Source organism: Rhamphochromis longiceps, linkage group LG11 (assembly GCF_057381845.1).
Source record: "Rhamphochromis longiceps isolate RC_006_pf linkage group LG11, R_longiceps_female_GT1.1, whole genome shotgun sequence".
Lineage (NCBI taxonomy): Eukaryota > Metazoa > Chordata > Actinopteri > Cichliformes > Cichlidae > Rhamphochromis > Rhamphochromis longiceps.
This window is the reverse complement of record NC_140567.1, coordinates 31,451,313-31,595,157: the sequence shown is the minus strand read 5'-3', so window position 1 is coordinate 31,595,157 and position 143,845 is coordinate 31,451,313. Positions and strand designations below refer to the sequence as shown.

Below are 143,845 nucleotides of genomic sequence, written 5' to 3'. Positions count from 1 at the left end.
AACATTTCATGTATGCTTTTAAACATGAACAAATATTCATTTTCATGACAGTAATTTCATAATTTGCTAATTAGTTAAGCTGGACTAGTTCTAGATTACGATCATGAAGATTGTGTTGTTTAATTAATGACACAATGTAATATTCTGATTCTGAAAACGTTTTCTGTGGTTCTGGAAGAAAAGTTGTGGTTACCAAAAATGTAACGAAATTAAAATTAGTTTCATTCCTGAGAAATTGCCATTTGCTTCAGTTCTACGTAACAATTTTTTTTCATGAAATAACAGCTTTAAAAATGTTGAAAATTGTGATTAGTGAGATGCGGTGATATGTTAAGCGAGGTGCCCTATTTAATCTGACCATGCACGCTGCTTTAAGACTGACTTCAAAGCAGTACAATGCAGTTGATACAGTTTCCTGTCCCGTGGTTTGGCTTCTTCGAGCTTCGAGCGAGAAATGAAAGTGCCAAGACAGTTAAAGATGCTCGTACCAGTTTATTCTAGGTTGTTATGTTTTTTTTTTACAACCATTAAATAAAATATGATGAATGATTTTGATCAGTAAAATAAATACAACTAACTAATTCTGTTGGAGAAATTAATGTTTTATTAGTATTTCTGCTATATTTTGTGGGGATTATTTGTATTGTTGAGTTTTATTTTTTTATTACATTTTCTTTCTTTATGATTTATTAATCATCATATATCCCAATTCAGGTTAATTATTTCTGCCGCGGCTACGTGCTCTCTAGTGTGTGGTTTTTAAAAATAAATAAAATTGTGAGTATGTATGAATTTTGATGATGACATTGTGGTCTGAGAGATAGAGGCAAGTTCCAACCTTGATATTTTTTTTTAACCTGGTGATGGTTGCTGTGGCTTTTCACACCTTTTTTGCAACCAGCTACTGCACCGACACAGTCAAACCAGCACGTACTTAAAGGTCTGTTTGTTCCACTGAATCTCTCCACATTGCAGCAGCCTGGGTTTCTTTCCTTCTCTGCTTTCACTCTCAACATGTGTGCACAGCATGGCTTCCAGGTGCAATTTTAACGCTTGATTGTTATTAATTTGTTCGTCCAAACTGCGTTTTGTTTAATTTCAGTTTCCACACCAAATTATTCTGGCAATGATGACAGAATCTGATATCCAGAAAGAACTGCATTTACTTAGGTCAGTTTAGCAACATATTTCTTTATTCTTTCTCAATGTATTTTTAATGTTCCCTTAGATTAGTCCAAAATTCACAGCACTAGTAAAATACAACCTAATATATACAAAGTAAAATTGATTTGTATTATAATATTAGCCTCCCCTATTCTAAATGACACAAAAATAAAAAAGTAGCTGCTTTGGGACTACTACTACTGTATATTAAAGAGATTACAGACAGAGGAGTCGTAGTGATACGATAAATCTTTAATATGCAACTGAAGCAGTTATACTCTATGATGAAACATTAAATTTGTAAAAAAAAAAAATCATTTGTTGCTGTGATATAAAAAAAATGGTGAAAAATATGTTTGATCCATTTACTTCATTCAGCCAAATCAGAGCAAAGAGGTGTTCTCGAAATGCTTTTTGAACAATATTCATCAAAGTATCCATCCCAACAAAACAGCTGCCTCAGTCACTGATCTGTAAAAGAACAGACAGAACAGCAGAATGAGACATCAAATCCATATGTGGTAGAAACTGAGTTTATCTCCCCGCCTTCCCACAAAGTTAAAAAATTACAAATATTTCAACTCCTCAAATACAAAGCCGTACTGAGGAGTAGATTGTTATAATCAAAGTTCAAAAATAATAATGACATATTTAGTGACTCTGATCATGAACATACCTTCGACATCAACAGTGATCAAATGGCCCATGGCTGTCTCTCCACTTGCTGTACACATAGCCTTGCACTGAAAGATACCGGCGTCCTTTGGTGTCACGTTGAGGATCTCTGTCACAACCAGTCTGCGTCTTTTCCCTTCAGAGATTGTCTCACTCACTGTTGTGAAGTACTTTTTGGGGTTAATTAGCTCAACACTTCCACTGGTGACATCATGCCACACAACATGCACCACACCACACGATTCGAAGTCGTAATGTGCCTCACAAGTTAGTGTGACTGATGAGCCTATAGACGGAGTGAATGTCTTCTGTAGGTAGCGGACTTCTAAATTATCTAGAACATAAAAAAAACCCAGTGTTAATATCTCACTTCATGAAAATAAATTGAATTCCCAAATCATTTTTGAGTCACTTAAAGTCAGTGCTACTGGTGTGTGTTAAAATATCATCTGCCCAATGGGAGCTGTTCAAAGAGATGGTAAACTGGGTGTGATGGGTCTTTTATGATGTTTGTTGTTTTCCAGAGACAGCAGGATGTTCTGATATTGTTCGGAGCAGGTATGTGTGTTGTTTTCTCTACAGTTATATTAACTCTATGAAGGGCCTTTTTGTGAGCCCCAGAGCTACTGCTTCTCATTATCAGGACATTATAGGTCAGGACACTCTCAAAAACGACACCACCCATGTTGTGGCAGGTAGAATTTCCTGACAGCTGCCTGGAAGTTTACTCACTGCTGTGCTTTGTCGATCAAACAGTGCATTTATTTTTTCTACTGCTATCTGCAGTTTTAAGGATTACTAATGAAAATATTATTGCTTATGTTTTTACAGCAAGAGTAAAAACTAGATGTCTAGGTTTTCTTCATAACAAAATAACAGATCAGTAATTGTCAGATAAATTGTGGTTATATTTCATTCTTCCTTGAATTGCTTACTTTTTCTAACAGAAATAAATCAAGAAAAGTGAAACTGTATCTTTGAAATACCTGATATCTAGACATATTTTTTTTCTGCTACCGCTAAAAAGACTTATGAGGTCATGCAACTTTCACTGAGAAAATAGGGACTCGAAGCACCGTTCCTCTTCTAATAAACCACTCCTCTTACTGGAATGTTGTGTAAGCTGACTACCACACCCTTTTCCCTATCGGAGTTATATTCAAATGTATTATCAAGTGAAATGGCGATGGAGCTAGACCAAGAAAAGCTCTGCTGTTCCATATGTTTGGATTTACTTAAGGAGCCAGTGACCATTCCCTGTGGGCACAGCTACTACATGAATTGTATTGAAAGCCGCTGGACTGAAGAGGAACATAATAAAAGCTACAGCTGCCCTCACTGCAAACAGACCTTTGCGCCAAAGCCAGACTTGGTGAAAAGTGCCATGTTTGCTGATTTGGTTGAAGCCCTGAAGAAAACAAGACTTCAGTTTGCTCCAGCTGATCACTGCTATGCCAAGCCTGGAGATGTAGCCTGTGATTTCTGCACTGACAAAAAGCTGAAAGCCCTCAAGTCATGTTTGGTGTGCCGGATCTCCTACTGTGAGCTCCACCTTCAGCCTCACTACGAATCCTCTGCCTTTGAAAAGCACAAATTGGTTGAACCGCTAAAAAATCTACAGGAGAAATTTTGCTCTCATCATGATGAGGTGATGAAGATCTTTTGTCGCACTGACCAGCAGGCCATCTGCTTTTTGTGCTCTGTTGATGAACACAAAAATCACGACACAGTCTCAGCTAAAGCAGAAAGAAACCATAAGCAGATGAAGCTTGGGGTGAGTCGGAAAAAAATCCAGATGAGAATTCAGAACAGAGAAAAAGATCTGAAAGTTCTTCAGGAGGAGATTGAGGCCATCAATTTCTCTGCAGATAAAATAGTGAACGACAGCAAAAAGATCTTCACAGAACTAGTTTGTCTTGTTGAGAAAATGAGCTCTGCTTTAAATGAACAAATCAGATTCCGGCAGAAAGCTGAAGTTAATCGAGTTACAGAGTTAAAGGAGAAACTGGAGCAGGAAATTGCTGAGTTGTGGGTGAAGGATGCGGAACTAGAGCTGCTCTCAAATACTGATGACCACATCCAGTTTCTACTTAATTACCCTTCACTGTCACATTTAAGTGAGTCCACAGACTTGCCCAGCTCAGATGTCCATCCTCCCCTGTACTTTGAGCATGTGACAGAGGCTTTGTCAGAGATCAGAGGTAAGCTGGAAAATGTTCTAAATGAGGAATGGCCAAAAATCTCACTAAAAGTGACTGAAGTGGATGTTTTACTGCCAATCCCAGAGCCAGAGACAAGAGAAGAATTCCTACAATATTCTCGTAAAATCACGTTGGATCCCCAGACTGTCAACCCGTGGATATCATTATCTGAAGGCAACACAAAAGCAACAGTGATGAGAGAAAAGCAAATATATGACTGTCACCCAGACAGATTCACTCACTGGCTTCAAGGCCTCAGCAAAGAGAGTCTGACTGGGCGTTGTTACTGGGAGGTTGAGAGAAGCGGTGGGGGAATTTTAGTAGCTGTTGCATACAAGGACATTAGCAGAACTGGGGATGAGAGTGGATTTGGAAACAACGACAAGTCTTGGGCATTAGGATGTTTTGACTTTAATTACTATTTCAGACATAACAATATGAAAACTTTACTCTCAGGCTCTCAGATGCCCAAAATTGGGGTGTTCCTGGATCACAGGGCCGGTACGCTGTCATTCTACGGCATTTCTGAAGAAATGATTCTCCTTCACAAAGTCCAAACCAAATTCAGTCAGCCGCTATACGCCGGAGTCTCGGTTTACTGGGCTGGAGACACTGCTAAGTTGTGTAAACTAAAGTCAACTTGGTCAAAAGAGGTTGATGGATAAGATACTGCTTTTAATTACGTGAAAAAAGGAGATTTGACCTGTGCATTGCATTCTGTAACCCCTTAATGCCTATTATATCATATTGACACTGAGTTTTTTGGGGGGTGTTACTCCTCACTTTGTTCTGGTCACTTTTTAAATCCAGTGTAAAAACAAAAGGTTAGTATAAATGTATCGATGATGTCAAATACTGAAGGTCAATATTATGTTGTAAGCAGTGATACACTCAGGCTTTATGTTTATGAGTGATGCTTCTTTGGTATTAAGTCAGTGAAAAGATTAGAATAAATATTTCACATACTGTAACATTTTCTATTATTCCCAAAACCTTTAAGCCTCACTTTCAAGTACGGTTAATGGTCAGACTACAAGCTGTTATTAACACACATTTGATTGTAACAAGGTTATACTGCCACGGATATGTCTACATACATATTCTTATATTTAGATGATTTTCTTGGCTTAATGTAGGAGTATAATTAGAAATGACGTATCGTGTATGGTTTTATTGAGATAGATTTTCTGGCGATGACACCATCCGTTATCAAGAAAATAAAATTTAGAGAAAAAAAATTAAAAATTGTTTACTAACCTGTCTCCTGAGCAAACAACAGCGGAAAAGTCATCAACAGCACCACTGCAAAGCCAGTAAACCATGACATTGTAGATAAGATACAACAGCAGGAATCACCAAAGATGAACACGAGGACCACAGCACAAATGGCAGACTAGGTTATAGGTTTCACATAAGATGCATGAACACCACTGGCTGCAATGTGTGAGTGTGTTTGCAGATGCGTGGGTGGAGGATATGCAACTCTGTGCTCAGCTATGTGTGACTATCTGCATTCCTTCTGACCACCACAAACCTACTGCCTCTCTTTGCACTCTGTTGAAAAAACACTTTTTTGTTGCCTTGAATGCAGCTTTCACTTTTACTGAGCACTACAGTTAAAATTCAGACTGTCTTGCCCCTGTCTGTGTTGTCAGGGGCAACTCCCTGCACCATCTTAATTGTGACTAATTGTTTTGTTTTTATTTTTTCACTGGGGATCGCACTGCAAAGACTGAACTATAAGTCAGTTGAAACCAAGAATAACTTGCACCAGACTGATGGAAGAGAAAAGTGTGGGGAAGAAATAGAACAACTCATGATTTCAAGCAAATTGTTGATAGAAGTAGTGTACAGTCAGACAGCACTTCACATTGTAAATGGATATGACCCAATCCATACTACTAAAGCAGCCTGTTACGTCCCTCTGCAGCCTCTAATCTGCTCAGTGTGTTCAGCTGGTCCTAATTGGCCACACCTAGTCAGGTGTGGATAAAAGCATACCTGAGGCAAGCTTCCCAGGGAGCTCACTTGTCTTTGCCTTGGTGGCATCAGCCATTTTAGCCAACCTGGTTTTCCATTTTAAGATAAAACCCTCTTCTCACCCATACTCTGGTATTCGTCTCCTTTTTTATGTTGCGGCTTTGAGCTGGGTCGTAACAAGCCCAAGTGTTTCTCAAAGCAAAGAAATGAGATATTCTTTGATGGCCAAGCCAGTCAGAATATTCAAGCTAGTAGATCTCATTTTTAGTAGAAGTAGATGTACATAAATCTTAGTGAAGAATACTGTATAGAAGAATACTGGGTATATCCATATGTACGCGTGTGTGTATGTGTATGTGTGTATAACTTGCACATATCTTTCTTGTGTAAATGTACATTTGTTTGTGTTATTGTTTAAATACTTACGCTATTGTGTATTTCACACACATGGAGAGATGCCAAACTGCCTTTCATTGTTCTTGTAACAGTGAAAATAAAGAGCTATTCTATTCTCTATACCTTTTCCAGATCCACTGCATACAACAGTCCTGTATCCACAGAGGGTAAGATAAAGGATTCTGCTGCTACCAGAAAATCAGCATCCATGTACGTTTACCAATATGTGGGCTAGCTCATAATGATTCAGACACTTTTTATTTCCTATTAGTTTCATCAGGCAGTTACACATATTTTAAAGTGAAAATTGCCTAAAACAACTCAGAAAAGTTGGTTCTCAGTTACTGTTTGAATATAACATGGCATCATTATAAAACCATTTGAATCACATTATTTAAACCACCATAGTCATGGCTCTGATATTAGTGTGACAGCAAGAATAAAACCTGGCTTATCTTATTTAGGCAATAAGTAACTAATGAGCTTAGTGATGACAATGTGGAAGCATGAAGTAACAGCCCAAGATCCAAACCTTCCCACATTATCTGTGAATCACCATGGTGGCTGTGGACTGTACAGAGTTGCCTCCAGCAAGCTCCAGTAATATAACTCTAGGCATATCATTGTATCCCAAATAATATGTTAGCCTGAAATGAAATCACTATGTATTGTTAGCAGCCAACTTCCCAGAAGAGACTAACATCTACTAACAGTTCACATGGTTTTATATGAGACTGTGTATCTATTTAACTGGTTAAAACTGGTGGGGAGTGGGAGGCACTGAACTAAGAGGTGACTGATATCAGGCACCAATTATCGTGTATACAACTGCCCCCGCACATTGTTTTATACTCATATGTCTGCAGGTTTCTAAGTAATTATTCAATCAGTAAAAAATGTTTACTTTTTGAAATGAAGGCCTGTTAAGATTTATTTTATTTTATGGCCACATGTCTCCCAATCTAAACTCAAGCAGGGTTGGGCCAAACAACAACAAAAAAACTATTACCTAATAATCTATAAAAAATAAAGACACAATTAATCTCAATCAGTCCTCCACAAGACTTCTTGGAAAAATGAATTGCTCACCAATAGGAAGGTATTATACATTTTAAAGAAACAAACCTATTTGTACGGCTTTGTGCAAGTTAATAGTTGTACTGAGCACATGTGCTCCCTAGATGGGGCTGTTTGCATTTAAATATTTTTAGGCAACAGTCGGAAAACCACTGTGGCAATTCACCTCAGTTCATGTTAGTAAATACTAGTTTTGCAGTTTTAAAATACTAAGTATGGATTAGGTTACTTCAGATGACATATAGCGTCATAACTGTAACAACTTTGGTTTGGGGTTTGAAATATATGCATATTATAGTCTTGCTTCTGTTACTCATTTTACATCATAATTTGAGTGATGAATAAACAAACACTGATTTGAAAAAGTAAATATTCTGTTCTATGTTGAAATTATGCTGTAAAATACCTTACATGTTATCCATGTTGTCTTACATGTCACAATTAATGATAATTTTGCTACTTTCTATTATTACTCTTTTACTTCCAATATTTTTGGTCAGATGTGAGAGACAGATTTAAAAAGGGCCTAAACTGTATTAGAGGAAGTGAGTATTTACCCTCATGTTCCACATCACACAGCAAAAGGTTGGATGTTAAGAAAATTATATGAACAGTTTAGTAAAATGTGTTTTTCATGTTTTCAGAAACAGTTTTAATCCAAAAGGAGCATCTGTTCTTTCTATATTTTCTTCCTGATATGTCCTTGATCTAACACAGCTGATTTAAATGGCTAAATTACCTCCACATGTCTTGAATTTCTCCAGAGGCAATGAACTATTCATTTGATTCAGGTGTGTCAACCCAGGGTGATATCTAAAACCTGCAGGACACCAGCCCAAGAGGCCTGGAGTGCGAGACCTCTGCATATGACCCCTTATGAGCAAGCACTTTGGCGACAGTGGGAAGAAAAAACTCTTTTTTTTTCTAACAGGAAGAAACCTCTGGCGGAACCAGGCTCAGGGAGTGGTGGCCATCTGTTGTGACTGGTTGAGGGAAGGAAGACAATAAACAACTATAAATCTATTTAACAAAAAGCAAATAAACACTAGGCTTGGTAAAAACGTGCATAAATTACATCTATATATTAACATTATATATAGATGTATATATAGCAGGACAACATTAAGGGCTTTAAATACCAACAGTGTAGTTCATGAACTCATAGGGAAGTAAAATCGCATGACAGTGTGATACAGAGTAATGGCATGCAATGACTTTTGCAGAAAGGAAAGGACACACACACACACACACACACACACACACACACACACACACACACACACACACACACACACACACACACACGCGCATTGACACAGAAATCTGCTTCCACTACTTTTACTACATGAAAACATACTGCCTTGTGTTTTGTTTATGCTGACAGCCTCCTGCAGCTTACTGCAATCTAAATGACGTCTTCCCTTTTTCTTCATTTATTCATGGCCGAAGAATTAGAAAATATCATTATTTGTATAGCTAAATAAATATCTACAATGCTGTCAAAAACAACTTACTATCAGATGAAAATTGGGAGGATTTTTGAGCTTTCTACCCAGACAATCCAGAACAGAGTGCACACAGCCAGTCTCTGGTCTCACATGGCTGCCAGGAGGCCTGCAATGACTGCCCTACACCATCACGCTCATTTGCACTGGTGTCGGCAACATGTGCACTGAAACCTGAACATGTTGATCAATGTTGTGTTGAGCAATGAGTCCAGATACGGCCTATGGCAGTTGGATCGCAGGTTTAAAACGTGGAAAAGACACGGAGAGCGCTATGCTGACTGCTATACCGATAGGGTAACAGCTTTTCTCATCTCCACCAAAAACAAGGCTTGTCATCACTGGATCTCAATCCACAGAAATACTGAGATGGGATATGGCATTTCCTCAACCAGAGAAACTCTATCCTCCAAAATGGCAACATTGCCCCAACAAAGCAGGATTTACCACTGACTACCTCCAGAATTTGAGAGTAAAATAAATACTGCATTTAGTCCCATGCTAACTTGTGGGATCAGCTTGTGCTTGACTTTTGTGCAAGAGCGACCAACACAGCTATACTCGCAGACTTGTACTTAATGCTGGTTGAAGAATTGGATTTCATCTAACAGCAGCATGGGACCAAACTGGTGACCAGCATAAGGAGGAGGTGCCAGGTTGTTGTGGTTGTGTAAGGTTCTTTCACGTGCTACCGATGATGGTAGAGTAAATGTTATGACGGAACATTGTTTTCAAAGCTTTCACTTTGGTAAATTTTAACATTTTTTAAGCAATACAAAACAAGCTAAAACAATAAGTTGCCCCTCTGAAAAAGTCAAAGCAAAATGAAAAGCAAGTGATGATGTCACATTTACTCCTCATTGTTAATTTTAGTCTCAAATCACTTGGCCACGAAAGGAAATGATGAATTTACCCTCCCCTTTGAACAAATCAAGGAACTAACTACTTTAGAAACTATTACAGTCACAATTTACAAGCCAGAACACGTTCGCTGAACATCGGTTCAAGACTGTCAATAAAGAAGAATGGAACTACGGCACTATGTCAATTCATCTGTTGGTAGGAGAGCGAGGACCAGAGACAATCAGTCAGGTCTAAATCTTTAATAATTAAACTTTGTTTTGTTTATGTCAACCATTTCTGTCATTGCTGTAATTTATAGAAGTTACATTTTACTTCAAATAAGCAGTAAATAATCATTCTTTACAAGCTTCTTTTGTCTTGCTCCATCTCTAAAAGACAAAAATAACTATGTAGTTTACTAAATGTACTAAATGTGTGTCTGTGCTTATTTGAAGTGCATAGATTTTCTATATGCTTGTAATACATTTAGGATTCCTTAAATTCCAAATGCCACTAAAAAGTTCTGGTTTGTGTTTTTCCAAACCCAGCCAGTGAAATATTTATTTCACCAGCATATTTTGTGCAGCGTGTTTTTTTTAAGTTAAATTTGTAATGCAGAAAAATGAATTAAGGGTAGTAATAATAATAATAATAATAATGTTTTGAGGAAGTAGAAGTCTTTGACTTTCTCTGAGTCTTTGAGAATGTAATTTCTTTTGGAAAAACTTCATTTTACCTTTTTCTTTTTTGGTGAGTACAGTCATAAAACATTTAGATCAGGGGTGGGGGAACTCCAGGCCTCAAGGGCTGGTGTCCAGCAGGTTTTAAATATGTCCTTGATCTAACATAGCTGATTTAAATGGCTAAATTACCTCCACACGTCTTGAATTTCTCCAGAGGCATGAACTAATCATTTGATTCAGGAGTGTCAACCCAGGGTGATATCTAAAACCTGCAGGACACTGGCCCTTGAGGCCTGGAGTGCGAGACCTCTGCATATGACCCCTTATGAGCAAGCGCTTTGGCGACAGTGGGAAGAAAAAACTCTTTTTTTAACAGGAAGGAACCAGGCTCAGGGAGTGGCGGCCATCTGTTGTGACTGGTTGAGGGAAGGAAGACAATAAACAACTATAAATCTATTTAACAAAAATGAAAGGGTGATGTCCTCCTGGAAGTGAAAACCCAAGAAGAAAAAGATGAACAAAAAAAGGAAGACAGTAGACCATAAAATTATAATCAAACATAATGCTAAATAGCTAAATGTTGCCCAGGCCCTAACAAGTAAAGAATCACCACAGGACTTCAAAGGCACACAGTTTTTTTTTTAAAATGAATGAATAAATTGTGCAGGCAAGACATGGATTGCATAATTTGATTTAATAACTTCAAAAAAAATATTGAAAAGTAACATTTACTCTTTTTTTTATAATGCTAATAACAGAATCTTTTTGAATTGTATATGTGTGTTTTTGCCTACCCGTAGGAGGAGCAATAATCTTAAAGTTGGTTGGAATCAGCTTTGGTCTGCTGTGCATCATCCAGTCTGCTGTTAATGTTTATAGCTGGCTCCAAGCTGGTGCGTATCAGCCCACACCTTCCACAGAAATGTACTACAAACCCAGATTGATGGCTTAATGAGCGATGTTGTGTTTAAAGTAGGAGTTTTCTGTATCATTAGGGTCACTTTCTTTTTACTTGACTAAATTACTGTGGAAACCTGCTTAAAACACATAACCTGACTGGGAGTAGGTTATGTTCCATGTCTGAGTCTAAAATTAGCTGGAAGCACTACGAGCACATGCCAAGTTAATAAAATTGATTTCAGTTCAATCTGCTGAAAAGTGATTCCCATCTTAGTTTGTCAGCGAAAAAAAAGTCTCCTTTATTAAGCTATGGAAGAATAACATGTATAAATGTTATTTATATTTATAAATGTTAGAAATGTTATTCTTTAGACATTAAAATGTCTAAATGTATCCAGTGTTAGGTTTTAGAGCACTAATCTGCAGCCATCACCTTAGAAATAAACAGCAGCACTGAGCAATAAAATAATTAACTTCAGTTAAAGTTTTTATCTTACCACTCTGCACTAAATCCCATCATCATTATCACGTTCTAATGTCTGATTGGAGAAGTAGCAAAGGAATCATTTTGTGCAGAAGAAGAATCAAATCACTTACAAAACACCTGTTCTTATTTGAGCGCACACAGAATATACGGCAGAAACAGAGAAAGTCGATAAACATCATAGAAATAGCCGTTATCTTTGGCTGGAGCTTTAGGTTTTGTCAAGGCAGCAAACACAAGAAACACAAAAAAGTCTGGTTGTGTTGAGCTACACTTGTAGCATACCCCTTAGATCACATTAAATATAAAAACACAGCAAACACTGACTGGAGTTCTACTGACTGATTGTAGTGGGCTACACAATCTGATGCTATCTTCAAGTTAACTACATTATTTTTCCTTATTGACTTCGTTAAATTCAATCAGCTAACACCCTTTAATTAGTTTCGAAGACTATGAGTCCTGGATGACGTTTCAGAAAGAACAGTGTTAAATTAGCCCCGACCTGAATGCAAATGCGTTTCCCATAACACTGAGTAGCAAGTCAATGTATAACATGTAATTAATTACAAACATTTAATTGAATTCCTCTTCTAGATGGGACTTCAGGTGGCTCAAAAAACAATTCAACGTGCAATATCACCCTATTGTCACCTGATGACATCTCAGCTGTACTCTTAGAGAGAGACCAGTTGCTTCAGGAGAAAAAACAACTTACTGAAGCGAATGATCGGCTGAATCAATATAACGAAAGACTGCTTGAAGAAAACAGCCAGCTGTATCGACATGAAACACAACTCATTCAAGAGAAAAAACAACTGGAGAAGAAGAACAATGAGCTAAAGGCCACCAATAGACACCTAACTGAACAGAAGAGGATGTGTAATGACAATATCATCAGTCAACAAGTTCAGATAAGGGATCTTCAGTCCGAACTAGACAGGGGTAAGTGAATTAAATAAACAAAGTTAAATTTTGCAATCTATGCTAGTAACATGATTCAGCGATGCCCTGGCCTCCATCTCCTCCAGCTCTTCTTTGGTCACACTATGGCATTCCCAAGCCAGACATAATCTGATATAATCTCTCCAGCTGCTCTACTCTGAGGTTTGCCCAATTAGCCAAGCTGCTCTAAGGCTGAGCCCAGTCGCCCTTCGGGAAAGCTAATTTCCACTGTGTTGTATTGTATTTTTGATCTCATTCTTTCAGTCATTACCCAAAGGTCATAACCATAAGTGAAGGCTGGGACATAAATGGACCAGTAAATCAAAAGCTTTGTCTTTATACTAAGCTCTGTCTTCACTACTACAGACCGATACAGTATCTGTATTACTGCAGACAAGGGTCTAATACATCTGTCAATTTCCCATTCAACTCTCCCCACCTGGTGAACGTACCCCAAAGTACTGAACAGAACAACATCATCTGCAAAAATCAAAGATGACATTCTGTGACCGATTCTGTCCATAAAAATTAAAAACTGAATGAGCAGCACTAGCAGAATCCAAGATCCATCGAGAATGATTGAATGATTGAATTATTGATGGAAGTGCGGACCAAGCTCCAGCAAAAGGTAGTGTAAAAGTAGCTGAGAAGTGAAATCCCCCTAAAGATGCCCACTTGATCCAACTCCAGCTCTGCTCTTCACCCTTGTGTCCAGAACATGTGGACGAAGATTTGGTAATACGATTACAAAAACGACCTTCGCTTTTATGGTGCCCTGGTGCCACATGCACTTATGTAAATATATATATAGTATTTGTTTTTGACAAAGCATGGTTGTCAAAGAAGTCCGGCAACAAAACACCGTTCGGATTCAGGTTGAGCAGGCCAACCCTCTTATCCACTTGGGAAACTCCAGCACATAGATGCTGAACAAGTATACCCACCCCTACTTGTTGCCTTTCACCAAGGGCAGCTCCAGAGTGGAACAGAGTTCAACCCCTCTCCAGAGACTGGTTCTAGATCCCCCAGTGTGTTTTATGGTGTGCTATACTATATCCAACTGCTATCACTTGGTCTCAAACACTAGTTCAGAGAACTTACATTCCATGTACCTAAAGCCAGTTTCAGCAATTTGGCATCAGACCACCAAGAATTCTGCCTTTTATTGTGTTTATTTCCTGTTTTTATGCTTGTCTTATTTACTCTGCACAGTGTCCTTGGGTGTTTTGAAAGGTGCTTTTAAATAAAATGTATTATTATTATTATTTTTATTATTATTATTATTATTATTATTATTATTATTATTATTATTATTATTATTATTATTATTAGTAGTAGTAGTAGTAGTAGTAGTAGTAGTAGTAGTAGTATCATCATCATCTCTGCCCTGTTGGTAGTGTGTTCACAGGAAGGATTGGCCCATGTGGCTCATTCAGGCTGAGCCTTGCCAGGCTCCATGGCCTAGGGGCCAACTACCCAATGCTCACCAATGAGCCTCTTGCCCAGGCCTAGTTCCAGTATTAAGGCCCTGGTAACCCCTATCCAGGCAAGATGTTATGGTACATTGGTTTACCTTCAATAAGGGTCTTGAGAATTCCACTTAGTACACTTCATCTAGAACAAATTTTTCTTGGGACACTACAAGGGCAAATTGACCTCAAAAACATAGCTTCTTGGATCAATAGGGCGCATACTCCTCTCCACCACAATAAGGTAGGGATTTATGTAAATGTAGGGTCTACCTTACAATATAAAGCACCTTGAGACGACTGTTGTTGTGATTTGATGCTGTATAAATAAAAATGAATTGAAATGAACTGAATTAATTCAGATCCACAGGGGATAAATTGAAATGTCTCTTTCCACCAGTCTTTGAAAACTGGTGGAAAGGTTCAAATTCAGAAAGTAAGAGTGTAAATTTGCATTTTAAAAAGTAATCAGACATTCAAAGTGTTTTTCTGGCTCATTTATCATCCATGAGTAGCACATTGCAGTTTGATGTTAATATGGTGTTACACTGAAGAAAAAGTTCAGTGATCAGACCTTTACTGCAAGGCTTTGAGTCACACAAAGGCAAAATTATCAAATTTTAAGTTGCAGTGTCCTATGCATCGCAGCAAAAAAACTTTTCTGGCACAACTTCACCTGCTTCCAAGGTGCATGGAGAAGATGAAATAATTCACAAAGCAGGAACTCCAGCAACACTTGAGGGAAGATGAACAACTTTAATAATTGACCAACGCGTTTCGGCTTGACCCTGATGAAGGCCACAAGCCGAAACGCGTAGGTCAATTATTAAAGTTGGTCATCTTCCCTCAAGTGTTGCTGGAGTTTCTGCTTTGTGAGTGTCCTATGCATAACAATTTTAGCTGAACATGAACATTAAATGTGACATGATATTGATGACAAAATGCATTGTGTTCTATGGTGTTTTTCAGTGAAAGAATTGTGCCGCCCACTGCAGTGCAACCCTCTGCCTGTGCCATCAATGATGCCTGTCCCCCCAATGCCTCCTGTCCCCCCAATGCCGCCTGTGCCACCAATGATGCCTTTCCCCCCAATGCAGCCTGTCCCACCAATGATGCCTTTCCCCCCAATGCAGCCTGTCCCACCAATGATGCCTTTCCCCCCAATGCCGCCTGTCCCACCAATGATGCCTGTGCCCCCCGAATGCTGCCTGTGCCACTAAATGGCCTGTATTTATATAGCGCTTTACTAGTCCCTAAGGACCCCAAAGCACTTTACATATCCAGTCATCCACCCATTCACACACACATTCACACACTGTGTGAATGTGTAATGATGTAATGTAATGATGCCTTTCCCCCCGAATGCTGCCTGTGCCACTGATGTCTCACCTGATCTATCATCTATCACGCAGAGAGCATAATAGAACCATTAACCATTAAGTTAGATCAAAAGGAAATTAATCTTTCTTTCTGTTATGCCCTATTATGACATTTCATTCATGACAATAAAGTTTCTGCATTTAAAACTACTAATTTATATGTAGTTTTAGATACAATGCATTTCAATTAGCATATATATATATATATATATATATATATATATATATATATATATATATATATATATATATATATATATATATATCTTATCTTTACCACATAACATCACGCCTTTGTAAATAATTAAAATGATCACAGGGAGGAAGCAAAACAGAATACCACACATGGACCTTAAAAGTAAAACAGGCCTTTGGCCTCCGGACCTGCTCCGTAATGGACCCCTGCTTTGTCAATTTCCGGGCCGGTCCTCTGATCTATATATAAACTGTTTTCGTGAGCTCCACTGTTTTCTGTGGACTGTTTTTGTTTCTTATTCCGATTCATTGTCAGCGCCTGGGTCCACCCCTCTCGATCTCCACAGTCTCCCAGTGGTTCCCAGCCTCAATGTTTCCAGCTCTAGCATGTTTCCCAGTTTTTGGGGAATTCATTAACTTATAGCCTTCAGTTCCTTTTTGCTTGTGTATTATCTGCCTTCAGCCAAATAAACAGCACACTTTCAGTTAATCTCCACTTGTCTCCACATGTCTGCATTTGTTTCCTTACGCCATTAACATGCCACACAGTCAATTGCTTCCACTGAAAGAAACCTGTTGAAGATGGGCAACCATATTAATGCACTGCAATGATAGTAGATATTTTTTAAAATACCCTCAATACAGGAAATGACATCATAAGGGAAGTAAGATTGCATGACATTGTGGTATAGAGTGTGTATACATATCTGGATGTTGGTTTCAGGGGAAAAAAAGAACCATCATGGGAATTTTAGTTCTATGTGGCTCGCATGCAGGAAAAATACAGCTTTATCTCATGGTGTTGACTCATAGAAAAAAAACCCGTCAGCAATGAAGAATACAAATAGCTCCCCTTGTCTGCAACTTGCTAAATGTTTGCCAGTTAGCTACAAGCCAGTTAGCTCTGTGTCAACCACACAGAAGCTTAGACTCTTTATTATATACAGTGTGGATCAGTATTATTGGATTATGTGAAATTATCATCAGGAAAAATGTGTAGAACATTCATGTTCCATAAATAGGAGCCAAAGCTCTTAAATAGACCTGCTGTTCGAGGCAAATTTGGATCATGATTGTAGTAAGAGTAATTTACCAAGTTAATACTTCAACATAACTCAGATTTGCAAAAATTTATTTGGGAACACAATGCACCCTTGAACCTATTTACCTTACTAAGAAAGCTATTACACTATCTATATTACCATAGTCATAGAACTGGGATCTATGACAGCAAGATGGCTGTCACTCTGTCAATAAGTGTATGAGCAGAGCCAAAGATAGCTGTGAGGGAACATATAGAATATACAGTATAGGCAATTTTAAATATTGATCCTTCTCTAGGAAGCTGATTATGTTGCAACAAATTCGGGAGAATTTACTAACATTTAAGTATATACTTTAATGTTAATTTTTATAAATGTTTGGCCTATAAAAGATGTTACTGAATAACTCCACAAGTTTGATTTTCCATTGTCTTTGTTGATGAGACTCGCAACAGAGAGGAGGTTCAGCGCCTGACCGAATGGTGTTCATCAAACAACCTGGTCCTTAACACCAGCAAGACCAAGGAGGTCATTGCAGACTACAGGAATGCTTGAATTCCAAGCAGAACAGGTTGCCAATAAGTTCCTGGGCATTGACATCACAGCTGATCTGACCTTGGCTTTGAATGCATTTCACCTGGTAAAGAAAGTCCAGCAAAGACTTTTTTTTTCCTCAGGAAGGATAAAAGAGCTGGGATCCACTCTCAGGTAAATATTCACAAACTGAACGCCGCTCAAAAATGAGAAGTACAGCCGTTCAGTGATAGCAATTACATTACACAAGGCAGACTATGGAATCTTAAAGTTAAATTGTGAAAAAGCATGCAGATGTTGTCTAAAAACCAGAAAGTACCACCATGGGATTGACTTCATTGGGGTGAAGTCGCCCCCTCAAGAATGCAGGTTTGAAGAACTTCCTCATTGCAGTTTTTCCTCAATCAATTCTCACAACAGAAAAGTCATTCTCATTACTCATCATGCAGTTCTCAAAACTTATTTTTCATAACACAGACGTATGTTATGAAAAATATGGCTCATGGCTGGTGAGTGAGGACTGCAATTATCCAAGTTCCGTTTTATGCCTTGACTGATGTGATGGCTGTCATGAGTAATAGTGGGTAATGACCTCAGGAACATGTCTACAACCTCACTATGAGTTATAATAACTCTCCATCAGTTGTTTTAGAACTGAAATAACCTCGAAACGTCTTCACAGACCCAGAAGAAGTCCAGTTTATCAAGCACTCAGGACTCTAGTTTGAGTTTAAAATCTATTGAATCTTTAGCAGTAAGTTTTTCCTGTGAGGATTTTTGCTAAGTTTAAGACTTAAAGTAAGGTTTAAGTGTGCGTTGAATAACAAGTTCAGATGAACATAAAACGTACTGTAAACATAACATAGATGATATTAGTACAAAGTATTATATAATTAAGTTCAATATTCCTATGCCTATACCACCTAATGCACCTCTTTTATTGTAGATTTTATTATGTAATTTTCTGCTGTTGGACATAATCTAAGCTGTATTCTACTGATTTAAAGGTTATGCATACCACAAGATATATAACGCATTTTAAAATAATTAACATAGTTCCTGCCTGCAAACATAAGTCTGGAACTGGGGTTTATTTTATACTACATCATGGTCAACAAAAAGCAACAAACACAAAAATCTGGTAGAAAATTGTTTAAGTTAAATGTATATGTACAACCCAAACACTGCAAAATAAGAAGTGTACAGTTATAGCAGTGCAATAATGTTAAACATGTCAAATAACTTCAAGACAGGATATGAACTCATAGGAAGTAAAACTGCATGACTGTGTGGTATAGGGTGTGTATAGATACTTTTTAAATTTGTAAATGTTAGTTATTTATTCATTAAGAAAAACATAATAGGTTATTTGTGGTAACATAAAGACAAGGCAACATAAGAAAATAATTATGCAAGCACCGATAGGCCTTTGCTCTATATTTTTAAAAAATGGGGAGATTTATCATAATTTCCTTTGTTTACACTTTTTTTTGTGGTTCATGACACAACCACTATAACTATACTATCTAAAGATCAGTGAATATAAAAAGGAGATGATTAATTTACCACAAGGAAACAAAAGGCTAAAGGAAACTAAAGGCAACAGCCACAATAAGAGATTCAGCTTACATGATGAAACAGTGCTTTCTCAGATCGTCAGTGTAAGAAGAATGGAAACTCAATATTCTGTCACTTCAGCTCTTGATAGCAGAGAAACAACAAGAGCAAATCACAAGCCAGGTATCTCTTAAATTATTTTACTCTTTTCATCTCTGGTATGATCATTATAATTTACATTTCTCTCTAAATTGATAGTTCACAAAAGTTTTGACAAAAGGCAAATTAATCAAGGATTATAGTTTTAGCTTTTATTCTTAATTAATCTACTTTTGTGAACAATAACCACTGCAGAGAAACCTGGGTCCAGATATGTCATCTGCATTCAAAGGCAAAAAGATTTTCAGTGTGACGGACATCCACATAAAAATGTTGTTATATGGTGTTTAAAAAAATGAAGCTACATACTAGCATAATTACATTAAGAAATGACAATAAAAGTAATTTAGTGTACAAAGTTGTATAAATGTAATGGAAGAATGTAGGGCTCCAGGCCCATAGCTAAGATGATGAAAAATATGCAATGCAGCAATGTTAACAAAATGTACATGCAAGACAGCTGGATTCTATAATTAGATTTAAACATCATGAAAACACAGAGAAAACAAAAAATGTAACTTTCTTTATGCTGATGATACATTTTTGATGTAAGATGTGTGTGTTGTAGGAGGATCAACGATTTACAAGTTGGCTGGAATCAGTTTCGGCCTGCTATGTGTCATACAATCATCACTCAATGTCTATATGTGGCTACAAGTCGGTATGTATCAGCCCACATTTTACAAGTCACAGTAAAAACTAAACAAAAACAAACAAACGAACAAACCCATATCTGATTCACTTTGTAGATGAGAATTCCAACAAATCAAAAAACAGTTCAACTTGCAATTTTACCTCAGTGTCAGCTGATGACATCAGAGGAGTGCTTTTAGAGAGAGACCAACTTCTTCGAGAGAAAGAGCAGCTGAATCAATTTATAGATCAGCTGCTGCAGACTAAAGACAAACTGCTTGAAGAGAACAGTCAACTGAATCAAGAGAACAGTCAATTGAATCAACATAAAGATCAGCTCATTCAAGAGAAAGACAAGCTGCTTGAAGAGAACAGTCAACTGAATCAAGAGAACAGTCAATTGAATCAACATAAAGATCAGCTCATTCAAGAGAAAGACAAGCTGCTTGAAGAGAACAGTCAAATGAATCAACATATTGATCAGCTCATTCAAGAGAAAGACAAACTGCTTGAAGAAAACAGCAGACTGAATCAAGGTAAAACAAAACTGATTCAAGAGTCAAGCCACTTGCATTAGAAATTGGAAAGACACGTACATGTGTAATGTCATCAAACAACACTTCAGTGAAAATTAGCTAAACTAAGCTAAAGTTAGAATTAGTAAGTAAAAGAAATAAGTCAGAAAATTCAAACATTACTTATCTATTCCAGTACCTATGGCGATGGATGAATGTGATTGAAAATTCTGCACCAACTGAGCTATAAATGTTTTATTTGGTGATAAATGGGATGGAAATCGTTTCATAAAGATTCAGTCTTGTCGTGTTTATTTAGCGCTACCAAACCTTCCAAGATGTTCCCCGGGATGGAAAAGATTAAGGTCAAGCTGCTACCGCCTTTCCTCTTTTAAATCCACCTGGGAGGATGCCAAACAAAACTGCGAGAGGCTTGGAGCTCATTTGGTGATTATCAGTGATGATGCAGAAAAGGTATTTAGATAAACTTTTTCCCCTATAAACTTAAAACGTTTAGCAGAATAAAGCCACTCTCGTTTGTATTGCAACAACAATAGTTATTATTTGATTTAGTCTCTGGTGTGTTCTGCACTCCCATGTTCCGAAATGTCTGAATTCTTTTATTGTCATCCTCCAACCAAAGTGAATAAAAGATTAAAACCACTTTCCCTCAAAACAGGATTTTGTCAGGTCTTATGGACAGGCTGTACATTTTTGGATCGGCTTCAAATATGAGTGGAACAACATGAGCAGTATGTGGACATTGAAATGGGTGGATGGAAGCCAACTGTGTTATAAGTGAGGCCCTTTGAATCTTAAATCACCACATCGATCCTGTTATCTTACACTATAAAATGTCTGATTGCCCACTGAGGCAAGAGCTACACACCAAAGGACTCCTTTTTTGATTGTAGTTAGTTGGTTAAGAGCAGCAGAGAAGCAACAATTATTAACCATTTAGCCTTAGTAGAGCCACTGCTGTTCTGCTATTTGTTAGGCGCATTTCAACCTCAACACTCCAAAGCCTCATGCACTGAAAACATATTTGTTTTTTCTTCTAGCAACTTCGGACAAACATCCTCATCCTCTACACTCTGGACTTGTGCGTACCAAAGTGCAACTTGGTCCATTTGGGATACTGCTGAATGTAACAAAAACTACTACTGGATGTGTGAGAAGGAGTTAAACTTCTAGCTTGACTTTAGTAAATAGAAAAAAGCATCAAACAGCAAAACTGATTATTCCCACACACACACACGCACACACACTATTCTGAATCGCCCAAATATTGTAGTGCCCTGAAATAAGAGAGTAGAATTTATCTGTGATTAAACCATACACATACCAGATTCACATGTAAATACTTGATACCTGAATTCAGAGTTCTAACCTTGCCCACATGACATGTAAAATGTGTCTGTGCAGTTTATTTTAATTTTCTGTGTAATATGACAAAGCTGCTTTATTTCTTATGTACATCTGACACTGCTCGTTGTTGCCATTTTCTTTTATATTAGACTGCATTTTAAATAAAGTGATAATAAAGGACTTTGTATAATAGTTGTACTGACCATATGTGGCCACTTGACAAGGTTTTATTTCTGTGTTTTTAAGATCTAATAAGGGTGAACCTGTAGCCTGTCCCATTTTCTATATGCTTCATGATAGAAAAAGAAACCAAAACCCTTTAATTTTTTAAGTAAAGATTATACTTTTTCTTTCAGTGCTCAAAAATAAACAAATAACAATACATTGGATATTAAATGCAGTTTATTCCTTGCTTTTCTGTGCTGTACTTTGGTTTGTAGATTGCATGATAAAACATCATATGCAATAATTCTCAAAGGTAATTCTGATATTTCAGTTGTTTAGTCTTTATGAGACAGATCTCTCCCTTTTTTCTTTTGTTTTTGCTGTTTTTTTCTTTTTCTCTATTTTCTCTGTCTCTGACAGCAAAATGTTATTAAAAAGCAAACTCACAACATTATGAATCCCCAGGAAAGTAAAGAGTGGATGATTCAAAGAATATATTGGTTCTTACTTCTAAGAAAAGTACGTTTTAATCCAGAAAGAGGAACAATTCTCTGGATTTTTTTTTCCTTCCTGGTTTTGTTACAGCTGTGGCCACACCTACGCTATCAGCACCCTTTAAAGTAAAACTGCTACCAAAGTCCTGGACTGTGAAGAAGGATTTTGGTTTATCTGGATAACTGCAGGGTTATTGTTGGTTTTTTTGTACAAAGAAGGTGGTTCACTTCTTACTGGGCTAAATTGCCATGGTAACATATGGAGCAGGTATGCCTATTAACAAATCAATTCTCCAAAAAATAATGTCATCACTTCTGGAAGATCCCTGGGGAATCTGCAGGGAGAGTAGGCGGGTCTAAACTCTTTGTTTTAAAGTCTTTTTTTAAAACAATTAAATGTATGAACCTAAAACAGGACATTTACACTTTCAGACCTCATGTCAAATTTGTATGTAGGCTGCCTATGTTTGAAATCTGTTTTTCTCTATTTTTATATTTAATCTTTTCTCTCAAAACCCAGTTAGCTATCATTAACTGTTTTATAAGATGACCTTCTAGGTCATCTTATAACATCATATATAACACTACAAGAGCTTTGGGATCAAGAAAATCAATTAGCTGCCAAGGATGTCACACTCAATTCTGAGAACTAAACATGTATTTAATTATATTTTCCCCCCTCTTTCTTTTAACGATATTCTGGAGCTTGAAGCAAGTTGTAGAAAACATCCTATAAAATAGTTGCCATGCTGTTCTTCAGCACATTTTGCTGCATGTTCTTTTACCAGGTTGTCAAATATTTTTTGATTACAGAGTGACTTTGATGCATCAGTGGCAGGAGTGACACAAACAGATAATACTCAGCCAAAGGTTCAGAATACGCCGATTTAGGGAAATTTGCTTTCTTAATACTTTTTTTTTGTTTTTGTTTTTGTTACCAAGTTACCACAGGAAGGAAACTATGACTGAGCTAAGCCAAAGATAGCTTGTGAGGGAAGAAATAAATTACATAACAAGTTTTGACCAAGTCTTCTCTAGAATGCTGCTTATGTTGCAACAAGTTCAGGAGAATCTCCCATTTAAGTTAATATTATATTATGTTATTTTTTAAAATTAATTGCAATGTATGCTCATAATAAATTTTGTTAAACTCCTTTTAAAAGGATATAAGTATTAACCCCAAGAGGGATAGAAAGAGTTGAGTGTAGAAGGTTTCAGAAAGACACAGTTTCAGACAGCACAGGCTGCTTGGCCTTGGGTGTATAATAACAGGATGTTCTAATCAACAAGAAGTAGAGACGTCATTGTGTCAGTTAAAACTGAAATCAGCATGAAAATAAAACATTCCTGGTAACAACTGTAAGGTAGGAGGAGCTTTCTCACACAGGGCAAGATCCCAGACTGGTGGTCAAAGACCAGATAAATCAGGGAGCGCTGAGGCTAAACCACAGTATTTCCCCATCAATAGCCAATCACAATTATTTTCCTGTTTTCATGTGTCTAATATATACTTTAATGAATTATGAATTGTACTTTGCTTCTGCATGTGCAGACTGCCTGACTTCTGCAGAGAAGTCCACTGCTACGCAAGTCGAATCTTTAACTGCCCAACAATAAAATATAACTAACAGATAGATTGTCTCCTGAAATTCTCTCAGTAAAAAAGAACTCCACACAGGTAACCACGGGAGGAGTACTGAAGGGCATGAGCACATCTGTAAATAACACATTTTGGATTATTCTTTCACCATGGATCAAGAGAACACCTTATGGGAGTCGGGAGTTTTGCCTTAAAGGAAACTGCACAGTTTGGAACACTTTTTGCTTTGCACTGTAAATAAATTCACTGTTGCTAACCATGAAAGGCCTATGTTAGTGTCCTGTTCTTAATTAAACATGACAGATGAGGCTTTGTGTTTTATGTCATTATTTATTTTATTTTATGTCATTATTTATCCTTGCATCTTTGTAATGAGTAACTTCAGAGTTTCTCCTTTAAATCTGAATGAAGCCAGAGATATGAGGAAGCGAGTCAGTGTGTATGAATTCATCAAACTGAAGAGTATAAATGTGCTAATGGTCCAAGAAAAACACAGACTGTTTAATTGAGACAGACTGGAGGGAATGGGAGGGAGAAAGGATTTTGAGTCATTTAAACACAGCCAGTGGTGGAGTGGCGCTCCTTTTTTCAAAAAACTTCCTACCAGAGTCCTGTGAATTTCAGGAGGCGGAAAGGGCAGAATAATGGTGGTGAAGGCAAAGTATGGTGTGTTTAAAAATGTATTTGTGGATGTGTATGCTTTACATACAGGATGAGAAAGGGTTCTTTTTTTTCTTTTTTTGAAGATGCTTGTAGCTCATGGAGAGGGAAATCAAGAAAGACAAGGAGCTGGGGGAGCCTCTAACCTTAAAGGAAGTTCAAACTGCTTTACAAAGTATGCAAGGAGGAGTATACAGCTCGTGGAAACTGTAAGTATACAGTGAAGGAGTACAAATACCTGGGTGTTCACCTCAATAATAAACTGGACTGGTCCACGAAGACAAATGCAGTCTACAAAAAAGGGTCTAAGTTGCTCTGTCCTGGACTGTCCGCTGAAGTCCATAGAGCAGGTTGGGGTGGAGAAGATGTTGTCTAAGCTAACATCCATCATGGACAACACCTCCCACCCCCTGCATGAGACAGTAAGAGCTCTGAGCAGCTCGTTCAGCAGTGGACTTTTACACCCACAGTGTAGGAAGGAGCGCTACCGCAAGTCAATCTTACCAGCAGCTGTCAGACTATAACACAGTGCAACATTTTTTTGGTTATCTTACTCATCAGCTTGTTTGTTCACTGTACATTTGACCAGAATTATTCACATCACATCACATCCTGTTTATGACAGTTAAAATAAATAACATTCATATAAGAAATCAAATTGTCTCGCATATATTGTGTTAAATAGGCCTATACTACTTTACTTTAATGTCAGTCATAAGGGTGATACTTTAATAGACATATATTTTATGAGGTGGTACTCATTGTAAAAAAAGTTTGAGAACCACTGTTCTAGTCTATAATTTGATTGGCAAGCTTCAGCCTTCTGTGCATCATACAATCCTTTCTCAATTATTATTATTTATTTATTTTGTGTCTACAAGTTTTAGCCCACACCTAGACAACAATCACACATTCGCACATTCACATGCGTGCTTGTAGCTCAAATTGCACACCTGTACTGATTATACTATGATTTGGAAAATAGTAAACAGTAAACTGTTTTACCTCAGGCACACAGCTATGAAATGATTTCTCTGCCTATTTGGATGAGCTTCCATCTCTGCTAACATGTTCAAACTGCCCCACTGACATCCTGAAATATGTCTGAAACTCCAGATCAAACCCTGGTGCTGTCTTCTCGTGAGAATTAGATGAACATAGAATCTCAGTTTCATTCTTTTCTTATTTAGTAACATCAGGACTAGCTCATCATCTCCTCATGTCAACTTCATTTTTTTCACAATCCGTTTTTGAGGTCAAGTTTTCCGCAAAAACGGAGCGCGTATGTACGTTACACGGTGATTTCAGATGCATAAAATTCTGAACATCGTGTCAGTTTTATGCAGTGCCTTCAGTGTTTAGTGCTCTTTAGACATAAATTAATTTTTTTTACTTTTATCAAAATCTTATGGACTTTGGAAAGAGTACAGCAAAAATGTAGACCTAATGTAGAGGGGGGAAGTGATGAGGCACGAAAATGAAATGTGAAGGATTTATTAGACAAAAATCTCTGAAAGGGAGAAAAGCAAAATACAGGGTGGGCCATTTATATGGATACACCGTAATAACATGGGAATGGTTGGTGATATTAAAGTCCTGTTTGTGGCACATTAGTATATGTGAGGGGGCAAACTCCTCAAGATGGGTGGTGACCATGGTGGCCATTTAGAAGTCGGCCATCTTGGATACAACTTTTGTTTTTTCAATAGGAAGAGGGCCATGTGACACATCAAACTTATAGGTAATGTCACAAGAAAAACAATGGTGTGCTTGGTTTCAACGTAACTTTATTCTTATGTAGTCTCTGGTGTGCTATTCACTGTTATCTCCTGAAATGTCTTAAATCAGCTGTCCAACACTCCATCTGATGTTTTATGGCTGTTCTCAAATCTAAGTGAATGAAGCATCCTAACTACAGTTGTTCCAAAACAGAAACTGGTGAGTGAAGTCAGATGTGCTGTAAAAGTTTGGATTGGCTTAACAGGTCAGAAAAAACTTTGCTTCTTCTGGATTTGGACATGGGTGTATGGAAACACACCCAGTTATAAGTGAGTCTTTTTAGATGTGAAATTGCGCCAAAACAATCAGGAGAAATTGTAATTTCTGACTTCTCAGAGAAGTCCAGTGTGACGACTCAAATTTGGGTATGAAAATGTGAATTCCATTTGTAATTATTCCTTATTTTAAAATATATTTTCAGCTTAAAAAGTTTTTTGACAAATTTCTAAAATATGTTGTCATATTTTTATGACAGGTGGTGTAATACATTGCAAAACATTCCTATTGATGCAATGTAATTATCAACACTTTTTCTTATCTTTAACCACAAAATAATTTATGTGTGCTTTTCAAGTATTTGTATAATATTGGATTTTATAAGTAAAGAGTTGTACTGACTGCATGTGACCACTAGATGAGAGTGTTTGTTTGTTTTTTATATTTACTGAAGCCTTGTTTTGGCTGCATGTCAATAAAATACATTTTGATGACAAAGCTGGAACTAAAACTTTGTTAACATGTTATTGCTGTGCATCAAATCATCAAAAAATCATTCACTATAAATCATTTAATCTTTTAAAATGCCCTAAACATGGCAAAATAAGTTTGTTTCACCTCAAATTGTACTGTAATTTTGGATAAAACACATAATTCCAAAATATCTGTAACACCCTAAGAATCTGTTCTATTTAAAATGCTGTCTCCTATGTCACACAAAATTACTGTCTTGTAGTTTTGGTGCTATCTGTTTTACTTTCATGAGCTGGTGCAAATGATTGAAATTTATTCAGAGGCAGAGAGAATCTATTTGTCCCAGAAATACATGGCATTTTCTAGTGTCTGTAGTTGTAGACTGTGGAATGAAGATAAAACTGAAACTGATGTCTAAAACTGGTTGAATAAAGAACTGCTGTTTATAGTTTTGAACCAACAAAGGCTTGAAATACTAAATGCAAATTTTCAGAGCATACTGCATGAGTGACAATTTGTGAGCTGTCCTTGAAAAGCGGAGCACATCCCACTTCCTCATCCTGATAGGAAGTCAAATAGATGCGGCCAAAGAGGTTATCCTCTTATCAAGGTCAGCATCCATGTATGCCCCCTATGCTGTTATGTAATATGCTGAGCAGTAAACACACTCATTGTGCCAGTATGTAATGCCTAACCTTCTTTATTAGTCACATTGACAGGTGGGAATAAAAGACAAATACATAACCTGTGCCATTTTCAGCACAGCTAAAAGGCCAACAGAGTCCCAAACCACAAAGACACTGCCACCATTGATTAGCTGTTTCAAATCAAAGATACATGAATATGAAGCTAATTACAGAATATAACACCAGCCAGAAATCTAAGCTGCAAAGGATGATCTGTCATTTGTCACAGCTCAGCTTGTAGACTGAAACAAAAGAGAGGAATCAGACAAGGTGACAACTTAAAATTACAAACCATAATTAAAGACAACTTGTTTGTCAACAGGTCAGTAGTGTACAGTAAAGCATATATATATATATATATTTGTAGAAACAAAAATATCTCCAGAAATCATGCCATAGCTAAGCTGGTCTAAGTCAAAAAGCTGGTAGCAATGTCAGGACATGGAGCAATGGAGGGGGGAGACTGAGGAGAGGAAGCTTTTATAGCAAAGTTCACTGGGCCCCAGGGTAGCGCAAGCAGAACAAAGTACAACACAACACAAAATCCCAAACAGAGACCTCTAGTGCCATTGAGTTGTTACAAACAGGTGTCTTTGTCTCTCTTATTCTTCTCTCATCTCTTTGCCTCTATTACATCAAACCTCAACTGCATTTCTATGAAAATAAATAGCTACACCTAGTTTGGTAATAGAAACTGACCTCTTAACTGAATGTAACTTGCTCTGCAACCTTCTAAAAATAGCAGGGCGTTATATTTTAATAACAGGTGATCTGGTGCAAGTAAAGTAGTGTAAAGTTGGAGGTACAGATACTAGCCTGCATATCCTGACCTTTTCTATAAGTTTGGGCAGCAGGAATCTCCATATAGACATTTACTGTACTACAGTGTTTTTACTTATAGTCAAGATGTAATATAAATAACCTGCTAGTCTTTTTTTTTCTCTTTTGATTTCCACTTAAAACATATCAGCTAAATAAATGGATGCAAATAAATAAATGCTTTGAAAGTTTTGAAATATAAAAGGTCATTCACTTCTTGTTCTGTATCACCCTAAACGTCAACTGCACCTCTACCAAGATGAACAACAAAGTCATGCCCATTCCTGATAATCAGAATCAGAATCAGAAAGGGTTTTATTGCCAAATGTTGGGCAGGTTTACAACATTAGGAAATTGCTGCGGTGCTTCAGTGCAAACATACTGTCATAAATTACGCTTAAATAGACATGAAAATAAAAATAAGAATAAGAATTAAAAGTGCTAAGTGGATAGATATATACATGATATATACATGAGTGCAGGTGGTGATCAGTGCCAAACATGGAATGATGCAGTGAACACAGCGTAGGGTCATGTGTTAGTGGTGGGAACAGTCATACGTTTATTGTTCATGTGTGCAAGAGGGGAAGAAACTGTTCTTATGGCGAGAGGTTCTGGTGCGAATGGACCGGAGCCTCCTGCCTGAGGGGAGCAGGTCAAACAGACTGTGTCCAGGGTGAGAAGGGTCAGCTGAGATCCGAGCTGCACGCCCCAGTGTCCTGGAAGTGTACAGGTCACGCAGAGATGGGAGTCTGCAGCCAATCACCTTCTCAGCAGAGCGCACAACACGCTGCAGTCTCTGTTTGTCCCTGATAGTGGCTCCAGCGTACCACACGGTGATGGAGGAGGTGAGGATGGACTCAATGATTGCAGTGTAGAATTGCATCATCGTCCGTGTTGGCAGGTTGAATTTCTTCAGCTGCCTCAGGAAGTACATCCTCTGCTGGGCTTTCTTAATGACGGAGGTGATGGTGGGCTCCCACTTCAGGTCCTGGGTGATGGTGGTACCCAGGAAGCGGAATGAGTCCACAGAGGTGATGGGGGTGTCAGTCAGGATGATGGGGGGGAGTGGAGCTGTGTGCTTCCTGAAGTCCACAATAATCTCCACTGTCTTCTGGGCATTCAGCACCAGGTTGTTGTGGCTGCACCAGGACACCAGACGTTCAACCTCCCTCCTGTAGGCAGACTCATCCCCGTCCGAGATGAGTCCAATAACGGTGGTGTCATCTGCAAACTTGATTAGCTTGACAGACTGGTGGGTGGAGGTGCAGCAGTTGGTGTACAGCAACTGTCTTCCTAACTGACTGTTTGACTTGCTCTGCAACCTTCTAAAAATACAACAGAATTATTCTATAGAATGCCTAGCAGAGAGTTCAGTTTAACCAGTCACGGGAGTAAAATGGAACAGTGTTCACAGGTGCACAGGTACTCTGACTTCCTTACAGAGTCCACAGACATGCATGTGCTAGGTTAATTAACAATCATAAATTTTCAGTAGGTGTTGAAGGTGAGCATGGACATTCTGTCTGTCTCACTGTGTAAGGCTGGCAGGCTGGCAGAGTGTACCCTGCCTATTGTTCTGTGACAGCCAGGAAAGACTTGAGCATCCCCCAGCCCTGAATTGGATAAGTGATGGATGGATGGATGGATGGATGGATGGATGGATGGATGGATGGATGGATGGATGGATGGATGATCATAGGGTTCTGATCAGTGTGAAAATTCTTCTCTAGTAACCAGTGCTAGGTATACAGATGTGAATTTCAGAATTCATCTGTCATTCAGCTTTTTATTTTCACAAATTGTCAGATAGTTTTTATACCAGTTTTGTAAGGAAAATATTCAGTAGTCTATTTGTCACAACACAATCATTTCTTCACCATTTGTTTTAAATAATTAAGAAGTGAAAGAAAATAACTGAGCAGGAGGATATTTTAGAACGAAATAAAGTCAGGTTTCTACAGCATTTTTCTTCAGGAGCCGACACTCTAATCTGAGCTACTTAAACAAGCGCTTCATGACAGTCCACTTAAATAAAGTTAAACAGATACAATCTGTTTCTCTTCTGCTGTGAATGCAACAACTGTCTCACTGACACAGCAAAAAGCCCATTGTTAGCTTGACCTCCAGTTAAGCCATTTAGCTGACACTCTTAACCAATGTTAGTTGCAGTGAGAGGAAGGACTGGGTGGAATTTTATTTCTTAGATTACTAGAATTCCAAGCCACAAACCTGAAAGTAAAAATCAGAAAGAAATCCAGATAAAACGTCAGAAGTAAACAAAGCAAAGAATGTTTTCTCAGACGAGGATTATGTGTTCTCGATCAACCTCGACCTGTCTTGACAAGTCTGCATAAGGCCTGGAATATTCTACATATCTGGAAAATTACACAACAGCACCATAAACAGAAAGCTCCTTGTTACATTTTTCTTCTTTTCTTATATGACTTACCAGATTAACAAGCACAATGACCCAGTGAATGAAGCAGTGATAATGTTGTTGTTATTGTTATATAATAATGTATAATCACACCTTAAGAATATCCACACATATTCTGTCATTTATATCACTTCGGAAAACATCAAATGCCCTTGGCCCACATGCGTCTCTGTTTGGATGATGTTAAACTAGATTGTAACTTACTGATAAAGGTTTTGGGTAGATAGGCAAATTCTACAACAATTCGATAAAGAGACGTTTTACATGGATAATGATGCCTCTGGATACAAATTCCACATTTCTTTACAAATTTCCCTACTGAAGGCGGATTTTTCTGTCTGGCACAAGTCATATATCATAGTGACAGTAAGCTAATAGCCATACAATCACACGGAGGTCAGTAAGCCTAGGTTGTGACCTAGGTTACAGTGAGAGGACACTGTAGTCTGCTTCTTCCTCTTTATAAGGGTTTGACATATCCTGTTATTCAGACAAATCACCAGCTCCCAAAGAGAGACAAAACATGCTGATACGACTGGATATCCTTCAGCGCCCACAGGACAAAGGGATGTCTTTCAGCCAGGAAAGTTGGACTGCGGTCCTGAAGGGAGTGGTGAGAGTACGTCTGAATAAAGATGTGTGTCACTGTACAAAACCTGCACCTTGACCTTCAGTGTTACTGATAAAGTACATGAGGACATCCGGTCCACTATTTGGGAGCTATGACAGAACCGTCAACAGCTTTGATTGGCTAGATTCACTCTAAATTTATAGTCAGAGTAAAATTAACGCTTTGACTTATTTATCAATATCAGAGTTTGAGACATGCTTGGCTGGCATTGTTTAATATTGATAAAACCATGTAATGGTTTGACTGGAAATGTTTTTGCTTAATAATAAAATAATGATGTTGTGCCAGTAATGTATATGTGATAATACCCAAATAACTGTGTATCTGTCCCTTTGTATGCTTTTGTACAGTTATGGTTATATAACCACTTGACAGCTCCATTCACTTGTGTTTTTAAGTCAATTAATGTGCTCAAAATGACAATACATACTAAACATGGACATACATGATTGCTAGTATTATTAGCAGTGCTGATTTTTAAAATCTATTTTTAGATTTTGATTTTCTATAGTTATTACAAGAGTATTGTTATCAAAAACTACTCTGACTACAATAACTGAGGAATGAAAATCTTATACTTTTGAAGAAATGTTTAAGCACTTCTACCTTTCCTACCTTATTATTTTATTTTTAATATTTGAAATGTTTGTCCAGTGTCAAAATGGCATATTCACAGGCTCACTTGAGACTGCAGACATTATCTATTTAACTATGTATGTATATGTGTTCCAAATCTAAATGTTGGACTGTAAAATAAGGGTTGAAAATGTAAACATATTGAGTGAAAAACACTTTTTAAATCCATATTTTCAAGTATGGTTCTTTTATTGGTTTGTACAGTGAATCGGTTGATTTTCTATACTAAGCTGGAGCCATCTTTCCTTTGAATACAAACATACATGTTTGACTTTGAAAGTCCTTCAGAATGACTCAAACATACAAGAGGACAGAGGGATGCTTTTATCTAAAGTGCCTTTTACCATCATGAATACATCTCATTTATTATGAGTGAAGGTTATGTGATATAAAATGTATCATGAGTGGAAGGTCATCAGCTTATTAAAGCCTTCATGATAAACAGATGTATTATTTCAGTCTCGATATATGCGTCTCCATCACATAAACTCAATGAGAAGGTTCTTGGGAAAGTGATTTGAGTTCTTTTTCTTCTTTCTTTCCTTTTTCTGATCAGTTGATTTTGTCCTTCTGAGCTTCTTCATCAGCCTTAACCCTTGAGGCAAGTAAACACATTGAGTATAATGAAACCTGTATAATACCACCTCAGGCCACTGTCTTTTAAATCTTTCAGTGAATTCTTCTCTGTCAAATACTAGGAATGACAACAAAGATGTGAAGTGTGATGCCAGCACATGAAAAGAATGTCTGTCTCTGTAACAAACCTTGTTTACTTTTACAGCTCTGAAATTCTTTGATATGACTTTTGTGGTCACTTGTATGCAGAAGGTTGTCGTGTTTCTTGGTGTTTTTAGTTTGAGGTTTAACTTGCAGTGTTCACCAAGGCTGTCAAATTAGCATTTAATTATGCCACTATGCTCAGCTAAATGGAGTTAGCTTAATGCTGAAAAAGTAGTATTTATTAATTTATGTCATTTGAGTTTATACATTTATACACTACCAAATTCCTTGGATCTTTCTTTTCAGCGTCCTCGTGTTTTGAACCTTGGGTTGTGTCCACTCCAGTCATTCTGACACTTGAGTATTTTGTCAACGTTTTCTGTTGTCGCTTTCTTTTTTATCTCAGTCATACTAATACAGTACTTGTGTGCACGACTGCAGTACCCCAAACATTAGCACATATGCTGCTGCTACGCTTTTCATTCTATGCTCTGTGCTTTGTGGACATCTACTTAATGTGATGTGGCTCTGATTTTATTCCATCCACATGAGTTGTTTAGTGCAGCACTCTTCTTGTGTTATCTGTCAAAAAATGGATGGAATGAGTTCTACTGGCTTTTTTTATATCATACCTCAAATTTCTATTGAGTAAAAGTTATTGTACAATAATTTTCTTTATAAATGTATCACCCAGCTTTGCCACCTTGGTCAGCAGATGCCAAGCCTCCTATCTGCCACCACACCAGTGTCCCATAATGAGTCCATGACGATGCCAGCCCAACTGCCACCGTGCTTCTGCTAAGTCTTCAGAGAACTGGCCACTTGCCATGCTCTTCCACCACCAGGTGCTGGAAAAGCCTCCAGTGGGGTTACATGCCCTTCATTAAGCCCTACCAAGCCCCAATTTCAGCCACCATTTCACCGCCATAGCTGGCCACCTGTTCTGCCTCTCCATCATTAGCCACCACCTCAGCACCTTGGCCATTTGAGAAGCTCCGCCTTCACAGCCATCCTCCTACTAAGCCTCCAGAGAGATTTCACCTTCACTGGGCTTTTCTGTGGCCGTCAGAATTGTTCCACCTTATCCACCGGGCCACCTAAGTGTTGCCTTCTTTGTCATTGCTCTTCTGTTCTATCCCCAGTGCTCGCAACCTTTTTTTAACCCCAGATCGGTCTCCCTGTCCTACTCCAGCAAATCCTACAATTTCTAACATCAGCTGTGACAGTGAGTCTTGCAATGTGTGCATTTCCAGAGCACCACTAGGGCACTTTGGCAGGTATTTACATGTCTGTAGACCAATTTAGTCAACATGATTACATCATACCTGTGCAAGATATAGTTATGAAACCTTATTGTATTGGCAAATTAAATGAAGGCCAAGTCTGATGATATTGATGTAGTTGCCAGTGTGAGTCCATTGGACCTACTCTAGTTTTCTTTCAGACATCATTTTACTGGGAAATTAGGCTTTTTTTTCCTCACAAAAACTGTAACCGATGAACTCACAGTTGTGCAACAGGAACAAGTCTGAGCATGGGGTTGACAAGCCAGAGAGACAGTAAGCTTTCACATCCATAAGCCAACAGACATGTTTCTGTCAAACTGAAAATTTTTCTGTGCATATACAGTATGAAGATATTACATGAAAAGGTCAAGGCCACTCAACAAGACAGCCAAAGAGGGGATGTTTACAAATTGGGAAACAGCTTTCATGCGTCAGCTGGACAGTAAAGTTTCTGCTTTTAATCTAATTGGGACAAAATGCTGTTTGTGTACACAGTAGGGACAAAGTTTTTCAATGTCACTACACATTATTCAATTCAATATTTAGTCTGTTTGGCATATCAGTTATGACATTAAAGTCTTTGATATTTTTCCACAGAACTATATTTTACGTTTTTAAACCCAGACTTATAATTAAGTCTATGTCTATAATCATATTACATGTTGTTTCTTAGTATTTTATTTTTTAACTAAATGAAATGACTTTTATATGGAACTTTTTGTGGCCAGTGGTGTGGATTAAGGAGAGTTACAACAGAATTGCTTGTATCATGAAGAAATGTCAGTTAGTGAGGTTAATAATAACAAATTTCCAAGAATAGAAAATATTGAGGGATTCATCTTTATGCCAATAACCCGGAAATGTGTGTCATACACAAACAAGAGACACACAAGATGCCCTTTCAGTGCAAAGGGCAGCGCCTGTCACACAGGGAAGGCAATGTGGATCATGCTGTTTTACAGTGAGATAGCATTATATATTAAGGTAGCACATTTTGGAATTTAGATAAAAACACAATCACATAACAATATCGTACTATATAACTGAATGAAAAAACTCTGTGACCTCTGTGAATAAAGCAGTAACATTTTTATAGCAATAGCTTTCAATCCTTTTTCCACATGAGGTTCTCTTAAACTAATGTTAAAATATATCAGTAAGAAAAATAGATAATAACACAACTGACCTTAATAAGAACATTATTGATCCTGTGATCCAAGCTGTGGCTCCCGCTATAGCTATTGTGTTGGCTAATGGCTGTAACATTAACTAGTGCTGTAAAAGGCTGGCTATACTTGGAGCAGGTATAGCAATCACTCAGCAAAAAAAACAAACATTAAAACCACTGACAGGTTCAGATGAATGACACTGTTTATTTCATTGCATTAGATTATGGAATGCTTTGCTGAATAACCTTGAATCCTGGCATTATGCTGGTTTGACTTTTCCATCTAAAGCAGGTGTGGACCATTAACTTTCCCAAGTGGGCACAGCTTATTGTTGCCATAATAGTTCCAGTTTCTCATGCTGCTCCTTGGGAAAATTAATCATCCACTGCTGATCTAAACAATGCTGAAATCCAGGTACATCACTCTATGACAAAGGCACTCCCCAGTGGCAGCAGCCTCCTCCAGCAGGATATCAAGCATCTGTGGGATCCTCTGGAACAAGCCAAAGACCTGCCATACTGCCACAACATTGAGATACCAGGCACCACAGGACAACACAAATGTGTAAACCAAGGCAGACCTACGCACAAGGACTGTGGTTTTAAATTCATGCATACTGTTTTATATATGTGCTTATTTGCCTATGGAAAAGTCAGGGTCCAAGTGAACTACTGATTCATCCTCCACTAACATGATGATTTTAAGGATCCAACAAAGTCCAACAGTACATCATTTTCTCAACTGTTATCCAGTTCAAAGTTGCAAGGGGCTAGAGCCAATCCCAACAAATATAGGGCAATATCCTAAAGGTATACAGGTACTGTATTTTTATGTACTACTCTATAAGTTCCACACTTTTACACCCATTTTCTTAATGGGCTTCTCCTTTTGCCAGGCAAACATGGTAAATAAGAATGCAGTCTTAGTAATTTAGTGCAAGGATTGTAGGTATGCAACCTATGCTAATATGATTGGCTAAAGTCCTCCAAAAAGCCAGCACTGCATAGCCGGCACATAGGTAGAATGCTTTGATGGAAAGGGAGTGATAGCAGAGCTCACAACTATTAGAAAGAAGCACGGACGAGGGATTCAGTGGACAGTTTTCATTATATTTAACACTGTATACTTTCACCACCAAGCATTTTTGGTTTTTCTGACTTCATTGTTTTTCTATGGCAAGGGCTAAGCTACTGTGTCCGTGTGTGGTTTGCCAGCCGCACAATAGCAGAGAGAAAAGCTCTCCAGAGGGTCATCACCACTGTCCATAACGTAACTGAATGGCCTCTCCTCTCCCTGGAAGATCTTTACATTTCCTGCTGCCTTAAAAAAAAGCCTTGCAAGTCCAGGGTAGGATGGATTCTAAAAGATCCATCCTACCCTGGACACTCTCTGTTTGAACTGTTGCCCTTAGGCACACGTTTCAGGTTTTCAGGTTTTAAAAATATCTTTCATCCAAAAGATGCTTTTTTTTGTTAAAAGAATGAACTGTGCTAGTATGCCCATAGAATGTTAAATGTCTCTAATGTGTGGTATACATACATGCATGTACACTGTTTAAGACATTTAAGCCTTTATCAGGCCTTTTCACTTTGCATCCAATTTTGATTTAATGATGATTTTGATGTGTAATGACAATAAAGATATTATTATTATTGTTGTTGTTACTATTTTACCTTTACCTGGATAAATAATGGCCACACTAACTAACTGAACCACTTGGTGGTACAAACTAGTTACATGAACGTACGGCTAGGCCCATATTAAGCTTCAGTTGTTATCTCCTTAACACAGCACATGTTTTGAAGTCATAGCAAGTGTTTCTTCGCATTTTCTTATTTTCTAACATGTTTGTATATGGGAATATAGAAAGAGCATTTAATTTAACTGAGATTTGCTTTTTGTTTTAAATAAATATATATTCATAAGCGTTCTGAGCGTTTAAAAGCCATCACGTTTCACCGCTGTATGGCCCCTCCCATACTCGGAGGGGGCGTTCCCGTTTGTGTCACCTCTCGGGTCAGTCAGCAGCGGTCTCCGTGTGCAGGCACTGCTGAACGGGGAAAGACGCTACTGCTCGGCCGGGCTGATACCACCCGAGATGTTCCTCCTCGAAAAGCCGAGCTTTTAAAACCGATTTTTTTAAGTCAGCGGTTTGAAGTAAGGGCGGCGAGTCCAGCTCTTGGTGACCGGCTGCGAGAGACAGATGAGTCTGCGGTGTCTCCGCTTGTAGTGAGCTCTGTCTTTGTTTGGCTGTGGTGTCTCTTCTTCAGCTCCGATATGGACCATTTAGAGAAGGAGCACAGGTCCGACGACGAGGCTGATTATGAAGACGAGGAGGTGGACCCCAGAATCCAGGTGATTAACCTTTACTTTTAAAGCATTAAGCGTGTTTTATTAATCGGTTAGGGTTCGTTGTTTTCCAGACAGCAGTATGTCTGTCTCCAAACCGCTGTAGCAGCTAACAGCGAAGTCCTAGCATGATTCAGCCCCTGGATTTTCTTAGTAATTTAATTTTTTTTGTAAATACAAGGTAACACTGTTAGTATTGTCTTCTGTGTTGGTTGTGTGCAGATTGTTGTAGCTCCACTAATACTGGATGAAAGTATTATGTTCAAAAAGCTAGTCCAGTTAATTTACTGGCAAGTCAAAATTTAAATGGTAGAAGCCAGTAATATGAGTAAAAATGTACTTTGGTATTTTAATATCAGGCTTTAAAAGTCATTTAATAAGTTGTTTTCCTAGTCTAGGAAAAAGTAAACCTAAAAAAATGTAATGAATAATGATTAAATAAATGTTTGCTTGGTCAGTCCAAGCTTTCTAAAAAATGCAATTTACCAAAGAACCCAGAGATGTCTGGTAATAACTACATGACACTCCTGTTTGAATCGATGAATAGTAGTATTTGGGTTTATTTGTCGAAGATCATTTCACAGGATAACATGCAAACACCAGCACGAAAAAGTTATTCATGTTGCCTCCTGTAGGGGCTATAGTTAGCATTTTCTTTACAGTGGTTTTTCTTTGGGTCCTGCGAGGAATACAGATTTCTTAATTTGTATCTCCGAATACTCAAATTTCTGGAATCAGAATTTGAATTTGAGGAAGATATTTGATATCAGTGGACCATTGACCGTTTAACATACTGCACTCTTTTCTGCACCTTTTATGAGGGAAAATATATTTAGTGTAATGTACAATTCACAGTTCCAGTGGATTTATTATAATTATTATTATTTTTTAAAGCACATTAAGATTTTAAAAGCCATAGTTTACATTCCCTTCTTCCCCATGTTCACATAATTCTTTCCAGATGTTGCTAGTTTTTCTCTCCCATAGTTTTAGGTGTTGTGTTACATTATTATCTCCTCCTCCTTTTTGCTTCATCACTTTGTCCTCATCTCTCTTCCAGGGGGAGCTGGAGAAACTCAACCAGTCCACTGTCGACATCAACAGATGTGAGACGGAGCTTGAGGTCAGTTATTTGGTACACACAGTGTTATGTGCATTGAATGTGTTTGTGTTTTTCCTTTCAGCGTAGTGGAGTTATGTTAGCTTTTGACTGATCAAGCAAATAATCATGCTTATATGACCCCCGTCAGTAATTAATACTTAACATCTACTTCATCTGCTCTTAAAGTCATCGCTCAAAGAGATCAAGTGTTGTTTTGAAGGCTTCAGAATATAGATACAGTTGGACCTTTCCTTTTTGAAGGCCAAATTTCATATAAAGTTCAGATTTTATTCCATGTCAGCAGGTTTCTGCCTACAAACTAACTTGTTACTTTTTTGTGTGAGACACTGACTTGGTGTGTTATATTACAATAAACTCATTTAAGCCTTAAAAACATTTTGCTGACAGCTGTATTTTCAATTTACCAAGATCAAGCATGTGAGCTTCAAAGTCTTGGCAAACCACCTCTATATAAAACAGTTTGACTGTTGTGGAGCTATAAGCCCGTGATGACCAAAACAGAAAGAATGTGCTGCAGAGACACGACTCTCACTTGGGCCGTCAAAAACCATTAAACTTGGTGAACTGATCTTTGATCCCATTAAAGCACAGAAGCAGCTGATGGCTTGCATTTATATAGTTCAGCAACATTGTGTGCATTTTTATGGGGCTGAAAGTCCAAATCTGTGTTGCACTGCACAAGTTGACAGTTCTACATGGGGTTAATCGGGGCACTCAGAGGTTAAGCTGAACAGGAGTCCGTGACTTTGCATCTTCTCAGGGTTTCTTTTAAACACAAGGTCTGTATTTTTTTTTTATTTTTATTTATTTATTTATTTTGCAGCACAGAATATAGGTGCTCAAATAAGACAAGAACATCTTTTGCACATCAATGCAGCCTATGATGCTCCACTGGTAAATATAAGCAACAATAATGCAAAACTTAAATTATCCATTCACCCCAGCTGTGCACACTCAGGCTTTTGATTTGAAACGTTGATGCTGCTGATGAGTAAAATAAAGAGGTTGGAGTAGTACCGATCCCAGTGTTGTGAAACAGAAAATGTATCTTCACAGCAGTGACGCAAATGATATTTAATTTAGCAGATAACCACAAGTTGCTGACACACCGCCTTAAGCATGAATGTATTGAAGCTGAAGTGCGTCACAGTGTCAGCATCCGAGCCCTGAGAGAGAGGACAGACACTCTGCACCTCAGTCTGCATCAGCATCAGTAAAAAAAAAAGTTCCTTCCAATAAAAGCTGAAAATAAGTACTTCTTGGACATTTTGAATTCAAGACAATTCTGTTTTATTTAGATGGCTCTAAATCACATTAATAGTCACTTCAGGGTGCTTTATACTGTAAGGTAAAGACCCTACAGTATTAGAGAAAACCCCAACATCAGATGATCTCCTATGAGCAAGCTCTAGGTGACAGTGGTAAGGGAAAACTCCCTTTAATAGGAAGAAACCTTTAACAGAACAAGACTCAGACATGGGCAGCCATATGTCCTGACCAGTTGGTTGTTATGGGAAAGAAGAGAAAACGGAGAGCATAGGGAGACAGCAAAACACAGCTTATGGGAGAAAGACACAATTTAATGACATGCCTCATGTAAACATCAGGGAACATCAGAGGAGGGAAAAGAGATGAATGGAGAAGAAAAGATTAGTGTGTCACAGAAAATCCCCCAGCAGTCTGAGCAGCTGGATCAGGGTCACCTGACTTTCTAATCATTATTAGAAAGGAAAGTCTAACTTTAAAAGTAAAAAGGGTTTCTGTCTTCTGAATCCAAACTGGGAGCTGTTTCCACAGAAATTATCTCATGTTGACTAAGTAACACATTAGTTGGAAATGAAACAATGACTGCTGAGGGTTTTGTAAGCCACATCTGACAAAATCTGACACAAGGACAAAAAGAGACTGTTGATTTTTTTTTTTTTTTTACCTCAAACTTAAAAGTCAGTACTTTATCCTCTCATGTTCTGGGGGTCAGAGTTAAAACATATATATATATATATACCATATGCTGTATCACTCTTTAATATTTCTGGCATAGTTTAATTGCTGACAACTTGATTAACAGAATTTAAAAATAATTCAGATAATCCTGAATTTGTCTTAAGTTAAATTTATTTCTTTAAGGATAAAGAATCACTGATTCTTCTATCTCAGTTAAAAAGCTTTCAGTAAGTTTTTGAATGTTGTTGGTTAGAGAAAACTTTTTCAACTCTTCTGGAAAATCTTTAAAAATGTTAATCCTGTGAAGTAATTAAGTGAAAGGGCAGAGGGGTTATGAAAGTCACGATGATTCATCTTCTGGGGAATGCTTATGTCTGAATAATTTCTTGACAGTTTATTGATGTTCAGGCATTTTAGTTTAAGCCAAAGTGACCTCATCGATTGAGCAACAAGAGTTTTCTCAATACACTATCAATGCACCAGTCGCTGTCAGTTGATGTGGAAGAAGTGGGCAGTGTTGAGTGATTAGAAGATCAGTGGCAGGTGGAGTAGAAGGGCATTTTTAAAAGTGGCGGTGTGGAAGAGAAGACTGGACAAGGAGTAAAAACTAGTTTGACACAACAGCCATGGGCTAAGATTCAAACTACAGGGGAAAAGTGAGGACGGACTGTCAGTAAGCCTGGAAAGCAGAATACAGTCAAAGTCAACTTTAGGTTCGGACATGAGTGAAAGCAAACTGCACTTAGTGTTGGTTTTCTGCTTCCTGTGCAGATCTGACACCTCAGCCTGCTTCAAAATAGACCCTCACAACCTTGGCTTGTGAGTAATCTAACATGAGAGATTGCATCCTTGTCGAACCAGTACACTCAATACACTTTCCTCAATACTGAAAAGCATATTGAGAATTACCTTCTAGGGACCTCTAATACCAGAAAATAGAAACTCGTAGGTGTTAAAAGAAATCTAAAGTTGATCACAACTTTTAGTAAATCTTATGTACTGTTATTGACCACATAAAAGTTCAGCGCACAACAAAACAAGAACTGTCGCACCAAAATGATATTTGGTGAGAGCATCTGTCTTTTAGCCACATCCAATTTCCATGGAATTTTCTAAAAAGTGTGGAGTGCTAAACAAGCATTGTGCACTCTGAATGCTGACTAGCTTTTTGTTCTTCAACCTTAAATGTGTATATATATATATATTAAATTACTTACCACTTTTCTGTTATGCACAGTATATAAGCGAACAATAACATCTTGTTTATTTTCAGTATGTCTACTTTAAATAAACAGTTATTACCCATGCACAATGACACCAGAGCCTGAATTTAACACAAGTGTCATATAAAAGAATTTATCATGGATGTGATTCTGTTTGGTTTGAAAACAAGGAAGTATTTAAAGTTATGAGGATTTGAACAGTTGCTTTGCTGTAGTTTGTTTACTGAATGTTTTTGTTTTTACTTCCTGGATTTTTTTTATTTATTTTTTTTATTTGCTGTTGTGCTTTGAAGGTTTGTCTCTCATGCAAATTAGATGACTGTGATGAAACTATAGAGATAAATGTCTGAGAAGTTCCCCTTGTTTGTATAGTGGACAAACAAGGCTCTCTAACACTAAACAGAAAGGTCACTTCTTTTCAGTTAGAAAAGTGTATCAGACTAGATTTTCATGGACTGTGTTCATCGGACTGGCTTTAGTTTGTTTTTCAGTTTCAAGAAAAATATGTCAGCTCTATCTGGGACATGGTCTGAACATGTTATCCAGATTAAATTATGTTTAATGCTTGATAGTCAGTGTTTTCTTTGCATTTTTCAAATGCCCTTTTTTGTTTGTTGTTCTCTTGAAATTCTTGGGTTTTCAAGGTGCTTTAATGGCTTGGCAGTGAGTTACAAGAGAGGTAACAACAGGGCAAGTTTAATTTCCTTAAACAGCAACTTCATAAACTGTGAGGTTAATAAAGGTCAGGAGTTAAGAGCTACACCATCCTTTAGAAGGATATGACAAATAAAGATGGATAGCAGCATGTGTAATTACTAATGCTGAGGCTTCTACTTTCTCCCCAAAGGAAATTCGCCACAAATTAAATTGCCAGAAATAACAGGAATATGCATAAACATCTATAACATAGACTAATTGCCTTGCTTGAAGGATGATCAATCACTAGAACATGGGGTTGTTCACCAAAGGCCCGTTTTGAACGTTTTTTTTTTTCCTTTTAAAATACAATATTAAAAAACAAACGCACGCATTTTGACGTTTTTAAGATGACTGATTTACTTGACAAGAGGAATATTTAGGTAAGTAGGGGAGTCTTCAAATGGTATACGATTTTATCCTTTTTTGACAGTGAGTAAGCACAAGATTGATTGATTGATTTATTTTTTGCTTCTAAAGAAGCACTAGAGTTGTATTTGTCATTTTTTTGCAACCTCCTGTTCCTAGTTTGTTTTGACTTAAATTGCTAAAGATTTTTTTTTTTTCTTTTGATCAGGATGCAAGACAAAAGTTCCGCTCAGTTCTGGTGGAGGCCACAGTGAAGCTGGATGAACTGATGAAGAAGATCGGCAAGGCAATAGAGGAGTCCAAACCTTATTGGGAGGCTCGCAGACTGGCCCGACAGGTCAGTGAGCAATGGAAGATGGAGTAAACATTCAAAACTGTCTTTAAGCACAGTTGGGCAACTCAAACTAATCAGTTGAGTTCAAGTCAAGCCTTAGGTGTGGTTAAAGCAAGCCTTGGGTATCGACTTGGTTCAAAGCCAATTGCAAGGCTATTAGGTTTTAGCAGTGGCCAATAAAACAGGATTGCATCCTGTGATTTCTTCCCTTCCTGGCTTTTACACAGCTAGTCTATACAGACGTACACATATACAGAATGTTTAGTTATGCATGACCTGCTGGTTGCTTTTTCTTTTGGGGGGCATGTCTCTTGCTATACATTTGCTTTGAAAAGCAGGTTCAATCTCAGCAAGTTTCCTATCAGCAACCATTGATGTATAAAATAGAAAGACCTGGTCAGGCCTCAGAAAGTTTTTAATTAGTTTGGATTTGAAATAAGCACCGAGTAAGTCAGAGTGAAAAACATTGTTCCATTGTCTACTGGTGTTCAAGCCTGATTGTGTGCACCAGTATTTATCTTTTTTTTCCCCTATCCTCTCCTACCTTCTTTAATGGTTTCATCTTCAGTACTCTTAAAGTGACACCTGGTAATTGCATTCCTTTGTGTAGCTTTCTGGTCTTTGTTTTAATGTGTTTAAAGAGATAAAAAGGGAGGCGAGTGTGACATGCAGACTAATTTCAGACTACATTCTCAGTTCCCCTTTTAGCTGAGCCTCGGTAAAATGTGTGTATGTGTAAATAAAGGGGAAGAAGCCACCTACACATCTTGATAAGAGCCCATACAGCTGTAAGTGCACATTTAGGCAGCAGTGAGACTCAAAAGACTTTATTGTGCAGTTTTATAGGATTCTACTTAAGACACAGGTCTTACTGTCATGCTGTCAGTATTTATCTGTTCACATATCTGTAGATATGTGTTTGAAGGTTAACTTATCACAGTGTGGTGAAATTTTGGCAATTTTGAAAGAGCTTCTGTAAAGTGACACTGTAGCTGGACTTCCCATTTTTTAGCATTATGACCTTAAACTAGGTTCTCTGAGAGCATTTCTGCTACTATTGTGACAAAGGTCATATGGAAAAGTTTGTAGCAAAAAATATCAATTCCTAGAATTTAGTAACATCCAGATGTGCTGCAAAGAGTCAAATATACTGCGGATTAGGTCAATGATGTGAAATATTCCGTAGAAATGGCTTGCAGTTTCTTGTTAACATTAATGCAATCTAGGGTACCAAGGTTCCTCTGTCAGTTACTCATTTCAAACCTTTTTTGCAAGGAAAAACTGCATGTTGCTATTTTTAAAAAAACAAACAAACTGCATGTTGCTATTAAGAATAAATGCACAAACACAAAAGTAAAGTGTGAAATAAATATGTCAGGTATTTGTACAGAAGTGGCACCTCTGGCAGTCTTGCCAATTTTGGTCCTTGGGGGAACTGAGATGAGACTTCCCCCGCACGTGATCGTTCTAGTTCCCTTTTACCTGTCCACTCACCTGCTAGCACAGTTTTACTTTGGTCTTCTCTGCTTGTTTACTTTCACTTTTTAACTGTGCATGAGCAAAAGAACGGTTATCAAAAGGCTATATTCACAATGACTGCTTTTCTTGTGTCCCTAGAAAGGTCATGTGTTGAGAGTAGAATTTTAAAAAGCTGAGGCCGGTTAGATGGTTATTCAAGAATGAAAAGTGACAGGGAAGACAATTTGAAATGCAGAAGATCATGAGTGAGGCGAGGTTTGTGCTTTCCTCTAGAGGGAAAAAAATATTTCAATTTTTATCCACTCTTCCTCCTTTATTACGCTGTAAGAGAGACTATCGGAGAAGTTGTGTACAAATACACTCAGCGAGACCACACCACTCTTTCTGCTTGGTCAGCCAGCCGATGATAACTCGATACTGGCCTGACAAAAATAATCGGTTCAAGTTTGTGAGGGGCTTTTAGTTTGGCTCGTGACTTGCTAAAGATGACCCAGTTGTGGTATGCTTGGTGAGAGAAACTGTCCTCTAACTTAAAGAAAGAAAAGTAGCCTTTACTTTGTGAAGCATCTTCCCTTCTGTTCTGAGGAAAACATGTTTCAAAGTGACTGATCTGGACTGCTGTCCTCATTAAGGTAGTGGGTCACCCAAATTTTATTTAGTGGTGGCACAAGGCTGTATAACTGGAGTGCGTTTTTGTTGTTGGTTTTTGTTTTGTTGTTTTGTTTCTTCCCCCATGTAGCATGCACATGTAGAAGAAAGAGATTGGCCATAAATGCTTCCTACTTAGGTTAAAGCAATTTGCACTTTACTGTTTTCCAATTTTCTCTCTATTAAGTCATGACATTAATGTCCTTCTTCTAAATGGCTTTAATTATCTGATTTTCGCTTGCCAACTTAATTTAATTGAACAGTGTGACTATGTCACAGCAGCCTACATACATGTGACGTGGGTGACAGCAAAGCAGTGTAAAGTTGCTGTTATTTGATTGTTTGCATTTTTTATTTACTCACTGTGCTCACGCTTCTCTAAATGTGTTTGTGTTTGGAACATGTTATTCAAGGGGGGCTTGAAATGCTAATTTATCTCAACAATCCAGGTTTTCTCAGTAGTTCTGATGTTAGAAAACGGTGACTTTGAAATCCCAGCCAGCTTGTCTAAGCCCAGTGTAGCTGAATCCACTGCCATAAACGTTTTCTGTCTGTTGTAGCAAAGTGTGCTTGCTCTGCAAGTGCCTCCCAGGACATGCTTAGTTGTTGTTATGTTTCGTATCAACAGTAGAGGATAAACATTTTGCTCTTTCAGTAAGCCAGTTCTGGTTTTGCTCTTAGGCCTTTTCATCACATGTCACATTCTGTTCCACCCTTGTACCCTGCCTTTCTCTTTGTTTGTTGTGCTCTGTCTCGTGACTGCAGTAGAGTTTCTTACTTGCAATAATTAATTGCACTTATCTGCACCTGAGCATATAAAGGTAAAGCTTTGCCTGCAGTGATTCTGTGAAGGAAAGCTTTGGATAAGATTTTTGGCACATAACTTTGGGTGTTTGTCAGGCTTATGATAAATCTTTAATTGTTACGTGTGTGTGTGTGTGTGTGTGTGTGTGTGTGTGTGTGTGTGTGTGTGTGTGCACATGCAATTGCCCATTTTATTCAGGTAAGACTGTGAATGCATTTCATACTTCCACTAAATAGCGGGTTGTTTTATCTGATTTAATGAACAGAACATCCTGTTGAGCTGACTGTGACTGGGGGTAATAAACAAAAACCCTTAAATTTCCCAACAAGTCTGTTCATCTTGGCTTTCTGTTCATAGTAAGTCTCTCATAAAGTGCCACTCACCCTTGAAATCATTGAGGCCTTTACAAGACTGTACAATCCGTCAGCTTCCTGTGGTCTAAATGTCGACATTATAAGTACTTTCCAGTATAGACTGTGATCATAGATTTATTTTCTGAATAGATGGTGAGGGGAAAAAAGCTGCTGAAGCCTTTTAAAAGCAGCTGCTTATTCGAAGCTGAGAACTTTTTTTTTTTTTTTCTCTCTCTCTTTTTTTTGTTTTGTTTTGAGGGTATCTAACCTCTCTAATGAAGCTGTCGAATCATGCAAATGGGTTCTGACACAGTTGGGCAAAACTCTTGCACCATTCCCTTGATGTCATTTACTTTAATCACTTGCCAACTAAAAATATCTCAAATAAAAGAAACATGCTGGGACTCATTGTCACTGTCCTCGCGTAGCCTTCCATCGCTCACACTACGCCCACTTCTCAGTACAGCAGAGTGTGATGTTTGGCTTCTGCTCAGAAGAGGTTTAATGATGTAATTGGTGTTTTCAACACATCCTGCTTATCAGTTTGGGAGGGAGCTTCGATACACAGCCTTGTTTCTTTAGTTGTTTCATTGCTTTCTTTCTTTTGTAATTCTTTCTTTTCTTCTTCCTTCATTACACCTTTTCTTGTTTATTGCATAACAAATGCATCACTTTTACTTCCTGTATTGCTGTCCTTTCCGCATTTTTTGAATTCGTCCTTTCAGGGGATTTTTTCTTTCTTTTTTTCTTTTTTTTTTTTTTTTAAACTTTTCTAGTCTTCACCCCTCTGGGCACATTTCCTTTCCTTTTATTGTCATGTTGTATTTCTACTTAATATTTCCTTTGTACACCTGATCGTTTTCCTTGGCCCTTCTCATTTTCCATCTCACACTCTCTCTGCTTTCGGCTGTCTTCTGTTATACGATTTCTTCATGTTATTTCAGGTTTGCCCTTTCTCCGTCATCAGTGTGTACACAACATTTGTCCTGACTTACTGCTTTGTTTTGCTGTTCACAAAATACTTGTCTCTCTCTCCATCAAACCGCGCGCGCGCACGCACACACACACACACACACACACACACACACACACACACACACACACAAACACTCAGTTTGATAAGAAACAAATTATTTGCCATATTAGATAAGTAGCACCAGCACCCAGGGAGAAGCGGTATTGGCTGATGGGTGTGACCTTGACTGTAGATAGAAGAGAAAATAGAAACCCAGAACTCAAAGTGTTAGACAATCTATATTTGCATGTAAGGCATCATGCTGGCAGCTAATGATTCATGAATGAGTAATTATGCAGGAGAACATTAAGACTTTCCCCACTGCGTTCCCCAAGATTTGAACAATCCTTCAAAGTTAAGTTGGAAAAGATAAATTAAAAGCCTTTAAAATAACATTGACACAACCTTAGAAGTATTTGCGAAGGGTTTGAGGTAGACTCCCCCCCCCCCCCCCCCCACACACACACACACACACACACACACACACACACACACACACACACACACATATCAGCAAATTTGATCAACTCTTAATGTTAAGAATGCGTGTGCACTAAGACAGCATCTTATTACTTTACTTTAGTTATTCTGATTGCAGGCTGCAATGTTGCTGTTATATGTACTTTTACAATCGATCCAATTTGAATCAAGCAGAACTCTTTCCTTCAAGAAAACTTGTGGCAGAGAAGGTAAATATTGTATGAATCATACTTCTGACCTTCCTGTTAGAGAACAGTGTATCCAGATGTTAACTTAAATAACATTTAGGTCCTTGTTTTCCTCTTGATCTCACTGGGAAAGGTTTGTCAGGTGGTCCAGAAAGAAAGGGGCGGGGGGGAAGAAAAGTAGATGTCCGTACTCGTGACTTCAATGCTAATCTGAGAAGTGGGTCATGGCGACAAGGCTAAAAAGTTTGCAAAGTGATGGGTCAAGCTCACATCCGTTCAAAGACGCAGGTTTTTAAGTGCTGACTGTGGTGGGATGGAGTAAGGCTGACGTATGAAGTTGGACTTGTGTGTGTTTTAAACATAATGAAATATGCATTGGGCCTGCTATATATTCCACGTCACCTCTCAAGACTCAGCAGGAGATTGAAGTGAGCATATGCAAATATCTCACATCATACTGCTAATACAGCATGTGAACAGGATGTCTTTGGTGTTTCTTGAACACAGGCATTTGAAGGCTTAAAGTGCTTTTTTTTTCATTATTCTTTGACAATCCCCTTTTCAATTGTGGATATTTCATTTTAAAGCCAAACCACTTGTCCTTGCTGGTTATTTTGTCTATTAATGGGGGTGAAGAGCAGCAATGGCTCTCTCTGTGTTATGACGGAGCGTTAAAGTGGATGACTCAGTTTCTCCTCATCAGTGTGGCAACTGCAGATTCTGATTGAAACCAGCAGCCCACTCAGCCTGCTGCACCACACTGTGTGTTTGCAGGTCTGCTGATCTTGGTTGTAGAGAAAGGAGCAGTACTTTGACTGTAAATCTGAAAGACAGGAAGGCAGTTTGAGAATAAGATGGGAATGTACAGGATTTAGATAAGGGATGAAGGAAGAGAGGAGTAAATTTGCAGATAAAAGGATGCTTTCTTGTGATGTGACTGATGCACTGATTCAAGACAAGTCTGCATCCAGTCGGCAGGTGAATAATGGGAGCAAATCCAGAGGTGAAAATCTGACAAAATCTCACAGGTCTGGATTTATTCCCTAATAACTGGGCAATATGAAGCACACGTTGTGATGCATTACTATGATTATATAAACCACGACCATGTCGTCAAGTTTTTGCCCACAGGGGATCGTCTAGATTGTCTTGGGTGTTATTCTAATATTGTAATGTATTAGGGTGTTTACTGGTGCTGTGGGAATCTCATACAGATCGTCTCGGTTTGAACAGATGTCAGGACTTAACAAGCACATTGCTGGCTGTTGAGAGGATGCTGTGCTAGACTTGGAGTGGAAAATCTAACCCAGTTGAAAGAGAAGTACTGAGATTGTTTGGAGGAAGGCGAGCACAAAGAAGGAGAGGTAGTCAGCAAGAAAGTTCACGCTTTGCTTAATGGATGTGATTTGTTTTGACTGTCTCAGTGGTGAGCAACAAAACCTGTCCAACATGTCTTCCAGTCCCATTAGCTAGATGGGGCTCTGTGAAAGACTGTGGAGGGTTGATACTGAAGGGTTTGCAGCCGCTTATCAAATGCTTCAAGGTTGAGGTGAGGCAGTAGGGGATCCTGCAGAATGTATTTTGCTGAAATTAAAATGTTATGTGTGATGTACACAGATGCATTGATATGCTAATTATTTCCTCACCTCATTGATTAAACGTCAAGTCACATCAGAGGGACACAACAAGGCAGTCTTTGTGAAACAGGGCATACTAGAAATGTGTTGATGGGAACTTAAGAGGATGTCGTTTCATTCGTGCTGCATAGCTTTCTGACATTTATTTTCTTTGGATTATTACTTGCTAGAGTCTGTGTCTAGAGGCGTTAGGATTAGGAGAGCTGCTCCTGTTATAGTTTTTTCTTAAGGATAGTAGTTAAGTTGTCATGTTTAATATGACACTATGTAATACCATATAACTGGCTTCAGGAAGCTTCATGGAAATCTCTTGACAAACATAATCTCTGATAGCAGTGGTTATAATGTTATGTAATTTGAAACAAGAGAAAAAAAGTTTAGGGTAGTGACTCATAGATGTCCCCACATTTCTTGTCAACTTATCTTCTTTCCTTCCCTTTTCTCTTTTTATCATCCTCCCTCTCTGCCTCACTGGTGTGAATTGCTTTTTCTGGGAGAGGGGTTGGGGCAGCAGAGGAAGCTGCTGCAAGGTCAAAGCCATCTGGTCTTGTTTTGACCACCTGGGACTCTGTGTGCGTGTGTATGTGCATGTGTATGTTATTGCATAACAACTATTGCAAGCATGTCACTGAGCAGCTCTGACAGAGTTTTTTGTAGATGGGAGGATTTCCTTTTGTACTTTTGGCAATGACTCAATAGGAGCAAACAGGTGTGTTTGTGTCTGTGCTTTTCGCTAACCTTTCTACAGAAATGCAGAACAGAAATTACAAACAAGAGAAGCGGACTTTTATTTTAATATTTATGTTACCGTACACGTTGGACTGTAATTTGTAACTGTTATTGTATGAAGAAGTATAGGAAATCATTACAAGTGCTTTAACTGACTTGGAAAATGTGACTAGAGAAACTGAACATGAACTACTTTTGTAAAAGAGGTAGGTATACCAAATCTGACATATCTCCGCCCCCCCCCCCAAATACCTTCCCTTTAGCATAAATGACTTGACCATCAAGTAGCATCTGGCGCATCAGCAATGCCAATAGCAATACCAACATAAATGACTACATATACCTTAACAGCATCAGCATATGACTCCTCAAGTGTCCTTATTCAAGCCTTGTTTGTAGCTGATAACTAGCTTTGTTATCTGAGCCAATTTGGAAGAGTGAAGAGATGCAGAGAGGCATCTAAAATGCACACTAACGAGATGTTATTACTTGAGGAAGCAGCAAACACTGTGTACAGTTCACTCATGACTGAGCCCCTTAGTCACATTTTAGGCTGCTGTAGTTACTTCTGTGGGCACGCTTTCACAGAGGGATGACACTATGCACTGCTAACATTACCTTCGCTCACATAAATAGACTTGGAGCAGTCCCTCTCTTCCCTACAACATTGGACTCTTGTCACAAATGCATTACCCATCAGGCTCTCTTCTTGCACAGGATGGGCTCTGCCTGTAACCCAGTAAAAATGAAAGTAGAGGTAGTGAAATTAGGTGAGTTTAAATACCTGGGGTCAACCATGCAAAGCAAAAGGGAGTACACAAGAGAGGTAAGTAGAAGCGAGTGCAGGCAGGGTGGAGTTTTATACTAGATTCCAAATATATAATTATATTCTGAATTATGTTCAAATTTCAAAGAAATCCACTGTTTAAAAAAACAACAACACTTTTATAGAGAGAGATTTTAAGCTATTCTTGCTTTCATCCTGTCACCGTGTGAAGTGCAGGAAGTGATGCTTTCATCAACATAGCAACATTTGCGGATTATTCTTTGTTGCAGAAACTTATTAAATTTATTTAACTGTATTAAAAAAAAAGAAGCTCTTAACTGTTAGCCCTGTCAGGTGGTACAAATCTGTCTAAAAAGCAAACCCCGGTTAAAACTTGTCCCCTTGAACACACGACAGCAGCCATCTATCTACCCCTGTTCATATCTGGGTTAAATTGCACGTGTCAGACCGTGAAGTGGACATCAGAGGCTTAGGTTTCCTCCCTGCTGCTGAAGTCATCCGTTTAGCCCCAAAGCTCTCACATTTATCTAGGCCAGTCACAGTTCGTTCCCCCTCTCCTGGTATAAACAGCAACATCAGATAGATGGCTGAGGTTAGTCAGGCGTACAGAGACATAAAGGATATCATGTTTACAGCATTCTTGCACTCTTCAGTCGGCATCTTTAATAGATGCCATTGTCCCAGATTGTGCTTCTCCTTTAGAGAAAATTAATTGCCAGGCTTGATGGAGCGGCACAGATAAAAATAATCAGATTTCCTGGAAAGCTGGCTGAATCAGGTCACTTTGAAAACAGATTCTGTCTCGTGCATTCCCAAACCTTTTTTCTTGGATGGAAAACAAACTGATTTGTGGTTTGTGTGGATCTCCTCCTACATTAGTCTGGGTACACAAGTGTTGCTCTTACAATGTTTCTCATGAATGTGTTTTTAAAAGGCATATTCCTGCTCAAGTAAAGAAACAAACACCCACATTAAACATGAGCAAATGTGTTATTTCAACAGACTGTGAAATCTGGGCATGTCTTACTTTCAATTTCTGTGGGTTGCTGTGAAGGTCAGTGTAAAGTCTTTATCATAAAGGCTCATTTTATACAACTTTGTCCTTTGACAACTGTGACTGATGATCACATTTGTTCTTTCTCGATGTCCTCTCATCCTTCTATGTTCTTCACCTGTTGGAGTTTGACTGATTTACAGATTCTCACACACAAATGGGCTCCATCCATTTCTTTTTTTTTAACATCTATTTTACTTGGGTCGTCTTGGTAAGATTACATTTCTCATGATCCTGCATTCATCCTTTTTTTTTCATTATTTTCCTTGTAATCACAAGTAAATCAAGTTTTCTTATTTTAAAAGGGACTTGGATAATTGAAGCAGCTGTTAAAACAAATTGCACTTGTCTCAAACAGAGGGGCATACATGACATCACAGATCTGTCAGAAGTCTTGCATTACTTACATGTTGGATTCCCTCTGGAGGCTTCAATCTCTGAACATTTCATAGGGAGTGATTAAAGAGTGATTAAAATATGAAGTAGAAGAGCAAATGGTTGGAAGAAAGAGGAAGAGATAAGTGATGATTTTTGCAGAGGTGCAGGGTGAGGAGAGATGGGGATTAAGCATGGTGTGTTGGGAAAGACGTAAAAAGAGGCAGACAAAGTCCTAAATGTGGCTAGCAAGAGAGATTAAGTTGACTATAGGAAGTGACAGATTGGAAGAGAAAGGAAGGATAGCCATTGCTGAAGATTTGGTAAAGGGTCTGATGGTGGGAGAGAGCTCAGTGGATGTAGATGGAAGGAGACAAATGGATAGCAATGACAGGAAGGAGTAATGGTAGAACAATGGGGGGGGGGAAGAGGCTGATGCAGAAAGAGAAATGGGTAGAAATGCTGGAAGGATAGCCAAAGGCGCCAAAACTACCGGACCAGAATTAGAGGAATGAGACACTTCAGGTTATTTATTATTGTCATGCAGTTGTCAAAGCGTTGTCATAGACTGCATAAAGGTTGAAGGCAACCTCTTATCTCAGTAATCAGAGAGTAGTCAGTTATAAAATGCATGCATTTTATAGAAGTGAGAGCAACACTCTAATGTTCTTTTTTTTTTTTTTTTTTATTAATGTTTAACTGTACTCATGTGGGCGTAACTTGCTGGTTCAGGTGCACACATGCTTTTGGCTTTGTAGCATTCAGCAGTGAGAGCATGCATATTAATGAGGGTGCTTTGTTTTTGCTTTGTTTTATCTCTTCTCCGCTTTCTGCTTCACCTTTTGCCTTTCTTCCAAGCACTCCCCTCTCCCTCTTTCATCCTTCTCTCTCTTGGTTGCTTATGAGTGTTGCCTTTGAACTCTGGCTTGGTGATGACAGCACTGGCGTTTTACTTGCTTGTAGTTGACATGTTGACACCACAAAGGGAAGAAAAACTTGGATAAAGGGAGAAAAACAGGCCTTTATTTCTGTGTTGTCACATGTTTTGTTGTTTGTTGGGATTTGACTGTCTGAGATGTTCTTGAAAACTCAACCATTTAAAAACATGAACACATTTCTTGCTTTGACAACAATTTGCAGAGAAGAGGAGTCTATCGATCCCCTGTTGAAGCTGAATGAGGAGAAGTTTTGGATTTTAAGTTTGGTGTGTACTGAGATGGCATCTTTAGTTCCTTTTCAGCTTCAAAAATGACCTTCTGATTTAATTCTTACTAAAGCAGACCAAGCAGAGAGTAGTGCTGACAGAATGGGGAGGTGAGCGCAGGAGGTAGATGGAGATGGAGTGAGCACGTGCCTGAAGGGTTTCTTGTGGGCAACGTGAGAACAGAGGAGGTGGTAGTGAGGGAATGTGAGAAAAGGAAAAAAAAGTGGTGCTGAAAGGTGATAATCGGTGAGGAGGTGACAGATGGAGAGACAACTTTAGCATTCTTTTTCTCAAATGTGAAGTTTGACTCAGAACTAAAAACTGTGACCGTGAAATTTACAGAAACCCAGTTCTGCTGTCTGTTTCGCAGTAGTGAGCATGCAAACATCAGCTTGAAAGATGCAGTCTGGTCCAATAAACAGTCTGTATGATTTCATAAATTTGCTCATTAATTGTGTCATATGGTGGAAATACATGTGTTGATGCAACTGGACAAAACATCAGTGATGTTTCTGGAATCAAATGTTGACGTATTCTATATTTACAGTGATGCTTTTTACTAACAGTCTTTTCTATGAGCTACAGATCGAGATTGTTTGGTAGAGATGGACGGACAGCTGATGTTGGCATACTAATATCGTCTCTGTGTAAATATTTTCCTTTTTTAATCATTTTACCACAGTGAGCATCTTCCTTTGTCCTGCCTACAAAGAGGAAAGCCAAAGACGTCTTGGCTTCTCCCTAGAATAATTACCAAGACTGCATAATCCCTTCAAAGAACCATTCTCAGCCAAGAAAAATACAGGCTTTTTACATTTGTTTGTTTGTTTGTTTTGTTTTTAAGTGTTTTATTAGTGTTAAACTTTTCGTCATCAGTTGATCTTCCACTGAGATGCTTCCCAGTATGGGAACCCACCGACTGGTCTACCTGGCAATTTACCAAGAGTGTATGGTTCCTGACTTCCTGTTCAAATGCAGATCAATTTAAAGAAGTAAATCCAAGCATTATTTGCTCTCTACTTGGATTGTTACCAGCAGCAGCCAAAGCTGCAGGTTTCATTTGTCCCTGATGAAAAAAGAAAATCAGAAAGCTCCACAAAATAGTGTCGTTTGCTTTTGGATTGTAGAGATCTGTTACATCAAGATATCTGTTTATAGATATCTGCTTCTTTTTACCTTATGCAAGACTTGAATGCAGATGTAATTTGCATACATTAGCAAATTGAGTTTCATAAAGATCCTTAGACACACAACAGGATCAACTTATGATGACAAGCAGAGTGGCTGCAAAAGTAGGACCTTTCTGCTGGATGAGCAAAAACAAACTGATAAATCATCTGAATATTTAAATACTGATGTCACAAGAGACGACAACGTAAGAGGCATAACTGTAACTCATGCTCTCTGTAGTCTTCAGACAGTCTCGAACACAAAGCTGACCTCATGACAGCAACAAGGCAGAAGCTGTTTGGACTCTGCTGTCGTGGCATGTTGATGACCGTCGATAATGAAATTACAGTGAGCATGTGGTGATGTCAGAGTGTTTGCAGACTAGAGTTTGACTGAGAAAGCTGAGGCAAGACAGATGCTGTGTTTGTGAGTTAAACTCTGAAAGCTAACACATTCCTGGAATTTTTCAGTGAACTTCATCATTAAGACAATTTAAAGGAAACAATAAACAAATGTTCATATATATTATTAAATATAAGTGTGGCTGTGGAATAATCCTAGGCAAACAATCAGGTGTTTAAAGACAGTCAGCACGGTAAGGCATTGTTGTCTTAAGAAAAGATTGTCTTGGGTATACGCGACTGGCTTTACTGACTTTCAGACTGACCTATATTTACTGTGTTTCACAGAAACACAAATTTCTGTCCACAGCTTTTTAACTTCAACACTTGGCTCATTTAGCTTATTTTACGTGCAGTCTCTTTGAGTGCAACCAAAGACTTTCACTTAAAAGATTGTCGTATCTTTCTGATCTGCAGTGTCTTTTTGCTTGCAGTGGGCGTGTCCTCTGGATACAGTTGTCTTGTGTTGGAAGAACGGCTCAGCTGCGAGTTTCCAGTCATTACGAGTACAGCATTTTGTTTATGTTGTACATTGTGGTTCCTGTTAAAGTGAAGATAAAGTGTGACTTCACAGCAGCTGTCTTTTATATACAGCCTATGGGTGAAATATAGACTTGCAACAAAGTTTGTACAGCAACTAAGTTGATATAAACTGGGTCAGTGGAAACAACAGCTGATCTTATATTCAGCAAAGCGTTTTCAGCTGAATGTTTTCTTTCTGAGGGATCTGTCGTTCTGCAGCGTTTTACATTTGCGTCTTCATGCTGAGCTCTTCTTAATAATCTGAGCATTTCTTTCAAAACTTAAGAAAAAATGACAAGGTAAGCAGTGCTTCTTATTTCTGTCTCAGGGCGATGAAGGGAGTACTGCAGCACATCAGTGGTGACTCATAACATTCACATTACATACTGTACTTCATATGCACACCATGCACTCTTACAGTTATTCAGAAACTTCTTATTCTGGATTAGAGTGCTGTCAGCTTGAACTTTCATATGAGAAGATTAGCTGAGTGCACACTCTAACTCGATGGGTGTGCATCTTCTTTGGCAAACTTGTACTCTTTGGTTTTGTCACTTCCTTTTTCTGGTGTGGTTTTAATGCAACCAAAGAGTTTTAAATACGACGTTATTAATACTTCGTTCAGTCAACACTCTGAGCCTAACAAAGTAACACTAATCTGGGTGTTCTAGTCATTTTCGAAGACTTTGTTTCAGGACAGACGGGTGGGACATTTATTTGGAGCGTTCTAAAGTAGCAGACACAGTATTTTTTTTATTTTTTCTATTTTATTAATATATCTTAAATATCAGTGCAGCATTGAGTGACAGTGAAATTTCACACTGATTTGAAATTATTTGGTTTAAGGTGGATTTAGTACCCTACAGATCATTTTGAGGCGTCTCCTTGACTTTCCCTAATAACAACGGAGCAGTAGACAAATCCTTTAAAGGTAACGAGGCCATTGTAAAGTTAGCATTAAAAAATCGTCCATAGTCAGATTTGTAGCCAAGGGGTCTGCATTTTGTATTTTATGTTAGTGTTTTTATGTACCCAAATGGCTCAAGGATAAAAGAGTATGTCCTTCAAAAGTGTCTGAAAGTCTGCTTTCAACATTTCATCCATGAAATGTGGACTTTTCAGGCGTTCCCTTAAAAAGGATTCATCTTGTGTGTGTCATGTTTCTGTATCTCTTGCTCAAACAGTGGCATCCCTCATGTAGCTGTTGTGTAGATAAACTAGCTGGAGAGAAATGGAGTGTTGCAGTGTCAAGGCTGCAGCAGCTCTGAGCCTTTATTGTCTCTCTGTATAGCTTTTATTGGCCTGCATAGCACTGAGTTAAATGCTGCTGCTGCTGATGTGTTCAGGCAGAGCTGACAGCAGCTGATAAGACCGGCAGAAAGCAGAGGACACAGACGGGCTTTCAGCCTCACCAGATTAGAGTCAAAATGTCTCAAACTTCTGTCCATTGACACAGAAAATTATGTAGACTGTTCATACATCAGTTTTATTCACAGGTAGAGACTGATATTTCTGAATACATGAACTCAGTATTATTTTTATGATCCGGCTGATTTTACCGTTTTTCTTCCAATTTTTAAAATGTATCGATACTATCTTTTGCTCAGTCTTCTATAACAGTAAACTGAATATCTGTTGGTTGTTTGGTCAGCTAACTGATTTGTATGTGCTCACTTCACTGCATTTTAGATGAGAAATCCTTTTAAATAATAAAATATGATAATAAATTTATATTATTGGGAATAATTTTCAGAAGAATTTCCAAAAATTCTCTCAGCAGGATGCGAAACAGATTGAAGGACACTGGTAAAGATGTTCACTGCTCTGAGTTTCTAACATAAAACTAAACATTTACTGCTGACAGTGATAACTGATGTGCTGTCTAGTGTCCGGCTCGGCTCCTGTGTGCCTTCACAGTCACATGAACTGATTTAATGTGACACACAGACCTTGTCAAACCACTGCAGCGTTTATCCACAAGAAGCACATGTTGCACCGATTGTGGATTCACACTCATGCACACTGTGAACATGGTAACAGTCTTATCTTGTTTGTAACAGCAGTTTGTAGTCTCAGCTGTACAACTTTGCCTGGATTACGCAAATGGTGTTTCCGACACAACAGAGAGCTGTGTTGTTGTTGGAGTTAGTTACTATTATTTTTTTATTTATTTTTTTACACATAAAATATGAAGCAATGCACAAAACATCAGATATGCCTCAAAGCTTGTTTTTAATAATTGCTGCTAGGTGTAGGCTGAAGGTATTCTTTGGGGTTCTTCTTTTTCTACATTGTTTTTCTTTCTTGGACACATTTGACTGTATTTAAGTTGGTTTTTTTGGGACTGGGGAGGGGCTTAGTGCTTAGTGGTCATCTTGCCACTTCTCACATTCAATTGAATTTTACTTCTATAGCGTCAAATTACATCAGCAGTTGCCTTAAGGTACTTTTATACAAACCCTGCAAAACTAACTAAAAGATAACAAACACATTTTCTCTTAAAAAAAAAAATTGGTGTTTACAAGTCTGAGATTTCTTTTTTTTTTTTTTTAAAACAGTGTAAATAGATTGGTGTTTATATGAAATTACAATACTTTAGAAATTCAGAAGAACTAAAGGTTTATTTTATTTTAAAATTAGGTTCTCCTGATTTTAACTCAACAAAAACACATCTTAAAAATCTAAAGGGCCTGGTAGTTACAGCTGTTGCTGAAGAGAAGAAAACAAATTGGTAACTTTTTTTGAAACAGACGAGTGCTTGTGTTACAGCTGAAGTTTCGTAACTCAATTTTTCTAAATCAATATTATGTTTATTATTAAATTAAAGCTGCTAACAAACACACATAGAAATGTAGTGTGTTTTGTAAATGAAGTTAATATTGCCACCAGGTGATCAACTTGTTTGACCCCTGACTTGACTGGCCTGGGTGCTTCTAGCTCTTACTGGCAACAGGGCAGTTGTAAAGCTCTGTAGCCATAGAGGCAATGTATGTTGATTGTTTTCCTCAGGAAGCAACAAGCACAAGTTTATTATGGCACCAAGAAAACATTTATAGGACATGGGTAATTGTAAGAGTTGCTCAGAGAACATGAAAACTGTGTCAATAAAACCTTAAAATCTGCTAAAGTCAGTTGAAACCAAAAAACAAGAATTTAAAAACTGTATCCAATCTCTCCATCTCCCAGGCCCAGCTGGAGGCCCAGAAGGCCACCCAGGACTTTCAGAGAGCCACTGAGGTTCTGCAGGCAGCAAAGGAAACCATCTCCCTGGCCGAGCAGAGGCTCCTGGAGGAGGACAGCCGGCAGTTTGACTCCGCCTGGCAGGAGATGCTGAACCATGCCACCCAGCGGGTGAGGAGGGGGAAAAGTGGGAATCTCTTCTTCAAAAACTGAATATTATTTTGGGTTTATTTGCTAGTTTTCTGTCAACAGGAAAAATAACACTTAAACTAAATTAACTTATTGTTAATGGTCCATCTACACCAGTTATGATGCCCACTGATTATGGAGCGCTGCGACCTGCAAAATCTTTTTTTGTATTTTTCATTTATGCAAATATTTCATAAAATGTGGAAGAAAAAAAACAGGGTTCGTGGACCATTTCTAAGGTACTGAACCGAAATATTGGATGACACTGAATTCTGATTGGCTGTTGCAGGTTATGGAGGCAGAGCACACAAAGACGAAAAGTGAGCTGGTCCATAAAGAGACAGCAGCAAAATACACAGCAGCGACTGGACGCATGAAGCAGCTGGAGAAAAAACTCAAACGCACCATCAACAAGTCAAAGTAAGAGCTGAGCAGAATTTAATGGCACCTTAACTTATCTACTTCTGTTTGGGGAGTTTTAGAGCCACTGTTTGGGGTGAAAAAGGCAATAATATATTGCTACATTCATTTTTATTTTTATTTTTATTTTTTTTGCTTCTGAAATTGTTATTTGTCAAATAAGTGATCTCAAAACTTTTTAACACATTTACAAATCAAACAAATTAACTTCAATTGAAAGAAAAATTATCGCATTTTATCGTTTTGCCCATTGTGCATGAACCTAACAGATTCGTGAGCAAAAATTAGATGCAGGGACGCATCCAGAATTTTTTCGTAGGGGTGGCCATACTTCCAGTTTTAATATGCTGTTGTCAAATATAGGCTACTTGAAAAATATGGCAGAAAATAATGATATGCCTGGTTAATTTCCTGTTATTATAGTTGATATGACTGAAAATGAGTACATATGAAAACCATATAACAAACAAATTCTAAAGCAGACTGTGTGAGCCAAATGTTCAGCATCCTGTTTTTGTTTTTTTTAGTCATGACCATAGAGTCTCACTTATGGTCACACTAGAGAACTAAAACTTTCAAGATATTGGGCAGATTTTCTGCAGTCAGTTGTCATGTATGCCATGTGGAAAACAGAACCACAACACGAGACTGTAGCTGCTATTTTAGTGTTTGATGAGTTGAAATATCTTGCATATAGAACCTCAAATTAAACAATGGAAATTATGTAATAACAACAGATCTGCTCCTCCAAACGCAGCTGTTCAAACCTGCTTTGTTTTGCTTCAGTTTTCTGTAAAAGCATCACTGGCAGGTTACACTTCTTTCCATGCAGAAACTCTGTGACGTAGAGAAACTTTCATTTCCAGCCGCACTGAACGTGTTTCTTTTAATATTAATACAAAAGTCAGGTGTTAAAGGGGAAGTCTGGCTAAATGTAGCACAGTCATGGGTTCTATGGTATCACATGATAAAGGTTGCAGCTGGCAATATGGAATGATTGAAATGTTGCTCAGAATGGCCAGAAATCCCCCTTATTTTACCCTAAAACGAAATAATTTCTCAAGGGGAAAGATTTATTTATTTATTTATTTTTTAAACCAGTGCTGCAGTTTGGCAGATGGCTGTTTAGCTTCAGTTCAAAATATGAAGGGGAAAAAAATTACAAATGATCCAACAGAGTTAAGCTCCACACATTTTAATGTGAATGTTACATTCAAAATATCTATTACTGAAAAATGCAATCGATAGAAGTAATTTGCCCTTAATATACTAGAACTGCCTCATAACACATATACCTCATAACTTAAGGGTATCCAAGAAAATTGTAAAAAGGCCTTTTCAGGTTTTTGCAAATGAAAAAAACCTTTTAAACACAAGTTTTTATTTACCTTCAAAAAATTACTTAATTTCATCCAATGATACATATGAGCCTTACAAACTTAAATTCTCTGCCATTAAAACCACACAGATGAGAGCTGCTGCTTATACTAACATGCTGCAAACACCTTTGGAGTTTAGTTTGCTGTGTAGGAAAAAGTACATTTGAGCTTCGAGGCTTCAACCTCAAATAAAACTTTAGTTGAAGAATTGCAAAGTTGCATAAGCTCCCCCTTAAGTCTCATATCTTATCATTCAGAGAGGCTGTTTTTGTCTGTGTCAGCCTCCAACTCCCACTCTCTCTCTCACTGTATTTCATTCAATTCTGCAATATGTGAATTTGCATTTGAGGCATCTTCTTCTGCACAAAGATCTAGAACAGGAAGGACCATCTACTACCAAGAGCAGTTTTTGTACTTTTTGTAGGGAAGTGTACCTTTTGTAAGCCACACTTCCTTTCTCATCACTGCAATTCAAACATTGATTTGAAGTATTTGTTAGAGAAATCACTAGCACATAGTTTCACTTAACTTTTTCTAGTCTCTGTTTGTCTGTAATTTAGGTTTAGATGAATTTCTGGTAATTCCAAAAGTTTCACAACTGTTTTATTGGGGTTTTTTGTAACTGTTATAAACCTTTTGTCCCATTCACCCTCCCTATTTATGACTGAATAGGCAGCAACAACTACTCAAAAACCACCAAAGAAGGAAGAAAAGAGTAAACTCTCACCATCTCTCATCCATTTTGCTTGACAGACACAAGTACTTGTTGAATTTTAGATCCAGAGTTTGCTTACAAGACAGAACCATCAGATTTACATTCAGTCGAGTTTCCCAAAACAATTATCTGGTTCCCACGTGAACACTGAAACTTTGCTTGCTGTAATTGTTTCTCTTGGGCATACTGGCTATGAAATCCATGATCTGTGTTTGGTGCTTTACATTCCACAGTTTATCAAAAGATAGCATGGGGCTTTATCAGTGGCTAATTCCCAGAATTAAAGACAATAGTCTACAACGTTTCCCCGTTTATCACGATGTGCATACTGTAACTCGCAGCAGGAACGGTGCAGAATTACAGAGGAACTCAAATACAGATACTCCACTTAACTCATTACTAACACAAAGGCAGGCTTGTGCATTTAGTTCTCCACCATTTGCACTTTCACTCAGTATAAGTTATTTTTCTCTAATACATGCTGACAATATTTTATGTAATCATTTTACTTACTATTTCAAGAATCTGAGTACCTATCAAAATGAGCATACGCATAAAAAATAAAGGTTGATATTTGCTCTGTTGTTGATGTTTACCCTAAACGGCACCAAAAAGAGCTGCTGCAATCTTTTTTGGTAGAGTTTAAAACAATGTCTTTCTTGTCACACGATCTAGTCGTTGTTGCTCGATCAGTGAAGTCCCAGCTCCGATTATTAAAGCTGGAATCTTCTAACTGAATTATCAGCTGCAGCCTTGCCGTGTGTTGCCTCAGCAGGGTGTTAATCCATTTTGCATCGTTCGCTCATCCAACATCACAGCCCCCTTTATCTCCCTTTCCTTTGCTGGGTTGCCATGGTGATGATGTGGGTACCGGTCTTTTCTAGGTTAGTCTGTTTTTCCCCCCACGTTCTGTCTGTCCTGACCTCTGCTCCTCCTCCTCCTTCACAGGCCCTACTTTGAGATGAAGGCGAAGTACTATCTGCAGCTAGAGGTATGTGACCCACTGTTGTGCTTTTACAAACCACTTACCACCTCTGTTCTGTTTTATTGTTTCTTTAGACACTGTCAGATCCTAATACAGGGTTAAACAGCTTGACCAGAAACTGCAGTGACTTTTTCTTCTTTTTAATTGAATGTAGATCAACCCGTGCTTGAGGGTTTAATCAGATTAAAGCTGTTTATTCCCAAACTTGATTAGAAACCACAGCTGTTAGCATTGTTAGAGAGAAAGTGCATCATGCTTTGTTTTATGCCATCTAATTAGCATGAGACACTGCATCAGTAATGTTGATTTTTGTCTTCTGCAGGACATGGAGGAAACTACATTTTTGCATTTAAATATATTAAACTTTCATGAGGTGGTTCTAAAATGTTTGTGTTTCTCTCCTTTGGAGAGGACAGCAGCTGTAGTCAGCTCTAATTCTAGTCGACAGCAGAATACAAAGCTTCCACCTCTGAGCATCAAAGATCTGAATTGTCAGACCTTCCTTAGCACAGAGAAACACTCCAAACTGACCCAAAATCGCCTGTTTATTTTTCCCCCAGAACCTGAAGAAGACTGTGGATGAGAGGCAGGTCAAGCTGTTTCAGGCAAAAGGCGAATACAAGACAGCTCTCAAGAACCTGGAGATGATTTCCGATGAGATCCATGAGCGACGGCGTACCTCTGCCATGGGCCCCCGGGGACGCGGCGTTGGCGCAGAGGGGAGCAGCATTTCTGGGGACGACATCTCCAACTTTAAGATGGACTCTGACGGAGTGTCCAGTGAGTACAAAAACAGTCTTCTTGTCCTTCACTTCATCTCATGAGTCTGTCAAAGATGCTGGTTATGTGGACTCACTGCAAATGTTGAACTGCATGTCTCTGCACACTTCAGCACGACTCAAATGATTCTCTGGACACTTCAGATGATTCAAAGGCTAATTAGTAAAGGTTAAACGTTTCCATGTTTTTGCTCTGTCGATCCGTGCAGCATCAGCTGCTCACTTTGGTGCCTCTCTAAATGTCAGCGATTGCTGTAATGAGATTTCGTTGCAGTCTTGTTGCCATTTAGCAGCACTTAGTGTTAAAGACAACTGAGAAACTTTGAAAACATGGCAGACAAGGAAATCACACCTCTTATGTGTTAATAAGCATGCTCTATCAGAGGGTATCTGTGGGATGCAATAACTGTCTATTTAGCAAAATCTAACTCTTACTCTAAAGATCCATCCACACAGAGGAGACCAGCAGTGATGCAGTGAGACCACAGAAGGTCAATAAATTTAGTGATTTGTAGGTCTTCAGTTAAACCTTTAATTTTTAGATGAGCTACTAGAGGGAAGAATGATGCTGATTGCCATATTAGGGGCTGGTAAATATATCAGAGGGTTGTCTATACAACTGAATTAGAAGGTTACCAGTTGTGTGTAGTTACCTATGCAGTCAGTAAACCTCCTATTGCCAGGAGACTGGCCATTAGAGACCAACTGTTAGCTCTAAGCAATGCACAATAGCAAATTTCATATGTGAGCAAGGATGGAAAGTTATTCCAACCCTTAAAATAGGCCTCACAGGTTGTCAATCAACAGCAAATTAATTGTTGCATGTTATTATTTGCTAGGTTGTTCAATCTTAGGCAGCTATAATCTGAATTAAGTAAAACCTGGAGCTAGGTCGGGCAGGCAGCTAATGCTTCACTGAGTCATATACTAAACACAGCCTCTCAATGTGGAGGTTTATTCGAGCTGTGAAATCTCACCCGTCTCTCTGTGTGATAATGTCAGTGCCGCAGCCTGGTATTATAACCCTGCCACCACCCTAGTTTTATCCGTACGCTCTAGGGAGATGTATAGACTCATCGATTTCATGTGTTACATATTTTGAGAAGGTGATAAGCTCGCAGCTTTGATGCCAAACTCACACTCTGTTCTGCTGCAGTAATAAATTACATAAATTGTTTGACAAAAAGCAGTTTGGGGGGGTTTGAGACCGATGATGGGACAAAACAAGATATTAGGAGGCGGCATAGAAAATATAAATTTTAACTCTTCAGTACTTTTAATGGTGTTACCATAGTAACAGCAGTTCAGTCCAGAGAGACACTGATGCGTGGCTGAAATGAAAGTTTACTAATTTTGCATTCATGTAATTTGATTTATGTTAGGAAGATGTAACACTTTGTGTGAATATGATGTGACAGATGAGTCCTCTCACTTCTATTTATATCTGTGTACACACACACACACACACACACACACACACACACACACCTTTCCCTTCTTCCTTCCTTGTCATAATTCCTCCATACCTTTTTCTGACTTTATCATCATTCTCCTTCCATTTTTCCACCCTCTGTTCCACAACTCTTTCTCCTTTACCCTTGTCATTTTCTTCCTTCCATCTTATAAAAACCTCCCTATTCTCATCTCGCCCTTCTTTCATCTGTCCTTTCACCGGCATCTCTTCTTCATTCCTTTTTCTCATTTTTTTTTTTTTTTTTTTTTTTTTTGCTAATTGCCTTCTTGTGCCTCTGCCTCCCTCCCACTCTTCTATTCCCCTCCCTCTGCTACAGTGGCATCAGTGTGTTTTGATGAAGACCCGTGCGGAGGAGGCGGCATCATGTCTGAAGACTCTGAGACTCATTCCACCTGCAGCCTGGGTTCGTCTCCCAGCAGCCCGCAAGAGGAGCTGTCACCCTGCCCCTTCGCCAGCTCCTCCTCGTCTTCCTCCTCCTCTGCCTCCCCGTCCCCCACTCCATCCACCTCCTCCTCCGCGTCCTCCCCGGCTCCTCTGTCCAGGCCCTGCAGTCTTGACCTTCCCAGCACCGTGTCGCTGTCTGACTTCGGCCTAATCTCGCCGGTGCTCGGGCCTCGCAGCGAGTGCAGCGGCGCTTCATCACCTGAATGTGATATAGAGAGAGGTGAGTGATGAGAGAGAAAATCCGGTTTAACCCCATGAAGCTTGCAGAAACTGAAGATGCAAACCCATAATGCACTGATGCACCATCACAAATCAGCTCCTGCTGATATCAGAAGGTCCCTCCAGCTTTCAATTTCCCCGTTTAAAATTCAAAAGTGGTCATTGATATGGTAATATGCGATAACTGAGCCTGTTAATGGAGAAAATGCTAATTTGACCCAGTGTCGATAACCTAACTCCACTGTAGATATATTTAAAAAAACAAAAAAAACAAACATCATTCAGATAAGGAAAAACTCAGACGGCAACGAAAGGTTTGTTTCATGGATGACTCCATTTGTGTGTATTTGCACACAGAAGGCAGTGAAAGTTAAATGGAAGTGTGATGGATGATATTTAAGAATCTATTGTTGGTAACACACAGTCTCCTCCTCCCTGCGTGGCTCACACCTGCTCAAGCCAACATGACTATTAGTCAAAGTGACAGCGAGGCGAGTGCCTCACCTGCAGAAAAAATATTCATCTGCATATCGTCCTGCAGAGAGGAAATGATTCACATAACTTTAGTGACCCTTAATAAAAATTTTGGAGATTTGTTAATGTATCTGTCCAGCTTTTGGTCAAATTTTTCCTGTTATTTGTCTTAGAGAAAAGGTTTTAAAATGAACAAACTTACTTTAACACGCTTTGCAACAGAGAGCAATATTTTCTATAAAAGGACACATTTAATCAGCACTTTGTTGGTTTAAAAAAAAATTGCCTTCTTTTAAAAATTATGTTAAAGAACAAAACATTTCATGTTCACTGACCACCTCCTCCTTTGCCTCAGGTGACCGGGCTGAAGGTTCAGAGGGAAATCTAGACAATGCTCCAACCAGCAATGGCAACAACAACATCAGCTTGACATCCAGCACCAAGAAGAGCTTCAGCCTGGAAGCACGCTTCAGCTTTCTGAACCTGCGACGCCCACGAGCCGACAACACCAAAAACACAGACAGCCTTTCCCAGAAGCCTGAACCCGGGCAAACTGTGGTCCTGGTCAAAGGAGTGTGAAGAACAAAAAGAGAATGTGTTGAAAGGAGTTTGACTCGCCCTTGACTCATTTTGAACCAAATTGGTGTGAGCTGTTTGTAAGCTAGCTGCCACTGCTGCACTCCATTGCCAGTGTTTGTGGTCAAAGAGAGACTTTGAATGTCATAGTTAGTGTATATTAGCTTTGTAAATATACATCTGTGTTTTCCCTTTCTGAAGGACACGGCACCTTTTGAACTCATGTATTACATATAAAGAGCACTGTTATGTTGGCAATGTTTTTGTTAAGGGTGGTGAAAGGTATAAAATTATGTTCTTTTTTTCACTAAAAGTTGAAAATGCGTCTGTCACAAAAGCAAATTGCGTACACTAACTGCGTGCATCTAAAACCTGCTCTATTAAACAACTCGTAAAAGTGAACTTGTTACTGTTAATGATGTTCTGTATACTATGCAGGAAGAAGTTCTGCGTGGTGCAACAGTGAAAACAAGTGTGGAAATGCTAAAGCTAAATAAATAGTCTGACATGTGCTCCTGTATTTGTTTAGAACTATGTTGTAATTTTGAGATTGTGTATGTGACGTGTCTGAGTTTAGATTCGACTGTTTTAAAATTGTTTATTTTCCACATAAACTGCAAATATAATTAAATTTGAAATCGAAGCATGGTGACGAAACCAAAGTGTCTCAATTATATGCACAGAAACGCTCCCCATACTTTCCCCTGAGCTGAAAATGAGGTGAATGATGATTGAGTTCACCATAAGCAGAAGTATTCCCTGTGAACCAAAAGCTCAGGCTTGAGCTACTCTAAACACTCCCTTTCAGATAATTTTTTCTACTTGTGTCAGTGGGATATCATCGAAAGATTGTAAGGTCGTCTCAGGCAGATGGCTGTGTGTGAACAAAGGCTCCACCCACTTGCAGTTTAAATCTTTTCTTTATGAGGGGCAGCCAATCAGAAGAATGCATAAATGTGGGGGAGAAGGGTGAGTGGATGAATCAAAGGTCTAGTATAAGATAAATATGGATTATTTTGAACTGTGAATCAGAAAATCTACTGTAGTGGAGTCCAAGAATAGAAATATGGTGTTGGAAATGTGTATAATCGGTCGTCATTAATTTTTTTTTTTTTTTTTTTTTCTAAATGACATCAGAAACAGCAGTATGCGACATTACGTGATGGCAGAGCTTCAGTTCATCCTTTGTCATTTTTTTTTTTTTTTTAATAAATAGGACAGGGGGAATGAATGAGAGAGAGAGGGGGAGAGAAAGAAAGAAAACCAAAGGGGAGAAGAGACGGTGAGAAGGGGGGGGAAGAGAGAGAAAAAAAAAAAAAAAAAACTCCTGGGTCACCTGTATGGAGAAAAAACAAACAAACAAACAAACAAACAAAAACAAACAGAGGAGACAGCAAACAACAAAGAGCAACATAATAATAGAGAAAACAAAGCACCATCACAATAAACTAGCTAGTCATAGATATCAGTATTTACTAAGTAATAAACGATATTGTGCAGCACGCAAGATAGACAGCGCACAGTGTGCTTTGAGGCAGCAGCCAAGAAAGCTTTAGTCCGCGTCTGTGAATACCCATGTGTGCATACCTGTGTGGATCAGCATGCTTGCATTCCAAAGGTTTCTCCATGTAATGATCTGCTAGGGAGTGTGGGGGGGGCCACAGCCCCGTCCTCCAGGGTGTGAAGCGGGTATGGAGGAGATCAAAACTCCAGACATCCAGAGGCCCCCAGAACACAAGAGACCATGGAAGACCAACAGAGGGGCAGCCGCGCCACTGTCCCAGTAAGAGCTGAGGAGAGTCCCAGATGAGGGCTCGCCCAGCAGCCGCGGAGCAGAAGTCAGGGGGAGTTGCAGTGACGCGCCCGTGAGCTCCGCCGGCCCCCAGCTGCGCCTGAGTGACCGAGCCCTAGGCCGAGAGGCCGGGGGCACCCCACCTCCAAAGGGGCCCGAGCGAGCCCCAGGCCCCAGGCCCCGACAAGCGGCCGCCAAGGAGTGAGCCGGTGTGCACCCGGACGCCCACCCCCAGACACAAAGAACCACCAACACACCGACACCTGAGGGAGTCCGCCACCGGCAGGGGAAGTGGTGGTTCGGTCGTCATTAATACAGGTTTGGTTTGTGGGGTCGAGCTGAGACAACCCAGCTCGTTGCCACAAAGGGCTGATTGTGGCCTCAAGGATATAAAAGACTGACCTGACCTCCCTCTTTGCTCCCCTCCATGTGGCAGGCAGGCTCCTGAACTGATGGACATTGACTTTCTTCTCATCCATGCATCCATCGCAGCACTGATTTACTGACTTTTCTGTTCATCTTATCTAAATAAAACAGTTAATGCTTATTATACTTGCAGGCTCTTACTCTTTTGTTGAAGGTGGAGTCACATGTAACAAAATGAGGCCTTCTCCTTAGTTTCTTAGCATTACGTTACAGGAGGGCCCTCAACACCAGTTGGTAGTTTGTTTGTTTTTTTAAGAATAACTGTTACTTGTCCTCGGGCCTGTTCGCTGAGTATCAGCGTTTCCATGCTTGGTGGAATTGTTGAGACAGACAAAGGTTTAGTGATGACACTACATGGTTAGGCTGTTGTAAAGCTATTTAACCTGGTGCTTTTTTGGATTACCCACCCTGTAGGCATTAGTGACACAGTCCACCCAGGTGCTGCTGGATTGTTTTTAGTCTTTTTTTGTTCATCACAAGATTACGCCTTTGTGTATTACGTACACGGAAGTGTAACTGAGACGCAAGGGCTGGAGTTTAACCAGGGCAAGTACGTTTAACACGCACCTAATACAACGCATGAAGCCTAGGGTTAAGACTAAGAGCTAGTTGGTGATAGGCGTTTCCATGGGTGGGAAAGTAGTCTTTTACGTCACACCAGTGCAGACTCAACTTCTAATTTTTTTTGGTGTCCCAGTCTCTGCCCATCTTAACTTCAGAGGGATCTTCTCGAGGACATGGTCCTTACATAACAGAAGCCAATGAGCCACTAGCTGATCAGGGTCAGAAAGTTCCTGTTACAGTCTTTAGAGACACAGGTGACTTAGAGCCCAACATTAATCAGTTTGTTCTTCCACTTTTCCTCAATGACAGTTTTGTACTGTTACAGAAACAGGGGTAAACCTGTTGAGTCTGATGTTGAGCTCTGATTTGGTGTAGAGGGAGATTTGTATGACATGCCCCTTTGCTTGTTCCTGATGTGTCAGTTATTTTAAGGAATGATCTGACTATTACGTGCGCTTAGATATATTACACTTGCCAGTGGTGTCTTCTGAACAGGCAGTGAGGGATAGCTGTAAAGTGATCAGGATTCAGAGAAAAGAACGGAGCTTGGTGAGGACACTACCACCACTTATTGTTTAGGTTATTGTTTCTTTGCCTGAAGGTTTAGCAAGATGAACAATAGAATATTTTAGCTCCTGTTAACAGAACAAAGAGACCGTATTAAATGTTTAAAATGAGAACATGTAGGGTTTTAACATACGTTCGACTTTAAACTATTTTGTAAGGATCTTAAGAAAAGTACACATTTTCCAAATCTTAAAGCACGTGTAACTAAATGTGCAGATAGACTTCTTTGGAGGCAACTTGTGAAGTTTAAAATTTCCACGCTGACATGTTGGCATTTATCAGGGTCACATGTGACATGAGCTTTGAGCAGCCCAGTCAGCCCTCTAATTTCTTTTCAGGGTTTTCCCATGCCTGTCTTCATGTTTGCACTTTAACACTGACCTTTTGCCTTTTTTTTCCCTGTTAGTTTAGTCACACACACAACAGCATCACATTAACCTTTTTGTCTTGTCATGGTGTTGCCATCATCACATCCTCTAATTCTAAGGATGTGTAAAGACACTGTGAGAGATGTGCTGTTAGAAGCACAACAGGCCTCACCTGAGCATGAAGCTAGAATTTTATTAACTGTCCAATTACTTTTAAGCTTCTGAAAATGGATTACAGCTGTAATTCCAAGTTAATGAAATACTTGTATTAAACACTTTGAATTAAAGTCTGCACTTTACTCACATGTTGATTCTGTGATTTGAAACACACTGGTGGTGAACAAACACAAAACTACAAAAACTGAGCACCAAACTGTCAATGAAAAAGACTAAAATGAATTATTGCCACACAAAGAAAATTACACCGAAGCCTGATTATTGCACACTAACATAATTCATCATTTTTCATCTCTCCTCTACTTCATATACCTTGTTTAAAAAAAAATTAATTAATAACACAGATTTTTAACAGAAATCACTAAAAAAAGATTATGAGAACTTACCTTTTTTCTTGTCCAATCACAGCACGGGGTCAGTAATGTCTAAACAACTGCACATTTCAATGAAATTTGAATACAAATAGAACAAACAAACCTAACGACTGGTATGATAAAAGTAAGATAACTGGCTCACCTCACAGCTTTCATGTCAGCAAATTCTTCAGAAGCTGAACTGGCTCTGCTTCATCCGACCGCTCACCTGAAACATCCTGTTATCACAACCTTTCGTGATGATTTTCACAGTTGGATTTTTTTTTTAAAATAAAAAGGATCAAAGGATTTTACGGTCAGATTGCCACACAGATGATCAAGACTGATATGGCTGGCTTACCTTTTAATTTAACACTAGATGTCTGACTTATCCCTCTAGCACTGGATCCAGTGTTTATGTCAGCTACATGCAATCATCAGTCAGATGTGTGGGAGGGCTTGAAGTGTCTCTGTCGGGGTTAGGTTATCATAAGGCTGATAGCTGAACATGTCATTAGCACACCTCTATAGCTGACATGATTACTTCTGTTTTGCTTCAGTACAGGATTGCTGTGGCTAGAAATACTGTTATCTGAATATGGCACACTGGCTTCAGAGGTAGATAATGTGATGTACTTGTGATTATCTGCACAAATAATTGAAAAAGAGCACAGACAGAAACAGGTATAATTCTCTGTATTCAAATTCTGAACATGCCAGTCTACTCGACGCTTAGTGCAAGTTCTGCAAATATCATCATTCACACAACAGGTTGCTGCAAGATTGTCTTGTTTCGTCTTTAAATGAGTCGGCTAGTCAGTAATAAAAAGACACGTCAGTATTGTGAGAGATGGATATTCATTACAACAATAAATTATCATCACAGGTGAAAAGAAGTCCCTCGCAATGGATATTTAAAGCTGAACAGTTTACGTCAATCTTTTTACACACCAACATTACTAATTCATTTACAGTCCGCCTCCACTGCACACGTGCTTTTTCCATTGCAAAAGAATAATGGTACACAGACAAGATGTACACGATTCACATGAGAAATTAAAATATTCAAAAATAAATTGATCAAAAAGCCAAGCCAAAAATAAGATAAGCAGTTTTATCTGATTTATTGCGAAGAGGCTTCTGTAATGTTGTGAACAAGAAGTGCACAGCATCGCGTGGCGTGTTAAGCAACAGAAAATCCATCAGCAACTATTTTGAAAATCACTTAATCATTTGTGCAAAAATGCTTCTACATATGTTTATTTAAGTGATGATTAACTCTTTTTCAGTGTTTTACACCACTGTAAACTGCATGTTTTGGATTTCTCCCCTTCATTTTATGAACAATTCAAATTAAATTGGTGAAATCATTAATCACACAAGAAACAGCTGTGCGCAGACTGAGGGTGGCTCACGCAGGGGTTTACAGCTGTGCATTGTTCCCATTGAACACAGACTTCTTCAGCATGCAGCCATGGCACTACAGGGCCCATTATACACCCAGCAATGGTTGCTTCGTGCACTGATGGTGACATTTATATTTGCTTTGTGGCATTTTTGAGGGAACAGAAACACTTGTGAGGTTACAGAAACTGGATGGTGCATGACCATGCAAAATGACACTAGCATGGCTTGTGCCAGTGGATCTGACATCAGTGTCCTCATATCCATTCACAAGGGCGAAAATGACAAATATAATGGCCCACAACACACATTTGTAAAGTGAATCATATTAAAGTTAAAATTTAAATTAAGTTTAATATTTATTTCCCAAGTGTTTGCTCTCTGTTACTTAACTTCTGAGTTTGCAAAATAGGTTTAGGTTAACTGAATGTAAATTGGCTGCAGGTGTGAATTGAGTATGAATGGTTGTCTATCTAGTTGCACTGGCCCTGCAACAACCTGCCGACCTGTCCGTGGTGTACCCTGAATTTTACCCTGTAGCAGCTGGGATAGGCTCCAGCATAAAAACAAAACAGAAAAATAAAAAAATGGATGGATGGACTGAACAAAGTTTTCATTACTTGAGCTTTTCTTTACAGTAAGTGCTTGAATATCACAGAGATGGTTCTTAGGTCCGCAAACAACTACAATCAGCTCTGTGACAACTGACTGAACTCCTTCACTTTTAGTTAAACTCTGATGCAATTAAAAGCTAAAAAAAAACAAACAAACAAAAACCATATAGTAAGCTGACCATATCATTTTTCAAACAATGTTCCCAAGGTGAAGCATAAACTTTGATGCTGAAAACTCCAGAAATAAATGGCCTGTAGATTTTGAGTCTGCAAGTTGCAATGCAATGAGAAAAGCACTGAACCTTTCTTTTGTGAGATCAAAAGTCCTTCGGTGAGTTGACTCAATGGTTTTCCATTCAAATGTCTCTAAGCATACAGTACATTTAATGAGCGTAATATTGGCCGGCTGCTTCCACATGATGCAACATATTCCTCATGTTAATTTCAGCATTGGTATTTCAGGGTCTCTAGCCCAAATCCAAATCTAATACAATCACGTACCTCTATGATTGCAACACATATTGTTGCCCAGGGATTTGTGATGCAACTGTAAAGCTTGGCAGAGATGAGCAGCAATGAATATAGCAGCAGCATCTGTACATGACAGAGTGCTGATAGCTGACATCACCCAAAAGAAACTTTCTACACGATAAACTGAGGAAACACGGTGACTTAGGTTGAGCTGCTGTTCGCACCGATGAACCAAAGAGTAAACATGATGAAAAAGAGTTTAAAGTGCAGTGCATCAACAAAACAAAAGGTAAACATATTATGGGTACTTGGCAAGACATTTAAGTTTGTAACAATCAGACATCTACACGCACCCACATACGCACGCTCAGGTATAACAAACTCAGCGTGAATCCTGTCAGTGAAATCAGGCTGTTTCTCACTCAGCCATCACATCCACAGACAACATGTAGAGACATCATTCGACTGCTGCCATACTGGACTCCCTGTGATGCTGCTCTGCTGCACTGCTCCTGAGAATTAAAAATAATATTTTGTTGGTGGTTCAAAGAAACTAACTGCCCCTTCCACCTGACATGTTAACTGTTTTTTTAAAACAGCTTTTTTGGCAGCTTATTTAATTGCTAGAAGAAGTGAATGTCACAACAGATATGATTTCGATATACTCGGAAAGTGATTTAATTACTTCCCAGAAACAGCATGTTGTGTTTTTTTTAAATTGTGGTTGTCAGTGTCTTTGAAGCTTTGAAGTAATGAGCACCTCAAACATGAAACCCTTGGACTACTTTTCTCATTTATATGAGAGTTGTGTGTTTTCTTTCCCCTGGTCTTTTAATTCATTTTGAATTTCAGCTTCATCATTTCATTTACTTATGTGTATAGTTCAACACTGGTTGGCTTGCTGCTGGTCACATTTTAGACTGAATGCACTCAGCTACAATCCAAAAGTACCGTCATATCTTAAATACATCATCCTTGTCTTAAAATTAAACCTGTGATTTGAAACCACAAGGCTGTAGCTCTTTAGAGCTGAGGTGTTCACCACAGCAAAACAGATCCTGTGAAGAAGTAGAAAAATCTGCTGTGTTTAAGTAGCGATGTCACTAATTCTGCAGCTTCAACCCCGTTACTGCTCCACATCCCGATGAATGCCAGATGTGTCTGTATAATCATTATTGTTCCATGAAATCACTCAGATTTGCCTACCATAAGAACAAAAATGTTGATACTAATTATTCTATTTGAGGAACTGTGTGCCTTATTAGGGCAAAAGGAGTTACTGCTCTTAACACCATTACTTTGTGAGGCTTGTAATGGGCTGTTTTCTAATTTGGCAGAGATGTTTTTTTGTTTTTGTCCCAAGATGCCTTGATGGTTATGCGTTTTAGTCCATATCAAAGTGCCTCTTTGATTATATCTCCAGAACAGCTTTGTGGTATCCTTGAGTCAGTTTTGAAATTCAAGTCCACATCAGCAAAAGTCTCAGTGAAAGAAGAGAAAATGCTAGCAGCAATCACATTCTGGGCTTTGTGGAGGCCTTGGCACTTCCAAAATGCAGTTTCAGAAATATATTCCACAATGCCACCAAGTACCTTCCTCCCAATCCCAGCTCCATCTTCATTGGAGCTGGGAGACCTTCAGGGTTGAAGTACTGCTGAAGTCCAAAAAGAAGGGTCCTTCCTGTTTAGGCAGGAAAGTGGTGGGGGTGACGTTATAGATGCCTGCTGGGACATGATCCACCTCCATGTAGCAGAAACCACATCTGCAAGAAGCAAGGAAGAGGCTGTGACGTTCATTTATGGCAAAGGTTGATGTCATTTCAGAGGTGTGGGAAACGAAACATCACATTTTCATTTTAAAAGATAAGCAGACTAACTCTTCTTCATTCGAACGACTTTGACTTAACGGTACTTCCTGAAAATGCTTTTATCAAAAAAAAAGAGTTTTTAATCTTCCAAACCTAACCAAATCTATAAACAGAATAATTTGTTGATGTTATTTTAATTTTATTTTTTTAAACCTGGCAAGTAATCAGGAACACTTTCAAATTCTCTTAAGGAAACTGGGTTTGCTAAAAAGACTTAAACATCTTAAACATCTTAAACAGCAGCAAAAATCTGAAAACATCGTAACACACCGACTGATAAAATGCTGCCCCCTGGTGGTAAAATCTAAAATTACTGCATGTCAAACACTGAACTCACTCAGCTATGCCCACATGCTTGTAAACAATAAAATCCACAGCTTAATACATATTCCTGCTGACCGTTTTAGTATTGACCTGTTAAAAATTTAATGATGGTAAAGATCTACAATCGCAGATGGAGACACGTTTTTGAGGAACAAAATTAATTGATCAATAATTTCGAAATATGCAAATTGTAGAAAGAAACATTTTTGTGATCCCTTACAGCAGTAATAAATAAATACTTTCAATCAAATTAAAATTAATTTTGCCCTCAGAAAGTCACAAAGATATCGCATCAGATCAATGTACTGCTCAGATGTAACAATGCTCCTGATGCTCTAAGTGAACTCAAACAAATCTTCTGCAGTGTTGATAAATGACCAGACATCAAACTCAGCTTATGGTCAGGGTGGACTTGTTGCTCTGCAGCTTGTGTACCTTTCACAATGATGCCTGCTCATTACTGTACCTGTAATCGCCACTGGTCTTCTTGTGGAAGGCAGCTGAGCCTGGATCACCCACTGTCGACACTGTCACCATCTCAAACCCAACGCTGTACTGCCTGCAGACACAGAACAGAAATAAAATGCAGAGAATAGCAACTGACTTCTACACAGATCAAAGATGCTCAAGCTAAAGTCATAGGGTTATCCATTGTTGAGGAAAAATAAGAGCTTTTTGTTTTAACTTTATTTGGTTTCCTGCAGTGCAGAGATGGACTTTAGTGCAACAAGCCTGTGTGTCTCAGTATGTAAGGTAGAAAGAAGGTAAGAGATTGAGCCAGAGGATTTTTATGTGCTAATGCTACATGAGAAAAGTCATTTAGCCGTTGTGCTAATAAGTCACTTGAAGCTAGTCAAACAAATATGCTTGAAATGAAGTAAAATATAAGTGACAACGCCCTAAAATTATTGCCATTAACGAGGAGATTTAATGCCAGAAAAACAAAACCACTACAAAAACATCTGTCATTGGCATGGTGAACAAACGCCTTAGTTTTTGTGCCATCTGCGTCACTGTTAACCCTCCCTACAGTGTGAACAACTAGAAAAGCATAACCTGGTTTATCTGTTGGACTGCAAATCTTGTTTCAGGCGAACATTTAACAAATTCAAATTTCATTTCACTTCTGAAGTCTTTATATGATAATGTAGCACAGAGTGACAAAGACTTTCAAGTAGTTTTGGCTATGCTGACTTAAATTCCATCAGTTGGTTAGAGATCTGAAATGCGCCAAAAATTAGTGCCGTGACCACGACCCCGGAGGACTAATTTAACCCAATTTTGTGTTATAAAATCTAATTTTCCCAGAATCTTTTTGCTGGCATTTTCTAAGTAGCACATAGATACCCAGACTAAGAGGTTGATGATGCTGATGGTTTCAGTGTTTGTTTTATGTCATCTTTTTCTGCTATATGCAGATTATACAACTACGAGCACAGATGAAGTAAAAGTAAAACAAGCTTTTAAATCTATTGGACCTAAAACTACATGAATGATTTCAATGAAAATTGAAAACTGTGCTCCTATTAGGATATTATTGTCATATGGAAACCCAATTTACTCTATACCACATTTGGTATATTACGCCTCAGTATACCAACTAGGGTATAGGGGGTTCACCTGGATCCTCGGAGCTCGATGAGCAGCGGTCCGGACCGTTCCAGGTTAATCTGATAGATTGGGTTGTTTTTGTACGAGTCTTTGTAGTTTCCACAGCCACCGGCACTGAGCCCCTTCCACTGACCATTAATCTGAAGACAGAAATCAAGTCAGTAAACATAATATCCACAATATCCAACTGTTTGGACAAGGTAAATATATTCACAGAATACAGTTAATATAATGTTGTCTAATTTAGCTAACCAAATTGCCCAAAAATGTACCAGTGCTAAATTGCATGATAAAATACATAATGCACAGAATGTGGTTGTTGATTTATAGATAGCATACCCTTTTTGTGTTAGTGAAGGGATTTGGGATCTTGGAGAAGGTGAATTTGCATCCAGTGTAGACCTGCATAAAGAAACAACCTCCATTATTTTAGGGTTCACATTGTTAGTGGGCAAACTGCTCAGTAAAATATTCAAATTTCAATTCATACTAGGGCTGCTCGATTATGGCAAAAATGATAATCACGATTATTTTCACTGAAATTGAGATCTCGATTATTTGACGATATTTATTTAACCCTTATGACCTACTATAGAACCAAGTCCGCCAGAGCTTATATTATTTTTTTACATGTTGTAGTGCCATTTGTGGGAGCATTTCAAGTTGCTATACAACTGTTATAGCCCATATTTTAATAATATGTATGCATTAAGTGCATAGTAACTACATTAATTGCAAAAAAGTGCAATAAACTACAAAAAAATTGAAAATCATTTTTGTTTTTTTTTTACATATATTTCTACTTGGAGAAATTTAAGAGGTTTATCCCTCAAAACTTTAAATACAAAAAAGTTGCAAAAAATAGTTTCCCACCACAGGAAATTTATTTTGAGTGTCTTCATAGTTTTATTTTGGAGATACACCAATTTTTATATACTGCAGGAAAAACGAAAAAACAATCCTATGATGCAAATTTGCAAAGAAAACAGCATGTGCATCAAAATAAACTATGTCCAGCAGTGCAATTTGAGTTCTAAGCATCACAGAAACAATTCAGAAAAGTCAAACATGACTTATAAAAACACCAGTATAGGCATTTAAGACCTACAAGTAAAAAACTACATTTTCCGCGAAAATGGCGTCACTTCCGGTTTTGGGCAGGAAATGGGGACATGCGATAGTTCGCGCTGACGTCCAGTGTTGCCAACTTTGTTGCTATATTTAGCAGTTTTCAGACCCGCTAAAAAAAGACGTGAAAGCCCGTATTGCTTTTACTCTCAACAAGCAGCGGGTGCTGTAACGCAGTCAGTTCTTCTTTTACTCTTTTGCTGTTTTGTGGATCACAAGGTTTAAAACTACTTATAAACACACACACACAAAGTAACTCCACCAGAGTGCCTATTTCGGGTCACTTTTGCCGGTCCAAGCCCAGGTAAAGGAGCAGGGTTGGAATTGTGACATTAAAAAAACAATAATTGCTAAAAGAAATTTAATTTGTAGTTCTAAATAAACTCTAAATCCATTTAGGACGTTTTTTACTCACTTTATGTCTCTTCCACGATGTTATTTCTCTCTCCAACAACATAGGTTACAATTAGATTAGCATGACCAATTATGCAAATTAGGTGATGACGTCATTTAGCGACTTCTAGCGACTTTTAGGACAACCAATAGCGATTTTCCTTACTGAGGAGTTGGCAACACTGCTAACGTCTGTTAACGTCTGTTTCACTGTGGGAAGTGTTACGAACAGCTGATCGGATCGGCAAAGCGTGTTTCTGGAATATTGTGTTTTTGTTCCTGCAAGCGCTTTTTATGCAATTTTTGCAAAGCTTTATGTGGAAGGAAACCGTGACCGAGGACAAGCTGATGGCATAATATGTAAGTACAACTCCTCCGGTTTCATATGCAAAACAAATTATTGCGCTAGCTTACACGGTTCAGGTTCTACAGGGATTTAAAAATAGTTACACAAAGCGTGCTGCTCTGACCGGCTTTAAATAGTGTGCAACACCACTGAAGTTTCTTTTACCTCTCTTTTCAACCAACGGCAGTCACTCTCCTCTCCAAATAACTTCTGCTTAGCTTTCCGAGCTTCCCTCGGGCCCTCTTAATCAGCGGTCTCCAACCTTTTTTGCGCCACGGACCGGTTTATGCCCGACAATATTTTCACGGACCGGCCTTTAAGGTGTCGCGGATAAATGAGGGAGGGGCTAATAATCGGCTCAGTCATTTTTAATGATCGTTGAAAGCCCAGATCGTAATCGTGATTAAAATTCGATTAATTGAGCAGCCCTAATTCATACCCTACCTAATAATACTCCATCATCTATAACTTTGTCAAACTGTGCATATTGTAGCTCAAAACACTGTAGAAAACTGTGAATTCTTAACCATGTGCTCATAAAATAGATCTTTTATATCACTGCCATTCTGGCAAAAGAAACATTAGAAAAGAAATCAGATTTTCTGCTTCCGGCTTTGATCTCTGGTGAAAACACAGTGAACACGAGAGAGTTCAATCAGTTATTCCAAAGATGATATTCATAGAGAAACACTGATGTGAGCTGATAGGAGGGGATTTTTTCTTCACGGCTGGCTTGCTGGAGACAGAGGGAGAGAGAGAAACTGAGAGAAAGCCTGCAGTGTTTACAGCAGTCGTGTTGCTGTTACAGAATTCACACACACATAAAACACAAAGCTTCCAGCTGACACGTGCACACGTTGTTTTTTTAATGAGGGATTTCAGTATAAACTGTTTTCCCAAGTCCTCACTGCGGTTTGCAAGAGGAGTCCATGAATTATAAATAACTAAAAAATATATTTGGGTCACGCAGCACATGCGTGCACTTAAAAAGTCCCTGAGAATCTACACTCAAGGACCTGCTTTTCAGACAAGCTGAAGTGGGTGTAGCAGAATAATGTGAGAGGTGAATTTTAATTTATAGGGAGAGGAGATCAGAGAAGAGCAGTCACTGTTCCTAACTGCATGTATAAGTATGTACAGTAAGTCTGACAGAAACAAAAACAGACATCGTGCTTATTCTAGCATAACCAGGTTTTGATCCTTATGAGTTTGTAGGAAACCCAACTGAAACCTATAGATCAACTTGGCTCCTGTGTACTTGAGTTCTTCTAACAAATGCCCAATAGGTAGCTTTGAAACTGTTGTTACCAGCTGCCACATCAAATTCTAGTTCGAGTTAGAAATGATTTCAGTAGTAAAAAAAGAATTAAGACTAGACTTTTTAAATTACTTTTCAGATTGTACTTCTGTGTATGAGCATAAACAGAGTTAACATCTCTCACCCGCAGTGTGTAGTTGATGGTGTTCTGTTTCTCGTACTGGGAAACCACCAGGGTAAAGGTGTGTGTTCCTGCACTGGTCAGCTTCATCTTGGTCAGATAGTGTGGACTGTTGATACGGATGCCATCTATGAAAGGAGGGGGATCCGCTGGGGAAGAAGAGGAGGTATTCAAAGTAAATAACCACACTGTAGCTTACAGATAACGTAAAACTTTCTTCAAACTCAACTTCTAACTGAATTTCTTCTTAACCTCCAGTATCAATTTTATAGGGTAGTAAATGTTAGTGAAGTTTTTCTTTGTGTCGTTGTAAAAAGGGCTCTGCAATAGACTAATCTCTTTCTTCCAGGCATCTGACCTTGCTGTATGTGACTGTAGGGCAGAAATAAAGGCTGCCATCAATCTCCTGCTACCATTCATCTATAGTGGAACTGTCCTTGCTCGGTGGTGCAGAGAAAGAAAGAAAATGTCCTCTAAGGCATCTATCAAACCTCACCTGGATAGTAAACCTTCTTGCCATCCGTCTTGTAAACGACCAGCGTGATGAACTCTCTGTTTTGTGCAAAATCATCCTGGACAGACACGGTCATAGCACAAAAGTGTAGCATTACAGTATCAGGCCACCACATTACTGGAAATGAAATCTGGATGAAATAAAAACATATCAGATCTGTGCCTTTACCTTATCAGTGATGTGTCTGGTGAGAAGCACCCACACAGCAGCACCACCAGCTGGACACTGAACCTCCAGCCTGTACTGGGGATTGTTGGCAAGACTGTACACATCCTTCACTGGACCCTGCTTTCCATCCCAGGTACTGCAGATGGAAAAGAAACCAGAACATAGACATGTCAGTGTAGAATGTCACAAAATGTACCAGAATATTTAAGAGTAAGATATTATGTAATGTTTTTTGTTCCCTTGAATAGTCCTTAAAATAAGACTGACAAACTCTGCATCCATAAAACATGAGTAATATAAATTAACAGTCACCTGTGAATACAGGAGGAGTTTTTAAAGAGTGCAGGATTCCAGCTCAGGTAGATAACATCATAGTATTGACAAAGGTCCTCCCATGCGATCCAGAACACACCTGGAACGCAAACACAAGTTGATCGTTAACACTAATTTATCATTTTTTAATCATTTTAAGTTTGCCAAGAGAGATAAAAATTGTTTGGATTTATACCCTCACAGTGACTTCAGGTATATACTGGATTTCATTAGCAACATATCGACTATGTCATAAGCTTATGAATAAAGTCAGCGCTGCACATCATGGTGAGTAACTTTTGTAACTTTTGCTTTCTTAGCAAGTGATTTTAATTTTTAAACACTCTCCAATGTTTATTATTTGTAAAGCATAATATTTTTATTCTACCTTTTTAAGCTCTTTTGTGGATACTATTTCATTTTGAATTAATTTTTTTATTTATATGGCACCCATTCACAACAGCAGTTATCTTTCCATCCACTTTCTTCTGTTTATCCAGTTTAGGGTTGGTGGAAGCCGATCCCAGCTGCTTTTAGGTACACCCTGGTCATGTTGCCAGTGAGTCACAGGGTGGACACAGAGAGACAGATAACCATTCACACCAAACCTTTGTACCTATGGCCAATTTGGAATCACTAATTAACCTAACCTGACTAACTGAATGTCTTTGGACTGTGGCAGAAAACCAGTGTACATGGACACCGGGAAGAACATGCAAACTACATACAGAAAGATGGTGGATCTGGTGACAGTGAGAAGGAATCAGTTTGCTAATCTATGCGTCCATTTATTTTCTTCTTTTTATCAAATTCATATTTTATTAAACTGCAACACCGGTAAACTGTCTTCTGAGATATTATGGCAAATGTTGAAGATTTCCGCACCTCTGTCTCTTTCTGTGATGGGAAAGTGTAAACACTAAAACGACCTGACAGAGGCAACCAGAGTGAGGCATACCCTCTATTTAATCTAACACTGTGTGAGTAATTTTATGCATGACGCAAGGTGCCACATATTTCTATAACATTTAAAATACCCTTTGATTATTTAAGAATGTGACTAACATTTTCACAAGGTTCTTAAATGCACACACAGTAAGTGTACATATAATGTGTAACTTCAAAAAAACGTAAACAAAAAATAAAAATAGTACATTAGTTACCAGGAACAGAAAAACAAACCGACTGTAACAGCTAAACTGCGACTGAATATGCTCCATACCCTACTTAAAGACAGAATATAAAGACCAATGTGTGCGACCAATGTCAAAGTACTGAATGTAAAACTCAATAAACTCAGATACCGTTATCAAACTTCTGAGCTGTCTTGGGGTCAAAGTTGAGGTATTTCAGGAGCTCAGGTGTCCAGTTCTTCTCATCGCGCTCACTGTAGCGTCCCTTCCACCGCAGATGACTCCACGGATTCTTTAGCTGCAGGAATCGCATTTTCTACAAGAGAAACAAACCCGCAGGTATGAGGTTAATCACACGAGCAGAAAAAAAAAATGACAGAATTATCTAAATATACTACAAACTAGCGGGTTTACTAAACATTTACTAAGCAAGATTATAAGAATGAAATGCTCATTCTTCAGTTTAGCGTCATGAGGAATTTTTTGTATTTTGGGAAGTTTAAAAATGTTTTTTTTTCTTTTTTTAAAAACTTTGTTTTCATCATTTTTTGAACCTACTGACATGAGCAGCTTGTTAAGGAAGTCATAATTGACAATCACTAGCAAGACCATGCACAGAGACCTTTTAGAAGCTTCAGAGATACCTGCACAGCCGGTTAGCAGGGCTGAATTCAATTCATATTGAAATATTGAGTTCACCAGTGTTACAGCGCTGCAGCAGGGTCAGTATAATATAAATGTCATAAGTCTGATTTCCCCCCATACTCAATATAGTCAGAGTCAATATAAGGCAGATGAAAAATTGAAGGAAACACTGAATGTGCAACCGCAATAGTAAGACAATCCCATCGTTCCTTTCTGATCATCTTTGTATACAAATTTAACTTGATAAGTGCTTAAAGAAACAAACCAGGTGAAAAGTAGAAACATTTTCTCACAAACATCAATCTGACTTTTTTTTTTTTGCAACAAAATCAGTTCCCCCTGCTGGAAATTAGAAAGTCCACTACCCATTGTGTATGAGGGGCCACTAATGGCTTGATGTGTATAAACTGACAGTATAATGTAAACAACCGACGCTAACCTTGTATTCCCTGATGTCAAGAACAGCGTAGGCGTGTGTTGGCACTAAACCCCATCTTTCCCCTTCCTCCTCTGTCATTACACCCGTTGCTGTGGTGATGAGAACGTCACCCCTGTGAAACCTTAAACAGGAGAGAGAGAAGCAGATACAGAGTGAGAATAAGCACAGATGTTTAGTTGAGGAATTTATTATGGCCTATAAAATAATTATGCCTGTGCAAGTCTGTGCACCTACCTCTGGAAGAGCATGCGGAAGGTGCCGTCCCTGTTGAATGACTGATTGTCAGAGTGCATAGCGATGCGTTCAGGGATCCAGCCAGTGAGAGCATGCAGATCAATGTTCTGTAAAAATTAGGCTATTATGAAAACAGTTCTTAAGAAAACTAATTTCTTGACTTTGACATCAGACTTTTTTCGAATTCAGAATATATGCAGAAAGTTGTTCAACAGCATGGCTGCAAAATTTAGAAAAAAAGAAGCTTTTTGGAGTTACTAAACCTGGAAGTGAACTAATTACAAAGACACATTTATCAAGCTAAAAAAAAAAATGCATATTTATTTTTAAATATATTTAAACTTATTGCAACTGTACATCCCTTTCTCCTCAGTTCCAGCAAATCCCTGCACAAAATATTTTACTTAATTACTTTTTATTGGGGAGCTGTTTTTAGATGTTACCAGGTTACACCAGGAGAAATCACTAATTAACAAATGTCCCGGTTTACTCACCGAGTTGGAACCAGGGAAGTCGTAGCCGCCCATCACCTTCATGTAGGCCTTCTCAATCAGGGACACCCAGAGCTCGTTCCTGTTGCTGGAGTAGGAGCACAATAACTCTCCATTGCGATCCACTGGGAGGAAGTCATCTATAATAACCTGGAACAGGCAAAGAGTCAGTTTCTCAGTTTAAGGAAAGCAGGAGTAATATAACAAAGAACATAACTATAACTTTTTCTCATGCACAGCAGTTATCAGATAGAAGTAAGACTTTTTCCCCACTTTCCATTTTTTGAAGTAAAAAAGAAAAAAAAGAGGATGAATTTGTATACTTAAAAAAATAACTATTGTTATATTTAAATTAATATCAGAATGCATTATTAAATCTACAAAAAAAACCCCACAACAACACAAAACCCAAAACAAAAAATACAAAACAAGATATTTTGTTTTGCATCATGAACAGGTGACATGAGCGTAAACATTTCACAAAGTACTTTTTTTATGCTCATTTCAACTCACATTGTAAAGACAAAATATTTGCAATGCAAATAACCAACAGGTAACTGACTGTTGTAATTCGTTGTTTACCTTCCTGGGAACTCCGTTGATATGGAGTTTGACCATGTACTTTCCACAGGGGTTGTATTCTGGCTCTCCTCGTCTGTTCTGAGGGTAGATTATGCTGCAATACACACACATGCAAGGTTCAATGGCTATTTTGCTTTTTAGTATGAAAGACAGTTTAAATTAAAATGCACTGCATGCTGATGTGCCATGAAAACAATATCAGTAAAGAACAGAAGCTACACAGCACCTGGTGATGAGTTTTTTGTTGTAGCGTCTCTCGTAGGCTGCACTGATGGCTAGAGAGGCCACAAACGAACAGTCAGATACCACCGTCTGGACAGAAGATGAAATGAGGAAATCAATGTGAACGGGTTAATATATAATTACATACATTGCATAAAATCACCATTACTTTAAGTCTGAGTTTGGACTTTTTACACTGAATGTTCAGTTGCATATCAAAAGGTTTTTTAAATAGTCTCTCATAAAAACGCTTATCTGTGGTGTTACTGTGCCATCTACTGGATGAATTTAAGCAGTGAACAAAAAAAACAACATTTCTTTACCATACCCATGGTAAAGAAACAAATTTTAAATGCATGATTCTTCAATAACTAACATTAGAAAAATAATTGTGGTAAAGGTCAAAGTTTGAACAAGATTTTTATTTAATATTCAAATATAAGCATTTTAGAAAATACATGTAGAGATCAATTGAGGATTGTGGAAATAAAACGAAACCAGTCTAACCTGTTTGATGCTGAAGCTGGACACAGACATGATCATGGTGGGGTTATTGCAGATCTCATCTGGCCGAACCCAGCGGGAGAAGATGGCTTTCTGTTTGGGTGACAAAGCCAGTTTCCCTGATTTGTCCCTGGTGAGAAGAAAAAAATAAAATAAAAACAAAAACTGTGTTTAGCCAATTCAGTCACACATTTTATTTTTCTATGTCACCAATTTTCAACTACAGTAAGTTTCTGTCAGTAATTCCCACATGCATTGGACCAAAGCTTTATATATGTAATGTTTTCTACTGATAAGCCTGCATTTGTTATACGAATTTAACCTGGAAAAACGTCTTACAACCACATCTCAAAGCAAAAGTGTTTTAGTGTTGAGTGTTTCAGGTATCCTTCCCTTCAATGTGTCAAGAAACAGATACTGCAGTTTCTACAAGTCTTAAGACTGTCTCCAAAATACATACATCCGCACATAACTTTTCTCTCCTGAATGTCTAAGTGAGGCTTGTATTAGCTTTGAAATAATGTTACTATTATAAAAACTGACTGCAAACAATAAAGCAAACTCACGAGAAAGGTACAGGAAAGGCAAATCGCTCTTTAAGGTCCACGCTCATGAAGGGCACGTAGGCTATGCCATTGATTGTAGATGTACTCCTGAAAATAAAGCACAAGTTTAATGAAATATAAAAGCTTTGGCACATAATTTTGCAGTAGTATTTACATATTTAAAAAGGATAAAACCATTAGGGCATTAAAAGGCCCTATATAAGTTTTCCAGGCATCTTTTGCATCCAAAGATTTCAAAATAATCTTATCAAAGGCTGAGGCAGTAATGTCATTTGCCACCTGGTGTAGTGATTTAGCACAAAACTACATAAAAAAAAATGTAAATGTTATACTTTCTAAAATTTTTCAGCAACTAGAAGTGTATACTAAAGGGATACCCAGAAACATTGGCCTTTATGACATATTCAGTGAGCCTTCTCACCTGAGTACCTCGATCTCCTCAGATGTGTAGCGCTGACCTTGGGGCTCACTGGACTGCACAGCCCGGACAGGTTGGGATTGCTGTCGGTCATTGAGGCTGAAGTCTGGCCCAAGAGGGAGGAACTGGCGGACAGGTCCTCCTGAACTGGCACCAGTGCTGGGCTTGGTTCCAGGAGCCCCTGTCCTGTCCTGAGCTGAAGCCGATTTGGACTGGGATTCTTTAAGACCTTCGGCTCTGGCAAAATATAGTGGAAGAAGTTTTTTTGTTGTTCATTTTTTTAACATGCAAAAAGTGAAAACAACAACAACAACAACATTAAGACAAAAAGCTCTAGAGCATTAAAAGGAATGATGAACATTCTAGTTTACAACACAAAACCAGGACCATTTTATATGTACCTGTCTAAAGCTTGACGTGCCAGCTGTTTCAGTTTGTTCTGCAGCACTTGCTCAGATGTTTCATTGGACTGGTGAAAAAAAACAAACAAAAGAAATCAGGAAGAGGAATTAATGTGAGCATGAGTAGGGATAATATGAGGGAAGTCTAAGTGTCAGTCAGTGAGTGACATAATGAAAAACAGAAAGGGGCCTAGTGAGAGACTAACCGTTTTAATGCACAGCTCCACAGCCTGAGTGTACAGTTCAATAGCTTCATCATCATTTCCCTTTTCATCTTCCTCAAAGGCTTGGGTAACCAGGAAGTGGGCACGTTCCAGGTCCACCTGGTGCCGGGACTTCAGTGGGTCACTTTTCTGTGCTTGAACTAATGTCAAAGGTCAAAGGAAGGAATGGTTAAGACAACAGGTAATTTGACCTAATTCATTTTCCCATGGAGTATTAATGTTGTTGTCATAGAGGATTTTTAATGGACACCAAGTTATCCAAACCTGTTTTTAGCACATTATACTTGAGTAAATGAAAACTCAAGATGAAAGTTGGAAATATGAATATCTTCATTACAAAACAGATTAAGACCAGACACTAGATAAGGAGATTAATGCTCCCTAGTCTCTCCTATCTGACCCAAAGACTCATCTTAAGTACTGTCTGCCCATATTTGTCTCTCATTGTATTCAGTAAGTAAAACAGAATTTAACCTTCCAACAACTTTTCTTGAGCCACCTTTAATCTCTTGAACAGTGCTGAAATAGTGCTTAAACTATCAGTTTAGTAAGTTTACTGGTGCAGCTTAATACAACAGCATACACATAAACTCCACCTTTAAAAATGTCATAAAGTAATTATTATTCTTTGTTAATGCTGGCTCAGACAGGTGCTAAGTTACTTAGTTGTGATTTTTTTGGTAGCTTTCTGGATAAACGATAGAAAGATGATAGAAAAAAAGAGCAATCAATTTCTACATTTCATATCATCGAAATCACTAAACAGCAATACCCAGCATTACACATCATCTAGTGGTAACAGGACTCTTGTACATTCTGTGGCCACACCCATGTGAACACACAAATCAAGAGCATGAGGAGAGTCATGGAAAAAACTGGTCAGACAGAAACTGAGAAACTGTCCTTTTCAGTAAAAAAGAGAAACATTTTCTTACCCATTAAACACTTCACCTCTTTAAAGGTGTTGCTCAAGATAAATCAACAACTCAGTAAAACAGGATAATGAGTGTCTTTTAGACAACAAGTTTAATGAACAACATGTGGAGTGTGTTTATTATAATAGTTTCCAGCTATCCATACATTAATTAAAATGGGAGTATATTCAGTCCCAGGTCTATATTTTCATGCAATATTACTAGAGTAGCTTTTATGTGATTTATATTTCACATTAAGCCTTCATTTGTAAGTCATCTGAAAAGCCATCAGAAGCAAAACCCTTTGCGCCTATTGTGAGGTGAGCTTACCTGCATTGTGGAGGGCTTGAACCCGATCCAAGTATTCATTCACTTTCTCCTGGATCCCGTCCAGTTTGGACCCTGCCATGCCAGCATAAATGAGGGCCTGAGCTGCCTCCTATGGAAAACAAACATAAAAGAGGCAGCGGTTAGAAAAGTATTACATCCGGTCACTAAGTACTGGCATCCAGGGACACTAGCAACCCAACTTTGACCAAATATATCTGTAAACTGTTAATTCGTAAAGTAGTAGACTTCTTAAATCTAATCCTGCTGCTATTACAGAAATGAAAGTGAGTTTGAACTTCTAAGATTAGCAAAATGCTAACCCTGAAAAATGGCATACGTTTACAGGTAAAACTTATTGGCACTTACCTTATAATAAAATACAGCCTCGTTATATTTGCCATTCTGGTCATATGTTACAGCTGTTTTGGCAAAAGTGACAGCATCAAGTTCCAGCGCCGCGGAGTCCATGTCGAACAAAACTTGTTGACAGAGTGACAATCTCTCAGTTAGCCAGAACAGGCTAGCTAACCGTTAGCTACCTATAAAATGTCTATAAACAAAATATCTGCTTTTCTCTGTTGGCACTGTTCATTCTGTCAACTCGGAAAAAACATAGAGAAGATAATGCTGATACGTGGTGTTGATCCCACAGCCAAAACTGCCACGGTAAAAGTTTTCCTCTGCCTTTTATCAAATGACTACAACATTAGCAGACACCAAAACAACCATACTGTTTCCGGGAGACAATTCGCGCAGTCGCAGTAGAAACGCTAGCGCTGTTGAAGAGCGCAGATACCGGGGGTACGACGGTGCGTTCACGAGCAGGGAAAAATAACATTTTTTTAATACAGCTAACGTTATTTATTGGCAATTGGTAAAATATTGTAGTATAAGTCTAGTCTTTCTTTTTTCTTTATGAGCCATACCATGAAAATATGGGAAAGAGGATGATGCAGAAGTATACAAAGGGTCAGAATGAGTTAAGTTATGTCTGACCAGGCTTACATGGTTATGAGAGGGATAGTGGATACATTGGACACAGGATTTTGATTATGGAGCTGCCAATCAAGAGAAAAGGGGGAAGAGCAATCGTTTTTATGAGGATTGTTTTTTCAGAATCACATTTGTTTACTAAAAATGGTAGATGATGATCTTACCTGTTGGGAAACTTTACCCGTCTTAAAAATATTTTTTTTCTTGCTGATACCTAATAAACCCTCTATTTCTTGGTTTAAGTCACTACACTCAAACATCTCAAAATTTTTATGGAAAAAATAGATTGCAGTATGTTTTAAAAATAGGTCAAAACAAAGATTTTTAGAGAGCTCATGGTTGGGGCTAGAACAAGCACTCAGTTAAAGAGTAAAAATCTGCTTTAAAACTGTTTTAAATCTTCACTTATCCTCTGTAAACTAACACCCATTTGGAGTCTAGATATCAGAAAAAGAAAATACAACATTTTCCCTCGTGGCACGAGAAAAGAATTACAAATGTAAAAAATCTAGAACATGTTATTCAAGACAGAAACTTTACTTAATTCCAATAACTTGTATCAAATTATGAGATCAGCAACAGTAAATTTCTTGAATATCAGTAAATGAAGCCTGTGACACAGGCAAGATTTAATACCAATCAACTGAACTGAAGTTATTTTTAAAATTCCTTCCCAACTGCAAAATGGGAGCAAGATCAATCCAAGATAAAAACTTCTCAAAACAAATGTGTTTAAATTCCTTAATCTGAGAACTATATGCAAGCTCTAAGGTCTTGTACGACTGTTTAGAGTTTCTGGCAGAGTATATATGAATACCTATGCACATGGTTTAGTTGCTATTTTCCAACCTTACCTCACTGTGAGTCTTAGGTCAGGTAAGTGAATTATCTATGGATGTGCATACAGCAAACATAGTTCTGAATGCCTTATATACCTCTTGAAGAAAACTATCCTTGGGAACTGGAAATCGAAAAATTATTTGTGCATTACTCAATATAAAAATGTAATCTAGAGAGAATGTCTGCCTCCTCAAAACAGCAAATGGGGAAATTAGAATTTTGTTTTTATCTGCTTGCTGCAGATCAGATATATTCTGTACATAAAATACCAATAGCTCCATGAAGCCATGGAACCATTTGAGGTGACTCATAGTTTTCAATACATATAAAAATACTCAGAATAAAATTATTTTGCCTCCCAATAAACAATCTTCTTTATGATTTTAGTATATCCAAAACTAAAACAGGATATACATTTTCAATAAGAAAATCTTTTAAACTGTTTATTCTCAGTGCTTCTGATTTTAACCTTTCACATAAATACAACTATCTTAATGTACATCATACACATAAAGGTATTGTCATGGTCCTGGGTCGGTGACAAACCTGAGAGGGTACCAGAATGGGGTGAGAGGCAGAGAGACACATTTTCTAGTTTATGATGATGATGATTATTATTGTTTGAGTTCTATGTGTTATATTCGGTCTGCCTCTGAGTCTGCGTCTGTGTCTCTGTCTGTCTATGGTGTCACCCCGTCTGTTTGTGAAGCTGTCTGTTTAGTTCTGTGTCTTGTTTGGTTCCCCGTGTCTGAGTTTCCTGTTTTATTGTGAAGGTCTCTGTCTGATGTGAGTGTGTTCGGTTTGCATTTCCCCTGTCCCGTCAGCTCTGATTCCTCCCAGCTGTGTTGCCCTCCTGTCTCTCATCCCCTGATTACTGGTGTGTGTGTGTGTGTGTGTGTGTGTGTGTGTGTGTGTGTGTGTGTGTGTGTGTGTGTGTGTATTTAAGCCCTGTGTGTTCACCTGCCTGTTGCCGTGTCAGTCTGTGGTCCACGGTGTCCTGTCCCTCGTCTGTGTCTCTCTGCCTCTCACCCCATTCTGGTACCCTCTCAGGTTTGTCATTTAGCTTTCCCAGTTTAGGTCTTTAGTTTTGTCTTTCCTCTTGCCTGTTTTGCCATCTCACCACTGTGTAAATAAAACATCACCAGCATTATCATCTACTGCCTGCGTTTTGGGTCCTTTCCCCCTTCAATACCACACGGCTCGCCTCGGCAGCCGTGACAGTTATGATGCAATTGTCTGTTAGATGTGAGGATGTGGTAACAACGTATCTCATGTCAATAGGGACCAGATTGTCAGTCTTTTTTTTCACACATATCTATTTGTTGATGGGAATTATTTATTTGTTTGAACATGTCTGAGGCATAGTTCTCACTCTGCCCCTTGTATGCTCTTATATACACTCAGAAAACACTTTATCAAGTGCACCACAGTAATACCTGGTTGGAGCCATTTTTATGGTCAGACCTCCCTTAATTCTATGTGGAGGATACTTGAAATAGTTTATATATATAAATATCTAGAGACACCTGAGTCCATATTAGCATGATGCCTTCAAACAGTTACTGCAGATTTGTAAGACTCTATCAAAAGTGCTCTATTGAAATAGAGACCTGTTGACTATGGAGGCTATTTGACTACAGTGAACTCACATGATGTACTATGTTGCTGGAATCAGCCATCAGAAAAATGGGTGCACTGTTGCCATGAGGAGATGGGCATGGTCAGCAACAATACTAATTTTATCAATACTCATTTGGCATTAAAGGACACCAAGTGTGCCATGAAAATATACCTCTCAAACCATTATTTTGACACCACCAGTCTGAACTGCTGATACAGGGCAGGTTGGATCCATATTTTCGTGCTGTTTATGCCAAATTCTGAGCCTACCATATAAATATTCCAGCAGACTTTCAGGCAAAAGTTTTTAATAATTTGGTTAATTATACTGAAATAACTACTGAGACAAAAAGCATAAATTTACTTTGAAAATTAACTAAACTAATGTGGGGAAAAATAAAATTACAAGAAGATAGAAGTAAATGAATAAAATCAAAACTTTGATAACAACACTAAAATAACAGTGATCTGCATAAAACCTAAATACACAACATGAGAGTCCTCTAAAGCTGAGCTTTCTGTTGTTCCTGCTCTGTAGCTGATGTTGCTCCATTGAGCCCGACTAACATTGAAGTCACTCCATGATGTCGACATCTGTTGTATTATTTCTGTTAGGTTTTTCTTCTGTGTCTCCAGCACCTCATTTTTCATTTTGAGCATCTGTGTCTCTGCAGTAACCGGGTGTCATTACTGCCGACGTGAATTATGATTTTACTGAATTTACATTTACCCTTTGCCAGCAGCTTTAAATTTCCCTCAATGTCGCCTGCTCTGGCCGATGGAAGACAATTGACTATGGTTGCCGGTGTCCCTAGCTTCACATATCTGAAAACAGAATCACCAATTACCAGAGTTGGACCCCCGGCGGGTGTGTCGCCGAGTGGGGAAAAATGGTTAGACACATGAACAGGTTGGTGGTGTATCTGGGACTTCTGTTTAAGACTATGCTTCCTCCTCACTGTCACCCAGCCACGCTCTTTCCCCAGCTGCTTAGGGCCTACACTATCTTCGGCTGCACCAGCTACAGGGGCCTGGCTAGCTACGGGTGACTCAGGGGTGCGAAGCCGAGTCTCCAATTCAGTAATCCTGGCCTCCAGAGCTGCAAATATGCTACATATGTTACAAGTATCACTACTGCTAAAGGAGGCTGAGGAGTAACTAAACATCTGACACAATGAGCAGGAAAGTGCACGAGGGACAGGTGAAGAGGCCATGCTGCACATGAAGATTATACTATGAAAACAGATGTTATCTAAAGGTCTTTAATTAAATTGGTATGCAGATAAGCTACTCAACTACTACTTCCTGTTCCTGTGTTGGAACAGGAACAGGAAGTGATACTCTACCACAGAGAGAGCGAACATCAAATGACAGCGCCACTCAAAGGATCGACAGTGTTGTGCCAAGAGTGTCCAGATGAGCCCAGGAGGACCAGACCGTGCAGAAACACAGAGGACAGACTCACCTCTGGAGCAGAGGAAGGGGCGTTGTTCATTACAATTATGACTGTAGAAGGAGCCCGTTGATGCATCTATTGTGGCACAGTTTTGAGTGTCATCGGGGTGCCCGGACCCCCACGGCAGGTTTGAGGCTGTGCTCGAGTTTGACCACATCCAGTAATTTCTATACAGTCCAATCCAGGCCTGATTAGCAGGTGTCAACATGTTAGCGACCTTGGTGTTTACACTTGAATTAATCATGCTGCTCAGGTCTATGTATGTCTGTCTGCAGTGAGACTGAGCATCAGGCCAGGTCATCAAGGTCGGCACCGGGATGATAATGCTACTCTTGCCTGAAAGACAAAAGATCAGACGGATTCAGACCTGCAGCTCAAATGTTCAGTTTGTCAAACCCTGGTTCCAAAGTCCAAAACACTCACCATTAAAGCAGAAAAAGCTATGTTGTTCTGAGCACTGTCTTGTGGACCATGATCCATCACTAGATATTGTAACACACTCCCCAGTCCCTGGCTGTCCCGGGGAGCAGGGATGAAACCAGGATGACTGAAGTGGACCGAGGCGAGACCATTTCCAGCTGCTCTTGGAACCACACCTCTGTGCTCCCCGCCCATTTCTGGGTTTAGTTGACATGACAACGATCTTTGGAGATTGTACGAGTGTTTCTGTGACTGCTTGAAGCTTGTTTACAGACACCTTTAAAATAATCACTATGGAGCAGTTCAGTTTGTGCTTTCTTTGATTTTCTGATATCAAAAGTTTTATTCAAACTATAAATGAGGCGACTGAGATGAGTTTACAGACCTGAGAGCAGCAGGAGGATCAGTCCACACCCCTTCATGGCTGAGAGCTGAAAAATTGTGAAGAACGTCCTCATGTATCTCATCTGCAGCTGCTCTATCATTATTAAGCATAACACTTAAACCAGCATCAACAAAGAGGCAGATGTCTCTGTCATTCACTCCATTTCTATCCTAATCTGATGATTCAAACAAAACTATCAAACATATTTAACATTTGAAACGTTCAACTTTAAAAAGTGTTGTCTTTATTCAATTATCATCATTTTGTTTATTAGAATACCAGATAATGAATGTGTGAGATTATCAAATAAACCAAAACAAACATATGCATAACATACCTGACACGAAGAGAAAGCAGCCCAGTGTTCATTAAAGTGCATTTGATTAAAGATGCTCAGAGTCATTTAACTGAAGATGACTTATTCAAAGTTATTACAGATGCAAACAGACTAACGTCTGGCAGAACGGGCTGTGAATTGGAGCTAAACAACTCAGGGGTCGAATCATGAAACTAGGACTGAGGTTAAACACAGGAAATGGGCCGTTTGGTTTCAGTCTCTGTGAGTGGAAGAACATGCTTCTCCTCCTGACTGGAGTTCAGCGTGTCTGCTGCATCATCAGCAAAGATGGACGCACTTGGAAATGTTTGTGTCTTCATTTGAATCCAAAGCCGAGGTTTGCGAGTTTGCTTGCTGTGCATGTGTTCGCATGGATACAGCACTGATTCTCTGCCTGACCACTTCAGTGTTATTTGAATAATGTTGTAATTATTATAATTCAAACAAAAGAGGGTTCAAGCTTGACTCCTCCAAACAAATCAGTGATGATGAAGACGCAACCTGACACATTTCACATGTCAGTTCCAATCATAGAGAACAAATAGTCCATCCATCCATCCATCCATCTTCATCCGCTTTATCCGAGGCCGGGTCGCGGGGGCAGCAGCCTAAGCAAAGAGGCCCAGACCTCCCTCTCCCCAGCCACCTCCTCCAGCTTATCCGGGGGAACACCAAGGCGTTCCCAGGCCAGCCGAGAGATATAATCTCTCCAGCGTGTCCTGGGTCTGCCCCGGGGCCTCCTCCCGGTGGGACATGCCTGGAACACCTCACCCAGGAGGCGCCCAGGGGGCATCCTTGTCAGATGCCCGAACCACCTCAGCTGGCTCCTTTCGATGTGGAGCAGCAGCGGCTCTACTCTGAGCCCCTCCCGGATGGCCGAACTTCTCACCCTATCTCTAAGGGAGAGGCCAGCCACCCTTCGGAGGAAGCTCGAGAACAAATAGTTTTTATTTTATTCTTTGTTTGTTTAGCTTCAGCGTGTTTTTAAAAAAAATGATATTACAGTTTTAGTGCATCTCCTCTAAAACTTTCAGTCTCACACAGCACCACTTCCAAAGATGGAGGCTCAAGACAAATAAAATGATTTTTAAGTTACCACTAAATTTCACTGAAAGTAAGTAAATGTTGTTTATGTAGCGCCTCACAATGTGAAGATCACAAAGTGCTTCACAAATAAATACCAAGGAATTTAAAAGAAAAGATAAACCTTTTAAATATTATAATTGGATGTTGATACAAGACAAAGCTGTCCCAGTGATCACACGGTGAACGGTGTTGCCACGGCAGCCGGATGCGAGCTCGTTGCCCGTGTTGACTTAGAAGTCCACCTTTGCCAGGTGTCAGCGTGGGTCTGTTCTGCTCGATGCCGGCGGTGCATAGGAAGGAGAGAGTGCTCCTCTATTTATTTTCAGTTTTTAGTTTCACTCGATGGAAACTTTTAGATTTTCTTCTTGTTAGGACTTGGAAAACTTTACTATCCACATGACAGAGCACTCGGACTCATATCTGATTATGTGTAAGATTAAGAGAATATCATAAATGATGGTAAACCTGAAGTCTGCTTTGGATAATTCTCTTTACCAAATCAGTTGGCAACATTTTAGGTTTGTGTTTTGAAGGTTTGTGTAATTGCAGCCACCACGAGTACATGAAAAAGGACTCGAGCTCTTTTTAAACCTTTATTTCCATCCTGTCTGAGCGCAGCCGACAAACAAACATCATGAAAACGATTCAACAGAAAAGTACCCAGTTCTTAGTTAAACTGTTTTCTATGTGAAAACTGTCGTTTCAGCTCCGTATGACGGGAGAACATTACAGCCATGCGCTGAGTCCCCTTAGACAACAATGATGCTAAGTTTAGCTTGTGAAACAGTTTGCTAGTGTAGCTGCTGACACTAGTCTCATTTCAGCTTGATGGTACAAATGTAACAGGAGTGACATTATTGATATTTTACTATATACACACCATTTTTGGAAAAAGGAAGATCAGTGTTGGAATCAAATATGACATTTCAGTCAAAATTCAAGGTATTTATGACCCTGTGTGAAAGCTTTAGTTATATTTAAGTAAAATATCCCAAACATAAAGTCAAAGATTTGATCCCTGTGTGTTTCAGATGAAATGAAGACAAACTGATGCAGTAAATATTATTTTATCGATGAGAAAACTGTGCAGTATAATTTACTTAAGATGCTGAAGATATGAGAGCATTAAACAGGCTGGTTTTTGGGTAAGAGGCTCTAACAGGAGAGAGATGATACAGAAACATGACATCCTTATAAAATACTGACACACTTTATGAATGGGACAACTTTTCACAGCTCTTTGCATTTAAATGAGCTGCATACCTTTCCCACTGAAACCAGGAAAATCCCACTGTGATGAAAACAATATTTGAACTAAATATATTCTGCATAAATCAAAGCATTATCAAAGTTGTCTGTGGTTCCCTTATTTTTCCTTCTTTCCCTGTCCTGTTGTTCCTGCTCTGTAGCTGATGTTGACACTGACTGATTAACAAAGTCCAAAAGTAGAGGCCAGCTGTCCTTCTTCCACATCTGGATTAAACATGTTACAGCAGTTTGAACAGTGTTGTTCTCGGCTTGATTAAAACTTTAGTCCTAAACATAGTATTAAAAAAATCTCAATGCCAATACTTCCCACAACGACTCTTTGATTTGAAGTAATGCAGTGCCCCCTGTTGACCAGTTATTAATATCATCATTAATATTATAATTTGAAACTGAGACTAGCCCTCTGAAGTTTTACTGCAGTATTCAAACAGACAAAGCTTTCTTATTGCAGATCCATCGGTTCTTCTCATTACAGCTCAATGATTTAAATCCTTCGTCTTGGACAGAGATTGCACAGTGACCGTCAGAAGGAGACAGCAGGTCGATCCAGGAGCTGAGGAAAACAAGAAATCTGCTCAAGGCTGATGGACACTGGTACACCGTAATTGATTTATTCCAGATTTGGGAAATACTTGGAATTTATATTGAGTCAAAGTGTCTCTTACCTATTAGTCATATCCCTTCCATCCAGCCACTTCCATATCCCATCTTCAACTCTCAGACCAATCCAATATCCTTTGTTTTCATCATATTTCCAACTGTTTCCATTGACAGTTTTCTGAGGACAGAGAGAAAGTTGTCAGAGATATTTAAACAATTTGCTCTAAGAAAGCTTTCAATCTAAAGAAATTATTTTTATTTCATGAAGTCTGTAATAACGTGTCCCACAATTTTCTCAGTACCTTTTCTTCTTCATTAATCACAACAACCAGCCTGACAATTCCCAGCCAGCCTGACAAGGCTCACATTTTCTGTCTGCAAGAATAGAGAACTGTCAATAAACAACTTCAGTGCATATCTATGTTAACTTAGGTAATTTTGTACAAATATATTTGGAACATACTGTTATTTTCTTTGGGACAGTAGGCATCAATGCTCCATTGAGCTCGACTAACATTGAAGTCACTCCATGATGTTGTATTATTTCTGTTAGGTTTTTCTTCTCTGTCTCCATTTTTCATTTTGAGCATCTGTGTCTCTGCAGTCAAGTTTGTGATCTGTTTTTCTAAAACTGTGGACACTATAAGGTTACAAAGGACAGCAGTTAGTATTTTTAAGTGGTTTGAATATATTTACATATTTCTTATAAATTAAATGGTAAATGGTAAATGGCCTGCATTTGTATAGCGCTTTTTCTAGTCCCTAAGGACCCTAAGGAATTAATGTAAATTAATGCAACAATAACTGTTAAAAAAACACAATCAAATATAAAACATCACACTACTTTGCGTGTAAGTTTTAAAGTTATACTCACAGTAGATGCGAAGGACCATAATTAGTATTAGAATTCCCCAGCATGTTGCTAGTGATAGAAAAGATTTATTACAAGACGACTTCTTATCTAGCAAAAAAAAAAAGTTATTTCAACAACTAAAATTATTCATATTTTTCTTGAGAATAAAATGAAATGTGTCAAAGATCCCTTATTATTTAAGCATTCTTCTGTTATGTACAAGCACAAAATACATATTGGAGGCAGAAAAAAATGATTTAACTTCAGAACAGATCTATAATTTTTTTTTTCCATGCTCTTGCTCTTGACGAAGGCGGTCGCACTTTTCTTCTCTCCTCCTCCTCCTCTCCCTTAGCTTCCCTGCTTAGCCTCTTATATCCTTGTCTAGTCTCGTGTTTTTTGTATTACTTTTCCCTGGAACATTCTCTCACAGTCTGTTCTCTAAAACCTAAAAGAGGAATTATGGATTGGATCAACTGGTCCCTAAATGCAATTGACACCCCTTTCTTAACGAGAAGTTTGGGCTTGGGTGAGCCTGAGTGCTGAAGATATCTACCTATTCGGAACCATGGTAACAGGGTTCTGGCTGATCGGAGCTGGCTTGGCCATGGCTTATCAAAGAATTAAGAAAGCGGAACCGGCTGTTCAAACCCCCACAAGGCTGCCCGCTGGGATTGGAACGATGGGAGAGGCGTGAGTTTCTCAAAATGGGCTCATTGAGTGCAGCACAGATAAGATCTTGGAAAGGCTACGGCTGCTGTGAATACTCAGAATAAGACCTCTGACTGCAGACTGGATACATCTCGGAAGGGCTAGCTTGGAATAACATCTCTGGGTGCAAATTGGATGACATCTCAGGGAGGCACACTGCCGTGAGTTATCAGAATCGGCTACTTGAGCACAAGAAATGACAACATCACAGAACGAAGGCGAAGCTCGCGGCTCTCCAACGGGAGATTGAGAGACCAGTGTTGGACTGTAGAACTGCTTTGAAATTCATATGAGCTGTTCGCACTAAAGTAAAAACCACCATCACTTCATGCGGATACCCCTTTGGCGCCAGCTGCGGTCTCAAGGCTGGAGCTGAACAACAACACCCTGATAACGACTGTGTTTAGTCTGTTAGTCTGTTTAGTCCATTCCATGCAAGGCCACCTGGGTTGGCTGGAAGACTGTTTACCTAGCCTAGCAGGGCGAAGGACACTGTCTCAGCTGAACTCTGGACAGGCACACACATACATATACACTGATATGCACACACTCATCCCCCCTCCCTTTCCAAACGCCTTTGACGCTTATTCCCTTCCGATGCTGCACCCTTTACCCACCCCTGTTGCTTGTCATGTGTTTCTTTGGTGTATTAAGAGTTATTTCATGTGCTATGTGCAGAGGTGGTTTTTTTTCTGTTCTCAAACTGATCTCCCTGTTGGAGCTCAGTCTGGGGGGAGTTATTTTTTCTCCTTATCTTTCCTCATGTGGTGCATTTTCCATTGTTATACCTCTCTGACCTGTCTTCCCCATGTGATGTTTTGTGTAATGTATGTATGGTTGGAGGGTAAGATGGCACCCCCATTGCGTGCATTAGGTCGGCAGCCTTATGAAATTTCCCCTTGTGGGACTAATAAAGGTATATCAAAATCAAAATCAAATAATCACAAAGAAAACTAAATCAGAAAATTTAAAGGCAAAACTAAGGCTAAACCTTGTTAAATGTAATATAGTCCCCCAAAACTCAGAACATTATATGTACAGAAAAAGGCAAAAATGTAAATACAAAAACTCCAAACTCAGGCAAAAAACTCAGGGTCAGTGACAGCTTTTGTCATTTCTGTGTTTTGTATCTTTGTGGGAGATATTACATCTTAAAAATGTTGTTTGAAAAACCCTAAAATTCATAAACATGGTCAAAAACTTGTATTCCATTGTATAATATTTTTATTTATTTTCAGTCAAAGGTTACACAGTTTTAAACATTTAGTTACTTTCCTTGGGTACATTTCTATTTTAAATGCTCTGTCCACAAATGGCCTTTGGTAAGAATTGCTTTACAAAGTCCAGGAACAGAGATGAACAAAAATATGACCTGCTCACCTGCAAACTTTAGCTTCACCAATCAGAAGAAACAAAGAGGCATAAAACAGCTCATCAGACACTCTTTGATCTGAGCTTAGGATAAATAAGGATTATTTCCAACTATCAGTCATGCAAAGCTACGCTATTATAGTCCAGCAGTCAGAGTATAGAGATGGAAATTAGTTGAATTACACAGCAGATCATCTGAGGAACATCAGCCAATAACGTTCAGACTAAACCGACCCACACTCTTCCTTCTCACAGTAACCGGCTGTCTCCTCCTCTCTGTGGAAAATCTTCCCATCAGGCTGCGTCTTCCACCTCAGCTTCACCTCTTCTCTGATCCCTTGCTCCAGCAGCTTCTCCCTCACCTGAAACACAGTTTTCACACATTAAAAGAAGCTTCTCATTAATCAGCCGTTGTTTCTGTAGTGAGCAGAAAACATTGTTCGTGCTGTTTCTGGGGGAAATGTACTAAATGAACTGGCTGGAGATGAAACTGAAGTTTGTTATTAGGCCTCATTGCCTGTCATTGGGTCACTTCGTCTCCTCACAGTAATCAGAAATTAAATGACTTCTTCAAGTTAAGAATGAAAAAAGGTTAAATAACAAAAACCGATGGGATTCCATTAAAGGAGCCCCATATGTCTGCAGCTGTGTGCTGTCACGTTTCCCTGAACCTGGACTGCACAGACTAACTGCTCTCTATCATTTCACAGTAGTCATAGCAGTCTGTTCCTTGTATCGGGGCCTGTGTATCCTCTGACCTGCTGCAGGATGGATTCTTGCACTGTGGGGTCGTTCAGGTCTGCAGATCCTGCCCTCAGCTGAACCTTCACTGACCTCAAGGCTCGAGAAGATTTGACATCTGCAGAGAAAGAAAAGGCCGGATTTCAATTCAATTTTATATATACAGCGCCAAATCACAACAACAGCCGTTGTCAAATTAAGATAGATTTTATGTTGTTGGTTCCGAAGATCTGGATGGATATTTTAATGTATTCTTTATTTCTATTTTTCAAGACTTGGAGATTTGCCTTTTTTATATAACTTGGCCTACCCTTTTTAGTTTTGTTAATATTGGCAATAGTGAGAAGTACTATGGTTGGATTCAAATGTATTTAATATAGGGCATCTAATTAAGGTAAATGTCATGTTTTTAGTTGTTAGAATCTGATGAGCAATATTTTATTTTATTATTTGTTATTTTGTTTTTCAGTTTTCCCCCTGAGTGATTGCCACCTTAATGTGGTCAGGGGGTTTGTGTGCCTCAGTGACACTAAGAGCCAAACCTGCAGAAGCTAAGCCTTCAGGGGGGACACCCAAGTTGGTCAGGTTTTAGGGTAGAGGTCTGACAAAGTGCAATCCAATTACATGACAAAAACAGTTATTCAGAACACCCCACACAACCCTTACCCCTTTCTTGCCTCCGTTGCCACCATGTGCCTCCTTTACATTTCTGTCTGGAGGAGGAGAGGAGCTGCAGAAAGGCATGTAAGCTCTGCTTCCTGGTCACAACTCTGGATAGTCATATTTTGGGGGGTTTAATAAATTTGTCCATATTTCTAGAAATGAGAGCTGCTCCATCCAAAGAGGGATGGATGCCGTCTCTCCTAACAAGACCAGGTTTCCTCCAGAAGGTTTGCCAATTATCTATGAAGCCCACATCGTTTCTGGGACACCACTCAGACAGACAGCAATTTAAGGAGAACATGCGACTAAACATGTCACTCCTGGTCTGATTGGGGAGGGGACCAGAGAAAACTACAGAGTCCGACATTGTTTTGGCAAAGTTACACACTGATTCAATATTGATTTTACTGACCTCCGATTGGCGTAACCGGGTGTCATTACTGCCGACGTGAATTATGATTTTACTGAATTTATGTTTACCCTTAGCCAGCAGCTTTAAATTTCTCTCAATGTCACCTGCTCTGGCCCCTGGAAGAAAACTGACTATGGTTGCCGGTGTCCCTAGCTTCACATGTCTGAGAACAGAATCACCAATTACCAGAGTTTGACCCCCGGCGGGTGTGTCGCCGAGTGGGGAAAAATGGTTAGACACATGAACAGGTTGGTGGTGTATCTGGGACTTCTGTTTAAGACTATGCTTCCTCCTCACTGTCACCCAGCCACTCTCTTTCCCCAGCTGCTTAGGGTCTGCCGGGGAACAGCCAGCGGGGCCTACACTATCTTCAGCTGCACCGGCTACAGGGGCCTGGCTAGCTACGGGTGACTCAAGGGTGCGAAGCCGAGTCTCCAATTCAGTAATCCTGGCCTCCAGAGCTGCAGATATGCTACATATGTTACAAGTATCACTACTGCTAAAGGAGGCTGAGGAATAACTAAACATCTGACAAATGAGCAGGAAAGTGCACGAGGGACAGGTGAAGAGGCCATGCTGCACATGAAGATTATACTATGAAAACGGAAGTTATCTAAAGGTTTTTAATTAAATTGGTATGCAGATAAGCTACTCAACTACTACTTCCTGTTCCTGTGTTGGAACAGGAACAGGAAGTGATACTCTACCACAGAGAGAGCGAACATCAAATGACAGCGCCACTCAAAGGATCGACAGTGTTGTGCCAAGAGTGTCCAGATGAGCCCAGGAGGACCAGACCGTGCAGAAACACAGAGGACAGACTCACCTCTGGAGCAGAGGAAGGGGCGTTGTTCATTACAATTATGACTGTAGAAGGAGCCCGTTGATGCATCTATTGTGGCACAGTTTTGAGTGTCATCAGGCTGCCCGGGCCCCCACGGCAGGTTTGAGGCTGTGCTTGAGTTTGACCACATCCAGTAATTTCTATACAGTCCAATCCAGGCCTGATTAGAAGGTGTCAACATGTTAGCGACCTTGGTGTTGAAATCTGAATTAATCATGCTGCTCAGGTCTATGTATTTCTGTCTGCAGTAAGACTGAGCATCAGGCCAGGTCATCAAGGTCGACACCGGGACGATAATGTCACTCATGCCTGAAAGACAAAAGATCAGATGGATTCAGACCTGCAGCTCAAATGTTCAGTTTGTCAAACCCTGGTTCCAAAGTCCAAAACACTCACCATTAAAGCAGAAAAAGCTATGTTGTTCTGAGCATTGTCTTGTGGACCATGATCCATTACTAGATATTGTAACACACTCCCCAGTCCCTGGCTGTCCCGGGGACCAGGGAGGAAACCAGGATGACTGATATGGACTGAGGCGAGACCATTTCCAGCCGCTCTTGGAGAGTCCAATCCACACCTCTGTGCTCCCCGCCCATTTCTGGGCTTCCTGGATGAGAGCTGAGCTGTTAACGATGGCGAGGTCAATGTACTCATCTCTGCAGTATTGCTGAGCGTCGTTCCAGGACTTCTGCAGGTCAACGAGGTGGAGCTGTCTGACTAACTGATCAGACTGAAAATGGCAGACCATCACGTAACCTGAGAGAGGACACAAGTCAGTCAGCGCGGTCACAGACTCATCTCAGCTCGATTTTACTCATCAGGAGAATTTACAGAGATTTGAACAGTGTTGCGGTCTGTTAATATATGTGTCCTTCAAAGGATCTGTAACTCGTATACTGGTTAAAATGTGTTTTACAATGCCTGTGGACACCTACACACTGGTTTCCCGCTCCAGGGCAAAAAAACCCCAAAATAAAAACGTGTTTTTCTCAGCAGTGCACACAAACAGAGCCACGTTCATGCACTCTCTCTTCCCTCCTGTCTTTCTCTTTTTACTCTTTTACTTCACTTTATACAAACTGTTACAAACTACCGACTATTAAACTGTCAATCAAACTTTTAACTGGACCCAAAGAAACCTTTAGAAGTTTAGTTGACATGACAAAGATCTTTGGAGATTGTACGAGTGTTTCTGTGACTGCTTGAAGCTTGTTTACAGACACCTTTAAAATAATCACTATGGAGCAGTTCAGTTTGTGCTTTCATTGATTTTCTGATATGAAGTTTTATTCAAACTATAAATGAGGCGACTGAGATGAGTTTACAGACCTGAGAGCAGCAGGAGGATCAGTCCACACCCCTTCATGGCTGAGAGCTGAAAAATTGTGAAGAATGTCCTCATGAATCTCATCTGCAGCTGCTCTATCATTATTAATCATAACACTTAAACCAGCATCAACAAAGAGGCAGATGTCTCTGTCATTCACTCCATTTCTATCCTAATCTAATGATTCAAACAAAACTATCAAACATATTTAACATTTGAAACGTTCAACTTTAAAAAGTGTTGTCTTTATTCAATTATCATCATTTTGTTTATTAGAATACCAGATAATGAATGTGTGAGATTATCAAATAAACCAAAACAAACATATGCATAACATACCTGACACAATGAGACGTCTGTTAAGCTGTGACACAGTCAGAACTCTTCATCTGATATATATGTCATCCTCGCTCCTCCTCCCACATCTATCAGAGACTTTGTAAAAGTGGTTTTAGAAAGCAGCCCAGTGTTCATTAAAGTGCATTTGTTTAAAGATGCTCAGAGTCATTTAACTGAAGATGACTTATTCAAAGTTATTACAGATGCAAACAGACTAACGTCTGGCAGAACGGGCTGTGAATTGGACCTAAACAATGTCACAGGGGTCGAATCATGAGACTAGGACTGAGGTTAAACACAGGAAACGGGCCGTTTGGTTTCAGGCTTCAGTCTGTGAGTGGAAGAACATGCTTCTCCTCCTGACTGGAGTTCAGCGTGTCTGCTGCATCATCAGCAAAGATGGACGCACTTGGAAATGTTTGTGTCTTCATTTGAATCCAAAGCTGAGGTTCGTGAGTTTGCTTGCTGTGCATGTGTTTGCATGGATACAGCACTGATTCTCTGCCCGACCATTTCAGTGTTATTTGAATAATGTTGTAATTATTATAATTCAAACAAAAGAGGGTTCAAGCTTGACTCCTCCAAACAAATCAGTGATGATGAAGACGCAACCTGACACATTTCACATGTCAGTTCCAATCATAGAGAACAAATAGTTTTTATTTTATTCTTTGTTTGTTTAGCTTCAGCGTGTTTTTTTTTTTTAAATGATATTACAGTTTTAGTGCATCTCCTCTAAAAGTGCAAAACTTGCTTTCAGAGTCTCACACAGCACCACTTCCAAAGATGGAGGCTCGAGACAAATAAAATGATTTTAAAGTCACCACTAAATTTCACTGAAAGTAAGTAAATGTTGTTTATGTAGCGCCTCACAATGTGAAGATCACAAAGTGCTTCACAAATAAATACCAAGGAATTTAAAAGAAAAGATAAACTTTTTAAATATTATAATTGGATGTGCTGCAGGTGATGATGTTGATACGAGACATACCTGTCCCAGTGGTCACACGGGACAGGTATGCTCGACGCTGGTGGTGCATAGGAAGGAGAGAGCGCTCCTCTATTTATTTTCAGTTTTTTGTTTCATTCGATGGAAACTTTTAGATTTTCTTCTTGTTAGGACTTGGAAAAGTTTATTATCCACATGACAGAGCACTCGGACTCATACATGATTATTTGTAAGATCAAGAGAATATCATAAATGATGGTAAACCTGAAGTCTGCTTTGGATAATTATCTTTACCAAATCAGTTGGCAACATTTTAGTTTTGTGTTTTGAAGGTTTGAGTAATTGCAGCCACCATGAGTACATGAAAAAGGACTCGAGGTCTTTTTAAACCTTTATTTCCATCCTGTCTGAGCGCAGCCGACAAACGAACATCATGAAAACGATTCAACAGAAAAGTACCCAGTTCTTAGTTAAACTGTTTTCTATGTGAAAACTGTCGTTTCAGCTCCGTGTGATGGGAGAACATTACAGCCATGCGCTGAGTCCCTTTAGACAACAATGATGCTAAGTTTAGCTTGTAAAACAGTTTGCTAGTGTAGCTGCTGACACTAGTCTCATTTCAGTTTGATGGTACAAATGTAACAGGAGTGACATTATTGATATTTTACTATATACACACCATTTTTGGAAAAAGAAAGCTCAGTGGTGGAATCAAATATGACATTTCAGTCAAAATTCAAGGTATTTATTTCTATTTCATATCATTTATGACCCCTGTGTGAAAGCTTTAGTTATATTTAAGGAAAATATCCCAAACATAAAGTCAAAGATTTGATCCTTGTGTGTTTCAGATGAAATGAAGACAAACTGATGCAGTAAATATTCTTTTATTGATGAGAAAACTGTGCAGTATAATCTACTTAAGATGCTGAAGATATGAGAGCATTAAACTATACTATACTGCAACAACATGGGAATAGAGCAGCTGTGATAGAAAACAGCATTAATGAATCAAAAGTACGGAAGTGGAGGAAGCAAGAAGAATGAGTTGAACAAAGTTTGATTTATCTGACTGCTTTGTTTCGCTTAATGTGCCTTATGTGCAATTTATGGTCCGAAAAATACACATTTGACTTTTTTATTTGGCACACTGCAGTGTAATATTGCAAAGCACCTCTTTTTAACTTCAGTGGATATTATACATGGTTATGCTCAGGATATGTCAGCCCATTTCTACTGGAAATGCCTTTTGGTTAACCTCTTAAGCCCCAAGCCTACCTGATCTCCTGCCTTTTGCCCCCGTATCAGGGGGCGTTGGGGCTTAAGAAGTTAAACTTTCAGCAAGGAATTTGCATTTGCACTGTTACATTTTTATATAGGTTTAATGCACATAAAAACAGCTGCTTGTTTAAGTGAAAATAAATGGATGGGGGTTTTCTGCGCTAGTAAAGTTGTAGAGTTGTATTTTGTTTCGCAGAAATTATATCGTCAGTTATATCGTTATCGCAAATTTTCAAATATATATCGTGATATATATTTTTGGCCATATCGCCCTGCCCTAATTGATAATATTTCAAAGAAGAGGGTTTAAACTATTTTCATTTTGCTGGTTAAATATAGAGTTAAAGCAGAGTTTCAGTTTTACTCATTGATGGATAATTTAACATATTTTTCTTCTCAGTGGTGTTTTAAGAATGTGGTGTGTTCTGTTATAGATGGCCATTTGTAATTCAGCCCTATGTTCATGTGACAGTTTTGTTTTTTTTGTTTTTTTCCCCTGTGACAAAACTTGTGATGTCTTAATGTTTATTTATTGGTAATAAATGTGTTTTTAAAAATCAAAAAAATCTTTCTTTCTTTCTTTCTTTCTTTCTTTCTTTCTTTCTTTCTTTCTTTCTTTCTTTCTTTCTTTCTTTCTGTCTTTCTTTCTGTCTTTCTTTCTGTAACCGGGAGGGGAGAGAATTTTGTCATGTTTTGTATTGAAGAACTGTGTTTCCTTAATTAAAATAAAATGTTTTAACATTATTCTTTTAGGTTTAAATTGCTTGGGTCAACTGAGAGCTTTAATTTTAGATTTACAAATCGTATCTGTCTTTCACAAAATAAAGGTCTTGGTATGAAATAATGCCTTGTTGTAGGAGGGTGTGGTTTGAGGCTATCCTGGAGGGAGGGTGGAGATGTGGGTTCACGGGACAGTGCCAAGCAAGGCCGGCTGGCACAGCTGATTTTCATCATGCTAACCAAGACTTCCATATTTCTAGTAGCTGCCGAGGGCTGGTGGAGCAGAAGCATACAAGAGCTGAGCTGAAGCTACAGATTCCACAGAGCCTCCAGCTCTCAACACTGTTAATAAAAGTGCACTCAAACTCATCCAACGGTCTCTGAGTGTGTGTCATGCCAGGGTTCTGGTAACGAGTGTTACACTCATGTTGACTGGGGCTTACTAAAGACTGACTAGAATGTCACCCTCCTCCCTACAACCACATTTCCTGCTGGTTTAGTTCTATGTTTCTGGCCTAAACTCATACAAAGCCCACAATCTGAATAAACTCCAATAATAGTGGATCTCATGCTTTTCATACGATGCACAAAGTAATATCAGCTGATTGTATCAAGAGCAGAAGAACCGATAAGCGTGATTGATGGGCAGGCAGACTAACAATCCCGGGGAATTGGACTACTGGAAACCAGTTCTCGATTCCCATCCCTGCTTCCAGTTGTGTTAACACAGAGTAATTTTTTTTTATTTTTGTAGTTGTAGTTTTTTTTTTTTTTTTATTATACAACTCACCATTTGTATCAGGAGTTTGTTCAGTTGCTTTATTTTCAACCTTCATTTCTTCATGTGCAGCTTCCTTGTCCTGTTTTACTGAGAGTTTAAAGGGTAAATGGAGTTAAGTAGTTTTCAAATAACCAATTTTTGTAGACTTTGGGTCATTTTGAATGAACAAAATGTTTTTGCTCAATGTTGACAGAATTCAGAATCTTAAATCTAGTTTGAGACATCATAGCTCTTTTTAAAAATTTATTTTTTCTCTGGAACTTCGCCTTAGATTGTACAGGGAAAGTTTGCCTTTGATGTGGCAGCACATATCTCAGTATCTGACCCACTGGATTTGCTTACTGTCTTTTTTTACTGTTTACTATTACTGAAGAAAACATCACCTAAACCAACATGACTTGAAACAGTAATCACATAGAGATGCAGACTTTGCTTAGTTTTTTGGGACTTGTACACTGAGCAATAGCACTGTGTTTAAACAATAGAACATAATAATTATCATAATAGCAATAAGCTTCTGCTTTTGCGTGAGGATGTGAGATGTGTTGAATCTTACATTCTTTTATGGCTTCACACTGAAGACGGGGTGTTCTTATCTACAAGTCACTAGACACACTTCTTGTGGCTTGTACACTGAGAAATACCACAGAGCATCATAATAAACTTCCTCAGTGCCCAGTCTGTCTTATACCAGCTTCTGCTCTTGCCTGAGAATGTAAGATGATTCCATATATGGCTTCAAACTGAAGACAGGGTGTTCTTATGTACCAGTGACTAGACACTTCTTGTGACTTGTACACTGAGAAATACCACAGAGCATGATAATAAACTGCTGCTTCACCAGTGTAACTCTGTCTCTTCTAACTAACCTCTGCTTTTGTCATATACACTCACTGGACACTTTATTAGGCACGCGATGCTTGTACTGAGATGACATTGGCTTTGCCTTTATAACTCCTTTAATTCTTCAACAAGGTCCAAGAAATATTCCTGAGATTATTATTATTATGATAACATCTTACACTTGCTGCAGATTTGCCAGCTGGAAATCCATGATGTGAATTCCCCACACCACACAGAACTAATGAGCCAACCACAAGGCATCAACTCATTGCATTTAGACATGTATATAGAGTCAAGACAACCTGCTTAAGTTCAAACTAAGCCTCAAAATAAGGAAACCAACTTCCATGCTCCCTGTTTTTCATGAAAAAAATGACAAAATGTTGATGCTTGTGGGGAAGAGAATAGATGTGTCAAGGCAAATAAGACACTTTTTAAACCATGTGGAGCAGCTCTCACCATTAAAAACATGATAACTTTAGTCAGCTTAGTCAACTTTAGATTTAGTTGTGTTAATGCTGTAAAGCGCAGGATTCTTTATTTCGATGTGCGAGACTCTTGTGGTCCTTCATGAAATTAGCACAAAGTATGTGGAAGTGGTTAAAAGCCACACAAACATGCAGAAGCAACTAGAATAATAAAGAGAAACAGGAACATTATTGTGTGAATGTTACACAGCATTTAAATGTAAATTCAAGCCAGCATTCACGAAATAGTGCTCCACACATTTTTTGGCCTTTGACTACTTCCACATACTTTGTGCTATTTTTATGTAGGACCACAAGAGAAATAAAGACTCCTGTGCTAAAACAATAATATTGTGTAATATAATGTGCATCTGTAAATTCATTTATGAATGGGTTCTAAATGTTTCTATTTATTTAAACAGTAATAAAGTAAGTTATTTTTTTAATAATTTAATTTTGAATAAAAACACTATTATAAATCAATATTTCAAAATGAATTTTTCATCCATGAATAAATACTTAAATCAAAAATTGATTAAAAAGATTAACCTCTGAATAAAAACATTTGACATTTAACTCATTTATAAAAGCTTTTTCAAATTCCAAATAAAAAAACATATTTTCAAAATCTTTTTGAAAGGTTGATACTGGACTGAAATCTGGTGACTGTGGAGGCAGTTTGACTATAGTGAACTCACATAGTGCTTTATCTGGCTGGAATCAGCCAAAAGAATTGTGGGTATGAAGAGATGGACATGTTCAACAATAATACACAGGTGGACTGTGCCATTTTTATTTATGCTCAGTTGGCATAAATGACCCAAAGTGTGCCAAGAAAATACCCCCCAAACCCTTACAGCACCACCACCAGGCTGAGCTGGTGATACAAAGCAGGATGGATCCATAATTTCATTTCAATCAATGTAAATGAATAAAATCAAAACTTTACTAACAACACTAAAAAAAAAGTGAAGCTGATATGATAACAATATGCAAAATACACAACATGAGACTTCAATTATAAGCTGAACTTCCTGTTCTTCTCTGCTGCTCTGTAGCTGATGTTGACACTGTGACTGATTAACAAAGTCCAAATGTAGAGGCCAGCTGTCCTTCTTCTACATGTTACAGCAGTTTGAACAGTGTTGTTCTTGGCTTGACTAAAACATTTGTCATTAATATAACATAGCTTAACAATAACTATCATTGCAATCATGAAAAAATCTCAGTGCAGATACTTCAGGGAACAACTCATTGATCTGAAGTAATGCAGTGCCCTCTGTTGACCAGTTATTAATATCATCATTATTATTTTATTTTGAGACTGAGACTATCCAAAAGTCCTCTGAAGTTTTACTGCAGTATTCAAACAGACAAAGCTTTCTTATTGCAGATCCATGGGTTCTTCTCATCACAGCTCAATGATTTAAATCCTTCGTCTTGGACAGAGATTGCACAGTGACCATCAGAAGGAGGCTGGTTGATCCAGGAGCTGAGGAAAACAAGAATTCTGCTCAAGGCTGATGGACACTGGTACACTGTAATTGATTTATCACAGATTTGGGAAATACTTGAAATTTCTATTGATTCAAAGTGTGTCTTACCTATTAGTCAGATTCCTTCCATCCAGCCACTTCCATATCCCATCTTCAACTCTCAGACCAATCCAGTATCCTTTGTTTTCATCATATTTCCAACTCTTTTTACTGACAGTTTTCTGAGGACAGAGAGAAAGTTGTCAGAGTTATTTAAACAATTTGCTCTAAGAAAGCTTTCAAGCTAAAGAAATTATATTTTTATTTTCATGAAGTCTGTCATAACGTGTCCCACAGTTTTCTCAGTACCTTTTCTTCTTCATTAATAACAACAGCTAAATCTGAAATCTTTCTTGTGCAGTTTTCTCGAGCTTCTTTCCAGGTTTTCCATTCTTCACGTTTAGCATCATTAACTGCATAGCAGCTGGACTCAACATATAACCAACCAGCCTGACAAGCATTACATTTTCTGTCTGCAAGAATAGAGAACGGTTAATAAACAACATCAGTGCATATCTATGTTAAATTAGGTAATTTTGTACAAATATATTTGGAACATACTGTTTTTATCTTTGGGACAGTAGGCATCAATGCTCCACTGAGCTCGACTAACATTGAGCTCAATCCATGGTGTCGTCATCTGTTGTATTTGTTCTGTTAGGTGTTTCTTTTCTGTCTCCAGCTCCTCATTTTTCTTTTTGAGCTCCTGGTTTTCTGCAAGTTGTTTTTCCAAGAGAGTAGAGTCTCGTGTCAGGTTGTGAATCTGGAGAATGAGGTTGGTTTGGTTCCTCCTCAAGTCTTCAGTGTCTGAGCTGAGTTTGCAGTATAGATCTATCAGTTTGTGATTCGCAACAGTTAGCTGTTTGGTTTTCTTCTAACCGCTTCAGGCGAGTTCAGTAATTGTCAGTTAAAAATGTGCAAACTCTAAGCCCCTAAAGAAATCCCATTATGTTGTTTTATTTCTTTTTCCATTTTGTTTCTGTAATTTTATCACGTCACAAAGAACAGCAGTTGGTTTTGGGTTTGAATATATTTATATGTTTCTTGTAAATTAGTGCAACAATAACTGTTACCAAAACACAATCAAATATAAAACATCACACTACTTTGTCCTTACACACGTCAGACCAAAGTGTAGTTTTAAAGTTATACTCACAGTAGAATCGAAGGACCATAATTAGTAACAGAATTCCCCAGCATGTTGCTAATGATGGAAAAGATTTATTACAAGACGACTTCTTATCTGGCAAAAAAAAAAAAGAAAAAAAAAAGTTATTTCAACAACCAAAATTATTCATAGTTTTCTTTAGAATACAATGAAATGTGTCAAAGATCCCTTATTATTTAAGCATTGTTCTGTTATGTACAACCACAAACTACATATTGGAGGCAGAAAGAAATGATTTAACTTTGGAACAAATCTATAATCACAGAGAAAACTAAATCAGAAAACCTGAAGGCAAAACTAAAGCTAAACCTTGTTAAATGTAATACAGACCCCCAAAACTCAGAACACTATATATACAGAAAAAGACAAAAATGTAAACACAAAAACTCCAAACTCAGACAAAAAACTCAGGGTCAATGACAGCTTTTGTCATTTCTGTTTTGTATCTTTGTGGGAGATATTACATCTTAAAAAATGTTGTTTGAAAAACCCTAAAATTCATAAACATGGTCAAAACTTGTATTCCATTGTATAATATTTTTTATTTCTTTTCAGTCAAAGGTTACACAGTTTTAAACATTTAATTCCTTTTCATGGGTACATTTCTATTTTAAATACTCTGTCCACAAATGGCCTTTGGTAAGAATTGCTTTACAAAGTCCAGGAACAGAGATTAACAAAAATATGACTGACATCTGGTAATTTATTCAAAACTGTTTTATGAAAAATCTATGTCAGGAACTTATAATATCCAATTAAACATAATGTTGGAGGCAGATCTGATTATAGACAGAATTTCGTATTACTTCAGTTTCCTCAAAGTAGTAAACACATTAGTGCAACACCTTGATGCACGAACGCCAGTCAATTAAAAGTTATAAATGCTGTTTTAACAAAGATCTTTCCTGCTGTTGTCAGCTTGAAGAAGGAAAACTAAAGTATTACAGGAGTCTTTGCTACAATGTCTCCCGATCTGTCTCAGCTGACTGCATGTCTGACCATGGTTTCATCAATTATCACTGGTCAGTGTTCATTACAATATGCATATTGTAGTCAGTGGTGCTAGTTTCAGTCATTATGCAAATGTAGTGTTTTTTAAGTTGGAGAAACCTGCATTCAGCTGAGAATGAAGAAGTCACTTGGATGAGTAATGAAACATTTTTCTCAATGAAAACGCGACATCCAGAAGAACAGAATTAAGTTTTTTGGATTTCCTGATTGAGCATGCATCAAGACAAGATTGTTCATTGTATCTTAATTATATTATGATTTCCTTTCATCTTGTGTTCTGCTTTGCCCTCAATTGTTATTGTAATTTCATGTTCTTCTGGACAAATGCTCAGTCAGTCTTTCTTTCTTTCTTTCTTTCTTTCTTTCTTTCTTTCTTTCTTTCTTTCTTTCTTTCTTTCTTTCTTTCTTTCTTTCTTTCTTTCTTTCTTTCTTTCGTGGAGAGAGAATTTTGTCATGTTTCGTATTGAAGAACTGTGTTTACTTAATCAAAATAAATATGTTTTAACATTAATTTTGGAGGTTTAAATTGCTTGGGTCAACTTGAGAGCTTTAATTTTAGATTTACAAATCTAACCTGTCTTTCACAAAATAAAGGTATTGGCATGAAATAATGACTTGGTGTAGGAAATGGCAGGTGTATCAAAATATCAGTGAGAATGTGTGTCATTGTAGCAGGGTGGGCTTTGAAATACAAGGCCCACGATCTGAATAAACTCCAATAATAGTGGATCTCATACTTTTCATACGATGCACAAAGTAACATCAGCTGATCGCATTGAGAGCAGAAGAACCGATAAGTGTGATTGATGGGCAGGCAGACTAACAATCCCAGGGAATTGGACTACTGGAAACCAGTTCTCGATTCCCATCCCTCCTTCCAGTTGTGTTAACACAGAGTGATTTTGTTTGATTTTTGTTGTTGTCGTTTTTTTAAAAAAAATTTTTTTATAACTCACCATTTGTATCAGGAGCTTGTTGAGTTGCTTTATTTTCAACCTTCATTTCTTCATGTGCAGCTTCCTTGTCCTGTTTTACTGAGAGTTTAAAGGGTAATTGGAGTTAAGCAGTTTTCAAACAACCACAATCTTTGTAGACTTTAGGTCATTTTGAATGAACAAAATGTTTTTGCTCAATGTTGACATAATTCAACATCTTAAATCTAATTGGAGACATCATAGCTCTTTTTAGAAATGTATTTTTTCTCTGGAACTTTGCCTTAGATTGTACAGGGAAAGTTTGCCTTTGATGTGGCAGCACATATCTCAGTATCTGACCCACTGGATTTGCTTACAGTCTTTTTTTACTCTTTACTATTACTGAAGAAAACATCACCTAAACCAACATGACTTGAAACAGTAATCACATAGAGATGCAGACTTTGATTCACATCAATAGCCCTGAGTTTTAGAAAATCTTTTTTGATACACTGCATTTGAAAAGCTCAGCTTACCTGCTGATTGTGTTCATTTGTTAGTTCTTAATATGACCTTCTCCTCTGCCGTAGTTACCGCCCTGCTGCTGAGTTTTTTGGGAGTTGTACACTGAGCAATAGCACTGCGTTTAAACAATAGAACATAATAATTATCATAATAGCAATAAGCTTCTGTTTTTGCGTGAGGATGTGAGATGTGTTGAATCTTACATTCTTTTATGGCTTCACACTGAAGACGGGGTGTTCTTATCTACAAGTCACTAGACACACTTCTTGTGGCTTGTACACTGAGAAATACCACAGAGCATCATAATAAACTTCCTCAGTGCCCAGTCTGTCTTATACCAGCTTCTGCTTTTGCCTGAGAATGTAAAATGATTCCATATATGGCTTCAAACTGAAGACAGGGTGTTCTTATGTACCAGTGACTAGACACTTCTTGTGACTTGTACACTGAGAAATACCACAGAGCATGATAATAAACTGCTGCTTCACCAGTGTAACTCTGTCTCTTCTAACTAACCTCTGCTTTTGTCATATACACTCACTGGACACTTTATTAGGCACGCGATGCTTGTACTGAGATGACATTGGCTTTGCCTTTATAACTCCCTTAATTCTTCAACAAGGTCCAAGAAATATTCCTGAGATTACTATTATTATGATACCATCTTACACTTGCTGCAGATTTGCCAGCTGGAAATCCATGACGTGAATTCCCCACACCAAACAGAACTAATGAGCCAATCACAAGGCATCAACTCATTGCATTTAGACATGTATATATTAGTCAAGAAAACCTGCTTAAGTTCAAACTAAGCCTCAAAATAAGGAAACCAACTTCCATGCTCCCTGTTTTTCATGAAAAAAATGACAAAATGTTGATGCTTGTGGGGAAGAGAATACATGTGTCAAGGCAAATAAGACACTTTTTAAACCATGTGGAGCAGCTCTCACCATTAAAAACATGATAACTTTAGTCAGCTTAGTCAACTTTAGATTTAGTTGTGTTAATGCTGTAAAGCGCAGGATTCTTTATTTCGATGTGCGAGACTCTTGTGGTCCTTCATGAAATTAGCACAAAGTATGTGGAAGCGGTTAAAAGCCACAAAAACATGCAGAAGCAACTAGAATAATAAAGAGAAACAGGAACATTATTGTGTGAATGTTACACAGCATTTAAATGTAAATTCAAGCCAGCATTCATGAAATTGTGCTCCACACATTCTTTGGCCTTTGACTACTTCCACATACTTTGTGCTATTTTTATGTAGGACCACAAGAGAAATAAAGACTCCTGTGCTAAATAATATTGTGTAATATAATGTGCATCTGTAAATTGATTTATGAATGGGTTTTAAGTGTTTCTATTTGTTTAAATATTAATAAAATAAGCAATTTTTTTAATAATTTAATTTTGAATAAAAACACCATTTATAAATCAATATTTCAAAATGAATTATTCATCCATGAATAAATACTTAAATCAAAAATTTATTAAAAAACATATTTTCAAAATCTTTTTGAAAGGTTGATACTGGACTGAAATCTGGTGACTGTGGAGGCAGTTTGACTATAGTGAACTCACATAGTGCTTTATCTGGCTGGAATCAGCCAAAAGAATTGTGGGTATGAAGAGATGGACATGTTCAACAATAATACACAGGTGGACTGTGCCATTTTTATTTATGCTCAGTTGGCATAAATGACCCAAAGTGTGCCAAGAAAATACCCCCCAAACCCTTACAGCACCACCACCAGGCTGAGCTGGTGCAGGATGGATCCATAATTTCATTTCAATCAATGTAAATGAATAAAATCAAAACTTTACTAACAACACTAAAAAAAAAGTGAAGCTGATATGATAACAATATGCAAAATACACAACATGAGACTTCAATTATAAGCTGAACTTCCTGTTCTTCTCTGCTGCTCTGTAGCTGATGTTGACACTGTGACTGATTAACAAAGTCCAAATGTAGAGGCCAGCTGTCCTTCTTCTACATGTTACAGCAGTTTGAACAGTGTTGTTCTTGGCTTGACTAAAACATTTGTCATTAATATAACATAGCTTAACAATAACTATCATTGCAACATGAAAAAATCTCAGTGCAGATACTTCAGGGAACAACTCATTGATCTGAAGTAATGCAGTGCCCTCTGTTGTCCAGTTATTAATATCATCATTAATATTATATTTTGAGACTGAGACTATCCAAAAGTCCTCTGAAGTTTTACTGCAGTATTCAAACAGACAAAGCTTTCTTTTTGCAGATCCATGCGTTCTTCTTATCACAGCTCAATGATTTAAATCCTTCGTTTTGGACAGAGATTGCACAGTGACCATCAGAAGGAGGCTGGTTCATCCAGGAGCTGAGGAAAACAAGAATTCTGCTCAAGGCTGATGGACACTGGTACACTGTAATTGATTTATCACAGATTTGGGAAATACTTGAAATTTCTATTGATTCAAAGTGTCTCTTACCTATTAGCCGCATCTCTTCCATCCAGCCACTTCCATATCCCATCTTCAACTCTCAGACCAATCCAGTATACTTTGTTTTCATCATCTTTCCAACTCTTTTCACTGACAGTTTCCTGAGGACAGAGAGAAAGTTGTCAGAGTTATTTAAACAATTTGCTCTAAGAAAGCTTTCAATCTAAAGAAATTATATTTTTATTTTCATGAAGTCTGTCATAACGTGTCCCACAGTTTTCTCAGTACCTTTTCTTCTTCATTAATAACAACAGGTAAATCTGAAATCTTTTCTCTGCAGTTTTCTCGAGCTTCTTCCCAGGTTTTCCATTCAGCACGTTTAGCATTATGAACTACATAGCAGCTGGACTCAAAATATAACCAGCCAGCCTGACAAGCATTACATTTTCTGTCTGCAAGAATAGAGAACGGTTAATAAACAACATCAGTGCATATCTATGTTAAATTAGGTAATTTTGTACAAATATATTTGGAACATACTGTTATTTTCTTTGGGACAGTAGGCATCAATGCTCCACTGAGCTCGACTAACATTGAGCTCAATCCATGGTGTCATCATCTGTTCTATTATTTCTGTTAGGTGTTTCTTTTCTGTCTCCAGCTCCTCATTTTTCTTTTTGAGCTCCTGGTTTTCTGCAAGTTGTTTTTCCAAGAGAGTAGAGTCTCGTGTCAGGTTGTGAATCTGGAGAATGAGGTTGGTTTGGTTCCTCCTCAAGTCTTCAGTGTCTGAGCTGAGTTTGCAGTATAGATCTATCAGTTTGTGATTGGCAACAGTTAGCTGTTTGGTTTTCTTCTAACCGCTTCAGGCGAGTTCAGTAATTGTCAGTTAATAATGTGCAAACTTATCATTAAAGCCCCTAAAGAAATTCCATTATGTTGTTTTATTTCTTTTTCCATTTTGTTTCTGTAATTTTATCACTGTTCAAAACATCTTCTGTCTGTTCTAATTCAGGTTTCCCAATTTTTGGGCATTAATAGCTATCTTTGTGCTTTTCAGATTTGTCTCTGTATTTGTACTCTGGATTCCTTGTAGATTGTCTTCAAATCCACATTGGCCTCATTCATTGTTGTTAAAGAATATTTTCTAAGTGTCTGTCAAAATATCGTTGTTAGAGGTTGCCTCTAAAAATAAACCAGTTATATGAGTAACAAAACATTTCAAAAATCATAGCTGAAATTGTCCTGATCAAGAAATGTGGAATTTGTATAACAACAACAACAACAACAATAATACTACTACTCCTAATAATGATAATAAACACATCTTTTATACATGAAATGATCTTTTTCATACTTACGGTAGACAGTGACTGCTATGATGCCCAACACCAACATGACACAAATGATTCCCAAACAACAAGCCAACTGTTTATAGTGGCCATGTCTGCTCATAGTTCTGTCTGATGTCTTGTCTGGCAAAATATTTATAGTCTTGAGTTAGTGAAGACTTGATAAAAATGTCAAATAGTTTAAAAGTGGACATGAAACACATTTATTGGAGCTAATTTACACCATGGAGCCCATATGTAAAAAACTATACTAGATGTAACAGTGTCTGTGAAGCCAAAGAAGTAACTGACAAGAAATAACTGTTTGAAGTTAGAGATAAGAACATGTTTAGCAGGATCTTGTGCCAGTACAGAACGTAACATCACTGCGCTGCTTGGCTGTTGTTAATAGACTTACATTAGTTTATCTTAGTTAACTAGTGACAGAAGTGATATCTCAGTAGAAAACAAGGACACTAAAACAAAAAAATTGTCTTAAAAAACTCTTTGTGGCAGCCCCTGGCATGTTTTATGTCGAACATGATTGGAAGTCCTGACAGCATGTCAGCATGAAAAAAAAAAAAACAGTGTTTACAATCGAACTTCGCTTTTTCTCACTTCTATTGTTAAGAAATATGCTCAGTGAGATAATGTGAGCTAACGATTCCTAAATCTAAATAAGAAATTAAGGTTTCCAAAAAGTGTGGCAATCAATCTTGTAGGCAATCTTTTCCCTGTGGACATGCTGATGGATGTTAGGATTCCCGATCACACTTCGGTGAGAAACTTAGTTACATTTATGGTGTGATGCGCATATGGTAATCAGTTCTGCCATAAACTGTCTACATGTGTTTTGGGAAAGAGCGAACACTTTATTGCATAAATAAGGTGCTAATCGCTAACTAGCAGACAACTAAAAACTACTTCTTTAGAGATGGAGCTTTGTTTTCTTTTGTTTTTAACATAAAGCTCATTGCAGACAGAGTTGGGAGCAACCATCATAAATAGTTTTAGTTCTAGTGTCCTTGTTTTCTGCTGAGTTATTGGCCACTAGTTAGCTGACACTGTGAAATTAACCAGTAACGTGTTGTACTATAATACGAAACAAGAGAATGTTTGGATTTCTTCTAATTTAGCAGATTTCTTAACATGTGAGAAAGAGAAATTTCTGCCACTGTTACGCAAAAACAAGACAGTTTATTATTATTGTTACTGTATGTGTAATGTGTTTACCAAGAAGATGCGTTTACCCTCATGCTAGTGCAATGAAACATTATTCTGTCATCATTGACAGTCACCTGTCACTCTCATTCTGTCCTTTCTAGAGATCTTTAAAAGTGCCTTAAATGACAAAATATTTATTCTGTTAAAGTGGAAATCCAAAGTGGAAACTTAAAAAAAAACATGTAAGAGGCTAGCAGTTAAAACAAACCTTTGAATATATGACTTATGAATGTACAAAGATTGAAATACACATACCTCACTATGATATATAAACTATTGTAGCTCAATGTACTTTTGAAAACTAATGAGCAAAGATGCAGTTTTGTCATTTTTTATTCACACATGCTTGCGGAGCTCTTCTGGAAACTAGTATACATCCTGATAACCCACGTGACAGCCGTGAATTATGAACCCTGCTGACACAACTTTCCAGCAACCAACCCAGTGACATCATGTTCTATGCTGGCACAAGATGGCGCTAAACATGCTCTAAAATCTTTAAACACTTATTTGTTGAATCCAGATTTGTAGACAGTGCTAAATCTATGATCGCTTTTTTTTCTTTAGAGAGAAGGGTGTCTCATGTCCACTTTAAAACAAATATTGTAACATTGAAATACTTATTTTATTCATGTAGGGCAATGAAACTGAAGTAAACGTTCTTCTTGTCTGGCATAAAAATCTAAATAACAGAAATATATTGTTTTATCTATTTGCTTATTGGTTAATTGATTATTCAGTGTTGCTATTTATAAGTCCAACATTTCCTTTTTGTCTCGCTGTCTCAAATGATGGTATTTTAAACACAGCGGTTAGTTAAAAAACAGGAAGCACTTCATTTGAGTGTCTGGAACAGCTGAAGCCACATATCAGCTTTGAAATGCGCGTTTACACAATGTAACTCATGCTGTTCTCCATCTTTTGGAACGTACACCTTATAAGGAGCATCTCCTAACTATGAGCATGAATGATAAAATCATTTTATTATTAAACTGTTAAATACCACTTGTCCTTCAAAAACCTTGGTAAAAATGATTGTAAGAGAAGAACGTCCACTGTTTGAATCTAATTGTAAAACTCAGGATACTTCATGTCTCTTCATTAAATCCCTGTTAGGGAAATGCTCCAGTTTGAAAGACACCCAAACTCATCAGTACTCGTCGTCACACCTTCTTGTACTGACAGTTTTAGACATTTTCACTGTATTGGACATTTATTTACGGTGGATTTGTGTTTTCTTTTTTCAACTCACCGTTTGTGTCCGGAGTTTGTTCCTTTGCTTCATTTGCTCCTTTGCTCATTTTCACCTCCACTTCATCATAAACCGTTTCCTCCTTTTTAACTGAAAGGTTGATTGGCATTCATAAGTTATCATATAACAAGGCTTTCTAAACCTTATTGTATTGAAATATTGGATGTTTGCTTTCATGCAAATGCTTATTTAATTATTTTGGACAGCTATTTGTTCAGTGTTGACACAATTCAGTGTCTTAACTGGGGTTGTGCTGGGAGCTGTCCAAGCAGAGATGGACAGACCTCTCTCTCAGCCACCTCCTCCATTCCTTTTGGTGGAAAAAAACAGGATGTTCCAAGCAAGCTGAGACGTAAACTCTCCAGTGTTTTCTGTGTCTGTCACAGAGTTTCATGCCAGAAACACCTCACCTAAGAGGTATCTAGGACACATTCAAGTCAGATCCCCAAGCCACTAGTTGAAGTGGTTCAGGCACCAAGGTCTTAAAATATCAGTGTAAAAATCCTACTTAGCTCAAGATCTTATTTGCTGATTTCTACTGATATTTTTTCTAGTCATTGTTACGGCAGAAAACTGTTTAAAACAAATCAACATTAAGTAAATTTGCAATTTTATTCATCATAAGTAGCTTAGAATATATTTTTGATGCAGTGCATTGGAAAAACTTACCTTTTGTTGAATGTTTCTTTTTTTTGAATTTGACTGTGGCATAGCTAACTTCCTCCTCTGCCATCCTTGCAGACTTTCCGTTGAGCTTCGTGTAACTTCTAGACAGAGAAATAGCCCTTTATAAGAGCCACAGGGAACCAAAATAAGAGACAAGGTTGAATCTTCTGACGTGTCATGTCTGTTTCTATTGCCAACTTCTCCTTATGGGTGTGAAAATAATTTGCATGCATGTCATGATCAGTATAAACCTCAAAGTTGTGAAAATATACTGGAGGCAGTGTACATACTGGAAAGTGATTTCTATAACAATATATGCAAAGCAGAGTCACAACACCATCAAAAATATGTTAGAGTCAAAAAATAGCATGTTATATAATAACCGTTCAAATAAAGACATTATCACTTTAGGGACTGGGATTATCTCAGGATAGACCACATGAGTCACCAGAAATTCTACTAGATACACTATGTGGTGTACTGGGGCAGCTGTGGTAGCTCATTGGAGAAAGTTAAATTGACCCCCCGTCTTCTCCATTCTGGATGTTGGGCATGATACTGATCTCCAAATTTCCCCCAATGCATCCGCTTGAGTGTGACTGTGTGTGAGTGTCATCATACAAGACACTTGGATATTGAAAAAAAGCACTTGTATAAACCTGTGTGCGACTGGGTGAATGAGGCTTGTAGTTACCAAAAGCACTTTCTCGTGGTGTAGATTGAACAAGGTGCTTGAAACATTTCTCTGATATCTTGGTCCATATTGACATGATGGCATTACACAGTTACTCGAGACTTGTTGGCTGCACATCTGCATGAATGAGAAGTTGAAGAGTTGTATCTAATTATGTGACAATGAATGTAATATAATGTGTCATGGTTCTAGGTCTGGTGACCCAGTGTTTATGTTTTTGATCATTAATAGTCTTTGATTTAGTTACTGGTTATATTTTCTAGTTCTTAAGTTTTGTTACTGTGCCTCCCTTGTGTTCCATGTGTTCCATGTGTCACGCTGAGTCAGTTATGTTTTCATGTTTGCTCTTTCTTAATTTTTGTATATTCATTATTTGTTGTAAAAAATGGATCATGATCAGGGTTTAGTCTTTTATTAATGGTTTGAGTTCATGTTCCCTTCCATTTACGAGTTTTTTTTTTTCATATTTCATGCCTTTAGTCTTTTTTTTTGGTTTTGTTGATAGGTCTGCTAGTTCCCTTTTGTGTTCCCTTCTTTTCCTCCAGTCTTTCCCCTGTGTTTGTCTTTTGTCGCTGTGTCAAATTAATATGGTTACATATTACATATTTCATTACAGTTTTTCTCTTCATCTTGTTTGTAGACTTTGACAGTAATACACCTGCCTTGCCAAGAATTTCTTGATGTGTAGATGTTAAGCTGTTTTTCTTGACCATTGAAATAATTCTGTAATGCATTTTCAAGCTTTGTTCAGAGCTTGGAAAAAAACATGTTTAAAGAAGTCTTGTCTCTTTTCTTCCCAAGCTTCTTAGATTAACATGACCTTCATAGACAATTCTGTAATGCACTTTAGTTGTCTTCTGTTGTCTTTCAGCTCTTTTGGTGTTGCTGAGTTGGTCAGTACAGCATAAATGGTCAGTACTGCCTTTGAATCTCTTTGTACTGTGTACAATGACAATAAAGGAATTCAGAACAATTCAATGTAATTCAAATCTTGCAAATCCTGACAACTTGACATCTTCTCTTCTACTCTTCTTAGCATCTTCATCACTGTCACATCTTCTAGCTGTCTTTTGGTCACAATGTTGAGGTGGTATGTGTAAAATACGCATCCACATGAATGTGTCTCAGGTTGACCTCAGTGGCTTCTAAAACTGATGAAGTTGTCTCCCTGTATACATATTTCTTGATTTGGACTTACTGTTCGTTTTAACTACCCACGAAGTGCAGTTAATGTCCCCACATAGCAAAATTGGTATGGCCCGGATTTGGCCCACAAAATGTGCTTGCACATGGCCCACATACCACAAAGAATGATGGCCCTTTGGTGGCCCAGATCTGGTTTGCCAGAATTAATGCACACATGGTTTCAGCACAAAGCCACACACACACACACACACACACACACACACACACACACACACACACACACACACACACACACACACACACACACACACACACACAAGCGACTTAGTGATGCTAGTACCATGCACACAAATTAAACACAAACAAACAAACGATCAAAACAAAAAACGGTGGACTTGATTTGACCAACACAACATGCACAACATGAGACTATACTAATAAATTGAACTTCCTGTGTTTCTCTGTGGTTGATGTGAACAGTGTGACAGATATAGAGGACAGCCCTCCTTCTTCCTCATCTTGATTAAACATGTTAGGGCAGCTTGAACAGTGTTGTTCTTGGCTTGATTAAAAACTTTTTTAATCAAAAATTAAAATTCCACAATGTCGTGGCAATAATTTAATTTAATATAACCCACTAAAGCTAAGACTATGGTCAGATATAGATATATAACAACACAAAAATACCAAAATACTGATACTTCAGACTACAGTATTCTTTGATGTGAAGTAACGCACCGCCCAGCATTAATACAGGGAACAGAAACTCAGTATACAAACTGCACTGCACTGAAGAAAACCCCGTTAGTGACACAAATTAAAAACAACCAGTGCCAATTTAGATCCTTTTCTGTCTTGTCCTAAATGCTGTCAGCAGTCATATTCTGTGTACAGTAAAACTTCTCCTATAATCATTAATTGTGAACTTTCCTAAACATAAATAATATCTCTATTTTTCACACATACTCCACTGTATTAAGTCTTTTTGTAGCTAATTGATTTCAAACATGCTATTTCTTTGGGACAGCAGGCATCAATGCTCCACTATGATCGACTAACACTGAACTCATTATGTCATCATGTTTTGTATTTCTTCTGTTATGTTTCTTCTCTGTCTCCAGTTCCTTATTTTTCTTCCTACGGTTCTGGTTTTCTTCAGTTGGGTTTCATGAGCTTTTCTAATAGGCTTGTACCAAGTTGAGATTAGTTTTCATTAAAAGTTCATTATTATGAACTAATACAAACAACTTCAAACCCCCCAAAACCCCAAAACAAAACATTAAAACAAACAAAAAGTCACATTTTACACTTTACACACAGATGAAAGAGTAATTTTTAAACCTATACTCAAAGAAGAGTAGGAGGACCAAGATTAGTAAAAGAATTCCCCGGCACATTACTACTGATGGACACAATTTAACGCATCCAGCCTTCTTATCTAGCAGAAAAAAACAAAAACATATTTCAGTAACTAAATGTATTCGTATTCTTAAGAGCTATGTGAGTTTATATGAAATGCAATGATTAAATTATTGTATTTAAATCACCATTACATATTTCTTTTATGTGCAACCATATAAAATACACGTGTTTACATCTTTCTAACAGAAGACACATAATATTTTCAGGACATGAAAAAAAACCAGCCTGGTTAATGAAAAGTTAATAAATCAAATCTATTATGGTGGTTTAAAGATACTAAATAACTGATGCTATAGTTTTTCTGGTGAGGACACTTATTTGCAGAATTTGAAGTGTATAAAAATCCAGGATTTATTCAGCGGCGGTTTTCTGGTGCCAGCAATAATAAACAGCACAATGACAGAACACTCTGAATTTCTTTAAAATCACATTGACAGCATTCTTTGATATTAAAGAAATTTGTCTCGCATTACACAGAAAACGGCTTTCTCTGAGTCGAATTCAGGACCTTCTTGCTGTGAGGCAACAGTGCTAACCACCCGGATCTTGTATGTTTGGTTCTATATTCTCTATTATTTAGACTTCTGGTTTGGGTGTTATGTTTTGACTTATGATTGGTTTTGTGATCTGTGCCTTTAGTTCCCTGATTGCATAGTTGATAAGTGAATTACCTGTCAATCCACTTTTATCTCGGTGTTTGCTATCATCTGTCACTGTGTCAAGTTCGTATGTCTTTGGTTTTGGTTCTACTTCCTGTCTCATTATCTGTGATTAGTGTCAGCTGTCCCCCTACCCTTTGCCTTTTGCCTCATTATCACCTCGGTGTAAATATTATCTCAGTCGTAACTTGTCATGTTTCCCTTTTGCTGTGTGCATTCTGTATTCCTCCAACTTTGATGGGGTCCTTGATAGAGTGACAGTTTTTGGTATCTGTGTTTGACCTTCATTATTTTGTACTTGGTTTGTGTTCATCAGTGAAGCTGCTTTTCAGTTTGTTCCTTTTTTCCCTTTTCCTGTATGTTTAAGTCCAATTCCTGCCACACACTGAACCTTTAACAATAATCTTTATTTCTATCAGAAACAGAAACTAGCAGAGGCATGACTTATAATTTATGCAACGCTTAGTATGCTTTCGTCATGTTATCAAAACAGCCCAGAACCAGTTGCTCATAGATAGTAGACCTCTAGTGAAAAGAGGGTGAGAGGGCGGCCCAGAAGGGAATAACGAAGGGAGTTGATCTACCACCGGATTGGCAAGCATTCCTTCTCCACAGTAGTGTAGCAGGCTATTTGCTTATATGCAATTATATTTACAGATTGGAAAAGTAATTTGAAGTTTAAATGTGCTAATTCAAACAGTTAGGGTCTCTTTTTACAAATCCATTGTTTCTTCTGGTCACAGTTCACTGATTTAAATCCTTCGTTTTGGACAGAAATTACACAGAGACCATCAGAAGGAGGCTGCTGAATCCAGGAGCTGAAGAAAAAAACAAGTTTGATTAAAGCTGATAATTATTAATATAAAACAAAATTGATTCATCCCAGATTTGGAAAAATATTTTTAAATTGTTATTGACTCAAAGTTTCTCTTACTTATCAGTCAGATAACTTCCATCCACCCATGTCCATTTCCCACCTTCAGCTCTCAGACCGATCCAGTATCCATTTTCTCCTGAACTCTTCCAGCTTTTGTCACTGATATATTTCTGATGAAAGAGAAAGTTATCAGAAATACTCAAATTAGTTTGAGTATTTAGATCGTTTGCTTAAAACACTGCGACACAGAGTGTATTTAGATCAAAAGAAAATGTATTTTTGTTAAATACATTTTTGCTAATGAGCCACAGTTCTTATTACCTTTTCTGCTGCATTAATTACAACAGCCAAATCGGAAATCTTTCCTTTGCAGTTTTCTCGAGCTTCTTTCCAGGTTTTCTGCTCATGAGGTTCAGCATCATTAATTGCAAAGCAGTTTGACTCAAAGGGAAGCCAGCCCTCCTGACAAGCTTTGCATGCCTTTTCTGCAAGTATAAAAATCAATTAATAAAGATCATCAGTGCACATTTATTTGACATGACCTATTTTTGTAGCTGATAGATTTGGAGCCTACTGTTATTTTCTTTGGGACAGTAGGCATCAACACTGCACTGACCTGGACCAAGACTGAGCTCCATCTTCATGAGTTTTATTTGTTCTGTTAGGTTCTGGTTTTCTGCAATGAGGTCTCTGATCTGTGTTTCAAAGGCAGTGGAGGTGTTTGTCCAGTTGAGTTGACTCCTCAATAAGTCTTTGTTCTTATGAATTAACAATGTGGTAACTGAAAAACAAAACGTAACACTTCTTTGGCTTTACACGGACATTGCAGATGAACTAATTTTAAAAGTTATACTCACAATAGATGCGAAGGGCCATGATCAGTAACAGAATACCCCAGCAAATGGTTACTGATGTACAAGATTTTATACATGCACACTGCTTATCTAGGAGAAATAAATACTTATTATAGCAATCAAACTAATTCTTACTTTTAAGATTCTAAATTGCTTGTGTCAACTTAAAATCATCAATTGGCTTTTTATAATCATAAAACCATTCTAATTAATGAACTTTTTTGTTATTGTCTAGGGAAAAACAGAAAAATCTGTTTGAAAAAGTTCAGAGGCAAAACCAAGGTGAAGCCCATATTATGGATCAAACTTCAATAACAGTGAATCCTGTACATATCAAAATGTGATTTGAGAGGATGTTGTCATTAAGCTCTTGTAAGGAAAATGCCAACAGCACACTTCCAGTTTCTAAGCAAGTTTCATATCAGTTCCTGTCGTAAAAGTAGCAGTTTTGTATTGTCTTTGTATAACTCACCATTTGTGTCAGATGGTTGTTTAGTTCCTTTGTTTTTCACGTTCATTTCTTCATATAAATTTTCTTCCTGCCTTCGTACTGAAAGACTTAAAGGGTAACCTTGTAGCAGAAGACAAAGAATGATTTCATGGCAAGAAAAAAAAAGGTAGTCAATGTGAATAATTTGGTGGATGTCAAGTCTAGTTTGTTAGTTAAAGTAACTAACAAAAAAACTATTGTTTTTCTGTTGAGGTCACTGTCATTTGCAGATTATGAGGCACCAAATTTTCTACCCTTCCAGTTTGTAAGACAGGCTGTTTAGTACTTTGCATGATGCCTTGTAGTAAAAGTAGTGGTTTTGCATTTGCTTTGTATAACTCACCATTTGTGTCAGAAGTTCGTTTAGTTTCTTTATTGTTCATGTTCATTTCTTCAAACATGCTGTTTTCCTTCGTTTTAACTGAAAAAATTGAATGACAATGTTGTAACAGAAGACAAAGACTGTTTAAATGGCAGGTAAAAAAGAAATGCCTGGTTAAGAAAGGTTAGTTAATCTGAGTAATATGATTTGTTTTGTTGGTTAAAGGGTATTTGGAATTAATTAGTTACTAAGTAACCACAATTTTCCAAAGCATATTTTGATTATTTGCAATGCACAAAAGTTTTTGATTGTTTGTTGAGGTTTAGACCCTCACCTTGCATTATCAAGGGAAATTTTGTCTTTTGTGCAAGCACTTTTAGTAAGCTCAACATCTTACTTGTCTTTTGTCAGGGGTTTTTTTGCATTTACTATTACAGTAAAAAAACAGTAAAAGAAATGTACTGAAATGATTAAAACATAAAGATCTAGGCATTCATTTACATGATTTACAACCTGAGTTTGAAAATAGCTTTTGTTGATTGACCGTATTTCTTTTGACAATTTTATTTATAATTTTCCATTAAAAAAAAAAAATAGAAAAGTTTACCTGGAGTTGCGATTACAAACATTGGCTTTGCAGGGATGCAGGAAAATGTATAATATATGCACACAAACAAGAATTACTACTATGTGAACAAATCTGTCAAAGACAACCGTGTCTGTCTTTGGACAAGAAGTCCACCTTTGTATCCTGCAGCATGCTATGTATTTGAGTGATATATATATATAGATATATAAATATATATATAAATTGCAGACAGTCCTCAAGCAGACAATCAGTAGGTAGATTTGGATAAGAAGTGAAATGTTTAACTGCAAAGCTATGGACTTTTAGGTATCTAAAGAAGTGAGTCTTTGGGATTCCAAAATCTTTAGATAACATTTCAAAAGGTAAAAATGATCCTTTAACAAACAAATTTAGAGAAACTGATAATTCCCCTACTGCACCAAACCTCAAACCCTGCATCTGGTAAAAAGCTGGTAAAAGCTGGTAAAAAAAAAAGATGACTTGACGCAATAGGGAAGCAGACAAGCGATCACCCCAGACCGAAATGTTGTCGACACTGAAACCAAACATTAAGAGAGTTTTTAACCACAGGATTTTTAAAATTAACATTGCGACTGACTGGTAGGCTTGAACACATTATTCCAACAAGGGCTGTAGTGAGATTTCCATGTAGCTCCATGGTGGACCAAAGTGGCTCAGTGCCTTCCCTAAAAGCCCACATCCAGGTGGATAAGTTCACAATATTGGCAGACCAATAATAATACATAACGTTTGGTAGGGCCAAGCCCCCTTCCGACTTAGCACACTGTAAAAGGGGTTTACGGATTCTTGGAACTTTTTTGTCTCAAATGAAAGATGATATGAGTCCATCTAAATGGTTGAAAAAGGTTTATCATCTGGAAGAGATACATGAATCGAGGCAGGACTAACATTTTAATATTGCTGACCCGCTGAGCAAAAGAGATGGGTGATACTAACCAGCGTGCCAAATCTGATTTTGTTTTCTCTAATATAGGGGTAAATTTTTGTCTAAAAAGGTGAATAAGGAGTGTTTCAATGTAAAATGAAAGGTTGAGTAATCAGCCTCCTTTGCAGATGATTAATAGGAAACAGTGTACTTTTAGCTAGGGTTAATCTTTAACCAGACAGACGGCCAAAGGATCCAATGAGGTCCAGAGCTGAAGGATTTGATGCCTCTGGGTCTGTAATGTACAAAAGGAGGTCATCTGCATACAAAGAGCACTTGTGAATAGTATTTCTCCTGGTGATCTCACTTATTTTTGCTCCCAATGCTGCCGTCTGTCATGGTGAATGTGCTGTGTGAAGGCAAGCAGGGAAGGACCCAAATGCAGGACTAACGGAGGCAGTGACTTAATTTGCTGGCAGGGGAAAAGCATACAAAACAAAACTATACTGGGAGATCTAAGATCAGGAGGAAGCACCGGGAGAGTAACACACAGCAATAAGGGACGATACGACTCTGAACACTGGAGGATAAATACACAGACATGACAAAAATAAAAATCTGGATCTCCAGACAGGAGTACAAGAGTCCAAAAACACCTCTGGAGACCAAAAGCACAAAATCCATAATTCAGTAGTTCAGATGGTCAACCCGGGGGACGGCAGCACAGAACTCTAAAGTCCAGACGTTCCAGGGGCCGACTGCGTGGAAAGCAGAAGCAGCCTGGACACAGGAGAGAGGTCAACCACATGAAAGGCAGTGGCGGCGACAGAGCAGGTCTGGAAGCCGGCCGAGCCGAAGGCGGCGGAGACAAAACAGGTCCGGAGGCCGGCTGCGTGGAAGGCGGCGGTGGTGACACAGGTCTGAAGGCTGTCTGGACCAGTGAAAAAGTCCAGCCAGAAGACAGGAAGGTGGCCGCCCACGCTGAGCTAGACATGGTCGAGGTGGTGCCATGGCAACCGCTGGACCAGATGAGGCAGGACCAGGACTAGGACCAGACAGAATGGAGTCCTGTGGCTGAGACAAAGCACCTGGATAAAACTGTTCTCCTGAACCGCCAACTAACGTGGCGTGATGCTGTCCAAGCTCTCCAGAACCCCCAGCTGACTTGGGTTGATGCTGGCTGGGCTCTCCAGAACTCCCAGCTGACATGGCTTGATGCTGGCTGGGCTCTCCAGAACCCCCAGCTAACTTGACATGATGCTGGCTGGGTTCTCATAAACCCCCAGCTGGAACAGACAAACGGCCAGATGGTACGGAAACCCTCTGGCTGAGGTGAAGTTAGTTTGAGCTGCGTGAGACAGACACCCAGCTCGGGCTGCAGCCTGAAAAGCAGATGGGACATCATGTACACAGATGGCTGAGTACATGACTACACTGGTGACTGAACTAATGAGTGACCTGGAGACAGAGTTGATGTCTGAGCCAAGAACTGAACAAGTAACTGGGCGGGTGACAATGCAGGAGCCTGAACCGGTGACAAAGCTTATGACTGAGCTACTAACAGAACTACTGACTGAGCTAGGACTGCAATAAAGGTTGTAGTGATGGTGTTAGTGATGGTGGTAGTGATGGTTGTTACGAATTTGCATTTTATGTGTTTATTTTGTGCAGTCAATGTATCCGTTTGTTCTTTCAGCTGCGCCAGGGCCCTGCTTCGATTGGTGCGTGGATGTACAACTCCGTCGTGACTGGTTCCAGCAGCAGGACCCGCCCGTTAAAATGAGGCTGTAATGCCGCGGCGGGGGAGGTTCTCGCATTTCTCCTCATGACCCAGCGGTATACCTGTGGCAGCCGCTGGCTGCAGTGCTATCTTGACAGTTGTGGAAGTGGAATGGGTAGGGGTGAGCTGCTGTTTCTTTTGATCACCAGTTTTCTCCTGTTTTGAATTAGTTGAGGAGGTTAGACGCAGTCTTTATTTATGGTTTTTGTTTTGGTTAGGTCAGTGGTGTGGGAATCAGTTTAGATTTGTTTTGTTTATTATCTTGGCCTTGGCTCACCCTGAAGTGTTGACACTCCTGCTTTGTTGTCCCTCTTTTTATCACTTTGTAAATAAATCACATTATAAAGAACGGATTTGCTTCCTGTCGCTGATTGGGTCTGGGGGGGGGGGGTGTCTCGCTCATGTTATTGCCTGGCCCTAGACAGGTTGTAACATGGTGGTAGTGATAGTGAAGGGGGGCCACCAGAGTCCTTAAATGTCCTGGGGGAACAGACAATCTCTTCCCTCAGAGAGACTAAGTTACGACCTGTAACCTCCGTCCCTACCAACCGCTTGGGCCCCTGCTGAGAAACAAGAGAATCCAAGTCCAACTCTGGATAATCAGTGCAGGAAGTATAGAGATCCTGATCAAATAGCTTGAAAGCAGCATTAATTCCGTCAGGGTGTGTTACTATCTTACCTGTGTCTAACTGTAAGTGGGGTATAGATTGGGCTGTAGTGGATTGACGAAGCTGATGTGAAAAGATGATGTTTTTTCACAATGCTCATATACATGATATCTTTGTCTAAGTGAAAAGCTTCTTGGTTTCTTTAATTGAGAGGGTGTCAAATTCAGACTGAAGCAGTACCCTCTGCATTTGGCTGGTGGCATATTGTGTGTCAATGTTTGCTATAAGCTCTGTCAGTTCTCGAAGCTGTTCATTTTGCTTTTTATTCTTATAAGTAGAAAAAGAAATAATTTGGTCCTGCAAATATGCCTTTAGTGACTCCCAAATTTTAGATTTTGAAACATCTGGAGTGTTATTCATTTCTAGAAAAAGCTTGATGTGGTATTCAACTTGCAAATGAATTTTCAAAACTCATCTTACATTAATGCTGAATCAAATTTCCAGAACCATTGCCTTGCGCACACATTGGAAATGAGATATCAACCCGCACTGGTGCATGATCAGAAATTACAATTGTATGGTATTTACACATGGTGACCCTTGGAACAAGGAAATGATCAAAAAGAAAATAATTAATCATCGAATATGAATGATGCACAGGGGAGAAGAAGGAATAGCATTAGCTTAGCTTACCTTCTGACTGGCATCGCTTTTTAGGTTTTAGATTGACTGGTGTGTTGTTAAACTTCTGCTCTGCCATTGCTGAAGTCTTTCTGTTGAGCTTCTCATAACTTGTGCACCAAAAAATAGCACTGTGTTAAAACTAAAAAGAATCATAAAAAAAAAAGTTGTTTCCACGCCTTTCATTTCTCTCTTTTTGTCCAACTTCTGCTTTTTACTGATATAGATGATAGGCAAGGTCAGAGAAGTTTTTTTTCACAGTGTTGGTGTGACAGGATATATATTCAACAGTTTTAACTCAGTGGCAGTGTCTGCAGCTTGTTCTCATTTACTTCGGTTGTCAGCTGTTCCTTTCTTGGTAATACCTTAAAACAAACAGACACTTTTCCTTGTCAATGCAACAATTTGTCAGTGTGTTTTTTTTTTTTTAATCTTTGCAGATATGGTGATGGTCCAGCATGTACTGCATGAAAAGCAGAAATATAATGTGGTCCATACCTGCTTCATGCCCTGGGGGACGGGGCTATGGCTCCCCACACTCCCTAGCAGATCATTACATGGAGAAACCTTTTGAACACAAGCGTGCCGATCCAGACAGGTGTGCACACAGGTGGCTTTCACAGAAAACAAGCTACACTTTTCTTGGCTGCTACCTCAAAGCACATTGTGCGCTGTTGATCTTGTGTACTGCACAATAACATGTAATACTTAGTATCTACTGTTATCTACTGTTAGCTAGTTTATTGTGATGGTGTTGTATTTATTATGTTGCTCTTTTTTGTTTGTTTTCTCGTCTGTTTTTTCTTATCCCCATACAGGTGATCCAGGTGTTTTCTTTTTTTCTCTTCCCCCCATTTCTCACATCTCTTCTTCCCTCTGTTTTTCTTTCTCTCCCTCTCTTTCTTTTATTTTTTCTCCCTGTCCTATTCCCATGTCATGTTTGTCCTAATCAAAAAACTAATCAAATAAATACACAATTATAATAAAGGTCAGTCAAATGGACCAATATGGCAAGGCCATGATGATCCAATTGATAAAGTAAATCCGCTAGGCATCTTTCTTGGCCTTCAGACAACAATTCTGATGGCTAAAGATCCAAATGGGACAGGCAAAAAAAAAAAAGGAAAAAAGAAAAAGAAAAAAAAGAATATAAATATGTATATATTATATAAAAAATATAATGTGGACGGATGATCAATACAGAGCAAAAAACATTCAGATATACAATAGAAACTAGTGTTAACATGTAAAATCATATTATGTCAGCTCAGAGGACAGGTTCCTTTTTCTTCACAAGATGTCCAGCAAAGAAACTAAACCTAATGATATAGTTTTAGGAGCTATAAAAGACTTTATTATATTCCCGAGACTTTCGAGAGCCCTAGTGTTTCTATTGTAAGGTAGAAACCCCACAATAATACAGAATAATACAGAGAAAATCCCAAAAAAATCAAATATTCCCCTTTGAGGAAGGACTTGGCAATAGTGGGGAAGAAAAACTCCCTTTTAAGAGGAGGAAACCTCAAACAGTATCAAGAGGGGCAACGATCATCCAAAGACAGGACAAAAAAACAAAAAAACAAACTATGGAAGAGAGCCAGAGATTACCAATGCAGTGCCCACTATTGGCCAAACAGCAGCAAGAGCTTACAATGTCCATGTTTTAATTTACTTAATATCTCCTTAGGCTAGCCATTAGATTTCGGAAGTTTGCATAATCCACTGGTTCATGGTTCACCACAGCTTACTGATTTCCATCAATTACTTTGGACAGAAACTGCACATCTTCATTCTAACAGTTACAGAAGCACATCTTCCATCAAATGGTTGGTCTTATATCTATAACTCCCTCACACCCAACCATACTTCACAGCAGTTGTTCTGTTTTTAAAGTGTAATTCAGTCATTGTCTTGTAGAAGATGTCACTGCCACCAATAAGCGATGTTGCACTGTTGCATAGGCCAGCTTCTGCTTTTGGCTGAAAAAAACAACTTGTCCTACAGCATATTTGAACTTTACACTGTGTATTCTTTTACACACACACACACACACACACACACACACACACACACACACACACACACACACACACACACACACACACACACACACACACAAGAGACTTAGTGATGCTAGTACCATGTTGGGCACCTTTTTGCACTCAGAACCACCTTAAATTTTCTTAGCATGTATTTATGTATGTTTATTAAGTATGCACACACAAAAAAAAACAAAAAAAAAAACAACCACCAAAACAAAAAACAACCAAAAAACAGTGAACTTGATTTGACCAACAATATGTGTAATATGCACAACGTGGGACTGTACTAATAAGCTTCCTTGCAGCTCTGTGCTTGATGTGAACAGTATGAGTGAATGAAGAGTACAGATATAGAGGACAGCTCTTCTTCTTCCCCATCTTAATTAAATATGTGCAGCTTGAACAGTGTTGTTATTGGCTTGATTAGAAAGCTTTGTCAAAATTCCACAATATTGTGACAGTAACGTGATTCAATATAATGCACTTAAGCTAAGCATACAGTCAGATACAGCTATATAAAAACACAAAAATACCAGAATACAGATATTTCAGACAACAGCTTTCTTGTTGTGAAGTAACTCATCGCCCTCTGTTGGCCAAACAGCATCAATACAGGGAACAGAAACTCAGTATACAAACTGCACTGCAGAAACCTTTAGTGACACAAATGGAAAAACCACAGAGTGCCAATTTAGATCTTACTCTGTGTTGTATTAAATGCCGTCAGCAGACCTACTCTGTGTACAGTAAAACTTCTTCTATAATTATGAACTTTGTGAATTAATTGTAAACTTTCATAAACACACACGTACACGCGCTCACATGCACGCACACACACCAGCTGAACAATATGCAATTACCATTACCCAAAATTATGTCTTTTTGTAGCCAATTGATTTGGAAAATACTGTTGTTTTCTTTGGGACAGCAGGCATCAATGCTCCACTGAGCTCGACTAACACTGAACTTATTCCATGATGTCATCCTCTTTTGCATTTCTTCAGTTATGTTTCTTCTGTCTCCAGCTGCTCATTTGTATGCCTAAGATTCTGGTTTTCTACAGTTAGTTCTCGTCAGCTTTTCTAATAGGCTTGTGCTAAGTTGAGATTAGTTTATTATTTTTCTAACATTTTGAGTTATTTTCCAGTGTTAGAAAATCAGCACTGCTCAGTGTTAGTCTTTGTTAATCTTCAAAACTGACTAGGTTACTTTTAAACATATAACACTGTCAAAAGTGTTAATTTAACACTCAACAGTGTTGTATTTAACACTCAGAGGTGTGGACCCATATAGACACTCTCTAATGTTAATTTAACACTGGAGATTTTGCTGTGCATTAAAAGTTCATTTATATTAAAAAATACAAACAAAGGCAAACACACAAAACCCCCCAAACAAAACATTTAAACAAACAAAAAGTCACATTTTACTTTTAATTTACACACAGATTGCAATTTATGTAATTTTTAAACTATATTCAAAGAATAGTAGAATGACTATGATTAGTAAAAGAATTCCCCGGCACATTACTACTGATGGACACGATTTAACACATCTTCTTCTTATCTAGCAGAAAAGACAGTTAAATGTATTCATACTCTTAAGATTTTTGTGGGTTGTGTATGAAACGCAATGATTAAATGTCACGGCTGGGGCAGCAGTTGTGCTGGGAAGTGAAGGAGGACAGACAGTAGCGGTGATGCAAGTGAGTTTATTTACAGTGAATGATAAATAATAAAAACAAGGGCAAAACTAAACGTAAACCAGGGGCCCGTTCTTCGTACGTCGCTTACTACATCCAAGATCAAATGACACATCCAAGATCAAATCATCGCGCTAACCGTGAGCTCGCTAATCCGGTTCCCCGAACACACCTGCTGTTGACGATTAGTACAGCTGGACGCAGTAATGTGACATCACTGGGTGTCGTAAAAGGGGCCACGCATCGATAGTAGAAACATTGATCGGCAACCCTCTGATTGGTCGGCGAAAATGTCGACGGAGCGCGCTCGGCTCGGTATTTTTCGGCAGCAGAGCAAGAACTCTTGAGTGAGGGATTTCAGGAGTTTCAGAGTTTAATCAGAACGCAAGGGAACACTGCAAAGGCTGCAAAAGCAAGGAGCGAGGGCTGGCAGGAAGTTGCTGACAAATTAAACTCGTAAGTAATTTAATAATAACAATAATAATGGAGTGGATTGATATAGCGCTTTTCAAGGCACCCAAAGCGCTTTACAATGCCACTATTCAGTCACTCTCACATTCACACACTGGTGGAGGCAGCTACAGTTGTAGCCACAGCTGCCCTGGGGCAGACTGACAGAAGCCAGGCTGCCATATCGCGCCATCGGCCCCTCTGGCCAACACCAGTAGGCGGTAGGGTAGATTTATTATATTACACTATATTATCCAATATTATATTACATTATATTATAATATGTTATATTTTATCCTCTTTCACATTAGAGCCACGACAGGACCCACTAGAACATGGGAACAGGTAAAAGTGAAATATAAGAATATCCTACAGAATGGTAATATTTATCACTTATATTGCTTTTAGTCTCTTGGAAAGAGACCCTGGAATAATCTGTTTGTTTATAACAGCAACCAAGAAAAGGGCAGAGGAAAAAAAGACAGGTGGTGGTCCTGCACCCCCTCGTCAACAAGTTGGTTAAGTGAATAATACCCTCACGGGAAAATCGATATCTCTCTATGAGCACACTGTCGCGCTGAGCTAAAGGATCCTGTCTGTCCCGCAATATACGCTGAATTCTGAGGACTCTCCTTATCAATCTTGCACCTTCCGCAATGGGTGGCTCGCGTATACGGACAGGACATGGCTGCGACAGGCTTCCCAAATCCACCTTCGCTTTTATAGCCGTGGTCTCTCATCTTGATTACACGAAGTAATTTACAATTGCTACTCTGAAATATGAATTAAATCTGTAATAATCACATACATGTAATAGAATGTTAATAGTACATTTCCCTTTTTTAGGAAATGACCTGTGTGAAATCAATAAATGGATCAGGTGCTGCATTGTCTTTAGTTACATTGATGTTATTTATTTATGGTGAAACAGTGGTGGAATATCGCTGTTGCTTTCGTATGATGACGCGGACATACCTGCGTGGCCGCGATCTAATCCTGTTTACATAAAGTAAACCTGCTCCCGAGCAGGTTTACGCTTACGGCTCTGTTGCTATGACAGCAAGTCCCGGATGAGCTTCGGGGAACCGACTGATCCAGGATCACGCGAAATCGTCAACAATCTAATCCGGCTAACCTACTTAGCGAGGTACGAAGAACGGGCCCCTGAACTGGAAAAAACTAATGACAAACACACAAAACCTGAAACCATAACTCACAGAATCACACACAGGGGGAACCATAAGGAGGTTACACAGGGGATGGAAAGCAGAAAGCGGAGCAGAGAGCTGCAGAGATTACCAAATAACACAGATGAACCAACAAGGAACACAGGCAGGCACACACTATAAATACACACAAGGTAACGAGGGAATGACACACCAGAGGGGAACACAGCTGAACCTAATTAGGCACAACAAGACACAAACCTTCAAATTAAAACCGGAAACTCACAGACAGTTTTGCAACACAAACTCAGGGACACGAACAGAGCACAAGAGAGAGACACACAGGTAGAAATAATAAAACACAAGCCCCAAACCATAAGAAGTAATACAAAATAAGAAGTAAAACAAAACATAAAATTATACCAAAATGAAACACAAAAGCTGGGTCTAATGACCCAAGACCATGACATTAAATTATTATATTTAAATAAATGTAACATATTTCTTTTATGTGCAACTATATAAAAAACATGTTTACATCCTTCCAACAGAAGACACATAGTTTTTTCAGGCCAAGAAACAAAATAGCCTGGTTAATGAAAAGTTAATAAATCAAATCTATTATGGTGGTTTAAAGATACTAAATAACCGATGCTATAGTTTTTCTGGTGAGGACACTTATTTGCAGAATTTGAAGTGTATAAAAATCCAGGATTTATTCAGTGGCGGTTTTCTGGTGCCAGCAATAATAAACAGCACAATGACAGAACACTCTGAATTTCTTTAAAATCACATTGACAGCATTCTTTGATATTAAAGAAATTTGTCTCGAACTCAGGACCTTCTTGCTGTGAGGCAACAGTGCTAACCACCCGGATCTTGTATGTTTGGTTCTATATTCTCTATTATTTAGACTTCTGGTTTGGGTGTTATGTTTTGACTTATGATTGGTTTTGTGATCTGTGCCTTTAGTTCCCTGATTGCATAGTTGATAAGTGAATTACCTGTCAATCCACTTTTATCTCGGTGTTTGCTATCATCTGTCACTGTGTCAAGTTCGTATGTCTTTGGTTTTGGTTCTACTTCCTGTCCCATTATCTGTGATTAGTGTCAGCTGTCCCCCTACCCTTTGCCTTTTGCCTCATTATCATCTCGGTGTAAATATTATCTCAGTCGTAACTTGTCATGTTTCCCTTTTGCTGTGTGCATTCTGTATTCCTCCAACTTTGATGGGGTCCTTGATAGAGTGACAGTTTTTGGTATCTGTGTTTGACCTTCATTATTTTGTACTTGGTTTGTGTTCATCAATAAAACTGCTTTTTCAGTTTGTTCCTTTTTTCCCTTTTCCTGTATTTTTGAGTCCAATTCCTACCTGCCACACACTGAACCTTTAACGATAATCTTTATTTCTATCAGAAAGCGAAACTAGCAGAGGCATGACTTATAATTTGTGCAACGCTGTTAGGTTTAGGGATTAGAGATCTGATCTACATTATCATATTAAAATTTGGGACACATCGCCAGTAGTGGACCTTGGATTCATCAGGTGTTTCAGCCATTATCACTAGACACCCTCATCCAAGGAGGCCCTGCCAGGGTTGATCAGGCCCCAGTGTGTGTCAATGGTTTATGTTAAATTGTTATTCTCTTCTTCATTCTTCTGTTTAGTTTTCTACTGTTTATTTTCTTCTATTGATTCACTGCAACTGAGAAATAATACTTATCTCTCTTTAGCCTTTATAGAGCCTGTTAGGTTTATCTAGGCACAAACCTATTGCTGGAAGAACTGAGACAATCTACTGCAGTGGCAAAAACAACACACAAGACACCAGAGCTCTTTGTGTGATCTCGTGCACGAGGGAGGTGACCGAGACCTAGCGCTGTTCCTGCCGCTTGAACCCCGTCACTCTCGGTCAGCACCTCCGTAGCACCGCTATTTATTGTGGTTACATGAATATGCAGTTTCATTAACATATGACAGCTTAAACAGGCATGTGTGTAAACAAATAGTACCAGTCTGTGTGTATTTGTAGGTATGCGTGTGTATGTGTATGTATGTGGGTGTATGTGTGTACATGGGTGTGTGTGTGTGTGTGTGTGTGTGTGTGTGTGTATGTATGTGTGTGTGTGTGTGTGTGTGTGTGTGTGTGTGTGTGTGTGTGTGTGTGTGTGTGTGTGTGTGTGTGTGTGTCAAAATGTGACCCTGTGAATGACTCCCCAGATAGCTGGACCAGGGAGTCCAGCAGTTCACCTAAACAAAAGGCTCTTATAGGTAAACAGATACAGTTGTGTTTGCCATACCATATACGAGAAAGAGAAGATACGACCTCTGTCGTGACCTTAGGATGTGTGTGCTATGCCAGAAAACTCTGGAAAAGGAGTGAACGTACTCTCATCTCATGGTACACAGAGTCTTAAAGACCTACTAAGGATGAGACATTTTATCAATATGCAAGCGATTTTATACCTCTAAGCATAAATGATTATATATTTCTAAGTACAAATGACAATCACAAAATATAACCCTGACAGAGCCTCACTTCTTTAAATGGATAGAAAAGGTGATAGAGAGAAGTAAGACAAAAGGGACAAGACAGGAAAGAGCAGAGAGGAGAGCCAGAAGGGGGGCGCCCGATCTGGCTGCCTACACCTCCCCGCTGGATCGGGCTGTACGCTCTACCTCCCCACTGCCTCCCAGAAAAAGGGAAGAAGAGCAGAGGGGAGAAGAGCGGTTAGCTGACTGCCTTAGCTGCCCAAGTGATGTCAGCCCTTTTTGCCATAGCCAGTGACTGGTCCTCTCAGCAGTTTTAGCTAATTCTCTTATAGCCTGCCGTTGTGCCTGTCCTCTGAACCCAATCTCTTTAAGCAGTTTTGCTGTTGTACTGGCAACAAAGCCCTGCACCCCACTTCCACCAGGCGCACCTTGATCTTCCAGCCTCTGTCCTCTGCCTCAGCTGCCAAGTTGGCATACCACAGCTTCTTACGTTCAAATGCTTCCTGAATTGCTCCCTCCCGTGGTACCGTCAGTTCAATGACGTACGCATGTTTTTGGGAGTTAGACCAAAGGACGAGGTCTGGTTGCCGAGCAGTTGTTATGATCTCTGTGGGAAAAATTAGCCTCTGATCCAGCCTCTGAAACAATTGATGTTTTAAAACAATTGTAAATCTTTTGTAAACCACAATGGCAAAAAGCATTTTTCTAAAGATGAATCTGTTTGCAGACTGAAATATGAATTATCATGATGACTGAAGTCAGTAGTAAAACCATGCATGTATCACTGTAATGCATGTATGCCAGTCAATGTAAAGTATTGGTTTAAAAGACATATTTCCTGCCCTTGTCAGCTCATGATATCTGCTGATCAGTCACAAGGCCCTCTTAGCATGCTTTCGTCATGTTATCAAAACAGCCTTGAGCCATTTGCTCATAGATATTGGACCTCTAGTGAATAGAGGGTGAAAGGGCGGCCCAGAAGGGAATAACGAAGGGAGTCGACTTTCCACCGGATTGCCAAGTGAGCTATTTGCAAATATGCAATTATATTTACAGATTACAAAAGTCTTCTGAAGTCTATCTGCGGTAATTCAAATACTTAGAGTCTCTTTTTACAAATCCATTGTTTCTTCTGGTCACAGTTCACTGATTTAAATCCTTCGTTTTGGACAGAAATTACACAGAGACCATCAGAAGGAGGCTGCTGAATCCAGGAGCTGAGGAAAAAAACAAGTTTGATTAAAGCTGATAATTATTGGTATAAAACAAAATTGATATATCCCAGATTTGGAAAAATATTATTAAATTGTTATTGACTCAAAGTTTCTCTTACTTATCAGTCAGATAACTTCCATCCACCCATGTCCATTTCCCACCTTCAGCTCTCAGACCAATCCAGTATCCATTTTCTCCTGAACTCTTCCAGCTTTTGTCACTGATATATTTCTGATGAAAGAGAAAGTTATCAGAAATACTCAAATACTTTGCTTAAAACACTGCAACACAGAGTGTATTTAGATCAAAAGAAAATGTATTTTTGTTAAATAAATTTGTGCTAATGAGCCACAGTTCTTATTACCTTTTCTGTTCCATTAATTACAACAGCCAAATCGGAAATCTTTCCTTTGCAGTTTTCTCGAGCTTCTTCCCAGGTTTTCTTCTCACCAAGTTCAGCATCATTAATTGCATAGCAGTTTGACTCAAAGTGGAGCCAGCCCTCCTGACAAGTGTTGCAAACCTTTTCTGCATGTAAAAAAAGTAAAAAAGAAAAAAGAAAAAAAAGAAAAAAGTAAAAATCACTTAATAAAGATCATCAGTGCACATTTATTTGACATGACCTATTTTTGTAGCTGATAGATTTGGAGCCTACTGTTATTTTCTTTGGGACAGTAGGCATCAACACTGCACTGACCTGGACCAAGACTGAGCTCCATCTTCATGAGTTTTATTTGTTCTGTTAGGTTCTGGTTTTCTGCAATGAGGTCTCTGATCTGTGTTTCAAAGGCAGTGGAGGTGTTTGTCCAGTTGAGTTGACTCCTCAATAAGTCTTTGTTCTTATGAATTAACAATGTGGTAACTGAAAAACAAAACGTAACACTTCTTTGGCTTTACACACACATTGCAGATGAACTAATTTTAAAAGTTATACTCACAATAGATGCGAAGGGCCATGATCAGTAACAGAATACCCCAGCAAATGGTTACTGATGTACAAGATTTTATACATGCACACTGCTTATCTAGGAGAAATAAATACTTATTATAGCAATCAAACTAATTCTTACTTTTAAGATTCTAAATTGCTTGTGTCAACTTAAAATCATCAATTGGCTTTTTATAATCATAAAACCATTCTAATTAATGAACTTTTTTGTTATTGTCTAGGGAAAAACAGAAAAATCTGTTTGAAAAAGTTCAGAGGCAAAACCAAGGTGAAGCCCATATGGATCAAACTTCAATAACAGTGAATCCTGTACATATC

General features: G+C 38.5%; 9 protein-coding genes and 1 pseudogene across 11 annotated transcripts in view; 2 read left to right on the top strand and 8 right to left on the bottom strand.

Moving 5' to 3' along the window:
* Window positions 1–1,406: 1,406 nt before the first annotated feature.
* On the bottom strand, window positions 1,407–5,509 carry LOC146659569 (uncharacterized). Its single transcript, XM_085421900.1, has 3 exons — window positions 5,298–5,509; window positions 1,841–2,173; window positions 1,407–1,635 (listed from the first exon to the last, which is right to left on the bottom strand). The coding sequence occupies exons 1-3, from the start codon at window positions 5,365–5,367 to the stop codon at window positions 1,628–1,630; spliced, it is 411 nt and encodes a 136-aa protein (XP_085278026.1). The 5' UTR covers window positions 5,368–5,509; the 3' UTR covers window positions 1,407–1,627.
* An 11,935-nt stretch (window positions 5,510–17,444) lies between these two features.
* On the top strand, window positions 17,445–22,019 carry LOC146659568 (uncharacterized). 3 transcript variants are annotated; one of them, XM_085421899.1, is made up of 6 exons: window positions 17,445–17,647; window positions 19,758–19,850; window positions 19,939–20,358; window positions 20,657–20,811; window positions 21,017–21,135; window positions 21,399–22,019. In XM_085421899.1, the coding sequence occupies exons 2-6, from the start codon at window positions 19,835–19,837 to the stop codon at window positions 21,529–21,531; spliced, it is 843 nt and encodes a 280-aa protein (XP_085278025.1). In that variant the 5' UTR covers window positions 17,445–17,647; window positions 19,758–19,834; the 3' UTR covers window positions 21,532–22,019. The 3 variants fall into 3 exon arrangements, with proteins under 3 accessions (XP_085278025.1, XP_085278023.1, XP_085278022.1); XM_085421896.1 differs by lacking the exon at window positions 17,445–17,647 and adding an exon at window positions 17,668–19,213; XM_085421897.1 differs by lacking the exons at window positions 17,445–17,647; window positions 21,017–21,135 and adding an exon at window positions 17,666–19,213.
* Window positions 22,020–37,484: 15,465 nt separating this feature from the next.
* On the top strand, window positions 37,485–68,581 carry sh3bp5b (SH3-domain binding protein 5b (BTK-associated)). The gene is made up of 9 exons (XM_085423655.1): window positions 37,485–37,835; window positions 38,890–38,952; window positions 43,393–43,521; window positions 59,552–59,716; window positions 60,024–60,154; window positions 63,197–63,239; window positions 63,794–64,013; window positions 65,803–66,150; window positions 66,979–68,581. Exons 1-9 carry the CDS (start codon window positions 37,758–37,760, stop codon window positions 67,200–67,202), a joined length of 1,401 nt encoding a protein of 466 aa, XP_085279781.1. The 5' UTR covers window positions 37,485–37,757; the 3' UTR covers window positions 67,203–68,581.
* Window positions 68,582–72,135: 3,554 nt separating this feature from the next.
* On the bottom strand, window positions 72,136–89,875 carry capn7 (calpain 7). The gene is made up of 21 exons (XM_085423654.1): window positions 89,507–89,875; window positions 89,141–89,249; window positions 87,879–88,036; window positions 87,673–87,740; window positions 87,275–87,508; window positions 86,854–86,940; window positions 86,291–86,417; window positions 85,788–85,873; window positions 85,562–85,655; window positions 84,983–85,129; window positions 84,489–84,595; window positions 84,255–84,375; window positions 83,342–83,486; window positions 82,038–82,137; window positions 81,726–81,861; window positions 81,540–81,615; window positions 81,047–81,192; window positions 78,077–78,139; window positions 77,747–77,877; window positions 76,593–76,685; window positions 72,136–75,697 (listed from the first exon to the last, which is right to left on the bottom strand). Exons 1-21 carry the CDS (start codon window positions 89,606–89,608, stop codon window positions 75,553–75,555), a joined length of 2,475 nt encoding a protein of 824 aa, XP_085279780.1. The 5' UTR covers window positions 89,609–89,875; the 3' UTR covers window positions 72,136–75,552.
* Window positions 89,876–97,969: 8,094 nt separating this feature from the next.
* Window positions 97,970–109,217, bottom strand: LOC146659564 (uncharacterized; annotated as a pseudogene).
* LOC146659565 (putative C-type lectin domain family 20 member A) lies at window positions 100,991–105,107 on the bottom strand. The gene is made up of 5 exons (XM_085421895.1): window positions 105,071–105,107; window positions 104,138–104,497; window positions 103,724–104,050; window positions 101,840–101,940; window positions 100,991–101,443 (listed from the first exon to the last, which is right to left on the bottom strand). The coding sequence occupies exons 1-5, from the start codon at window positions 105,105–105,107 to the stop codon at window positions 101,306–101,308; spliced, it is 963 nt and encodes a 320-aa protein (XP_085278021.1). The 3' UTR covers window positions 100,991–101,305.
* A 2,517-nt stretch (window positions 109,218–111,734) lies between the features above and the next one.
* Window positions 111,735–115,164, bottom strand: LOC146659563 (C-type lectin domain family 4 member G-like). Its single transcript, XM_085421894.1, has 6 exons — window positions 115,119–115,164; window positions 113,140–113,226; window positions 112,545–112,727; window positions 112,293–112,456; window positions 112,053–112,165; window positions 111,735–111,940 (listed from the first exon to the last, which is right to left on the bottom strand). Exons 1-6 carry the CDS (start codon window positions 115,162–115,164, stop codon window positions 111,814–111,816), a joined length of 720 nt encoding a protein of 239 aa, XP_085278020.1. The 3' UTR covers window positions 111,735–111,813.
* Window positions 115,165–117,840: 2,676 nt separating this feature from the next.
* On the bottom strand, window positions 117,841–122,583 carry LOC146659562 (C-type lectin domain family 1 member B-like). Its single transcript, XM_085421893.1, has 7 exons — window positions 122,505–122,583; window positions 121,836–121,925; window positions 119,386–119,503; window positions 118,572–118,798; window positions 118,320–118,483; window positions 118,080–118,192; window positions 117,841–117,967 (listed from the first exon to the last, which is right to left on the bottom strand). The coding sequence occupies exons 1-7, from the start codon at window positions 122,566–122,568 to the stop codon at window positions 117,841–117,843; spliced, it is 903 nt and encodes a 300-aa protein (XP_085278019.1). The 5' UTR covers window positions 122,569–122,583.
* Window positions 122,584–126,699: 4,116 nt separating this feature from the next.
* On the bottom strand, window positions 126,700–128,235 carry LOC146659561 (C-type lectin domain family 17, member A-like). Its single transcript, XM_085421892.1, has 5 exons — window positions 128,157–128,235; window positions 127,916–128,080; window positions 127,621–127,784; window positions 127,357–127,469; window positions 126,700–127,240 (listed from the first exon to the last, which is right to left on the bottom strand). Exons 1-5 carry the CDS (start codon window positions 128,173–128,175, stop codon window positions 127,123–127,125), a joined length of 579 nt encoding a protein of 192 aa, XP_085278018.1. The 5' UTR covers window positions 128,176–128,235; the 3' UTR covers window positions 126,700–127,122.
* Window positions 128,236–142,462: 14,227 nt separating this feature from the next.
* The window catches only part of LOC146659560 (C-type lectin domain family 12 member B-like), a 4,296-nt gene continuing 2,913 nt past the window's right edge, over window positions 142,463–143,845 (bottom strand). The window contains exons 4-8 of the mRNA XM_085423652.1: window positions 143,517–143,603; window positions 143,276–143,440; window positions 142,943–143,106; window positions 142,697–142,809; window positions 142,463–142,580 (exon numbers count right to left, since the gene is read on the bottom strand). Coding sequence (XP_085279778.1) covers window positions 142,463–142,580; window positions 142,697–142,809; window positions 142,943–143,106; window positions 143,276–143,440; window positions 143,517–143,603 — 647 coding nt within the window. The remainder of the gene's footprint in view (window positions 142,581–142,696; window positions 142,810–142,942; window positions 143,107–143,275; window positions 143,441–143,516; window positions 143,604–143,845) is intronic.

Bases quoted from the DNA above. Each gene is read 5' to 3' on its own strand.
- LOC146659569 (XM_085421900.1), bottom strand. From the start codon at position 5,367: ATGTCATGGTTTACTGGCTTTGCAGTGGTGCTGTTGATGACTTTTCCG. The intron at 2,174-5,297 runs GTTAGTAAACAA...TTTATGTTCTAG, and splicing joins GTTGTTTGCTCAGGAGACAG to ATAATTTAGAAGTCCGCTAC.
- LOC146659568 (XM_085421896.1), top strand. From the start codon at position 19,027: ATGATTAATTTACCACAAGGAAACAAAAGGCTAAAGGAAACTAAAGGC. The intron at 20,359-20,656 runs GTAAAACAAAAC...GTGTTTATTTAG, and splicing joins AAACAGCAGACTGAATCAAG to CGCTACCAAACCTTCCAAGA. The intron at 21,136-21,398 runs GTGAGGCCCTTT...TTTTTCTTCTAG, and splicing joins GGAAGCCAACTGTGTTATAA to CAACTTCGGACAAACATCCT.
- sh3bp5b (XM_085423655.1), top strand. From the start codon at position 37,758: ATGGACCATTTAGAGAAGGAGCACAGGTCCGACGACGAGGCTGATTAT. The intron at 43,522-59,551 runs GTCAGTGAGCAA...TCCATCTCCCAG, and splicing joins CTCGCAGACTGGCCCGACAG to GCCCAGCTGGAGGCCCAGAA. The intron at 63,240-63,793 runs GTATGTGACCCA...TTTTTCCCCCAG, and splicing joins AGTACTATCTGCAGCTAGAG to AACCTGAAGAAGACTGTGGA.
- capn7 (XM_085423654.1), bottom strand. From the start codon at position 89,608: ATGGACTCCGCGGCGCTGGAACTTGATGCTGTCACTTTTGCCAAAACA. The intron at 88,037-89,140 runs GTAAGCTCACCT...CTTTGACATTAG, and splicing joins TCAAGCCCTCCACAATGCAG to TTCAAGCACAGAAAAGTGAC. The intron at 85,874-86,290 runs GTTAGACTGGTT...TCTTCTGTCCAG, and splicing joins CCAGCTTCAGCATCAAACAG to ACGGTGGTATCTGACTGTTC.
- LOC146659565 (XM_085421895.1), bottom strand. From the start codon at position 105,107: ATGAAGGGGTGTGGACTGATCCTCCTGCTGCTCTCAG. The intron at 104,498-105,070 runs GTCTGTAAACTC...GTCCTCTCTCAG, and splicing joins GATCCTCCTGCTGCTCTCAG to GTTACGTGATGGTCTGCCAT. The intron at 101,444-101,839 runs GTCAGAGGATAC...ACTGTGTTTCAG, and splicing joins AAGAATCCATCCTGCAGCAG to GTGAGGGAGAAGCTGCTGGA.
- LOC146659563 (XM_085421894.1), bottom strand. From the start codon at position 115,164: ATGAAGGTTGAAAATAAAGCAACTCAACAAGCTCCTGATACAAATG. The intron at 113,227-115,118 runs GTGAGTTATAAA...TTTTTTTGCCAG, and splicing joins ACAAGCTCCTGATACAAATG to ATAAGAAGTCGTCTTGTAAT. The intron at 111,941-112,052 runs GTAAGACACACT...TGTTTTCCTCAG, and splicing joins GGAAGGAATCTGACTAATAG to CTCCTGGATCAACCAGCCTC.
- LOC146659562 (XM_085421893.1), bottom strand. From the start codon at position 122,568: ATGGCAGAGGAGGAAGTTAGCTATGCCACAGTCAAATTCAAAAAAAAG. The intron at 121,926-122,504 runs GTAAGTTTTTCC...TCAACCTTTCAG, and splicing joins AAAGAAACATTCAACAAAAG to TTAAAAAGGAGGAAACGGTT. The intron at 119,504-121,835 runs GTGAGTTGAAAA...ATATTTTGCCAG, and splicing joins ACAAACTCCGGACACAAACG to ACAAGACATCAGACAGAACT.
- LOC146659561 (XM_085421892.1), bottom strand. The intron at 127,785-127,915 runs GTCAGTGCAGTG...TTATACTTGCAG, and splicing joins GGAGCTCAGTCTTGGTCCAG to AAAAGGCATGCAAAGCTTGT. The intron at 127,241-127,356 runs GTAAGAGAAACT...TTTTTTCTTCAG, and splicing joins GGAAGTTATCTGACTGATAA to CTCCTGGATTCAGCAGCCTC.